This window comes from Notechis scutatus, chromosome 2 (assembly GCF_049901735.1).
Source record: "Notechis scutatus isolate UNSWTSFEM ecotype Mainland chromosome 2, rNotScu1.2, whole genome shotgun sequence".
NCBI lineage: Eukaryota > Metazoa > Chordata > Lepidosauria > Squamata > Elapidae > Notechis > Notechis scutatus.
In genome coordinates this window covers 64,745,473-64,858,880 of record NC_142010.1, presented here as the reverse complement: position 1 = coordinate 64,858,880, position 113,408 = coordinate 64,745,473, and the positions used below count along the sequence as shown (strand labels likewise).

General features: G+C 39.5%; 2 protein-coding genes across 4 annotated transcripts; one reads left to right on the top strand and one right to left on the bottom strand.

The window, feature by feature from the left end:
* Window positions 1–15,663: 15,663 nt before the first annotated feature.
* On the top strand, window positions 15,664–87,218 carry RAD54L2 (RAD54 like 2). Of its 3 annotated transcripts, none has more exons than XM_087954943.1 (23): window positions 15,664–15,864; window positions 29,543–29,752; window positions 52,214–52,412; window positions 53,952–54,091; window positions 56,629–56,763; window positions 57,184–57,413; window positions 57,622–57,804; window positions 58,153–58,286; window positions 58,870–59,066; window positions 59,866–60,208; window positions 60,701–60,878; window positions 61,525–61,776; window positions 63,155–63,273; window positions 64,270–64,388; window positions 64,820–64,919; window positions 65,211–65,416; window positions 65,666–65,841; window positions 67,224–67,420; window positions 68,063–68,259; window positions 68,992–69,081; window positions 79,046–79,138; window positions 80,704–81,144; window positions 84,100–87,218. In XM_087954943.1, exons 2-23 carry the CDS (start codon window positions 29,599–29,601, stop codon window positions 84,165–84,167), a joined length of 3,951 nt encoding a protein of 1,316 aa, XP_087811069.1. In that variant the 5' UTR covers window positions 15,664–15,864; window positions 29,543–29,598; the 3' UTR covers window positions 84,168–87,218. The 3 variants fall into 3 exon arrangements, with proteins under 3 accessions (XP_087811069.1, XP_087811068.1, XP_026529042.2); XM_087954942.1 differs by having other exon boundaries at window positions 80,704–81,162; XM_026673257.2 differs by lacking the exon at window positions 84,100–87,218 and having other exon boundaries at window positions 80,704–82,537.
* A 1,920-nt stretch (window positions 87,219–89,138) lies between these two features.
* Window positions 89,139–112,725, bottom strand: LOC113415735 (semaphorin-3D-like). The gene is made up of 17 exons (XM_026673259.2): window positions 112,485–112,725; window positions 108,363–108,523; window positions 106,225–106,287; window positions 105,178–105,297; window positions 104,015–104,117; window positions 103,029–103,157; window positions 102,280–102,425; window positions 100,825–100,939; window positions 100,631–100,700; window positions 99,796–99,940; window positions 99,081–99,303; window positions 96,603–96,691; window positions 94,619–94,660; window positions 93,997–94,154; window positions 92,720–92,784; window positions 89,958–90,091; window positions 89,139–89,728 (listed from the first exon to the last, which is right to left on the bottom strand). Exons 1-17 carry the CDS (start codon window positions 112,618–112,620, stop codon window positions 89,297–89,299), a joined length of 2,331 nt encoding a protein of 776 aa, XP_026529044.2. The 5' UTR covers window positions 112,621–112,725; the 3' UTR covers window positions 89,139–89,296.
* Between the last annotated feature and the right edge of the window lie 683 nt (window positions 112,726–113,408).

The following is a 113,408-nucleotide window of genomic DNA, read 5'->3' as shown; positions in this document are numbered from 1 at the left end:
CCTCTACGGCGCGAGAAAAGCGCGAAATGGCTGTTTTAGTGAGTCTACGATCCCCGCCGGTTCGTAGTCGTTAGGGACAGCCTGTTGTTGAAGTTTTTCGATGGCATCAGAAATAATTTTTAAAACTGCAAGGACTTGTATAGACTGAAGAGTGTTACTATAAGGGCAGTTCCAAACTTACATCCAGTAAGTCCAAGTTTGATGAAATAGAGCCTCAAACTGCATAAAATGAAGCACAACTTCTCAGTTAGCATACCGACGGTGCATATGACACGAATTTGCTGCAGACATTGAACTAGTTCGTCTATATGCACAAAAGTTAATGCACAAAAGTAAAGATCATAGATCTCGATTGGACTGACTTCTTGGTAAATCATATGCAGGTTTCTATCTTAAATCAAAAAAAGTAAATTCAGCTCTCTATAAATGCTGCTTATTGAATTTAATTTGGCATCGTGGCAGAAGAACAAAGCAGAGGCAGTTCTCTATTTATACTACCACAGTTGAGACCAGAATTTCTGTTGGAAAGCAGCTGTAAATTGAGTCGCCCTAATTTTACAACCTCCTTTGTCATGTCTGTGAATCACTGCAGTTGTTAAGTGAATTGTGGTTGTTAACTAATCTAGCTTCCATTATTGACTTTGCTTGTTGGAAGCCAGTTGGGAAGGTCGCAGATTGTGATCATGTGACCCTGGGATACTGCAACTGTCATAAATCACAACCATCTGATTGCAGGGGATGCTGCAACAGCTGTAAGTGCCAGTCCCTTTTTTTTCAGTGCCATTGTAACTTTGCAAATAGTTCTAAGTGAAGGACCACTAGATAAATTTTGCCTATGCTGCAACATTGTTTTGCAATTCAATATTTCTTCAAGTTCATAACTATTGCAAATAGTTATAGCGGTAACATTGTACTGTTATATCTGAAAGTCCTCACACTCCAAAAGAATGAGGATTCAAATGGCCATGCATTCCTCTTATAAAAAGTTACAGTATCTAGTTGTCCAGCATCAATCATTCTCCTAAGTGGATGTTTTAGCATTACATCACACAATAGGCAGTTTGTTGCTTCCTTTCACATTGTTGCTATATACAGTCTAACCCAGGGGTCGCCAACCTTTTGGACCTCAGGGACCACCAAACTCATAATTTTAAATCCCAGGGACCTCTAACCTGTTCTGTGGGCGTGGCCTAATTTGTGGGTGTAGCTTGGTGGTCATGTGATTGGCTGGGCATGGCTTGTATGTAAATATTATAAATATATATTGAATTTTTTTATAAAAAAAGCAACTTTTACTCAAAAGCAGGCAAGGCAGGCAGGCAGATTGAGTTGCTCACAGAATCACAGATTCATTCAGAGATCGATCTATCTGCCATCGGCTAGTTCAGTCTCACATAAAATTTGCTTGCAAGCAAACTCACAAAATTAACTTACAACACACCATGAATGTAAATATTATTTTTTATTAAAAAAGAGCAACTTTTACCCAAAATCAGGCAAAGCAGGCAGGCAGATTGAGTTGCTCACAGAATCACAGATTCATTCAGAGACCTATCTATCTGCCATCGGCTAGCTCAGTCTGTCACATAAAATTTGATTGCTGTTTGGCTTTGCTTAAAAGCAGAGCCGAAGATCTAAAGATTAGCTAGAAAGCAAGAAATCCAACCATTTCCTGCTTCCTAGCTAATCTAAATCTCCCGGCACAGCAGAACAGCTGATGGTCGGAAAAAGGAAAAATAGCAATTTAGCAGGCAAGTTTGTCAGGTAAGGAGTCGGTGGGGAGGGTAGGCGGCACAGCCTTGTGTTTCTGCGCAGCCTGGATTAATTGCTTTGGGGGGTGCTCTGGGGGGGAGATTTCTCTGTGGCCCACCAAAATTTTATCCCACCGGTTGGTGACAGCTGGTCTAATCCCTATCATTTTTGGCTGAAAAAGATTATATAGGTGTATTATGTGAAACAAGAACCAAGAAATTACTTATTTGATTATATATAATAGTTCCAAGACATCACCAATTGTGTCCCTCCCCCCCGCCACCATTTAAGACTGTAACTTCTATTACCTACACTACCACTATTAATCAGTCTAATCATATGACTATTTTGGGGATAAAAGAATATATTGTATATTTATTTGTTTTACAACATTTATACACCATCCCAGTAAATACAGACATTGATCTATATTATTCACAAAATTAAAACCATAAATTCCTATGTTATAATAAAATTTTAATGAGTAACAATATTATTGTTGTTGTTGCAAAAAAAAAATCATTGGTCACTTGGTCATTATCTTCAGAGATAGCCCCATATATACCTCATTGCAATAGTCTAGAAGAACAGTTATCAAGGCATGAATTACGGTCATCAAAGTTTTCTGGTCCAGGTAGGGTGATAATTGTGATATCAATTGAAAATGAGCGAAGCCTACCCCAGCTTTTAACTATTGCTGGAACAAGGGGGCATTCAAATCACAGATCAGCCTCCTTTGTGGCCAATATTAGATAAGAAAATATTTTTATGGAGGAGCAGCTACTTCATCTGGCCAGACTTAGTCTAAATCTTTCTCTATCCAGTATCTGAAAGTACCAATTCAAGGCTTTCACGACATTTCCAGCCTAGCTGAGGCGGCAATGTACCATCAATATACTTTACTCCCAAACTAATGATTGATCTCCTATTTGATATAGATGCTAAGGTACATTAGAAAAGGATCAAGTCCTGTGATTGAAGCAACCAAGGACTTAATCGCTCTCCCCGCATAACTACCAACTAGAATTTTCTATCCAGGTGACCTTAATTCCCACTTGCAGGAAACCCAGAAGAGACAAAATGGGCATGAATTTAATAGGTGGCAGACCTCGTGCTACAAAGATTCTATCTACTCCTTTAAGTTCCACAAGATGCACAATTTAAAGTGGAATAAATTACCTCTCTCACCTTACCTAATTCTGTTTGATTTATATCTAAACCGGAGCAAATACAAATGTCTTATTTACAAATAAACATGCAAAACCATCCAGAAAGCCTTCAGGCATCTTTTGCCATCCTGAATTAGGTAAGAATCTGTGGATGGAATAAACATGAGGAACGGATTCTTTACTCTTCGCCCTTTGAAATATACCAGATCAAAAAATAGAAACTGCAAGGATTACCATGGTACTAGCCATGTTTCTCAGAAAATAAGACCGGGTCTTATATTAATTTATGCTCCAAAACATGCATTAGGACTTATTTTCAGGTTAGGTCTTATTTTCAAAGAAATACAGTATTAAATGCATCCATCTGGTTGACAATCTTAACTGAGGCTTGTTTTTGGTATAGGGCTTATATTATGAGCATCCTGAAAAAATCATGCTAGGGCTTATTTTCCAGTGCGGTCTTATTTTGGGGGGAAATGTTTTTTGTTTTGTTTTTGCTGTAAAATATAATAGAATATTATGCCTTGTGCCCCCTCTTATGCCAAGTGAAATCAAGACAGGTGTCAATACTTAAAGGTATATTAGTTCAGGAAACAGACTCCATAAAGATTATTAGAATTGTACTTTATTATTGGAAGATATAATAACATTTAAAAACTTCTGCTCCCTTTTACACTAACTCAAATCAAGACCATGTTATCTTAGGTTTCCTTCTCACCCCTCTTACTTCTCTGGGTTAAGTTGATCTTTACTTAATAGTTCTTACATTCCTTCTTCAAGGTTATTTTTGTACTCTTGTACATTGGAATAATTTGAGTTTCTCTCTTACACTTTTCCTTTTCCAAAACTATCATTTTTCCTCCCTTAATTATTCCTGAATTCTTTTGTCTAAGTTTGGTCCACCTACTATTATATTCTCCAAGCAGTTCTAGAAGCATTTTCTCAGTTGGTGCTAAATGTTTAATAAAATTACTTCCAATAGCAAAAGATACAACAAATCTCAGTGTCTCTATCCCCCTTATATCTCAGACATTTCAAATCAGTAAGAATAAAAAGGAGCAACAGAAATGTCCCTTTTTTTATCAAAATGGCACTTATTTCCATTGTAAAACAAAATAGAAGGGGATAATTTTTGAGAGAAAGAACCAAAGGGGGTGTGGAAAAATGGGGCAATCAGTTTTCCATAAATAAAAAGGGGAACACCTTCATTTTTATGCATTTATACATGTACTAATGTTAATCTATAAATCGGTTTCCTATGAATCCTAGACAAAAATTACATATACACACACACAAAACCTCTAAAAGATATTATTTGGAAGGTTTTTTTGTGATGAGGTAGCTTCCACTACTTGCAAACATTTCCTGTCTCCATTGGCTTTACAGTTACATGCAAAGATATTTTCAAATAAACCACGTTAATCCTCTATATGGCAGTAAGAAAACATAGTAGATGTTCTTCCCATCCCCATTTTTCATTTTGTCAGGTGTGAATAACAGTTAACTGTTCCCTCAATTAGTCAATTAAATGACATTTCACTGCATTAGCTTCCATTCTGGTTTTAAAACTTTAGCTGGTTGCCTTGAATGAGCAGGAAGACATGGTATAAATTTAATTAATAAATGCACAGGCAGAAGGGTGAACTGTTTTTAACTTTAGAATTGAAGACTTCATGTAAACTTGAAGGAAAAAAGTACAGCTTACTACAGCAATATTCTAGAATTTCAAAAAGTCTTAGAACTTCAAACATGATTTCATCTTTCTTTGCTCTAATATTTGTGAACAGTATTTGTACTCACTTTAAAGTAGGAAAATGAACTTCTTAACTTAATCTTCAGTACTCTGAATTTACACGGTTCATTTGGAACTATGCTATTATTCCCAAAGTTCAAGTCCGTTGAAAAATTATCACCATGTATCACTAAGGACTTTAGTATCTGTTAAATGAAAACCATTCCAAATGTTTGGATGTTTTTTTTAATTCCACCCCAATTTTTGCAGGAAAAAAAAAGGTCTTCAGATGCATGATAAAGTAGAAAGTCTGATTAAAGATTTGAAGAAAATATGCTTTAAAGAGAGCTCATTCTTCTACATTTTCTTAGTATTACCTAAGGCTTTTCTTGAGAATTTTAGTTAGTCAGTTTATACAAGTAAACTGATCACTTCCATAGCAGAAATCTGAGACTTGCCTTATGCAACAAAAGTGGATTCTGAAAAATCAAGGAATACTTGCTACTAATATGTTTTATTAATAATACAAAAGCACAGAAGGTTATACAATCAAATATGACTGCTTATAATTTCTTATTCACTTCACATTTCTGTAATTTTAGAAAGCAAAATTCATTTTTGTTGTTAGAACAGTTTCTGAAGATAGTAGGTTTCATTTGCTTTTGGAACAGAACAGCTTCTTTGGAGTCGTTGTCTTTTCTTTCAAGCGCATATCTAAAAAACTAATCTATATAGTTCTGTGTGACAAAATGTAGCTTTCAGAATGGGGATGGAATGAACAAATCATTAAGAGGGGCTTTGCAGACATGATTAACTAAATTACTAAATTAACTTCCAAAATTTGTGAAAGTTTTATAGGACTGTTTTCAAAATATTTCACAGGAAAAAATCTGTTTACCTTTACAGAAACATCTGATGGTTCATGTTGATGGTTGTGGCTCAACAATGACTCAGTGGTCCAAAGTTTTTTTTTCTAGTGGTAAGTGAATTTGCTTCATTGGATGAATCATCTGGTACAACTACTTTTTCTTCTTTAACAGTGTGTTTTATCATCAAATTCCATTCTGATGTCATAAACCACTCAGGTATTCCCATTAAAGCGCTTTTTTTCTTTATTTGCCCTAGACACAGTGATATGGTATGGGTAGGCATTATATATATATCACAATAGATGTATTGGTGGAGGAGGATTTCTTAAAATGTTATGCTATGTGGAAATGAGATTTAGAATATTTTTAGTTGAATTTACCAAAGAATTTCTTCTGCATGCTCTCACTAATGCTATAAAAGTTGTGTTATACTCAATTTACAGCAATTTTTAAATTATTGTTGATATTCCATTTTTTCCTAAGTAGTAATAGAACAAGTTCTATACATGATTTTATTAATTAAATCTTAGGGTTTGCCAGAATTTATCACAATTTTTAATTAGTTGATTGCATTTTTAGTGATCAAAGTAGGAGATCAAATGGGTGTTTTTCATGAGAAATTGAAATGAAAAAGGATGAGGAAGAGAATGGAAAAGTCAAGGAGATGGAAATAGAGACTGCTTACTGATCTCTCTTATTGGCTATTCCTAACTGCTGTTGATTGCCCATTGTGTGTGATTGGAGCATTAGTTGCTGCTGACCTAGTTGGAACAGTTTGGGGGAATATGAAAGGAAACTAGAATCTGAGAATAGAGAGGAAAATACGGTAAGAGAGAGGTGGGCGGTTAGCAAGAGGAGAATGCAGGAAAACTAAGCAACATGGACAGTGAAGGAGGTTTTTGTGAAGATCTCTAAATATGTGCAGTATCCCACTACATAAAGAGAACCTAAATTATACCTAATAAAAGTCCAAGTTACATTATTATTGAAGAAGGTACATCGGTTTGAGAAGAATTTTTCTGTACTGCAACATAACAGGGGCAGTGAGAATTTTCTGGGTAAGACAGGGAAGATAGCAAACACATTAAGGACACAAATGGATTCATGTGTCCCAGGGAAGGATCAGGAGGTACCCAGGATCAATGGAACACAGCAACTGATATTAAGCTCTTGGTCTAGAAAACAATCTATGGCTATCTGAGGAATTCTCACCAAACCTGGCCTCACAGAAGGGGTTGGAAGACACTCTATTTATGTCTGCCCAGTTCAACCAGTTGTGACTGTGGGTGTTGTACCATGAATAACAAAGTAAGTAGCAACAAGTCCTGTATAATTAAGAACAGCAACAGATATTACAAGGAGATCAGAACCCCAATTTACTTTATACTCCTCCAGTCAACTTGGCCTTAATGCCCATTTTTTTAATGCTGCTCTGAAGGCCAGAAAATTGGGACCAGCTATATATTGGAAGGGAGATTGTTTTCAGAGGGCAGGTACTGCAACAGACAAGGCACATTTGCTGTGTCCTGCCCAGGGATGGGATTCTCCCAGTTCGGCGAACCCCTTGTTCCAATGATCGGCTGGCTTCAAACTGGTTTGCTGCGACGAGCATGTGGGCCTGCTCCTGCTCTTTCCTGTGCTTTATTTCCTTTGTTTAGAGCACAGCTGATTTATTTATTTATTTATTTATTTGATTTGCCAATTGTTTACAAGATAATAAGTATAAGTGTATACATAGTTGTGAATACATGAAATGGGTACATATAAGAAAAATAAAAGAAGAATAAGAGAAACAATAGGACAGGGACGGTAGGCACGTTGGTGTGCTTATGCACGCCCCCTTAATTTAAAATTTAAATAATTTAAAATTTGCGTGGCAGAGTAGTTTGCTGTGCTTCAGCTGTTTTATTCAAAGAGGCTGTAGTTGAAGATAAGTATTAGAGGCTTTTTTCAACGCGGTGCACGCTCATCGAACTGGTTGTTACACCGGTTGAATCGCACCACTGTTCCTGCCACATAATGTTGCTTCAAGAAAAGGACCTGAAACATGCTGTTTCGGTGTATGGTATGAGCAGATACTGGGGATAGTGGTCCTCTGTCATGTGGTGTTTTAGAGGTGATAACCAGCATCTTGAATTTCACTTCAAAGCCTATTGGGAGCTAGTGCAGCTCATATTTTGTGATCATACTGATGTGGTGTACAAATCTATCTGTATTGTGGACTAGTTGTAGTTTCTGGATTATCTTCAAGCAACTTAACAGTTGTCCATCCAAGAGATGACTTAAGATAATTAAGCAAAGCCTTTTGATGCAGAACAGAGGCAATTAGCAAACAACACAAAGTTGTGTAAAGGCCCTCCTAGTCACAGCTGCTACCTTTTTGTCAAGTAGAAGCTATGACTCAAGAAGAACCACAGATTGTATACTGGCCCTGAGTGGGGAAATACCACACCACGAGAACCAAAAATGGAAAATCTCTCCCCAAGACCTGGCAGGCCCTAAACTCACAACTATTTGGTCTTGTGGGAGTTGAACTGAAATCTGTTATTCCCTATCCAGACACCCATGGTCTCTGCACTCTAGCAACAATTCTTGACAACACCACTTACCAGCCAGGAACAGAGAGATACAGCTGTGTATCAATAGTGCACTTATGATACAGCTCCCATACAGACTGATGACTTCCCCCAGTGACTTCATGTAGAAGTGAAACAGAAGTAGAAAGAGTAGAGGGTGCCTGCACTGCATGGCCATAGACAGTGCACTGTCTCCCTGACCTTGGCTGAAACTGGCCCCGAAGAAAGGAGAAGAACCACTGTAACGCCCAGCCTCCCAATTCCAACCCCTGGAGTAAGTCCAGAAGGAACAGTATTTGATGGTATCAAAAAATCTCAATTAAGAATTCAGAATGGTTGTACTTCTCCCCATTCTGAACCTGCCACTTGGATTCCATTGGGTAAAAGAAACTCAAGAACCAATTTGAGGAAGAAGCAGCACATTGTAGTTATGAGTGATTCCCTGCTTCAAATAATAAAGGCTACAGTATGTTATAATAAATGCTATAGTATAGTATGCAGGCCAGACATACATTGTAGAGGTGTGTTGTCATTCAGGCTGCAAAAACTTTTCAAGGACAGTGATAACTATCTCTGCCAGAAAATACCTCGAATGGACCTTCAGAGAGTATGAGCTGGACTGGAACAAAAATGAAACTGAAAGCACAAGTAGTGTTTTTATTTTTCAAATTAATTGTTCCACGTAAGACAGAATTGGATCTTGGAAGCAAACAACTGACCATATAGACTTAGCTACGAAGAAAAGTTTCTGGACTACTGTAGATTGCATTATTTTTATGAGTAACTTCTGACAAGATAAGATGTAGATCTCAGGAAGGATGTGATTGACAAACACCTCAACAATTCCATTAAGAGTTTATTTAAAGCAAAAGAAGAAAATGAAGCATGAAGCCTGGGGCCAACAATGCAAGACACAAAGGGAAAAACACGAAGGAAAAGGGACAGAAAAGTTTTCTGATTTGGTTTATATATGTGAGGTGTGTGTGTTAACTGTTTCCAAAGCAAAGTATTCCCTCTTCAACAGGAATTGCCCTATGCAACAAGTAACACTCGTTATTATAGCAATAGCAGTAGCATTTAGACTTATATATCGCTTCAAGGTGCTTTACAGCAGGGGTCCCCAACCACCGGGCCGCGGACCGGTACCGGGCCGCGGAACAAGTCCTACCGGGCCGCTGGCTTGCTGGGCGCCGCCATCTTTTTTTTGATGAAAAAGTGCTTCCGGTGAGCTTTTCTGGAGAAAGCTCACCGAAGCGTTCATCAAAAAGATGCGGCCGGTGACTTTCGTAGAGCCATTTCTACCGAAAGCACGCGCCGCCATCTTTTTGATGAAAAAGTGCTTCCGGTGAGGTCACTGGAAGCACTTTTTCATCAAAAAGATGGCAGCGCCCAGCTGATGCCGGTACCGGGCCGCGGCGTAAAAAAGGTTGGGGATCACTGCTTTACAGCCCTCTTTAACTGGTTTACAGAGTCAGCATATTGCCCCCAACAATTTGGGTCCTCATTTTACCCACCTTGGATGGAAGGTGAATCAACCTTGAGCCTGGTGGGATTTGAACTGCCAAATTGCAAGCAGCCGACAATCAGCAGAAGTAGCCTGCCGTCCTGCACTCTAACCACTGCGCCACCGCGCAGTTAAATACTGCCGTTAAAAACTATAAGTCCTTTTCTCAAAAAAATAAATTTCACAAAACTTGGCATTTAAGGGTTATAGACCTTGAAGTTCTCCATATATTGTTAAATATCAGCTGACTGTGTTTTTTTGTAGCTGAGATTTAGATTGTACAATAATGTTTAAAGGTACAGCAAAATGCATAATGAATTGCTTCATATATTTCCTATTTTTCATAATAAAATCTTTCCAGAGTATCTAACAACACATATCATTTTTATAAAATCCTGCCTTGCCTCAGTTAGTTTCTCTGCAGTGTTGTACGTGTGTGCCTAGAATACTTGTGAGCAATTGTCTATTGTTATGCCTCCTTAAGCACAACCCTGTAACATCTGGTGTGATTTGCAGACAGGTGGAGATCTTCTTAAGGACATCTGCTGGTAGAGAAAATAGCTCCAACTTGCCAGTTAGGCATACAAGAACATTTCAGAGTACTGCATCACTTCAAGGATGCTCTTTAAACCCTTTACTCCTTCCTTTCTAGGGTCACACCCTGTGACCCACAGCTTCTCTTTTGACTCTTTCTCTGGGAAGGTGATTATGGTTGCTATCTTTCTTCCTTCTCATAGGGTTAGGCAGATTAGAATACAAAACTCTCAAACTTGAAAAATGTTATAAAAATAATTAACCTCATTATCAAACTAATTAACTAAAAGGAACCCTGGAGAAAGTAAGGTCTCGATTTCTTGCTGAAGTGGAAGGATCTTAACAGACTTGAACATACAGGCCTATGTCCATTTACAGCAATGGAACCACAGGAGCCACAGTAGCAAAACAAGGTTGAAAGGGGTCCACAAGTGGAAAAAAAGGTTGAGAAACACTGGATGTGCTACATATTTTAATTACTCTACATTTCCCTAGTGCAATATAATATTATGCCAGGAGGGGGCGTGCAGAACAGATTTTTCTTCAGTAGGCCACTGAGAATTTCAAATATGGGATTTGAAAAAGATAGTTCATAGTTTGTTCTATAGTTGCTGATTTAGAGAAACATTATGCTAAAAGAATGGGCTAGAAACAATACTTCTGCACAACTATGTGGTTGACGATTGATTACTAAGTGTAGCAAGGGTAGGATGGATCTAAAGCATAATGGGAATAAATAGAATATTTAGCATCTGAATCATTGCTGACCAGAGATTTAAAAAGATGCTGATGTCTCCTTGGTGATTTAATATATTTATGGATAAATGTCCAATGAATGTGGTGATAGCAAATGGATGTTGATTAGAAATGTGAGAAGGACCTTAATGGACAGCCTAACTGAGTGTCAACAGCATACTGGAGATACCTAACTGCACTGTGGAGGATATATTTGCCCAACAATTTGATGTAGATGTTAAATAGAAGTGGCATCCTGTGGAATAGAGGCCTAGAGCTGGATCTCTCTCCTCTCACTAATACTGATTCAGAGGAAGAAGGAGAACCTCTATAGAACTTACCTTCTAACTCCTTCAACTGTTCCAGAAGGATATGATGGTTAATGATATCAAAAACCACCAAGAAAGCCAGGATTGGGTATACTACCTCTATCCCAAAGCCAAACCGGATCACCTACAAGCATGATCAGTGCTGTCTTCATATTTAATAAGGCCTAAAACATGAGTGCAATGGATTCAAATAATCTGCAGGGGCACTGCAATGGCCATAACTTTGGACATGGGTTATAAGTCCCTTGGTTCTGTGCAATCGTAATTTCAAGCAGTTGCTGATTGAATGGTTGAAGTGAAGACTACCTGCATGTGAAAAATATACATGAATGTAATATACGTATTGTACTCAATTAATGTGCATTATGCCTCTTCCATTTCAATCACACTGAAAGTGAATCTGCCATACTAAGACCTCCATCTGATCTGAATCTGCTCCTTTAAATAACTATTTAGTTCATTTATGACAGGATAAGTGGATTCCCTTGGTACATACTTACTAATGTAACTTTACAAGTTTACCTAGTTGATTGATCTACCTATGGCTGTTTTTTCCCCCCTGCTTTCTATGGCCACTCTGTGCCCTTAGTTCTTGGCAAAATCCCTGGTGTTCTTTTTTTTTATTGGCCAAGTGTGATTGAACACACAAGGAATTTGTCTTGGTGCAAATACTCTCAGCATACATAAAAGAAAAGATACATTCGCCAAAGAGTCAAGAGTCATAAGGTACAACACTTAATAATAGTCATACCGTACAATAAGCAATCAAATCATACTAGGAAACAGTCAATATAAATTCGTAAGGATACAAGCAACAAAGTTACAGTCATACAGTCACAAGTGGAAGGAGATGGGTGATAAGGAGTGATGAGAAGATTAATAGTAATAGTAGTGCAGACTTTGTAAATAGTTGGACAGGGTTGAGGGAATTATTTGTTTAGCAGAGTGATGGTGTTTGGGGGAAAAACTGTTTTTGTGTCTAGTTGTTCTGTGTGCAGTGCTCTATAGCGCCGTTTTGAGGGAAGGAGTTGAAACAGTTTATGTCCGGGAAGTGGGGGGTCTGTAAATATTTTCACATCCCTCTTTTTTCTTTCCTGTATCACAGTGCTGGCACTGATATGCTGCATACTGTCCCAAGACTCTTATAGGCAATTTTAGAGCCACACTGAATAACGTTCACAATAGAGCTATGCAAAGTCTTTGAAAAAAAGTGCTTGCAGTCTATGCAAGCAAATTACAAAGCATCTCTTTCCAAATCATTGTAATGTTTCAGCTACCTCCACATACATGTGCATGGGTTAGTATCTATTTCTGTCAGCTCTTCAAAGTCTCATCAGTTTCCTTCTTGAGCTACATAATCTAACTATGAGTTTTCATGGGTGAGTTTAAGTAAGTCTGCTCTGAAACTCTCTGGAGCATACTTGCTTCACTTTTTCTTCACTGTCTGAGTCTCTTCTAACTTTATAAGGATTCTCATAAAAGCTACAGCATTCTTACTGCCTCTTCACAGCTTGCCAAGGAAAGGCCTTTTTGTTAAAGATATTTTACATCCACATCCCATTTGTGTTCTAAAGACTGGCTTCTATTTTTATCTATCCACCTAAAATCTTTCTCTTTATATGGCTACTTTACAACATCAGTGGCATCCAGGCTAGATGTTAAAACTGGAGATAGCTCTTCCATCATCCTTCTACTTGCTTTTGTTATTTTTTAGCTTGAAGTCTGATAATGACTCTAGCTACTTAATTCTGCTTCTGTTATTGCAGTGCAGTATCTCCAACTATCAGGTATTCATATATTAGCAAGGCAATATCTGTTGCATAATTACTTTGCATGGCAGATTTTTCATATTAACAGTAACTTTCTGTTTCCGATTGTAGATCTACATCTAAGCTTCAACAAATGAGACTTCTTTAGTTTGCACAAGATGGTGATGATAGTTTTAGACCAATACCATCTAGATGAGTCCTGCTTTTTGACTATTGATTTCTATGAGTATTCATATTTCAGCTGGGAACTATTCTGGAGAGCTAAGGGTCGGGAGTTTTGATATTTTTTGTCCTCTTCTGTATTTTCTGTCCTTTGTATAATAACCCTTCATGAGCCATTATTTCTGCATTAATTCTTCCCTGCTTGCTTGACACATGCTTAAGCTAAGCTTGTGGCTATCTGTCTATATAGTTTTGTTTATATTTCCTCCCTTCCCTCTTTGAATTAAAGATGTTAATTACTCATGATTGGCAGCTTCTCAAGTTAGCAGACCATTTTCTTTCTTGTTCTTCCTTCAAAATATGATCCCATGATGGATGATCTCATCTCTTTGTGGTCTTTGGACCACTCTGGAATGCCTCAGTGGTCTTTTTTATCCACTCTGGAATATTTTGATTCATTCTAGAGCAAATAAACTTCTGGCAACTGCAAAACTCTTCAGTCTAACATGATTCATCACCGTTTCATTTCATTAACCAGTATTAATCTCCTGTCTCCCATCTATGAGAACTGTTATATGAAAATGTGAAACCGCTTATTACTTTCTTAAGTAGTTTATCAAAGAACCAGAACAGTGTCATCATATGATAGAATGGCAGTATTCAGTTGCTACATAATTTCAATTTTCAAGTGCCATATCTCTTTTAAATAAAGAATTGTCTTTGAATAAAAATAAGTGTTTATTGTAATATATTACTGTTTAATCTGAAGGGCAGAGCATCCTGATTACAAATATATAAGATGCTAATTAGTTCTAGTTTTTGGATCATCATTGTAAAAACATTGTTTCTATATCCAGTTGACTGACTCTTGTATTTGGAATTTTTAAATTAACCAGGAACTGGGAATTGAGACTAAAGAATTTACTTCAGCCTTGACTTATGATACAGCTTTGTTCAAACCATACCTTTGTTTTACATAGAGAGTAAAAATAAACTCCTCAGTGAGTGAGTGATGAACAGCCTCAGTGGACCCTGGTAGAGCGTGGATAATTTCAGGAGTGCTAAACATGATTTCTGTTCTCATTTTTCTACCATTCTTTTATGTCCCCAGAGATTGCTGGAAGAGGATACAATTTATTAAGAGATTTTAGCTGGTGACTTATAGAGAATTTCCTGCCCTTTCCTTCAATCCTTCTCCAGTGCTTTAATTTTTGCTTTCATACTTTCAGGTCTCTTCTTTTTCCTAGTTCCTATTTCCTTTTCACCATCATGAAATTAGGCTGAAGGCATTGGAAGAAATATCCTTCTGGGTTCAATTCCAAGTGGGGAAGAAAGACACTGGAAACTTGGTGACTGCTTGGAAAGATGGTTTATTGATGAACAGGATGGGTTCTTGGGCAGGGAAAAAAAAGGGAAGAGATGCTGAGAGTCCCTTGATTTTATGCCCTCTGTTGGGATTTGAATTTGAACTTGTATTCTGATTGGTTGTCAGACTCCCATGGGGCCATGCAGGAGAAACTCTGTAGGCTGTCCTGAGTCCCAGGCTTGGTTGAGCCTTGCTGGATGATGATGTAATGAAAGGGCTTTGGGCAACTCCTATGGGTTTACCTGGAGTAGATCTTTGTTATGTAAAATAGACTGGCCCAGGCCAGAGTAATGCTCCATTAGCAAAGGTGCCCCCCTCCCCCCAGTTTCTGCCTCTCCGATTTTCTACTTTTCTTTTTAGGAAAAATATTCTGCCTTTTTAGTATATCCTAAAATATTTCATTTTCCAAGGAGAGGGGTGGGTTTTAACTTCCAACAGCTGTATACAGCCCTCAGTTTCAGGTTGCACACTTAATATTTTTCCTCTTGCTCTTCTCTCAACTTTTCAGTTAATAATATTGCAAAACATTCAAAACTTCTTGGTCCACTGCTTTGTTACCTTATATTTCAGCCGATCTTCAGAACAATATTTGTTTTTTGTTTTTTATTCTATTCTAATGCAAGCCCTTACATTTTGCTACTTTTTTAAACAAACGTGGGGGGGAGACCCAGGGGAAAACAATACCTGACACTATAACTATCTGTTTTGTTCGGGCAAGGACCACGTGGGCAACTCTTTTTCTTTTCTTTTCTTTTCTTTTCTTTTCTTGACACAACAGTGGTGTTGAACCTAGCTGACGGCGAGCAAGGAGACCGAAGCTGCTTGATTTGACTCGCGAAGAGCTCTGACAGGACAAGAAGATAGACGCTGGGATTTAAGTCCCCTTGCTTCTTTCTAGGCCTGAACTGTCTCGAGTTCTGTTTTAACCGTTTAGGAATAACCCGCCCTCCCCGGGTCCCCCCATCTTTGTCCCGAATGAGTTCCTTCTGCAGGTCCTCCAACCCTTCGTTTTTCTCTTTTCGCCTCCTTTCTGTCTACTGTGCGAAAACTCCCAAGGGATGTGGGAACCTTTGTCCACTCTCGGAACCTTTGCTGTCGGTGTGCCTGTTGCTGCCCGGGGAAATCCTCCAAGTAGCTCCGACTAAGGGGACGTATTACCGTTGCGTACCCCAAGCGGAGGGATTGAAGAGCGACGAGAAAGAAGAAGGAGGAGGAGGAGGAGGTGGTGAAGGAGGCGGTGACGGTGACAACGACGAGCGTTAAACGAGGGCCGGCGCGCACCAGGAGCGCGCGGAGCGCCTCAGCGCCCCCTCCCCTCCCCCCCCCCGGGCTCCCTCAGTGGCCTTGGCCCGCGGCCCCACTAGGAGGTGAGACTAGCCCCGGACTCTGGCTAGAGTCGCCAAGAGGGATGGATGGATGAAAGGAAGAAGAGATCGCGCACCAATGGAGGCGCCGGGGGAGCGGATGGGCCCAGGGGGGGTGGGAGGCAGAGAATGGGAAGCCCTCCGCCCCCGCCTCCCCGTGGCGCGAGAGAAAGAAGGCCAGGCATCGCACCGCGGTCGCCCTGAGAATGCATGGCCGCTGCCTTGCTTCAGCCAGGCTCTAGCGTGGGCTCCCTGGGACGGAAAGGCCGGCACGGGGAGGCGTGGGCAAGGGGATCGGGGATCGAGATTCTCGGCGGGTGGGCGGGTAAGTAGAAGGAAGCTGGATCAAACTAGTGTACAGGAAGAGTGAATGTAAAGACGCGGGGTTTCTTCTCTTGAACGTTTTGTTGCCTTGAAGGCTTGGGAGACTTTGAAAGGGTCCTGAGAGAAGAGGCGGTAATGTACGGGGGAGCAAAGATGCGAATCAGGTTGTGAAGCTTAGAGGCCGATCGTTTGTCGTCCCAGAGGAGATCGGGCTATTCTAGCTGCAAAGAATTCGAGGTCCCCGCCTTGTGCGTGGCTAGTTCAAAATGCTACCAACTCTTTGGAAGATCTTGGGATCGTTTTTAAAAAGACTAAAATATTCTAAAGTTAATATTGAAGATGCCAAAGTAGCACAATAATTTAGATGCACACTGTGGAAAGACCTGGCATAATGATATAACTTTAGGTTTGGCTGCCTGCTTTCCATTTTAATCAGTTGTGAACAAAAGTCTTGTGACAACACTTTGAAAACTTTGAAAGGGAAAACGCCTGGTATTTGCTGTTTGATGTCAGTTCTATTTAATTCACCAGATGTAACTTGTTACTTGGTTAAATTATAAAGGATTTTATTTTATTTTTGTGTGCAGATAAAAAAAGTTAATATTTTATATTTTATGTTAACATAATATACATCTATGTCATATATTTTTAAAATTAGAATTACTCTTACTACTGAGTATTAAAGTGAAATAGACACTTCAGATGGTTAAAGTTGCGTTTATTTTGCCTCCATGGGTTGCTTTTGACACAGAGAATTAGAGATTGAAAAACTCGAAAGTATGAATTAGGTTAGTCTATTAAATGAAGTTATTGTAGGAAAATGTGATGATACATTGTCTATTTAACTGTGTCTAATGAAAGAACAGAATCTGCCTGGAACAGATTTACCCCCAGTAAATTGATGCATCTGTTCTGGAGGGTTTGATATATTTGAATAATGAATGGGGCTATCGTTTGATATTTTTGAATAATGAATGGGGCTATCGTTAAAGACTAGTTGGAAGCTATAGCTGGTGCAGAGAATGTAGCTTTTGGTTTTTGAGTTGAATTCAAGGTGCTAAATGATCTATAAAGTCCTTCATGGCTTAGGATCTGCATACTTTTGAGACTACCTCTTTCCCTTATGGTTCCTGCCTGCTCTATGATATCTTGACAGTGTGTCTTGTCAATAAAGAAGTGTCATTGATGGGGTCAAGGAGTAATACCTTCTCTGTTGCTATGACTGCCCTTTGGGATAGCATGCCTCTCTCCCCTCCACTCTGTCCATAGACCTCCAATTATGTTGCCCTTTAGAACGGTCTTAAAAACCTGGCTGTTCCTCCAGCACTGGGCTGGGATGATTTGTGAACTCACAGGGTATTATGTATTTGTATCGTTGTCTTCCCTTGTGAAGTAGAGAGACTCAATTATAGTGGTGGTAGGTATACTGTTGAAAGGTCCGAAGGATCAGGTGGCAGAAATATCCTCTTAAAGAAAATCTATCTATGTGGTCAGTAAATGTTAACACCTATGTAATGACATATGATCAATCATACCGTCAAGCCCATTCTCTTGGCATGGCTGTTTTATTATCTTGACTCCTTAAAATTTATTATCTTGCTTTTGTTTTAATCTCCTTTGTTAGAAGCTTTGAATCACTTGGCAATCGGGTGGCACCAGAAACTGAATTTATAAAAATTTAACGCCATGATCTGAGAACTGAAGGATAATAGAATGATAGAAAGCAAAACTTGAAAAAAGGGAAGACAGAAGCTTGATAGCGAAATGTTTGTACAGACACTGATTGATTATGTGCCATCAAGTCATTTTTTACTTTTAGAGACTTCATACATAGATTTTCTTCCAGATGATCTATCCTAACGTGTTCTTTCAGGACTCCCAAGAGTGCACTGATCACCACTATTACTGAGTCCATCCACTTTGCTGCTGGCTGTATTTTTCTTCTCTTTCCTTCTACCTTTCCCAGCATTAATTAAAACCTTTTCCCGAGCATTTTCATATAATGTGTCTGAAGTAGGAAAATTAGAGCCTGATGATTTGTGCCTCATGCGAGAACTGTGGGCTGATTTGTCAAGAGATGTTTTATATTCTAAGGAAGGAAAACATATATAATTGACTTGTGTTTCTTCCATTTTTCAGTTTTATTTGCAAAGTACAGTTTTTGCATCTTCTTCTATACAGGTTTTTAGGATATTAATAGCTTTTGCATCTTTTTTTATAATTTTCCTGGAGAGTGTGAAAATTCTAATTTGAGCAAGACAGAGATGTAGAGAAATGGGAAACATGAGAAATGAATGTCATTATATCTTGTGCAGGAGCATCTCAGAAATTGTTCTGAGAAGTTTGAGTTTAGTAAGGCTTGATCTAGACAAAGAGGACTTATTCAGTGAAATAATAATAATTCACATTTTAAGCCAGAATAATTTAGGGATAGATTGGGGCTTAGGTTTGTTCTTAACCATGAAAATTCAGTGCACCGTATTAGTTTGAAATTGTGTCAGCACAAACTTAATTTACAGGATTATGATTATAGAGTAAAAGTAAAGAAGGTGCTTTTAGAGCAGGGGTGTCAAACTGGTGGCCTATGGGCCAGATGCATCATGCTCAGGCCACAACCACCCCAGCTCCACAAAGGGAAAAAACATGATGGCAACGTAACATGGAGATTTGACACCTGTGTTTTCGAGCATCTTGAGCTTCTGGAAGAAAGGCAGGATATCAGACATATTCAGTAGCATATTCTTCTATTTTTGTTGGTTATGGGCTAATTGTTTCAATTCTGTTAGCGAGTCTGAGTTTTCCTGGGTCTTCATCTACGTGCTTTAGCCAAGTTTTCTCTGAAGCTTATCATTGTACTTTCCAAACCAAAATGTGTGAGTATGAAAGCCATCAATAAGGAAGTGGTATGTGATCCCATCTACTATGATTTGAAAATTTAAGTTTATTTTTTTCTTGCCTTAGGATAGGTTCAGTATTCTAAGTAAGCAAAACAAGTAAGCTACATTGTGGGTTTATATTACATGTAAACCAGGTCAGCAGAGTGACTGTTCCGAATAATTAAGAGTGAAAAGACAGCTGAATTTAAATTATTAATTCATGAAACAGAAATGGAAAAGGAATGTGGGAGTGTCATCCGTGTCTCATATGAAATATTAGAACAGTAGTAATTCTGTATTTTGCATACATATATAAATAACCTTATTTTTCCTAAATGCTTTTTAAAAAAAATTATTTTTATTTACCAATGTGCACAAAATAAAAAGCTTTATAAAATAAAATGCAGCCATCTTAGCAGGTGATAACATCCAGCAGAACCCTCTAACTTGAAAAGTAAACATGTTCACCTCTAATTAATATTTGAATGGGTGACCACTTGAAAATTCTAGGGTTTTTCTCTAGATTGAAAGTTGGAAAAAACCAACCCCAAAGAAGAATCAGTCACCAGTTTGATTCTTCATATCCTGATAAAAATACTTTCATCAAGATTGGCTGTCAGCAACTATTTATTTAGTTCTGCACACTTTTGTTTATGTGTTCTGGTGGCTTCTTTTTTGACCGCCTTCAATTTTTCCTAGTATCAGGGACTTCTTCACTAATTTTTGCCATTGTTTTATGTGCCTTAAACTTTAGTTTTATTATTAGTGTCTCAGATATACATAACAAGGGAGAAGTCTGGTGTTACTTCACCTAGAATTGAGTAATTTTTCTGGTCCAAGGTATTCTTAATAGTTTTCTCCAGCACCATAATTCAAAGTTATTAATTTATTTAGTTTTTCTAATCGTCCAGGAAGACCATCATCTTGAGAGTGTAAACATTTGTTGTTTATTGTTATTTTACAGTTTATTTTCCAAACTTGTCAAAAGTCTTTTTTTCCAAATAGCAATCTCTTTTATTTCATGGCTACATGTCATAATGATTTGATTGTAGCAAAGAAATATAGAAAATGCATAGTTCCTGCTGCTTGTGGCAATCAAGTCATGTCTAAAATTTTGCAACTTGTGATCTGGTCGCTATAGCAGGAATCTAATCTGCACTGTGGAATTAGGGTCAATCACATATTTTTAGAATGCTATTTTTTGACCAAACCCCTAATGTGAATAATAGTGAATTCTACTGTCCTCATTATTGCAAGTAAAAATAAGCATCAGTTGATGGTGTTATTTTTGTAATTTATTTATGCTGGCCAACACAATACTTATTAAGGCTCTTGTTAACCAATTGTATTAGTGAAACTTTGGATTTATATACTATATTTAACTAGACATTAACTTTTGGAAATTCCTTTTTTTTTTTTCTTTTTGGAAAAACTAGACAATGGTGAAGAAGACCATCTGAATTTGCTCAGAGTATTTCCTGTCAATATCATTTCTCTTAATTCTGACAGGAAGCATTGGTAATACATACAAAGTATATGTTAGAACTCTGGTGGATCATAAATTGAAGTAAATCCTTCTATGTTAGCATGTCCTTCATTGAAGCATGCCTTTTTACCAGTTGGCTGTACATTGGTCCATTTTTTTTTCAGAGGCCGAAAGTATCTATTACCAGACAAGTATAATCATTACCTAGAATAGTACAGACAAGAAGGAATTGATTGTACATCATATATTAAATGACTGAGACTCTAGTATCTGTAATAGTTTGTATAAAAGAGTGAATGTTGGTAAATACAGCTTTTCATAATCCTTTTCTATTATATCATTGTAATATGACAGTTTGAAATTGTTGAGCCTGAAACATAATTATCTGCTAGTCTTTTTGAGTTATGCTTCATTTACTTTAAATAAGTGTTTCTGCAACATTGTATCATCTTGATTTTTCCAGTATAAATATTCTTACTTGCAAAGGAGACAACCCTACTGATTATATCAGTCTCATGTAAGATAGTGATCCTAAATAATTTTCTGCCGAAGAGCTAATATTTAGTGTTCCTTGCATATTTATATACAGTAATGAGCTTTGGAATATCGCTGGTTGTGCCGGAGCTTCCTCCATACGTGCTGAACGCATGCAACAGGCTCGATCAAGGGCTCCGCGTGTCTGGTAGGCAGGATCTGACCAGGTAGGCATTGCTTGGAGCAGATCAGGTGAGGAAGCCCCAAGGCAGGGGCTCAGCAGCCACCGAGATATGAGCGAGCTAGGGAGTGGGCTGCAACAGCCACCCACCGTCTTCTTTCCCCCATCACTGCCGCTTGGATGCCCTTCCTGCCTCCCGCTCCAGGAGCAGAGACAGCTGCCCTCCTTCAGGGGCAGGCAGCCTCACCAGCCACCGGCTTGGAACTGCCGAGTGGGAGAAGGACAGGCAGCCAAGTGGCATTGGGGGGAAGAGGGAGAGAAGGTAGTGGGCAGCTGTTGTGGCGTCCGCTCCCTAGCTCCCTCACGTCTTGCTAGCTCCGCTTCTCCACGGGCTGCCAAGCTCTCCTCATGAGTGAAGGGCTGCGCCTTTTGCCACCATAGAAAAGAGCTCAAAGATTTGCCACTGTCGCTCTGTTGGGCGGAGGGGAAGCTGAAGGGTCCCAATGGGAGAGGCTGCGTCTGCTGCATAATTAAGCATCGCTTCCAAGAGTTGCGCTTAGTGCCAGGGTGGTACTCTCCACTGAGGGCCTCCCACTTTCCCTCCCCCCGCCTCAGACCCCACATCCAGCCCGTGACTGCGGTATCTTCTGCTTCTGGGCTAATCCAGCTGGCATGGGATAGTGCTGCGCTAGAGCACGGCATGCTCTCAGGCCTTCCACCCCTCTCTGCTTCTGCTCTGCTTCACCCAGAATGAATGGAAAGTGTGCAGGTACCTGGCACTAAGCACAACTCTTGGAAGTGATGCGTAATTAAGCGGCAGGCGCAACCTCTCCCCTTTGGTTTCCCCCCCCCCAGTGGAGTGACGATGGACTGAAGTCCCTGGCAAATCTTTGAGTTCTTTCCTCGGCTGCCAAAAGGCGCGGCCCGTTTTTGGCCTCTCCCATCCCCAGAAGCACTCTGCTGGCCAAAAACAGGGCACGCGGATGCCTCCCAGGGCCTCTGCCCACCCCTTTTTTCGCCCCTCCCACCCTCCAGAAGCATTCTGCTGGCCAAAAACGTTGGCCTTACCTTCCAGTTCCAGCCCATGGGACTCGCCAAGGAAAATCCTGCACTCGGCCTAAGGGTGGGGGCTGGCAGGTGGGCGGGGTGATGTGGGCGGGGCAGCCTCATGGTCCCATGGGGGCCAGATTTAGCCCCGAAACTAGCCAGCTCGGGGCGCTCCAGCGGCGAGCACGGATCGAAGCCTCGCAGAGACGAGGTTTCGGTCTGTCGCTGAAGAAGCTTAAACCGGAAGTCTGCATGCGGGCCAGATTAATGGCTTCGGTGGGCTGTATCCAGCCCGCAGGCCATAGTTTGAGAATGCCTGGGATGGATAGATAGATATAGATATAGAGTATATAGAGAACAGGAAAAAAAAGCCTAGTGCAAAATGTTTACATATGTACCAATCCAGAATATTGCTGTTCATTCAGGCTTTTTCACCTTCAGGACAAATTCCAATTTGCAGGAAGCATATTGCAACTCTGGACAAGAATTGCAAACTATTCATAATCTAATTTGTGGTATTCAATATGAACTGCATTAGAGAGTCATCGACTTACAACCATAATTGAACCCAAAATTTCTGTTGCTAAGTGAGCCATTTGTTAAGTGAGTTTTGCCCCATTTTACGAACTTTCTTGCCACAGTTGTTAAGTGCAGTGGTTAAGTTAATAACACGGTTGTTAAATCGGGGCTTCTCCATTGACTTTGCTTGTCATAAAAGGGGCTCACATGAACCGGGACACTCCAACCGTCATAAATATGAATCAGTTGCCAAATATCTGAATTTTGATCACGTAACCAAAGGGATGCTTCAATGGTTGTAAGTGTGAGAAATGGTCATAAGTCACTTTTTTCAGTGCTATTGTCACTTTGAATGGTCACTAAATGAACTGTTGTAAGTCGAGGACTACCTGTATGCATTTGGTATAAGATGATTTATTTTCAACCATAGACTTTTCTACTTGGAAGTTACTGTGTTTAATTTGTATGCTTGACTAGGAGGAGAATGTAACCTGCAATTTACACAATGATCTTAATGTATGAGAAAGTATGTTGTAAAAATGTAGCTAGTAAGGCAGGACTTATCCATTTCCAAGCCAAAGAGCAGAATAAACTGCCAAAGTTTTGTTGATTCAGAAAGTCAGCAAAGAAAAACATAGCTTAATTGGTTAGAAGTTAATTAGCTTTTGCTGTAAGCATGTTCTTAAATATGGGGTAAGTTTCTGAAAAGGCAAGATTATGCAATATCAGATTTCATACTGATAGCTATGCTGAAAGAATAAGTTACTTATGTAATACAAGACTTTTATCATTTACCTGGACATTCAAAGTGGGTTAGATTTGGGTTGTTCTTAGATTGCAGCAAAGATAATCTTTTTTACTCAGCCAAGTCACATGCCATGTTGATTTTCTACATCAAGATAGCCCTAAATTAGAATAAGGATTATAGTTTAGATACATAAAAGAAATAAATAAAAGCAAATGTTTGCCACGACTCAGATATGTAGAGCAACCCAGATATACGTGCTAATATTTTAGATTGTAATTTATGATGTTATGTAATCTGAATCTTGCCTACAGCTAAAAATATTTATTGGAGTATTATATGCTTTGAGAGTTACTTTGGTAAATAGCGTAGCTTGGGAATTTTCTGACTCATATTGTAAATGAGGCAACCTGTTCTGTCACCAGCAGTTTTGTTCTATGCTTATCATCAGATACTGCCGTGTACTTATTTTTTTTTTCTAGAATTAGAATGGATACTGAGTTATTCTACTCTATTCCAATATAATGGAGGTGGTAAAAGCATATCTTTTCTCATCCCAAGTTTTTTTTCTCCTTCTCCTTTATTTTATTTATTTATTTTATTTATTTTGTCAAGCGATTATAAGATTAAAGGTATAAGTATAGACATAATTATGAGTACATGAAATGGATACAAATAAGAAAAATAAAAAGAAACAATAGGACAGGGACGGTAGGCACATTGGTGCGCTTATGCATGCCCCCTACAGACCTCTTAGGAAAGGGGTGAGGTCAATAACAGACAGTCTAAGGTTAAAGTTTTTGGGGTTTGGGGAAGAAACCACAGTCAGGTAGAGTATTCCAGACATTGACCACTCTGTTGCTGAAGTCGTATTTCCTGCAATCACGTTTGGTTGTCTGAAGGTAAATAAGACCACTACCATTTTAGAGTAATTTGTAGTTATTTGTCATAGTAGATTGTTAATGCTATAAATATAGATATAAATGAATGAATGAAGAAGACAGCCAAGTACTTTATATATGAGTAATCCTTTGACCTTTTGCTGGCTTTCTGACATATGCCTAGCCTGTTCGTGATTCAAAGTACTCCCAACAATTTAGTTTCATTTTTCTTTTACTCTTAAAGTATCCTGAGATGACCAGCGGTTAGTAGCAAGAAATAGAAGCATATAACTAAACAAGATGGATAGGATGTTAAAATAACAACTATATGAGTTAGATGTCTAGTACTCTGTTTCTCTCATCTTAAAAATATTCCTAAGCCAAGTATAGTCCTTGGACTATAATTAACCAGAGGTAAATCTATGAATAGGATTCCTTGAGTTTGTATCTATTGTGTGCTCTTGTATTGATATGGTTGAAGCTGAAGTATTCATTGACAGGTAGGACATTGCAATATATAATTTTATATACTATACTTAGATCAGACTGAAGGCGGCGTAGTTCTAGGTTTTCTAGGTCTAGAATTTCAAGTCTGGTGGCATAAGTTATTCTGCAACGAGTAGAGTAGAGGAGTAGTTTGTGTGTGTGTGTGTGTGTGTGTGTTGTGTATTTCTGCTTGCAAAATTTTCTGTTATTATATCCTCTTTTATTACTCTACCAAAGAAATAATTTAAAAGATACAGAAAATACAGTTTGGCTTTTATCTTCTTTTGCTAGTGCGTCAGCTTTTAATTGCAATGATTGCTTGTACCCATCTGGATAATTCATTCCTTTGTGGATACTTCTTTCATACAAATCTTCTCTACTCTTGGGAGTTATCTTAAATTTTGTGTCGTGATTGTTAATTATAAATTGTATAGGTCATTTTAATAAGGTGATTTTTGCATGAAAATAACAATAAATCAACTTTTTTTGTCAGTCTTAGTTCGTGGGATTTAGTTCTAAATTGACTTTCTGTTGTATTTAAGAAATGTTATGCTCCCAAATTAGCTTAGTTTGCCCTTTTTATTGATAACAGTAAAATATTTTTTGTAAAAATAATTTTTGATCTATATATTTATCTAATGTTTTAAAAAACTAAATAAATTTAATTCTTAAAATTATTGGATGAATTGAGAAACTTACATGGAATTATATAAAAAATAATTAGACCTGATTTCATGTCTATATTCAAAAGGTTGAAATATCTGTTCTCATCTTGCTTCCCATTGGTAAATACTGGAGTAATAAGGGGCTGTAGCTTTAGTAAAAGACATTCACAAATATGAGGTTGATGTTTAAACAGTAGTTTGATCCAGAGCCATATAATCTTGTGTAATTTTTATGTGTAAAGTAATGTATCAAAATTACAACTTTTAATGTACTTATTATGTTAGGGGAATAGAAGATGAGTTTATTAAGAGATAATTCTGAGCTGTCAACATATTGAAATTAATCATTTGAAAATAATTTGCTCATCAATTTGAAACAAGTGCTACCACCATTGCTTAAATGCTGATCTGTGTGTGAGAGAGAAAGGTTGGAATAACCTATCATAAAACTAGGGAGGTGGGTGTATTATGTAATTTTCCTTGGTAGATAGCTTTGAACTGGGTTAGGCATGTGTAAAAAATGAGGGGAAGCTAATGTCTAGTTGTGGTTACCTGACTGGGATAGAATACTCATATTTTATATTTCAAGTTTGTCATGTGACAGTTAGCCCTCTAAAGTAGCACTTCTTATGTAACTGGAAATAAGATAGATAGATGATAATGAAATGGGCATGCAGGTGTGGGAAGGCTGGTTTTATGATCAGATTTTGCTTGATCCAGTAAGAGGTTCACCAGTATAAGTTGACACTGTTTGGGTATGAGCTTCCTTAAAATAAAATTGGTTTTGATAAGATTTTTATTGTATACAGGATGCATCAAAAGGCAGGCTCCAGAACCCAATCATAATATGTTTTAATATTTTTTTCAGAGAAAATGTTACTATACATAGAGATGTTGAAAGGCATCAAAAGAATAAGGAAGTATTTACAAAAAATGGCAACCAAATTGAACATTTAATATAATTTATATGATACATTGTATACAGGGCCTGACTTTTGCTATCTTCTGTACATATTTTATTTGTTAAATAAGGACTAATAGCTTTAAATACATTATTAGAATAAAAATCTTCCATTAAAAGTATTCTATTCAATTATTTAATAACTTAGAAATACTCTTAAATCTGACTGGATTCATTGATTATTTTATGTTGATTTTTTATTGAATTTTATTAGAGAAGCCACAATTGAAGGTCTGAAGCCATCCTGGTTATTAAGTTGAAAAAATAGAATATATTCCTATTTTCTGGGAAGATAAATTTAGACCTAGTTTAAAAAGGAAATAAACAAGCATTGGGAAGCGCAGACTTCACATTTAACATTATGTTTATTTTAAGGGAGTTGTTATGTAACTGTCTTCTTGCTCTTTGGCTTTATTTTTCTTTCTCTTTCTTCCTATACTTAATCTGATTAGATTAGAAATCTAATTTCCTAGATTAGATTTAGATTAGAAATTTAATCAGATCTGAAGAAATGGAAGCAATCAGTATATATTTAAACAGTGATCAATTTGGATTGGCTTGTACTTTAGGTTCCTTATTTTACTCTTGATAATTTCCAGTATTCACAGTGTAGCTATAATGTGTTGGGTTCACATGTAATACTACCCCATTATTTCTTGATTTAGTATCCCTGACTGAGTTCACATAATTATTGTAAATTGTGACACTGGCTTCTTATATGTGTAGGCAATAAGAGAAGATCGTATTCATTGCTCAATCCTTTAAGTATCCTGTGCATTTACAGTTTTGGGTAGGATCAAATCTGTTCAGGGTTTTGCAAATCAAAAATAGTTCATGGATAAAATCCAAATATATACTTTCTTTAAAGAAATACTTTCTCCAGTTAATCTAGAGCGTTATAATTCTACTAATCCAACCTCCCTTGGCCCTCAGAATTTACTCTGGAAGAACTCCAGAGTGTTATACAAATTGAAGTTTGTACTAGTTGAAAATTGTTCACATATTATTGGGTTACATTTCTTCCACCATACAAGAGTGACTATAAGCTTAATATTCAATCAATATATTATTGAGAAGTACGTTTCCATCAAACTGTAGTAATAAAACATTTTTCTATTGGGATGTCCCAAAGGTCCTTTTTTCAAACAGCAACTGGACTTCCTTTGTTTTTGCTTGAACATGTTTCATTTCTCACCCAAGAAGCTTCTTCAGAACTGAAGAAGACCAAAAATTAATTGTGCATTAAAACATTATAATAATTGTTGTAAATCTATACTAATTCAAGTATTTCAACAATTACCTTTACTTGTTAACTTTTCAATTCCTTAATCTATTCCACTACTTCATTTTGATTTGACATCGTTCATCTGCTTCCCTTATTATTGCTCCTTTGGTTGTATACATACTGTATCTTTTTATTCATTTAACATTTATTCTCTAACTATTAATTGATTATATATCCATGTTTGCATTAAATATATGACTTTTAATTAAAATTTATTATAGAAAATTCTGTAAACCATTATAGCTAATGACAGCATGAGTTATAACATTAAACTATCATTTGATAAATATTTATCTTATTTATTTTAAAAGTGTGTGACAGAAGTCACAAGAGTTTTCAAAAGTTGAGAATATTTTATTATAAAGTGAGCAAAAGTATGTTTTATATAACATTCATTGGAAAATATTAATCAGGAAATATTCAGATATAATAGAGAATAATCATGCATGCATGTTTGTTTTAAGCAATTTAAATTTCCTTCAGTTTGGAATTGTATCATCATAGAGATGCACAGATGTTTAAAGTGCTTGTTATCATGTTATATTTTCAGCTATAAATTTAAATAAATGGTTGGAGACTTTGTAATTATTCCCATGCCTTGCCATGAAAAGGATATCATAATTCTAAAAAGTGATATGTTTATAAGAATTCTAAGTTTATGTACCACTTTATAATGCCTTGGTAAGGCCACAGTTGGAATACTGCATCCAGTTTTGGTCGCCACAATGTGAAAAGATGTTGAGACTCTAGAGTGCAGAGAAGAGCAACAAAGATGATTAGGGGACTAAAATGTATAAAGAACAGTTGCTGGAACTGGGTATGTCTAGTCTGATGAAAAGAAGGACTAGGGGTGACATGATAGCTGTGTTCTAATCTAATATCTCAGGGGCTGCCAAAAAGAAGAGGGAGTCAACCTGTTCTCCAAAACACCTGAGGGCAGGACAAGAAGCAATGAATGGAAACTACTCAAGGAGAGAAGCAACCTAGAACTAAGGAGAAATTTCCTGACACTGGGAACAATTAATCAATGGAACAACTTGCCTCCAGAAGTTGTGAAAACTCCCAACACTGGAAGTTTTTAAGAAGAGATTGGAGAATCATTTGTCTGAAGTGGTGTACGGCAGTGGTGACGAACCTATGGCATGTGTGTCAGAGGGGGCACTCAGAGCCGTTGCCCCAGCACAGAGTTCACCAGAGTTTGTCGATTGGGGCAGCCCCAGTGGGATCAGGCATCTCAGGGGGCAGGCAAGGGGCGGGGTCTTCATCCTGGCAGAAAGTGATGGGGGGGGGGAAGAAGAGTTTGATGGAGCTGGAGTTGCAGAAGTGGAGACAGAGCTGCTTTGGGGACAGAGTTGCCTGAAATTGTAAATATCAAAAGTTGTTTGCATCTTTTAAAGCTCTGTTATTGTGGGTTTTTCTTTTAAGGCAAAAGATGTTAATGCATGAGTTGTTTTTTCTAAACTAAAACCTCAGTATTCAGGTTAAATTGTCGTGTTGTCACTTTGCGATAAATGGGTTTTGAGTTGCAGTTTGGGCACTAGGTCTCTAAAAGGTGCACCATCACTGGTGTAGGGTTTCCTGCCCAAGCAGGGGGTTGGACTAGAAGACCTCCAAGGTCCCTTCCAACTTTATAATTCTAAGTTAGTAATAGAGGAATCTGGATAATTTTCAACAATCTTGGCTTGTGCTACATCATGCCTTAGAGCTTGTAAATTTTATCTAATGTTTATTTCCTCTATTTTAATTTGTAGGGCTGCTGTGATATAGATCATGAGCAGGTAATGCACAAGGAGTGCTACTGGGAATCATGTCGGACGAGTCAGTCTCAGGGAGTGATCCAGATGTGGACCCAGATTTGGAGCAGGAGGATATGGAAGAGGAAGAGGAGGAAGAAGATGATGAGGAAGCAATGGAGGAGGACAATGATGGAGATGATGAAGAGGATTTACTTGATGAGAATGGTGAGTTAATGGGTTCGGGAAACATTGCTGGAAGTGTGTATTCTGATGATTTTAATTTTATACAGAAATATAGTTTTAATTGTTTAAATCTTATACAAAATACAGATTTGTTCATTCTGGAACATATGATACCATTTGGAACACTTTAACTGATAGTTTTTATAAGGAGCAGACACGTCCTGGGTTGGTAACTTGTACTTCTATGACTAAAGCAATATGTCAAATTTGTAATCTGGACAATTATATAAAGCACTTGAACACTCCTCATATCTTTTGGAAATATTATTCATCTTTTATGCTATTTTTGGATAGAGATATAAGACTCAGTAAAAAATGCAAGATGAATTCTTTGAATTGAAAAATAGATTTTCATTATTGGACTATCAGGTGATGCCAAAATACCTTACAGTCAAAAAACGAATGTGGCAGCTGGCCTTCATTGTATCTAGTACATTGGTAGAATTTTATCGGGCTCATTTAAATGTAACTAATTTAGATTGATAGTTGTATCTTTGATCAATTTGTTTTGATGTTTTTAAAATCCAGTATGACATTTTGGGAGTGTTTCAGTGATAGAGCAATGCATCACAGAACAACTAGAGACAAGAACAGTTTTTCCCGAACGCCATCACTCTGCTAAACAAATAATTCCCTCAACACTATCAAACTATTTTCTAAGTCTTCATTACTATTACTTTTACTATTAATCCTTCCATCCTTCCTTTTACCCATCTCCTCCCACTAATGACTGTATGACTGTAGCTTTGTCGCTTGCATCCTAACGATTTTTATTGACTGTTTCCTAGTATGATTTGATTGCTTATTGTACCCTATGACTATTACTCAGTGTTGTACCTTATGATTCTCCCATGAGCCGTTCAGAGCATCCAGTGATGGGAAGGTGCTTCAGTCCCTTCTAGGAAGGCTGGGCTTAAACTTGTGGACACTCCTCCTCCACCACGAGACTCCTCTTTAGCATCCCCAGTTTTAGCTCAGCCTTTCTTCAGACAGGTTGTGTTATTGTTTTCCTGGTCAGAACAGAACACTGGCGATTTAGCTGATTTAGCTGATTTATTTCTCAGGTCAGGTAATACCATAGTTTCTGTCACCAACCACCCCCCTGGGAACCTCCAAAAGTCATTTCGCTCGGTTTTTTGTTTTGTTTTGTTTTGTTTTTACGTTCCAGCCTCCCGAGGCTAAAGCCTCATAAACAGGAGGCTTATCTTTCCAATCTGCCCTGAGGCTAAAAGCCTCTCCTTTCAGAGACATGCTGCCTTAAACTTCTAAACAAGGAGGCTTATCTCTCAGATCTCCCAGCCCTCTGTCCCTTCTAGGTTTGAAGCTTCCATTTAAAAGTGCAGCCTTTTTCCCTTTTTATTACGAGGCTTTCCCCGCAGAACACCTCAGGGCAGGGAATTAGCCCCTGCGCCTTCCCGCTGAGCGGTTTTGCTTTCAGCAGGCCTGGCGGTGATAGCTGCTTTCGTTTTCATTCTGCCATGAGGCAGCCAGCATTTTAAAGGCTGAGTGGTTAAATTTGCTGAGTAATTGTTACTGTCTGTGAGGCAAGTTACCCAACAAGGTTTCCCTTTTTGGGGACCTGGGAAGGGGGAGTCCTACCACCAGTCCACTGGATGATAGAGGACTTGAACTGCTGGATTCCACAGGCAATAAGTGCAGCTAAACTGATCTAATTATCAGTTACAGACCTCTGTGCCCTCATATAGGTGCCAGGTCTGGAGTGGGGTGTTCTGGTCTCCATATTTGATATTACAAGTACTTTATTCAAAAAATGACTTGATTGACTTAAATTCTACAAATCTTTAAGTTATTAAAAGATAGATAGATAGATAGATAGATAGATAGATAGATAGATAGATAGATGATAGATAGATAGATAGATAGATAGATAGATAGATAGATAGATAACAAAGCAAAACAGAACAAAGAGACAACATTTGTTAAAGGCATCGGGGAACTATTTATTCCAGGATCCCCTGCCCCTTAAGGGAGCAGGCCCCTAGGTGTTCCAGCCACCTAATTCCATAGCCTCTTTCCATTGCTATCAAAGGCATTACCATGGCCAGCAGCTACAACTCCAGATCTAGACTAACTGCTAAAAATAGAGATAAGTCCACGGAGCCCAAAAAGATCTCTAAGGCAGCAGGGAAAGATGCACGCAGATGCCATCAGGCATTAGAAAGGCAGGTGGAAAAACGTACACGAGCAGCTGCACAGCGCACCTCTTCAACAGTCATCATACCCTCTACCTCACAGGCCCAGAACCCTCCAACCAACCCTCTGGACTTATCCAGAAGGAGCAGCATATCGATACAACCTCCCCAGGAGGCTCTTTCTAACATTCTCTCCCCAAGGAGGGCCCCAGAGGCAACATTTACGCCAACTGCAGCTGACCTCAGACAAGAGGAGGAACTTCCGGAGGAAATCTCTGCCAACATGAGGGCATGGATGGAGCTAGCTATCCAGAAGGGCATAGCAGCAGGCGTCCAACAGGCTATTCAGGCAGGACGAACGCCCTCAGCTTCGGTTTGCAGATCTCTTTCTGAACGATCTCTGGCATCACGGATCCACATCTTCATCAGGTACCCCCCGCAGAACTATCGTTGCCCACTGTCAGAGACCCTCAGTACACACAGGATATGGGAGATCAAGGGGATCCAATGGATCAAATGGAGGAGGGGTCGATACACACTGTTAACCAGGTATTGTCAGAGGTGGATCCGCTAGAAAGGGGGATGTCTGACGATGAAAGCCTCTCACCTGACCTCCCCGTATTTACAGGATTATTCCGCCACAATTATTTAAATCCCTGCTGTTTAAGGCACGGCTGGATAATACGGGTACCCCTCCCCCACCAAATACTCCAGGGGAAGCAGTGGATCTCATATTCTCTCAACCAGTCACTGAGGCAGAGATTATCCCTGTGCCATATATGTTTTCCAATTTAGTACAAAAACAATGGGCTGCAGCAGCCTTATATCCCACTCCCACAGGACATGATAAAAAATACTATAATTTGGCACGCGAGTTCTCTAAATTTCTAAACACTCCGGAAGTGGACGAGCCTATCATTGTGCTTGCATCTTCCTCAGCCATCCCAAGTGAAGCTGAAGAGGCTCTCAAGCCTGAGGAAAAGAGGGCGGAACTAGCCCTCCACAGGGCACATGTCTCAGATGCATGGGCCATCAGAGCAGCCACACTGCCTCCTTTTTCACCAGATATCTCTCAGATGGCTCTGCCACCTGAGGGATACCATTCCAGCCTCAAACATTAGGACACATCAAGATGTGGCTAAATTAATCGCTGCTGCAGAGTTTTCAGCAGATGCTACCTTCAATGTAGTTAAATTTTCCTCTAGGGCCATTGCTTCCCAAATTGCGGCTAGAAGGTTACTTTGGCTCAGGCATTAGCAGGCAGGTGTCAAGCACAAGTGGCGGCTTGCCTCACCTCCCATCTCAGAGAACAAACTATTTGGCAGTGCGCTTGAACCTCTCCTAATTGAAACCAGAACCAGAAAGAAAATTCTTCCCTCTCTTTTTCGTCGATCAGAGTCCAGATATCCACAGCCCTTTTGTAGGGGTTCCTTTCACCCCTTCTACCAACCCTACTATCCAAGATTTCAAAGACAGCCTGGATTCAGACAACAGACAGGTAGAATTGAACCTGGGGACAGATATAGAAGGGGACTCCATCCTAGGAGACAATTTCAAGGAACAGGATCTATTCTAGGCCCTTCCGCAGGTCCAAGTAACGACCACAATGAGATTCCCATTGGCGGTCGCCTAAAAAGGTTTGCTGACCAATGGGACTCCTCTACCACTGACGCATGGATCAGGAACACAGTACGATTTGGTCTGGCACTGGAGTTCAGCTCCATCCCTCCGGATTTTTTTATGAAGTCCCCAATTTGCAAGGATGCAGAAAAAAGGTTTCTCATGGACACAGCCATAGCACATCTGCTAGAGATGCGGGCCATGCAACTCATCCCTTCTAATCAAAAAGGTCTTGGTTTTTATTCGCACTTCTTCGTGGTCCCTAAAAGTTCAGGGGGATGGAGGGCAATCCTGGACTTAAAACGTCTAAACCAATATTTAGTTTACTGAAGATTTAAAATGACCACTCTCCAATCCATCTTACTCAGCATCAGAAAAAATGATGTCCTTACCTCCATAGACCTCACGGAAGCTTACTTACGTATCCCAATTAGGCCCTCACATTTCAAATTCCTTGGTTTCTGTTACAACAACGTCCATTACGAATATATTGCTCTCCCATTTGGCCTAGCTTCAGCTCCCAGAACTTTTACAAAGGTCTTGGCTGCCTTGGCAGCATCATTCAGAGATAGGTTCCTCCGACTTCAATGCTACTTGGATGACATTCTTATTCTGGCATCTTCCATCAATCAAGCAAATTCAAACACTCAAACTACACTTGTAACCCTACAACAACATGGGTTCTCAATCAATTGGTCAAAAAGTCATTTAACACCCTCTACTAGACTCATTCACCTTGGTGCCATCATTGACACCCTGGAAGGCAAAGTTTTCCTCTCCCCTGACAGACAAGAAAGCATTAGAGATTTGGCTCAACAGATCAGAACTCTTTAGGAAAGTACAACTATGTCTCCTTTCTAAATTGCTCAAAAAAATGATTTCTTGTATTTCTATTGTCCCTTGGACCCGGTTCCATGCAAGATCCCTGCAGTGGTTCCTGTTGCCATACCAACGCGCCGGGAGAGACGACGCCAGGACTTGCATAAAAGTTCCATCAACCGTTCTCAGGTCTCTACGATGGTGGACACGACCCGAAATCAACAAGGGATGCCCTTTCAAGGATCCACACAGGTCGATTGTTACAACAGATGCCAGTCTAATGGGATGGGGGCCCCACTTCCAATCACATACAGCGCAAGGCCTTTGGACAAACTCAGAGAAGGCACACAATATCAACTGGCTAGAACTGAGAGCGGTGTACTTGGCACTTCGACAATTCCTCCCGCATCTCCATTGCAAACGTGCTCGTCTTAACAGACAACGTAACTACAAAGGCCCATATCAACAAACAAGGGGGCACTCATTCCAATCTACTAATGAGGGAAGCAGAAAGATTATTCCTGTGGGCTGAAATCCATCTTTTCTCTCTAAAGGCAGAGCACATATCTGGAGTAGCGAATGTACAAGTGGATTGGCTCAGCAGAGCCATGTTGGACCAATCAGAGTGGCGTCTGGACCCCAAGATCTTTCTGGAGGCTATTCGGAGTTTGGGCCAACTGGTAGTCGACCTGTTTGCCTCCCCACTCAATGCACAGCTTCCCTGATTCATTTCTCGTTACCCATCGCAGGGAGCGGAGGACATGAACACCCTCAGATGTCACTGGCCCACCGGACTGCTATACGCTTTTCCTCCCCGTGATCCCCAAATTGATTCAGAAGTTGCTGGAAGAAAAAGCGGACCTGCTATTAGTGGCTCCTTATTGGCCAAGGTGAGCATGGTTTGCGGACCTGAAGGACCTCTCAACGGTACCACCGTAGAGGATCCCATCATCGGTCATATCGCTATCTCAAGGCCCAGTGCTACACTCGGACCCCCAATGGCTAAACTTAGCCATATGGAAGTTGAACAGCAACATCTGAGAGATGAACACCTTTCTACTCAAGTTATTCACACTATTCAGTCAGCTCGATATCCTTCTACGAACCGAATCTATGAGGCCACCTGGTCTAGCTTCTGCCGTTGGTGTCAGAAGGTTCAGATTGACCCCACTTCCCCATCAGTAGCGCAGTTATTAGAATTTTTACAGGAGGGCCTGAGAATTTTTACAGGTGGTGGCCCTGGCTTCGGTCATATCTTGGGATGATCTTACCTCCATATCTCATCACCTTCGCATTCACAGTTTTCTGCGCGGTGCCAAGAACTTGAGCCCCCCCGTAGTGTACCGATATCCAACTTGGGACTTAAATAAGGTACTATTGGCCCTTACTACAGGTCCCTTCGAGCCACTAAGGACCACGACGCTTCGATTTCTAACCTACAAAGTAGTTTTCCTGATAGCAATTACATCTGCCCGAAGAATCTCCGAACTAGTTGCATTATCGGTGCACAAAGATTTCTGCATTTTCCATTCGGATAAAGTGGTTCTCAGACCAGATCCCTCCTTCATTCCAAAAGTTAATTCGGCATTCCATAGAGCTCAAGAGCTGGTGCTCCCAAATTTTTGCTCACATCCATCACACAGGCTTGAACACCAATGGCACCTCTTGGACGTTAGAAGAGCCTTACTCATCTACATAGAGTGCACGGCGCCCTCCAGAAAGACAGAAGCCCTCTTCGTGTCCTTTCAGCCTAACACCCTGGGGCGCAAGGTTTCACCTCTATCATAGGTAGATGACTAAGGGCCACCATCGCTAAGTCGTATGACTCTCGATTCCAGTGCCCCAAGGTATTTCCGCTCACTCCACCAGGAGTGCAGCCACCACAGCAGCATGGGTGACCCAAGCTACAATAGAGGAGATTTGCCGAGATGCAACCTGAGCTTCTCCATCTACATTTATTAGAAATTATAAAATTGACGTATTTGCTTCTGCTGAGGCTTCATTTGGTAGGCGAGTTTTGCAGCAAGTTATTTCAGACACAGTTAGGTCTGCAACCCAGATGGAGTCCCTCCCTTAGGACAGTGCCAAGCTTTGGTATGTCCCATCACTGGATGCTCTGAACAGCTCATGGGAGAAAGGGCGTTGGTACTTACCTGATACACCCGTTCTCTGTGAGCTGTGAAGAGCATCCAGCCCCTCCCTTTTATTCCATCTGGTAGGGGGTCTGTTCCAGCCAGGGTTATTACATAGGCTTAAGCATATAGGGTATCAATACCTTGGCTTCACAAAACTGGGGATGCTAAGGAGGAGTCTCGTGGAGGAGGAGGAGGAGGAGTGTCCTCAAGTTTAAGCCCAGCCTTCCTAGAAGGGACTGAAGCACCTTCCCATCACTGGATGCTCTTCACAGCTCACAGAGAACGGGCGTATCAGGTAAGTACCAACGCCCTTTCTTGACTCTTGACGAATGTATCTTTTCTTTTATGTACACCAAGAGCATATGCACCAAGACAAATTCCTTGTGTGTCCAATCACACATGGCCAATAAAGAATTCAATTCAATTCTATGAGTGGCAGAGCTTATGGTTAGCTGTGAATGTGCATGATTATGCCAGCTCTCACACCTAGCTTTTTAAAGTGTATTTTCCTGCCTGCCTTATGGGTAGGTGAGGTGTAACCTGCTGGTGTTCAAGATAAATGAAAGCTATGATTGTCCACATTCTTTTGCATCTGTATCCTTGGCATCCTTTCAGAATCATTACATGGTTACAACCAAAATTTAAAAGTTCAGAAAGAGGGAAGGCAAATCTTCTAGTTTTAGTGTAGAGGCATCTGAAAAAAACCTAAGTAATAAACTATCAAAAACATTCTTAAAACATACTCTTCCACATTTAGGTTGCCATGAAGACTCATTTGTCAGACCAATCAAAATAATATCAGCCAGGAAAGAAGATGTGCTCATTTTTACCAACATGTACAGCTGATTTTATTACAGTTTTTTTAAACAGTTTGGTTGGAAGAAGAAACTATGGCAATGCAATGCAAATTATTCTAATTTCACATCAAATGTGTGACGCTACTGTTAAGAATTTATCTCCTCTAGTTCAAATATTGTAATCTAAGATATTATGATTTCCATGCGTTCAAAAGTGTTGTAAGAAAAAGGCCCCCTAAATTCATAGAATTCCTGGTAAACAACCTTTGGCATTCTATCCTATACCCTGTCTTAAGTATATTCAATTAATCTTTAAAAAGCATATAGCTGAGACAGTTATTTACACAACTGATTAATATCCCTGTTTCCTCATCTCCACCCCCAGTATAACAATGGTATTTGTCTTCCTTTTATATTCAAGTAACTTCTTCTTTATTTACAATATTTCTATGGCCATCTATCTCATATAGCAACTCAACACACAATATATAATGTATATTTAAACAAGTTTTAGTACAGGTCTCCTGTTGCCTTTCACACAGCTCTATTATAATGAGAAGTGAACAAAAGCCAGTCTTCAAGCTATCTATATCAAACAGTAAAGAGACTTTAAAAACAAAATGTTCCCTTCAAAAATGAAAAGTACTTTTTTTAAAATGTCATCGCTATGCTGGTAAAGAACAGCCAGTTCCAAAGTGCTATAAGCCCATAATTAAATTTACTGATACTATCCCAATATTTAATCTCTACATAACAGTTATGTTTTTGCCTCTCTTGATTCTTTCAAGCCTATTTCCTATTTCCTTGTACTGTTAAATGCAATAAATTTTTCAGTTTAACTTAGTTCATCATACCAAATACACTAATGATTTTTTTAAAATTAAAAATTATGAGATTTTTTGTTTTTATTCTTTTTGTATTTGTACATAAATATTAACAACAAATAAAACCACAATATTTTTTTAAAAAAAACTCAAACATCTTTAAGTTGGTTTCTCTCACCTAGCCCTTAAAAATCATACACCTCAGCCAATTAATTTTGTCTTATTTTTCTTTATCATAAAAAGCAGGCATAAAGCTATAAGTGTAACAGGGAATTCTCTATGATAAATAAAATGTTTAGTGATACCAATTGGTATTTAATACTCTTGATTGACTTGAGATTCAGACAGCATCATTTTGAGTACGATTCTTTGCAATTCCTTAAATATGATTCTAGCAAAATAACAAATTCTAATATGCTGTATGTTGTTAAATATTTGAAGTTGTCATGTTTTTCAGTGTTTCAATTAAAATTCTCACATACAGTCTAGATTTCTTGACCCAGGAAATATAGACTGTATGAGAATACTCACAACCACACAAGTACAATTCATAGAAAGATAGTTGACCTAAAGGAAGTCCTTGACTTACAACCATTCATTCCATGTTGTTTAAAATAACGGTGACATTGAATGAAGGGACTTTGAACTTGGTCTTCAGAGTTATGACCATCCTTGCAGCCTCCCTGTGATCACATGATCAAGATTCCGGTGCTTGACAGTCTGTCTCTGGTTATGACTGCAGGGGCATTTCAGCTCCTCCTACCTGCTTATCTCCCCACCCACCCACCCAATCTACACCCTTTTGGACCTCTGCACTCTGCAGCCCTGCTGCCTTAACTGGCCTTTGCCATCTTCTTGCTCTCACTTCTGACCAACTGGCCCCTTACAAGGCAGCTGCCTGCCACATGAGGCTTTCCCCTCAAGTTGCAGACAGTGCTTTCTTTCTGAGATCAGGTGAAATGGCTTCACATGGCCAGCAACTTCCTTGCAAAGGACCAGACTGAGCAAGATACGTTGAAGCCTAGAACTATGGCATGCCAAGAAGCCCCCTGAGCTTCAGTGTGGCGATCAAATAATTATTAAGTGGATATTTAACAATACCTGGATAATAAATATTTGTGATTTGTTTCTGTATCTGAAAATTGCTTCCTGAACTGTTTTAGTTCCACCGTCTTATGAAACAGTTAATTGTTACATTATATATTTATTCACTGGAACCATTTCTGTGATTTTACCGTACATAAGAAAGCTGTTTTAAATTGTAGGAAAAAGTTATTATCAGAGCATAAAAAACTTTTAAAAGGGGACTTCCGGTTTGTCGGCCGCGGCGGCAGGGATTTGCGAAGCTGCGCGATCCCTGCCGCGCTAGCCGCTTCTGGGGCTCCGACCCAGACGGGTGCGGAGCTGAGGCTGCCCTGCAGGGGCAGCTGAAGGTAGGGGGATCCGGAGAAGGGTTTGGGGTGTTGCAGACTCCCTCCCTGGCCGGCAGAACTCCCTTTTCCCAGGACGGTGCAGCGGCGGTCTGTAATGGCCGCCACAAAGAAGCTGGCAGCCGGGTAAGAATGCGCAGGAGGAAGTGGAGAAAGTGATTGAGAGGAGAAAGTTTTCTTGGCTCCTAGGACTCTAAGACATATTTAATAAAATTCCTGAAAAGTATGACTTTCTGAATAATACCTGCCAGAAGAGGAAAAAAGCGGCTGTTTGAAGGTGCTGAAAGGATAGCTTTCCCTCTTTTCCTACGGAATAAATAACTGGATATTAAGAAACCTATTTCTTTTAGGTGAAAATTGGTTTTAAGCGGTGAGTGGAAGAGAGAGGATTAAAAAGAAAATATTTGTATGCTAAGACTTTGTTGGAGCAGATGCCTTAAGGATTTGAAGACAAGAATATATTGCAATAAGATTTTAAACAGATTTGGACTTTCTTTCTCTTGGATTGATATTACCCCAGAAGGAGAAAGTGAGAACTCTGCCTTGGTTTGGACTGACTGATAACTTTGGGACTGTTTTATTTTTTTTATTTTCTTTTGAATATTCTGGTTGTTGTAAGAAGAAAGAAGGGGAAAAGAAAAGAAAAGATTTATAATGGCTCTTTCTGTTGAGGAACTAAGAAAAGAATATGAACAAGCAAAAAAAAATGGTAAAGATGGTGTGGAAGAAGCTTTCCTTTTCTTAGAAATGGCGCTTACTAATTATCAACAAACATTACAACAGATGAAGACAGCAGAGGAACAAGAAAGAAAGGAAGGAGCCATTTTTAATGAATCTCAGAATTTGATCCAGAAAGAAGGAAGAGAGAAAGAAAAGAAAAGAAGAGAAAAGAAGAAAACTAAAGGACTTAAGGACTTAAGATCTAAAAAACATTTAAGAAAGGGAAAAATAAGGTGCAAAACCAATATGATGATAGTAAACAAAAGGGAAAAGGAATACGACAGAGAAGGGAAGCTGGTAAGGCAGAGGCTAGAAGAAGGGGGTAGAAAGGTTTGTTGGGAGAAGAAAGAAAGGGAAAAGGTGGAGAAAAGCTACAATGTTTTGAAATTAAATGAAAAAAAGAAATTTTTATGGATAATGGATAAAGTATAATTTTAAAAAAAAAAAGATTTTGCAAGGTACATAAGATGAGATGGTAGTATTGTAATGACTTAAGAGTTGATAAGAGATTAAAATGTTAAAATGTTTAAAAATGATTGGCTTTAAAACTTAATAATAGGGAGGTTTAGAATATTGTTTTAATTAAAGAGTTTAATAAGACTATGGTATTGATGTTATTATAAAATTTTTATTATAGTATCTTTTTTAATATTTGGATTTATTGTCTAATTATGTACTTAATTATGTTGGATGTATTAGTTAGATAGAATGTACCAAGCAAAGTCGGATTGGGTATTAGATATTATTTTAAAGATTAATTTGATTAACTTAGGGGGAGATAGAAAGGCATCATACTCTGATTAATGATTTCAGGAGAAACTTATTTTTTTTTTTTTTTATAAGGAATGAGACAAAGGGATGATAAAAATGGACAAAAGATATAAATATAATGATTCAAGCTAAGATGATTAATTAAGATAGAAGTAAGAAGTGTGAAATATGTGGGGAAGTTAATATAGAAGGCTTAGAATGGTAAATAAAATAAGTAATGATATGTAAGATGAGCATGAATATAATTGAAGTCCATGAAGAGAGAGACACCTGGGTCCAAGTTACTTTCCAAAAGATTTTTTTATGTTTTGTGTGTTGTGTGTATATGTCTTTTGGGGGAGAATTAGTTAAAACTTGTAGAAATATAGAATGAGAATAATGGTAACTAAGTCAGAAAGAAACAGATGAAATAATAATAATGATATTGAATAAGAGTAAAGAGAAGTAAAGAGAAATTGAATAAGAGGTTTTGGTATGTTGTATGGAAATGGTTTAAAATAGAATTATAATTTATCTGACTTGTTAAATTGACAATGAAAAAAGGTTTAAACATGTAATGAATAATGATAATTTGTGTGTTTTAAAAATTAATAAAACTTGTTTTGAAAAAAAAAAAAAAAAAAAACTTTTAAAAGGAAACCTGTTCACTTATGGTGTTTTTCCTTAGTTTTTTGAAAAGTAAACAAGATGAGCTTCGTGACCTTAAAAATCTTGATATTGAAAATGATTTAGTATTTGAACAGCAAACTATATTTATATTTCTGCTCTTATTATATAGATTACCATTTTCTGCCAAGGTATTGACTTTCTCATTTAATTTTATTGATTTTTATTGATTTTATTGATTAACAATTGACTTGGAAAGAAACTGTTTCTTCACAGTGTTTTTAAGTATGAAATGGAAACTTGATTGAGTGTAGTGGCTTTAAAATGGGCTTTGGGAATTTTTGTGTCTTAACCTGATCCTAAAGTCAAATGTCCCCAATATCTTTGTTTTTCAAGCTGTATAAAATGCTTTTTATGACCGAGATAGTTGCATAACAGCATTATTTTCAAGATCTTTACTAATCCTAAAAACCTGTCCCTTTTCATGTTTACGTGGGCTATTTTTTCCTCAAACTTAAATAGCAATAAATGGCTATAAGACTGTCAGGCAATCTATCTGTCAGAAGTGCTTTTATGACATTTATTTGACATTGCTCCTCTCTGGCTCCTTCTGTAGACCATTCTATTTCTTCTCTATATTATAACTAAGTTTTTGTCCAAAATATCACTGACTTCTAATTGAGCTACTACATAGTGACTGATCAAACATACAAAATTCACAGAAATTTGTTGAAATATATAGAGGCTTATATGTGGCAGCTATAATGTGCACACTGGCTGAGAGTAACACAGCAGTGTCGTATACTAAGTGTTTCCTAAAAGCTAATCTCCCAAAAAGATGTCACTGCTTTTATAAGAATACATGACTGCAAAGTTGAACTGTGGTAGTAGTTGTTGAAAAGAAGAACTTGAAAGTATAATACTGTTGTTTCATATTTTGTTTACCACAAAAATATGTAAGGGGAGATGTGATAACTGAGGGCTCCGATTATAATTTGTCTTTCATTCAGTTCTTCTGCTGATTAAGCATCAGATTTCTTGATTATGACAATTGTATACTAAAGTGTGCTACACAGGTTTGTGTTTGTGCATTTATATATTTTAAGTATTTTAATTGGCTTGAAAAGATATACATTAATCACCTTTTATCTTTCTCTGGTCTATTCTAGGAAACAGCCAATAGTATGGTAATATCTGCCTACTTAAAACAAAGCTTTATGTAATAATTGCATAATAGAAACTACCTGCTTCCCCTCTTATTTCAAAGTCTCCTTAAAAATAAATAATAGTATCTACATTGACCCAGCAAAGATGTATGATAGAAAGAAACAAAAACAACTTTAAACAGTTGTGACTTTTAATATAAGGCACTGAAAAATTACTTCAGCCAAATAGCTTCTTCGTGTTTTTCTTTTTGGTATTTTGGTATTTAATTGAAAAAATTCTTTAACTGCTTTGAGAAGCATCTAGCATGTATCTGTAGTGGCAGTGTGTCACTGAAACTTCACTGCAGAGAAGACTGGAAAATAATTTGGGTCACTGTGACCAAAGCTATTCATAGAACATTAAGAGAAGAACAGAATGTAAAAATGTCAGTTTTTATAGCAGTTGCTTCAACATTAAAAAGTCTAAATTTGTAGATTCTGATTCACTTCTAATATTTATGAGTTAATTATCATATTAAGATGAAGAGATTTTTGAGAGAAAGTTTATAAAATCCACATTTTTAATAAAGTAGCAGAATATTGCCATTTCCATTGTTATTTTCCTTCCACATGAATTTTTCATGCCACTTTGTAGAGAAGTAATTAAGCAAACATCCATGTATGTTAACATATTTAAGCCAGTCTGAACATAACATTCCTAGTATTGAACTGCATTTCTTAATGTTTGCTTAACTCTTGTGGGAAATTCTCATCTGTTGCATGGGTTAGTGTTGTGAGTTTTTTAAAATTATAATTTATAAGTTTGGCAAATTGGTCTCTTTTGGATTGTAAGTCTTAACATTTGGACACATTCATAAAAAGTTTATATAAGCAGCCTTCAGCATTTATGTAATTCAAACCTCTCCCGTGTGCAGCACTGAGGTCAGAATAAGAGCTCTTGGCGTGTTTGGGGCATTGTTCTGCTTGCATAATCTTGGAGTTCCAAGAGAGGTTGCTTGTCACTGAAGTTGACCTTTGGATGTTCCAGATTGTCAGTGGGTGCTACATCTGTCACCTTTTCTATTAGACTGTCTCTTTAAAAAAGAAAATCTGTGACTCACTCTTTCTTTCTTTTTTCTTTCTTTCTTTCTTTTCTTTCTTTCTTTCCTTTCTTCCTTTTTTCTATCTATCTTCTATCTTCTATTCCTTCTTTCTATTCCTCCTCTTCCTTCCTTCCTTCCTTCCTTCCTTCCTTCCTTCCTTCCTTCCTTCCTTCCTTCCTTCCTTCCTTCCTTCCTTCCTTCCTTCCTTCTCTGTCTCTTTGAAACCATGTACACCTCTTCGTCAAGACAATATTAAAAGTATCAAAGAAACAAGACAACTAGAAGTACTAGCATTTTAATTTGGGACAAATGTTTTTTCAGTTGAAAGTACAGAGTACTCTAGCACTCTTTAAGGCGTTTTTTGTGTGCAAGCGTTCAGAATAGTACACTAGCAGTTTACAGTCACTGTCCTGTGTAAATGCTTTCACCCAGTAGGAAGGATATATATAATTAACAATGGATTATTAGAATATTGTAAGAGATATAATAACATAAAATTATGGTTATTAATTTTTCATTTTGACAAGTTATATTCTGACTGTTGGATGACTTTTAAGAAGTAGGGTAAGCATCGCTGACATCCAATAAACAAATAATATGTTAAAAAAAACAAAAGCTAAACAACTGGAGGGTGGATCTGTTCCTAACCGCCCTAGTCTCAGGGAGCAAATCAGTGATTTCCACAGAGCAGGGAGCAAGTGAATAGTAGTATCAATTAAAGTAATGAACTACTGTGATATAAGCCCTGTGCCTATTCTATATGTATTGTATCCATGTCCCTGCAAGAGTAAGATTGTGGCAAAATGGTGCAGTGTTGCTTTCATCATTCTCCTTGATGCTGCTGCGAGAGCCCAGGATGGGTTAGACTCCTCCTGATGATGTCATTAAGCTGAGTCTGACTTGTATAAAAGGACAGGCTGTGGGAGTCTCCCCAGCTTTGACTCAGTTCCTTTTCGTCTGTGAGCTAGTGTCCCTCAAAGCAGCGTGTTTTTCGCATTTAAACATCATCGAGAAAAGTAGGAAGCAGATTGAGCTTCAGGCATTGCTCCCGGGGATCCAGGGCAGCTGTGCCTTCAGGAGAGCGGGGCTCCACTCTCCTGCAACGCCGAGGATTCGACGTTGCCAGCCATCGGGAAGGCTGTAAGTAGGGAAGCATCATCCAGCCTCCTCCACAGCTTTTCCCCAATGGATTCAGCCGGCCACAATTGTAAAGATCGGGTCGGAGATAAAGCACCAGCCAGCTGATCGCCTGACTCAGGCAGCTGCTTTTCGGCCAGAATAGCCACTCGGGGCTTGCAGCAGCCTAAAGAGAGGCACCATTAGGCAGAGACCACAGCAGGTGCAAGCAGCCATTTTGGGGCAGCAATTCCTTATCGCATGTGGCGAGCGGCCATTTTAGGTGGCCTCACAACCTAAGCATCAGCTCTAGAGCAGCCATCCTTCAGTGATCCGAAGCAAGGCCCCTCCAATAGGCAGCACATATTGAAGGTTGCTTCTATTTCTATTTTTCACCATGGATCAAGACAGGGCCCAGGCAGAACTTTCTGCCCCAGAAGCCCAAGGCCTCCAACCAGCCAGGAGAAAGAGATGCAGACAGTGCACTCAATCCATCCAAAGGGAGGTGGCAGCCAAAATTAGAGCAAAGGCACTGGCCCCCAGAAAGACGTCCTAGACCGAACTCAAAGCTGAAAAACAAAGTCATGCTGCCTTAAAGAGGCAGTTTAACAAAACTATAGAACAAATGAGAGGGCAACTTAAACAGGCCTCCCAGCCAGGTGATCCCCATGGAGGCCCTTCCAGGGGGGTGTCAGAAATCCCAGGTTCCTGGTCGACTTCCGGTTTGAGCTTCTTCGGTGACAGACTGAAACAGTGTCTCTGCGCGGTTTCGATCCGTGCTCGCCGCTGGAGCGCCCCAAGCCGGCTGGTTTTGGGGCTAAGCCACCCCGTAGAGGTGGTGAAGAAGGGGGAGACTGCCTTCAGGGTTGAGGAGAGCCGCATCTCTCCTCCCCAGCTGGCCATTACTCCCTTTCCCGAAGGCGGTTGTAGCGGTGGTCAGAAATGGCCACCACAAAGAAGAACTCGACCGGAAAAGAATGTGCAGGAGGAAGATAAGAGAAAGTTTTGGTCGACCAGGTCAAACAGCAAAAGCAACAAATAAGGTACCCTGGAATTGAAACTATTAAAAAAAAATAACATTGTTCCCTAAGAAGATTTCTAAGCTGCGAAGGAGAGAGAAAAGGGAAAGGATTTGGTTTTTTTTCTCCTCTTCCTATACTGACAGCTAAGAGACTTAAGCAAGAAATTGGAAAAAAATCAACATTGACATTAATAGGCATTTAATGCTGAAAATAAAAAGTCAAAGGGATAATAAAGATTTCTGAACCTGTTTGTGGCCCCTCCCTGGAGGATCCCAGCCAACAAAATCTCCCTTCATCAGGGAGCCTTGATACATCCGGATCCCCAGTGGTTCAAGCTGACCATGTGGTGCTTGAGCGGCAACAGTTGAGAGAGGCTAATCTCCCAGAGGGGGTTATCCTCACTATCCAGGCGTCTCGTAAACCATCTACGATGCACATCTATGATGCTACCTGGAGGGGGTTTTGTCAATGTTGTCTAAAGGAGGGTTTATATCCCACCTCAGCTCGGGTAGCAGAGGTCCTACGTTTCCTTCAAGATGACCTTGAGAAGGGACTATCACCTAACACCCTACATCACCAGGTAGCGGCCCTTTCCTCGGTTCTATCATGGGAATCCTTTCCTTGTCACACCATCCTTCTGTCCAGAGATTTTTAAAAGGGGCTTCCAACCTTCAACCCCCCTATAGTACACAGGTACCCTTCATGGGACTTTCCAAGGGTGCTCCAGGCTCTGATGGAACCGCCATTCGAACCCCTTAGGACAGTGTCTCTGCAATTCTTGACCCTGAAGGTAGTTTTTCTGGTAGCAATCACATCTGCTAGATAGGATCAATGCATTTTTCATGATAATAGAGTTGTTCTATGCTTAGATCCCACCTTTATCCCGAAGGTCAATACCTGGTTCCACAGGTCCCAGGACATTGTGTTGCCAGATTTTTGTCCCCTTCTGCACCACAACTTAGGGTGCAAGTGGCACACCTTAGACGTTAGGAGAGCGCTTAGAATTTACCTCAAATGCACTTCCACCTTTAGGAAAACTGAGGCTATGTTTGTATCCTTTTCCCCATTGCACTTGGGGAACAAAGCCTCTCCTCCCACCTTAAGCAGGTGGATCAGGGCGTGCATTGCACAGGCCTACAAGGCAGCAGCTCTTCCGGTACCCCAAGGCCTGACAGCGCACTCTACCAGAAGCGCTGTGACTTCGGCTGCCTGGGCTACCAGGCATCCCTGAAAGAGATTTGCAGAGCGGTCACATGGGCATCCCCATCACCCTTAATCAGACATTACCGTCTAGATTCCTTTGCCTCTACAAGTGCGGTCTTCGGTAGACGGGTGCTTCAGTGTGTGGTTCCACAGTCGAAGTGATCAGCCGGACAAGGACTCTCCCGTGGACATGCAGGCTTTGGTATGTCCCATCCTGGGCTCTCGCAGCAGTGTCAAGGAGAATGGGCGTTGGTATAATTACCTGAGAACGCCCTTTCTATCTATGCTGCTAGAGAGCCCAGCCCCTCCCTTGTTTCATTCGGATTCTGGTAAGAAATGTTAACCTTCTAGGTTCTGTTTGGCTTTCAGAGACACTCATTAAAGTCTGTCAAGCATCTTCGCCAAAGCTAGGGAGATTCCCGCAGGCTGTCCTTTATGATAGACGCAGCTTAATGACGTCATCAGGAGGAGTTTAACCCATCCTGGGCTCTCTAGCAGCATAGATAGAAAGAGCGTTCTCAGGTAATTATACCAACGCCCATTCTGAAAGAAATAGCAAGATACCGTGGATACTGTGGAAAACGTCAACTATTTTTCTATCCCTTCTATGTACCTTCAGTTGTTTCACTCAGTCAGTACCCCTCACCTTTCACTGTTTGCAATGGCTCTTTATGGAGCATTGCAAGCACTGTATCAGAAAGGAGAACTTTGGAGCCAATATAGGAACATCTGGGAGGTTTAGTGATGCACCAGCTCCTTTTCCTTAAATGCTGTTAACTGATGGAATCTTAGAGATGCACATTCTTTCTAGCTGTCCCAGTCCTTTGGAATAGCCTCCGATCTGACATTCAAGGGGTCCCTATCCTTTTAGCCTTCTGGAAGATTATAAAGACCAGGCTCTTCCCATAAGCATTGGACTAGGTTAAAATTGAGTCAGGAGATAGTTTGATTGGTCCAGCACCTGGTGGGAAGTTTTGTTCTGTTTTTATTGGGCTGATTTATCCCTTATTCCACACTTATCCCTTGCTAAAGATCTATGTGACTCAGAAATAACTGACTGGCACCTGTGGCTCAAATTCTGATCCATTATATCCAGCCAAGTTTCCATCATTCACTCTATAACAGCACCTTGATATGTATGTATGTATTTAGTCAATTGGTTTTTCAATTTTTTTTAGCTCAGGCTCAAGTTTTTATTTTGTGCTCAATCATGATTCTTGCTCAATCATGATTGTGGCTCAATCATGATTGTGGCTCAATCATGATTGTGAGTGCAGTATGAGAAGCATATAGGAAATATGTATTTAATATATTTATAAAATGTATTAGCCACCCATCTTACCTGGCTGGCTTACAATAATAAAAGAGTTTATATATAAAATCTGGGAGCAGGGAAAGGGGATCTGTTATTAATCAACCACCTCCACTGTAATGCTGCCCATTGGGGCCCCAAACTAACTGGCAGAGCCACGTCTTTAAGCCCTTTACAAAAGATCAAGAGGGTTGGGGCCAGATGTTCCAGAGGGCAGGTGCAATGCAGAGAAGGCCCTTCTCCTGTATCCCAGCAGCCAGAATAATCAGGCCCATGGAATGGGCCAATCCCAGGGAAATGAGACAGTCGCTCAAGTACCCCTGGACCCCTGCCATGAAGGGCTTTAAAGGTGATCGCCAACATCTTGAATTGTACTGGAAGCAGACTGGCAGCCAATGCAGCTCATAGAGCAGTAATGTTACATGGGCCTTTTTCCAGGCCCCATGAACTGCCTGCCACACTCTGCACGAGTTGTAGCCCTTCCAGGGTAGCCTCAAGTAGAGCCTCAAACTATCCTGTGAGTGCATTACCATATCTTCACTTTTGTCTTGCCTGTGGTAACATAATTCGGAAAACCATTACATTTTTGTTGCTGTGTGTTGGACACATGGAAAGAATGCTTCCGGAGAATGTTTATGAATGTTTTCGTAGCGGCGGGATCGGATTTATTTTAGCTATTGCAATAAAAAGGCAACTTAAAATAAAGAACAAATCAAATGACTTGATATTTAGTTATGCTGTGTATACTGGTACAGAATTTGGCATTTCTATTTCAGAGGCGTTACCTTAGCATGCCTGATTATTTCTTCCAAATTAAATGGCGAATAGTTAAAGCTCTTAAGGGACACATTCAGCAATTCTGTGTAGTGAGTGACACAAGCTTAAAAAATATCCTGGAGAATTTAACTACTGTTAAAGTGTTTTTTTAATGAGGTGTGAAAATGAAATGACATTGAGATGGGGAATCCAATCAATCTAGCTTGATCCTCCTTTTTTGTATCAAAATTATTGATGATGGTGCAGTATTTTATATAGAGAGAAGCACTCTGCTGAAGATTTTCTTTGGCTCAGTTATCATCTAAGCATTTGTAAAGAATTGCTCTGTGAGCATATCTGGGTCAGGGAGGTGTGTCCCCTTATGTAATCTTTATATAATTAGTTCTTTGTTAGGTCTCTCCCCAGAGTAGGAGGAACCAAAAGCTACTGAGTTGCCTGAAGAAGTGAGACTATACTTTGATTAGCCAATCTTATAGAAGTGCAGAGGGTTTTTTTAAAGGCTTTGGCATTCTGACATTTGCCAGAAATATCTTATTTGCTATCGTTGACGGGAGATGAATTAATTTATTTTCACCCATAATAAAACATCATTGGTTGTTTTCTTCACCTTTGTTTTACATAAATTTCTAATAGTCCACCCCCCCCCCCTTTTTGTCACACTTTATGAAGTAGGGATTGGACAAATTGGTGAATCATTTCTAGTCTCCTTTACATATATACTTTGGAATAAATTATAGATTTCTTTAATAAATGAAATTGAAGGATATATCATTCTTGCTGTGTCTTGGCTGATTAAAAAAAACACCCTAAACATGATGAGACTGTGTTAGTATTTGAAAAAGACTAACCCCCAAATACCTGGGAATTCAGAAAGCACCCAATTCAGAAAACAATGACAAATAACGTCCTTACTTTTACCAAGGAAACTATAGATAAAGACCTGAAATCATTAGATGTCAAGTTCAACTTAAGATATCATCTTTAATAATCCCTTTCAACTGAAAATGTAGAGCAATTTTTTCTGTAACTAGGATAGATGCTTGTTTGAATCCAGAAACAAAAGAAGCTATTCTTACATATTGTTTATATAGAGTGGTGATATTACTTGAATTCATGTTCACATAAAACAGAAGTTGACTTTTTTACTTTTGGTTTGCTGATATAATGGCATTATAATATAAAAAAGATTGTACCAGTTTTACTTATATTTGAAGTAACACTCTTTCTTCAAAGTAACACATTGATGACAAGAGTATAATTCAGGCATTCCTTACTATACTAGCCTTTTTAAGGCATGGAGTTTTTGTGGTTGATTTTCTCGGATTTGGGAGACCTTTGAGTAGAAACGGGGAGAGGTACAGTAATAATAATAAGCTAATAAACTGGGAATGCCGAAAATATTTGCTGTATCATCATATAGTTGAAGGGCAAGACTACACTGGAGATATCTAATCTAATATTCTGCTAAATCAGTGTTTTTATTTAATTTTGTTGAAAAGATGCATACAAGCAGCACAAAAGTTTTAGCAAATGTATGCGAGTTATGACTTTTTCTCTCTCCTCTCACTAATGTTTGATTTTTCAGCCTTTTGAATTCTGCATCAATTATGCCTTTGTTTTTAATTCTGGGGAAGTCATTGGTGTGATGACTCAGCCTGCAGAATGAAATCACATGGACTGCTATTACCACTTCCTATTGCCCTATTTTAGCATTCTTTTGATCCAGTTACATAATTGTGAATGAAACAGAAAAGCCAGTGGGGTAAGAAATGCTGTATTAGGAAATATTGTATTAGGAAATCTTGGTTGATATGATATGTTGGAACAATGCTACTTAATATAAACAACTCAGAAAATTCAAGGAAACCAGTCTGTTCTCAGTACTAGGAGTTCTCCAGTTAAATGAGCGTGAGCTCATTTGTTGTGACATTTTTACTCCAAGTGAATCCTTAAAATCCCTGTCTGTTCTAGAAAATGTATCAAGTTCACAATGTGATCTGACTTGTGCTTCCAGGAAAAAACCAGGAGGGGTCAGTTTGGGTTCAGTTACACCTCTTACTTAGGGGAATGTAAAATAGCAGCTATTTGCTTTCAGTTCATTTCTTTTAAAGGGCTTTGCCAGAATAGAGAGAGTTCTCTGAAAAAGCAGCATGGAATAATCTCACTGTTTTTAAAAGAGTATTTTGGTACACTTTGACAGATATAGATAAACTTGGTCTTCTGCACACATCTGGATTTGTACTAACACATGATCTTTCAAACAATGTTTGTGCAACAGGAATATCTTCCATGGAGTCTAATCTCATACTGAACTAGTAAATAAGTAGTTGGAAAAACAGAAGAGAAAGGGAAGTTGAGCTGCCACAACATCAGATCTAGAAAGCAATAGCATTCCACCCATGTTGTTTATGTTTCATAGAGTTTCACTGAAACATTTTCCAAAAGCTGCTGTTTGATTATGTATTTAAAAAATAGCCTTTTTTGCTACATTGACTATCCAAGACATTTTGTCCAAACTGGCATTCCCTGTTTCTTTTCCTATAAGAAATTCCTCTGTTACAGTTTGTTTACTTGGCAATACTTGATTAACAATGGGATTATTTGCTGCAGGAGTCACATAGTATTTATTGTGTCAAGGAGCAGGTTGACATTTCCAGCTGTGGTTTGACATGATATCAGAACTTTTGTGGTTGTGTATGAGGTTTACAAAAGAATTTGGAGAGTTTTGATTCGTTAGCATTTCCAATAGATGGAAGTAAACTCGAAGTACATGATCAAATGATTGAGGAATCATTTATTCTTTCAGTAAGTTCCATGTTTGTTACAAGTGTGAAAAGAAAGAAAATTATTAGCATGTTTTGCATAATTTACTCTAACATTGTCTTTACAGATCAATCCCGTGAAGCAGTTTTTGAAAGTGATCTTGTTCAACATGGGGAAGATGGAGAATGGCAGCACTCTACTTCAACTACCTCATCTCAGAGTGAACAGGCAGAGAAACTGTTGCAGAACCAGCACCAGAGCCTGGCCTCTGAGGACACCAAAAAGAAGAGGGCTCAGAAACCTTCTCACATGAGGAGGAACATAAGGTAAAGATGCTTTTTAAAATCATTTGAGAGTTTTAATATTTACACTGACACGATGTTCATGCATAATTTCTTGAATCCAGGTTTACGATGGTCTGTGTTCAAGAGCACTAGACAAAGTGGAACTAAAATCCAATTGGTGAGGAAATATTGCAGGCATCTCTGATAATTGTTCTAAGAAACTTCTTTCATGGCTCCAAGGAAGAAAACTGATCATAACTGGACTGAGATTTCAATTTCTGTAATACCCTGTGAAAGAGTTGAAGTGTGATATCTTTCCCTTTATATCGGAGATATGAAGTTTCTGACCAATATGCCTGATCTGATCCACTTGGACCAAGCCTGTTTGACTTTTGAACATGTCCCTGCTTTGTTTTCCCCTAAGTTCAATGCTTTCCCCAACAGTATAAACCCTACTCTGACCTGGATAGAGAAATATCCCAAATGACTAATGCTGCACAATTAGTTCCTGCAGACAACTACTTTGTTTGCCTTCCACATGTTTCCATAGTAAGTAAATACGTTGGGTGGTAGAACTAGTGAAATCCGATGGTCATCATGGAGTATCTGCACATACAGATGTGTTTCCACTGTTCCACTCTAGTGATACAATGGATAATATAGGTAGTTCCCAACTTACAACTGCTAAGCCTAAGGGCAATATCTGACACATTGGAGTTTTCTCTGAGACTTATTTCTGGAATAGTTGATTGTGGTGTTTTCCACTTCTTTATAACTGGAAGACAAATGATATATAAAGCAATTGTCCGTTATCTTCTAATCTGTCTTGCCTTAAATTGTGGAATCCTTGGTGCTCTCTGAGCTTGGTTGTTTGGTTGCCAACATTTAGTTACCTGATTAGATAACATCTTTTTATACACTATATACCAGTGGTGGCTAACCTTTTTGGGCTCCCATGCTGATAATTACACGTGCCTTCATTCAGAAGGCAATGTACGCCGCGCGCCTCTGCATGCACATGTGACCCCCACTGTGTGTTTCTGCACATACACGCGCACCCCCCATGTGCTCTGGGCCTCTGTGCATGTGCACGCGTCTCCCGCGCAGCCCCCACATGCGCTCCAGGTACCCGTCAATCAGCTGGCGGGCGGGTAGGCAGCGTACGTTCATACGCAGTAGACCTGCTCTAGGTGAGGGCTCGCATGCCAGCAACAATGGCTCTGTGTGCCATTTCCGGCATGCATGCCATAGGTTCGCCACCACAGCTATATACATTCTCTTCTATTGTTGCCTTAAAATCTCACCTGTCCTTAATGAACAATGTAGGTAGATGTTTACTGACAACTTCCTTAGTTTCATTTTACTCTCCTACTCTAGGCTAAAAAATAATATTACCCCCCTCCCACTCCCCAGTTCATGGAATATACAGTGGCACTTGCTTTCCACCTACAAGTAAAAAAGAGCAAGTTTTTCTAGCTCTTGTCATTTTCTTTGTTCGAAGAAGAGTAAGTCTGTTTTTATTTGCCATTGACATAACCAAATTGAAAATGCATTGATATATTTCTGAATTTGTGCATTCAGAAAGCTGCTGCGGGAAGACCAATTGGAAGCTGTGACAAAAGCAGCCCAGCAGGAGGAACTGGAAAGAAGAAAACGGCTGGAGCAGCAAAGGAAGGATTACCAAGCCAGCATCCCCACTGTACCTTTAGAGTTTCTCCCAGGTAAACTTTACACAAACGATTGAACCAAAAGCTGAATTGAAGCCAGATGACGCAAATAATAAAGGTTAATCCTGTCAGCGTACTAACTTTGTTCCATCTTATAGTGTTTATTTTATTCTTACATTCATGCCCTGCCTGATCCCCCACCCCCCAGTGTAACTCATAAGTACCTTTGTGAATCACTTGTGTCTATTTTTTTCTAATACATTTTTTCCTTTCGGTATCTGAATTATGTATCATATTAATAATACAAATTGATTTCTACGTTAATATACCATACAGGGAAGTGATAAAGGTAATACTTGCTTTAAAAGAATTAATGAAAATATTGTAAAAATTAGTCATTTTTAATAGAGCAGAGATAACAACAACACTTGTAGTTAGTTAGAACAAATTGGTTCTAACTACTACGCTGTTTTCCCAAAAATACAACCTATTCCAAAATAAGTCTTAGCCCAATTTTCACATCTGCGCCTAATATAAGCCCTACCCCCAAAATAAGCCCCATCATCTGGTTGTATGAGATGTCTAATCTAGGTGTCTAAAATCAAGCTCGGCTGGGGGTGGGGTGGGGGGTTGGAGCTGCCCCACACGCCCCGCACCTGCTTACCTTAGGACTACCATAGCCAGGCTTCCTATGCCATGGCGCAGTGTGCAGGTGGTGCCATTTGCGGCAGAACACTGCAAGGCTCATCATGCCGGTGCCGCCATTCGTGTGCGCAATGACACAAAGTGCCATGCAGCTTCTGCCGTGAGTGGTGGAATTGGTGTGATGAGCCACATGGAGATGAAGGTGGGGAGCAGAGGCAAACCTTCCAATCCAAACATAAGAGAAAGGGAATCATCCTACAGAGCCTTAGCATCCCCTTAAATGGAAGAAGTAACTACTCCCGACCTTCATCTCCTTGAAGGACAGAAATAGGATGGAAATCCACCTCCTGGATTTATCCTGGCAAATCCCAAAATCCCTCTTCCCTCTCTCCCTCCCTCCTTCTTTCCCTACCAAGGTTCCCAGAGGATTCTCCCCATGCATTCATTCATTCATTCATTCATTCATTCATTCTCCTTGATATTTGGGGGAGGAAAATGGGGAGAATAAAGAGAAAAATAAAAGTAACAGTTATGGGTCTTTGTACGGATTATAGAGGATAAACGATGGGAAATGTGAGGTGCTGGAAGGTGGTGTCACAGCAAAAACAAGATACCAGCATAGGATCAGAATGTTCTGGGCTCAGTATTGTCTTTTTAACAAATAAAATCCCAAGAAACATGAGGGGGGAGGAGATGCTACCGGGGGAGGGAGGAGGAAGCTGCCCGGCCAGTCTGTATTCTTTGGGAACTGACAGAGTGAATGAGAATAAAGAAAACTTAAAGAGGGGGAAAAGGTCCAGGCAGGGGTTTCGGGTGGCTGGAGCAAGAGGAAAGTGCCCGACCGTACAGGTGAATGAGCCAAGAAAGTCCGCTTGAAGAATGTGGTGGGGAGGGACAGACTCTGACGAGACCGTGACCTGAAGCTCTGGGGCAGGAAGCAAAGCGGGGCGTGGGGGAAACGATGGCATCACCCTCCCACCGCCACTTCCACCCACCGAAGCCCAAATGACTCATCGACTTGCAGGACATTGTCGACGCAGCAGCTGTCAAGCAAAACGATGCCCCTGGGGAAGGGCAGGCGGTTCTCGTCAGCAGTGGGGTCTGTCCCACCGCTGCTGCTGCTGTTGGAGACGGTGCTGGCAAGAGAGGCGCCACCGCTGGCAGGAACCGTGGAAGCTACAGAGGCGGCTCCCCCACCCGAGAAGCGGCTGAAATGTTGCTGATGGAGGAAACCTCTGCGGCAGCACCGGTGTTGAAGAAAGAATACATGCAGATCTCTCTCTGGCTGCGGGGGAAGGACCAGTACATGATGTGGCACTGCACCGTCCCCGGGATGCGCTCAAACTGTTCCTCCACCCGCTGGAAGGGCCACTTCACTACCCGCCACGCTGCGATGTCCAGCAGGGACTCCGGGCTCTGTGTCTTGCCCAATGGCAGCACTCCGAACGCGGCATAAGCCACAGTGAGAGCAGAAGGGAAAGCGATGGTGGCAGAGGAAGCGGCAGTGGCGGCCGACGAAGGTCCTGCGGTGCAAGGTTCCCCGCCGCCACCGAGGCCAACATTCACGCTGCTGCCTGCCCGCTGACCCGGCCTGCAGCCAGCACAATGCCCGAGTCTGCAGCAAAGGCGCTTCGCGAGGGTAGGGAGTTGTCCACGCTCCTCCATGATCGGTCGTTAGGAGCGGCTGGTGGCTGGTGGCGAGGCATGGCTCCCTGTGGGACACTCTAGGCGAGGGTGCTCATGGGGGGGAAATTAAGTCATCCTCAAAAAGACAGCCTAACTGTTTTTTCGGGGGTCAAAATAAGGCCCAGCCTTATTTTATGAGAAACACAGTACCACTAAGATACTTCAGTAGTGTCAAACAGATGAGTGAATTGAAGTGAGGGCAATTTTTAGTCAATTTTCTCTCCATCCATTATGTACTGAGTTTATTGCTTTGTTTTTAGAGGAAATTGCTTTAAGAACTGCAGAAGTTGCTCAGCTTGCCCCCCAAGTGTTAAATGAAGAGGTCATCTGCTTAGACAGCACCAGCAGTGGCAGTGAGGATGACTCCAAAGGAAGAATCCACAGCATTAAAGATGGTAAGAACGGATGGAAAATTCATGCCTGCATTATAGCTTCTAACATCTTTGTATCTTTGTATTAGCAGGGTTGTTTTTTCAAAAAAACAAACAAACCACAAGTAAATGTTATCTCTTAAGGATTCTAATAATCAGTAACACCCTCCAACGTTCCCAATTTGAACAATAGTTTTATTTTACAAACTTATACAATTTATGAAATTGACTCTGCATAATTATGCAATATCAAATAATGACAAAGTGTTCAGTGACTGCACTAATCAGAATCAGCCCATATGATTACTTTTTAATTTTCGTACTTCATCTTTATTTTTTTTTCTTTATTAGTCACCTTTTTCCAGAGGGGCATCAGTCACCTTACAATATTTGATTATAAAATATAATGGATGTGCTAATCCTCTACGTCTGCTTGTGTTGCAGAAGTGATAGAATTAAGTTCAGGAGAAGATGAATCCCTCCATATTGTAGACAGCAGTGATTCTAGCAATGAAGGGGATGATGATAACGAAGAGAGCAGTGGTGCCCACGTGAATGATGCTCTGAATCAGTTAGATGCTTCGGGGCAAGTAATTATTAACATCAACCACCCACCAAACGAGGAAGACATATATCTGGCTCCTCAACTTGCAAGAGCAGTAAAGCCTCACCAGGTACTGAAATTCCTGCTGCAGAAATGTACTTAATTGTCACCAAATTCTCTTATAGATATTTTACTGTGACATGTCATTGATTTGTGTAAAGTTTGGTGGGGTGTTTTTTTTTTGCGTACGTGTATTTGCATTTACAAATTAGATGCTTAACCACTAATTGGCAGTAACCATCCATAATCCCTTTGACACCATTTGTTACTCTTTCTAGATTGGTGGTATTCGTTTCCTGTATGATAATTTGGTGGAATCCCTGGATAGATTTAAAACCAGCAGTGGGTTTGGCTGCATCTTAGCTCATAGCATGGGGCTAGGCAAGACTTTGCAAGTCATCTCTTTTTTGGAAGTACTTTTCCGTCATATTGAAGCGAAGACCGTCCTGGCAATTGTACCTGTAAGTAGGCTGTACAAAAACATTTACTTAAGTCTGTTTAGGTCGCAGGTGTCAAACTCGCTGCATCACACTGCCATCCCATGACATTTTCCCATTCATGGAGCTGGGGTGGGCATGGCTTGCGTGTGAAGCATCCGGCCTGTGGCCATCAGTTTGACACCCCTGGTTTAGGTGGGTAAAGGACCTTTCAAACACTTAGCAAGTTTTGATGTTCCTCAACTTTGCCTCTTTAAATAAATCCATGAAATATTTGTATAATTTTTTTTTCAGTGTTTTAAGATATTGGTAGAATGTAATTATACATAGTTAATGGATCCCATTTCTTCTTTCTTGCCATTTTTCTTACAGGTAAATACCCTTCAGAACTGGTTAGCAGAGTTCAACATGTGGCTTCCAGCACCAGAAGCTCTTCCTGCTGACTATGACCCAAAAGAGATTCAGCCTCGCACTTTTAAAGTCCACATTTTGAATGATGAACACAAGTAAGGGGGAATAATTGTATTTCAGATATGTTATTTATAATTGCTGCTGTTGGAGCATTTGTGCCCTGCTTATGGATCTTGGAAAGTTGCCTTGGCAATTTGTACAGATTTCTTTATGACAACGTCTGATTAATTTCAATGTTACAATAAATTTAACTGCCAAAATAATTAGGATACCATCCATTAAATTGCCATCTCAGCTTGCTCACAGTCTGAATCTTCCAATACTGTCCTCTTTTATTTTCTTACAAAATATAAAAAAGAAGATAACTTTCCCAGATGAATTAAGCATATAGGAAGAATATTATGCTCACAAAGGGGGGAAAAATGAGCACTGTATTGCATTTAAAATGTGAGCGGAAGCCAGTGACATTGTTTGAATGCAAATACTTTAGCCTCATTGAGAATCTAAGATTAGTGATAGCCATGATTAATAGCAGGATTTGTTCTATCCATTGTATTTTGAACTAGCTTTCCAAATAAACTTTAAATATACATACATGCATATAGACTTATGTTCTCCTTTTTCACAAAGACGATGTCCCATTTATATTTTGTTGATCTGTTTGTTTGTTTCTTCCAGGACCACTGCAGCACGTGCTAAAGTGGTAACTGACTGGGTGACAGATGGTGGTGTACTGTTGATGGGGTATGAGATGTACCGCCTACTTTCATTGAAAAAATCCTTTGCTACGGGTAGAAAGAAGAAAAGCAAAAAGCAAACTGGCCCTGTCATTATTGATGTGGATGAAGAAGATCGTCAGCAGGAGCTCTTGAAAGGTGAGAATCCACAAACCTCCTTTTATGTATATCTGTCATTTCCATTTAAATGATACAATCCTTAGACAAGTATTTTTACTAGCGTTTGGACATGAATAGACAGGCATTCTGAAATCAGGAATCCACTAAGGCAGGGGGAGCCTCCAAATTTAGCAACTTTAAGACTTGTGGACTTCCTCCTCTGGCATGGCTAATCAGAGAATTCTGGGAGTTGAAATCCACAAGTCTTAAAGTTGCCAAGTTTGGAAACCCCTGAGCTAAGGAATATATTTCCAGTTTCATCAGAAAAGTGATTTTCTAGTTTATGTGAATTCTTTAATGAATTTATAATTCCTTTATTGACATAAAATGTTTAGAAGCAGAGTTTCTCTGATATGTATATAACCGTTCTAGTGCATGTTTCATTGCTGTAATGCAACGTTTTGTGGAAAGATTTTGTGTTAACATTGTCCCAGTTTTGCTGTTTTCCCCTGGTCTGTTGCTTCTTTAAAAACTAAACTTCCATTGCAAACATGTATTCTAGTTTCACTTGCCATTGCATTAAGTGTGGGTTGTCATTGGAAATTGTAAATGATACTTACTTAGCCTAAGACAGGGAGGTGATCAGTGTCTGTCTCTTATCAGTGTTGTCTTGAAAACTGAAGCAGAGATTTCTGAAATCCAGTAATAATTTCTGAGCAGCTCATTTTCTTTTCTTCAAACTCCTTACTGGATTTAGCACAATTCTTAATAATTATAGAACTTCAATTAAGGCTAAGGCAGAATAGATTCCTTTGGAGACATTTTCTTCTCCTTTCAGGAATTGAGAAAGCTTTATCCCGACCTGGACCAGATGTGGTCATTTGTGATGAGGGACACCGGATAAAGAATTGTCATGCAAGCACCTCTCAGGCTTTGAAAAACATCAGATCTCGGCGAAGGGTAGTTCTGACTGGATATCCTCTGCAGAACAACCTAATTGAATATTGGTGTATGGTAGACTTTGTACGCCCCGACTTTCTTGGTACCCGGCAGGAATTCAGTAATATGTTTGAGCGCCCTATCCTGAACGGACAGTGTATTGACAGCACCCCCCAAGATGTTCGTCTAATGAGGTATCGCAGTCATGTCCTGCACAGTCTGTTGGAAGGCTTTGTACAAAGGTGAGGCCATTCGCTGCATTCTCAGTCCTTCAGTCTTTATAAGAAATATTTAAATAATGAGAGGGTGGGAAGCGTTTGGTTCATCAGGTTGATGGATTAGATTTTAGACCATCATTAGCAGTACCATTTTGGTGTATGTGCCATTAAATCTAGTTTTATAATAATAGCTGCTTTGGTAGAATTTTTCATTTGGGGATATGAAAATAACTTATGAGGACTTGATAAATGCTTGATGTATGTAAATTAAATGTAATTTCATCACAGAGTATAATATGTGGAAAGAAATATTCAGTTGTGAGATTTCACAATAATCTGCTGTGGAAAATTAATCTCTATATAATAAAGTGCTGATCACACTTGTTCTTTTACACTTATTAATAATCATACCTAAATTGAGGTGTTTGGTATTTCCTCCTTTCCATTCCTAATAGAAGAATGAGGAGCAGACTTTGAGGAATTTTCCTAATGTTCTTTTCTCTCTTGTTTCTGTAGACGAGGGCACAATGTGCTGAAAGTTCAGCTTCCCTATAAGGAAGAACACGTTATCTTAGTGCGTTTGTCAAAAATCCAGCGGGCTCTCTATACTGAGTTCATGAATAGGTTTCGTGATGCAGGCCACAGCGGCTGGCTGGGACTGAACCCACTTAAAGCTTTCTGTGTTTGTTGTAAGGTGTGTTTTTAATAAAAAGGGAGCAGTATTTTGTGTAGGTTTTATGAAAATATAACATGACATTAGTATTATTTAGAGATCACTTTCTTTTCATTCTCTATCTTGAATGTTGTGTCTAATTTTTTCCAACAATACTGTATGATGATAATGCAGAACACAACCATCTTTTAAGGCTTCCTAGGCATTCTCTGAATAGTGGTTACTTGTGATACAAAGTTTTCGATTGCAATTTGGCTTGGGGTATTTTGATTAAATTGCTTTGACTACCTATAGTAATAAGTAAGCAATATTAATGATGTGAAAATACTATCTGTATTTTTTAATAATAATAATTTGGCAAATTAAACTTCTCCAACTTGTAAGCTTTTCTTAAATAAAGCCTCACTCTGTTTCCCCAGCCCTTATATATTTATTTAAAAGATTGCCACAAACCTCTTTGTTGCTTTTGCTGCAAGAGTCTAATTTGGCTGTCCCTCTGGAATTTGGTAAAATTACTACTGGTCACGCTCACCCCCTTCAATGAGGCAGCCGTAACCGTAGGTAAAGAAAATAGTCACCAGTCTCGTGAATGAAAAACACCTAGAATTAATAATAAATAATAAAGTATTTGATAATAATTGCCAAGTAATTTGCTATCCTCTCTCAGATATGGAATCACCCTGATGTGCTATATGAAGCATTGCAAAAAGAAAATTTGGCAAATGAGCAAGATCTGGATGTAGATGACCTTGGCACAGCTGGTACCAATTCACGCTGCCAGTCACAGGGCATAAAAGTGAAGACAGACAGCAATGCTCTGCCATCTACAATTGGGGAGGCTACCAATAGCAAGTATATTCAGGGCATCGGCTTCAGTCCATTTCAGGAAAGAGCCAATCAGGTTGTAACGTATGAATGGGTGAGTACTAAAAATCAAAACTCTTGGTGGTTTTTTTTTTTACTTCTTCCTCCTTTTCTCTTGAGCATGGTGGATGTTTGAAGCAGTATCTTATGTCTACCTGTGCACAAATGTATTACATTCATGCTATGTATGGACTCATTTCCCACAGGGAATATTTTAAAGGTCATTATTATGTATGAAATAGTTCTGTGTAACATTTTTCTTACCTTTGGCTCTTCTTTTCATTTTTATGAAAAATCTCATGTCTTCCTATCTTACTCATAGCAGCTTCAAATGGGATTGCACCATTTACTGCTATTATTATTATTATTATTATTATTATTATTATTATTATTATTATTATTATTATTATTATTATTATTATTATTGTTATTATTGTTATTATTATTATTATTATTATTATTATTATTATTATTATTATTATTATTATTCTATAGCAATTCTCTGATCATTATTGTATTATCTGGAGATCTTTTTTATCTGTGTTTTTGCAGAATGTAGCTGGTAACTGATTTGCTTGTAGGATTATCTAACTAGAATGAGAATATGAGCTATATCCCAGCAGCTTAGGTATAGTGAAGGAAGCTAAGAACATTGGGGTTCTATAGTCCTGAAAACTTTAAAAACCCTTTTACATTGTCAATACTTTTGCATACATATGACCTAAAAGGTGATCTGTTCTCCCCACAAGCCCTAAAACTGGATAAAAAAGAGCCCCATTAAATAATCATTATACTTGATTAAAGAATAAGTTTCCTATGCTGCAGTGCAAGTCCTTGCTTTTTGGCAAATGTTAATGCTTTTCATTCGAGTCCAAAAGTACTCCTGTATTTAAATTCAAAAAAGATTCACAAACCTTTAAGTATCACTGTAGTTTAGAAGCAGTATAACAATAACAGAGTTGGAAGGGGCCTTCAGGATCTTCTAGTCCATTCCCCTGTCCATTCTCCTGTTCAAGCAGACCTTATATCATTTGGTTGTCTAGTCTCTTCTTAAAAACCTCCAGTGATGGAGCACCCACGATTTTTGAAGGCAAGCCGTTCCACTGATTAATTGTTCTGTCAGGAAATATTTCTAAGTTGGTTCTCTCCTTGATTAGTTTCCATCAGTATATGAGAAGGTTTAGGGTGTTAAAAATCAAATCCTAGTGTAATTATGGTATTTAGGTGGATAATAAAGAAATTGTCATGGGACATGTTTTATGAGAAATAGATTTTTGCTATTTTTTTGGAAGAACTTAGAATTATATTGCTTATGAATGGATTTGTTTCTGATTATGTTTGTAAGGGCACATAAGATATTAGGGAAATCCTGAATTATAAATTGAATTGTAATGTAGCAAGTGTCACTGAGAGATGTTCTGTTTTACCTGCAGGCTAAAGATATTCTTTGTGATTATCAGACAGGAGTCTTACAAAATTCACCTAAGATGGTACTGTTGTTTCATCTAGTAGATGAAAGTGTGGCACTTGGAGATAAACTGCTGGTGTTCAGGTAAAAGCCTATGGCAAAACATTTAAAGTATATTGTAAAGCAGTGTGAATAAATAAATATTATTAATTTCAACTGAACTATTTATGAAAACATTACCTCATAGAAAGAGAATTTTAATAAACCCCTTGCTGATTTCCTACATTTTTAAAGATTACCCTTAAAAGATGCTTAAAAATGACAGTGGGTTCAGCCCACTGGAGAACGCCTAGCAAAGAGCACTGTATTATTATTCCTACTTTTAAAAGATTTGCCGTGGTTGCATTTGATTTTGAGGCATTTTTCAACATGGTTTTCCAAGTTGTAAAGAACTGGATGCAATTTAATGTTGCTTCCATATGTTTCCATGATCTTATAAGGTTCTTGACATCTGAGATACAGTTGGTTTTGACTGTAGAACATCGTCTACTCAATGAATTGAATTCTTACTTCACTTTTTAAAAACAATGATGATATTCTGTAAAGTAGCTAAGCCAGTCAACTAGAATTTGGGATTAAAGGTTCAGATCTGCTTTTAGTTTCTATTGGCTAGCTTTCATCCTGTTGATTTTATTTTTTACAATGCTAGCAAAAATTTGTGGCATACGACAACCTGAGCCTACAGTACTTCTTTGTGGGAGAAATTTAGAACTATAACAGTTTAGAAAAAGAACTAGAAATATGCAAAAAATCTGCTAGAATTTTATCTCTCTCAGTATAGCTCCATTGTTGGGTTTCTTCAGTTGATAATATGGAAACTATTCTGCCTTCCATCATTATTTTTACATATATATTAATAATTAACTTGACCCTCTTTCAGTTTGAAATAGTTGCCCTATTGCTATTCCTCCATTGGGCCATGCATATGATGGTGAGGATAGGTTAACTTACATGGAATCATCATGTGTAAAATTGGCTGACAGTGTGGACAGAGTCTAGATATTACCACTTAAGCTGTACTGTCAAGCATTGTGTGTTGTTTTTGTCAGTTTGACAGAAGAAACTCTTGTCTTTTTATAGCCAAAGCCTTTCCACATTATCTGTCATTGAAGATTTCTTGGCAAAAAGGCCAGTGCCTTCTCCCCCAGGCTTGGATGCACAAGGAATCCATAACTGGATCCGAAATGTGAATTATTACAGTAAGTACAGCATATTCTTCAGTCTCTAGATACTTTGCTGCTGCGCAGATCTTGAAAAATACCAAAAAAATCTGGTAGCAGTTTTTCAAACTAACAAATTTAGTGAAAAGGCATAAGCTTTTGTGAAAGATAGCTCACTTCCCCAGAAGCATGGAATGACATACTCCATGCACCTGACCAAGCGTCTGAAAACCCATCCCTTAAAATAAATAAATATATACATGTCATCTTCTTATTTATATTATTGGTTGCAAGATTTTTGAATAATGTTTTGGTTAGAAGTAGCTTTAAATGGATTCTGCCCTATATCACCTGTATTTGCCCTGTATCACAACAGTTCTCTCAAACAATCATACTTTTTGTACTCTATATAATCTTATTTTGATAGAAGCTATGCAAAAAAAAATTGTAAACTAATTCTTCTCACATAGGACTGGATGGAAGTACCTCTGCCTCAGAGAGAGAACGGTTGATTAACCAATTCAATGATCCTAGCAACACTTCTGTTTGTCTCTTCCTTCTTTCAACAAGGTAAGTCCGAGTCCTTACTAAGGATAGAGACATATGATTGATTATGAAGAATAGTGGATAGCGTTTATCCTGAAAAAGGATGGAATTTACTTTATTTAAGGGACCTTTAGAATTCATGTGGATTTAGTTGGTTCCCCCATATCTGTTATCTTCAAATCCTAACATCATATTAATTCAGATAAAGCTTTGAACAAAAGCAGTAAATCCCAATTAATATTCAATTTACAAGTACAGTATACCAGGCAACATTTTAGGCCCAGGCAAATAAACTGTTCATTTTTCTCCCCACAGAGCTGGGTGTTTAGGTGTGAACCTTATTGGTGCAAACAGAGTGATAGTATTTGATGCTTCTTGGAATCCATGCCATGATGCACAGGCAGTATGTCGGGTATATCGCTATGGACAGAAGAAGCCTTGCCACATCTACCGGCTAGTTTCTGATTACACTTTGGAAAAGAAAATTTATGACCGTCAGATCTCCAAGCAAGGGATGTCAGGTAGATCACGCCTTGCCTTAGGCAGATCTTGCCATGCAGTAGGCAGATTTCTTTTGCTCTCTGAACTTGGCTCTCTTTGCTTTTAGGTTTGGCATAAGATTTCCAGTTCTCCCCATCTTCACCCCACCCACCCCTTTTCAAGGTGCAATCATTTGCTAATATCACAGGTTAAGGGAATGTTATTGGAAATACAGATGAAGCAGGAACTGTAGTTCTTCCTCTTTGGTGATCAGTGTATATTTTCTTTAGATCGTGTTGTCGATGATTTGAATCCAGTGTTGAACTTTACCAGGAGGGAGGTGGAAAACTTGCTGCACCTTGTGGAAGAGGAATCTGAGCCTCCCCAGCTTCCATTTAACCCCAATAAGATCAAGGAATCTGTTTTACAGCTGGCCTGTCTCAAGTACCCTCATCTCATCACCAAGGTTAGGAAGGAGAGTAAAATCTCCATATCGATGCTATTTTAATACATTGACTATAAACATTACATCTAATAAAGTACGTATATTAAGAATGTATGGTGCCTGCAAGAAATTAAATTCAAGAAAATGTGCCTCCTCAAATTACCTGTGTCTGTCCCTTATTGATTGCCAGATGCAATATATTCAAGGAACAGGGTATAATGAGGTGCTTGTTTATGTCAAAGAAAGCCCAGGGTTGATATATTGCTCACATTTTTCATCAGAGGTGGGATTCAGCAGTGTTACTTCATTGGTAAATAGCATTTCCCCATTGCAACAAATTCCTTAGTTTTCTCTCACATTATGACTACCACATTTGTTCAAAAGAGTTGGAGGATTCTCCAGATCAGATCGGAAGTTGCATGGAGAGAAGTGGTGGTAGTATAGATTGGGATGGCGGGGGAGATAGAAAGTAGTAATATGCAGGTAAAATATACTTCTTTAATGATGGCTGTAGTCTAGCATAAGGACTGACCTCTAGATTTTTGCAATCTTACTACTTGATTATTTATCTGGATAATAAAGATGGCAAGTGGCTGTAGATCAGGGTTCCTCAAAATGATCAGTATCAACCACCAAAAGCCAATGGGACAATCCATTCTTGTTGTTGTATAGTACTATTAGTTAAAATAATACTTATTAAATTATTTTTTTATAATGTTTGGGGGTCGAACAATCTGAAACTTTCATGAAAGGGTTGATGAGCTGAAGCGTTTGGGGTTCCCTACTGTAGATGAAGGCCTGGCTTTTTCCCAAAGGCCAGGATATGAATGTAGGTCTGGCATTTGTGGACGTCCCTGCAGGTTTGGACTTGGCAACTTCCTGCTGGCTTCTCCATGGATATTGGTTGTGGGAAGTCAGCAGCAAGTTGCTTTGCCTAACAACCATGGGATTTGGTTAACATCTGCAACTAGCTCTACAGGGATTGCTGTCACTGAGCAATGCAGATGTGTCTTATAATTGCCTTACTTAGCATTAGAAATTTCAATCCCATTTGCTATCATAAATTAAGGACTATCTGTATGTTTAATAAATAAAAAAATACACTGATGCAGGAGAAGGTTCCTTCCCATTCCTACGTCAGATTAAATATTTGTGGCATAACTCTAAATGTGTACTTCTTAAGATAGAGCAACCTAATGTCCTGATATTATCAAGGGGGATTAAATGCTAATTATATAAAATAATATCAAAATGGTCCTAATTGTTTCATTAGACAATTTGGAGGATTATTTTGATTGTTCAGGGAAGGGTGAGGATTGTTGTTTGACTTCTTGCTGTTTTGTGATACTTTCAGTAAACCAGTGTGTTTCAGATGCAACCTCCTTATGCTTTAATCACCACAGGAGCCTTTCCAGCACGAGTCCCTGCTAATCGATCGTAAAGAGCACAAGCTCACAAAGGCAGAGAAAAAAGCTGCAAAAAAGAGCTATGAAGAAGAAAAGCGTGCATCTGTCCCTTACACCCGTCCTTCCTATGCTCAGTATTACCCAGCCACTGACCAGAATCTGACAAATATTCCTGCCTTCAATCAAAGGAACTGGTGGGTACCTTGTTCCTTTCCATGAAGCTAAAACAGGAGTAGCAAAATGTATCTCTTACTTCTTCCCCCCTTGGCAGTGTTTTCGTGGTCCCCAGAATATAGGTTTAAACAAAGTAGGATATTGTCGTCTTGGTAGCTGTGAATAGTTGAAGCTGATATAGAAAATAAGCCAATACTTAGAGTGCATTGAACAGAATCTTATTGCGATGGGGAATCCAACATTGAAAATACCAGTAGCACATATAGGCCATAGCACACAGGCTTAGTAGTACGCGCTTCCCACCTGGGATATTAGGTATATTTTTCAAATTCATTACTATTGATTTCTTGACACCATGTGGGAGAACATGAAAGTGTTTCTGTGTAATATATCACTTATTAAAGACCTTCCTGAGGTGATTGCATATAGAGAAATAAATATGTGGTTGGCAGCTCATGGTCATTCCTTTGTAGTCTACTTATTCCCTTCTTGTGGAAGATCCAGGAAGAGTTATTTCAGCAGAAACAAGGTGATGGAACGGTGAAAAGAAGCTGTGAAAAGGTGATGCTTGAAAGAAGCTTTTCACAGGTGATGCTTGTGAAAAGAAGCTGCTGGGTTCTTTCAAATGCTGTAATCCCCTTGACTTATTTCTTGCTTTGTAGGCGGCCAAGCCTGAAAGGTGAGGACCGGCCAGTGGCAAGTGTGCGTCCTGTTCAGTCCACCCCTATTCCGATGATGCCTCGTCATGTCCCCTTAGGCAGCATGGGAGCAGCTTCGGTTTCCAATCCTGCTATTAACTTCCCCATCAATTACCTGCAACGAGCTGGTGTTCTCGTGCAGAAGATTGTCACCACAACAGGTCAGTTGCTTTGGTGATTACACTGTACTCTACTTTTCTTAGGAAATGAGATTGCACCAAACATGAATAGAGAGAAAAAAAAATTCAAGAACACATTGAGGTTAGTTCTCTGATAACAGACTCTTATGTTGACCCTTCATTGCTGTGTTTTATATAGGACAGCCGCACATTTCTAAGGCTCAGGACCCAGTCTTAACATAGGCCTAAAACAAGACTCAATTGCCATTACTTTAATTCATTCTGCATGTTTATCTTCCTGATATTTGCTCTAGGGGAAATAGAGAATATTCTTCCATTATGAAAGAGAAAACATTGGCAAAACCATTTGGTCATACTGACATAATGTGCCTAATGAAAATTCTGCACTCTATCCAGCTACCAAATGTGCTGAAGGCTTAGTCATTTTTGTACATGCTTTTCTCTTTTATAAAAACAAAGTACTTGAAAAGACAAAGGAGTGTGGTTGAAATGTCACTGCTGTAGCCTCCTTTGTTAACTCATCATTTTCTTGAACTAACAGTTAAATATAGAGCATTCTCCATTAGTATAATTATTTGCTGGCTTTTTCTCTCCTACTGCATTTTTAAAATATATAAACACATACTGGTTCTCTGTTTTATATAATACCCAGCCAAAAGTAACTAAATACTTGGAAAATGTTATTTTATTTAATTGAATCCACTTTGAAGCCTCATGCAGTGATTCATATACCTATGATTTTATCCGTTTTAGATATAGTGATTCCAGGTACGAACACTTCCACAGATGTGCAAGCAAGAATCAGCGCTGGTGAAAGCATACATATTATACGTGGGACTAAAGGTAATTGAGATAGTTTTCCATTACAGATTTTAGCTTGTAGTATAGGATAAGGGTGGACTTTATTTACTTATTTTTCTTCTATATTTCCTACCTATTCTTTTTTTTTTAAAAAAAAACAAGTTTTATTGGTTTTTAAAGACAAACAAAAACAAACAAAACATAAAAACATCCAACTTTCTTTCATAAATATACAAGCAGTGTGTCGGTTGGTTTACAAATTTTTTGTGCATCCATTTCATAGTCTCAATTACAGTTATATTGCATAATAACTCATATTATCAATCAAAAATTGAATACCCTAGTATCACTATTAAACAATCATTTGACTATAATTTTATTCATTCATACTTTACGAGATAACTATAATTTACTTAGTTTATTTTATAACAATTCATATAATCCTCCCAAATCTATCCTAAAAACATTTTATAGATATGATAACAACAACAAAAAAAAGAAATACATCTTTATATATTCATTATTTTCTAAAATTCTAGATATTCTATTATTGTATTTTATTATCTAACCATTGATAGAAAAGGTCCCAAATTTTATAAAATTGTTTATCTTCTTGTTCTCTAATTTCAAATGTCAATCTACTCATTTCAGCACAGTCCAATATTTTCTTAATAATTTCTTCCTGTAATGGTATTTTCTCATTTTTCCAATTTTTAGCAAATACAATCCTAGCCGCTGTTAATACATTTACAATCAAATATTTTAAATCTTTACTGTATGTATCAGGTAAAATTCCCAATAAAAAAATCTCTGGTTTCAAGTCTATATGTTTCTTTATCATTTTTTCCAACCACATGTGGATTTTAGTCCAGTATTTTCTAGCGTCCTCACAAGTCCACCGCATATGGTAATATGAGCCAGGTATCTGATAACATTTCCAACATTTTTCGGATTTATTCTTGAACATTCTTGCTATTCTTGTTGGGGGGAAATGCCACCTGTAAAGCATCTTATACAAATTTTCTTTATATGCTGTCGTTCTAATGTCAACAATCTAGTATTTCTTAATGTTATCCATTCCTTAGCCCACATCAAGTTTGTAGCTTGGTAGTACAACTCCCAATTAGGCAGTCCAAATCCTCCTCTAATTCTAGCATCTTGTAAGAGTTTTAACTTTATTCTCACTTTCTTACCTTACCATATATATTTCAGCACAATTTTATTTAAATCTTCAAAATAGTCTTTTCCGAGCCTAACTGGTATTGTTTGAAACAGGTATAAAATTCTGGGTAAGATACTCATCTTGATCGTTGAGATTCTCCCTATTAATGACAATTGTAGATTTTCCCATTTCGTCAAGTCTAACGCTATCTGTTGTTTAAGTTTAATGTAATTGTTCTCTTCTAATGTACTACATCTTGCTGTCAAATGTATCCCCAAATACTTAATCTTGTTCGTGACTTGAATTTTCAATAGGTCTGCCAGTTCTTCTTTTTGTCTTAGTAGCATATTCTTTGTCAAGATCTTTGTTTTGTCTTTATTTATTTTCAAACCAGCCACCTTACCATATGCCTCTATCTTTTCCAATAATTTTGGTGCTGTTTCTAAAGGGTCTTCCAAAATAAAAGCCAAATCATCCGCAAAGGCTTGCAATTTAAATTCTTCCTTTTTAATTTTCATTCCTTTTATACTTTTATCGTCTCTAATATTTCTATTCAACACTTCCAAAGTTAATACAAATAGCAAAGGTGATAGTGGGCATCCTTGTCTTGTACCTTTTCTTATATTGCTATTTCCTACCTATTCTATCATCTCTTGTTCGGAAAGTGAAATGCCATTGGGGAAAAAAATCTCCATACAGTAAAGAAGTTCAACATGGTTTTCTACCACAAATTAACATATTTTGATAGATTTATTTCCTTACTTCAGATGGACCACATTCATTATTAGTTTTTGATCATACATTTGTTCATTACTGACCTGTTTTAATAAGACATTGTGATAGTAGTGTAATTAGCTATCTCACATTTTTATAAACATATTTTGAAGATAGAATTAAATTTATCAGGAGGATTGAAGGAGATTTTGTCCTTTCCATATAAGGATTTCTGTACATTGTTGTTGTGTGATCTGCAAGTAACAGAGTACATTTCATTTTTTGCCAGAAATCTTTATTTTAGTGGTCTGCTTTCACCTTCTCAGTTCTGTCTTAGCCAGATATTGGATGCTGCTTCTTGTGCAAGCTGCTTTTTAAAATCCCCTTTTCAAATAATCACTTACAGGAGGCAGCAGGAGAGTTGATTGTAAATTGTTCCTAAGGCCTACTTATTTTGCTGCTGTAAAGGACTCTTTCAAGCAGTCCTCACTTAATGACCACAACAGTCTGTCACTCTGTCACTAAGTGATGCAATTGCTAAGTGAAATACCATGTGACCACAACAGACTTATGTCACTTTTCATTCAGCTGTTAACCAAGTCATCATAGGTTAAGCAAGACATCAATATGACTGTGGCTTGTGATTTTACTGCCAAGTTCTCCATTAACTGTTTATTGGAAGCTGGTGGTGAAGTGTGCAAATGGAAGTCACACGTTGCAATCATCCTAAATGCAAGGTCTACTTGTAAAGTTATTTTTTCAACACCACCATAACTTTGGTCACTAAACAGGGCATTTGTTAAATGAGGTCTAATTGTACATATTTTGGACAATACACCAAAGTGAACAATACAATGAATTTGTATTGTCGAATACATTTTGTAACTCCATACAAAATGTATTCAACAACCAATAACCTCATTAGGGGGGAATTAGACAACCCATGACCAGTTGTATTATCATTTGAGAGATATTTCCTTCCCAGATTCCTCTATGTCTTCAACAATGACAGTCCTTCTAATGTGCCGCCTTCACTGGAAAAGATTCGGGGAGATAACGAGAGAAGTATTTGCTTTGAAAATAGCCCATGTTGAACTGTAGAACACAGCCAAACATCAGGAGTCAACCACATGGAATTTATGCCATTTTGTATTATGTCCTAAAATAATTGATCATAATTTGATATATGATGTTAATTGTACTAGCTCTGGTTTATGAAAAACTATCAAGCACTTTTATCTCATTTGCTTTGTTTTTATTTATATTGAAAAAGTTAAATAACTGCCTATATACTAATAAACTTTGAGCAGTTCCCCCCCCCCGTGTGTGTGTGCGCACGCGCGCACACACACACACATACTGTAGCCACTGATCCCATCCTTTCTGCTTGTAATTAACATAGACTCCTCATAACTTATTGTGGTGTAGTGTTAAGCATTCTAAACATGCAAATTACCACCCATGAGAAAAGAATTGCATGAAATATTACTTGTAGTTTTGAACACTTGGTCTTTTAGTTGCATCCTACAAAACTGATAGGATGATATTATGCCTTTGAGAACTATTGATTGTGTAGTGTTGCTTTCATAACTTTTGTTAGGTATAACATTGATACCAAATATGGTTTGGGTGAATAAATATATAAAACTTAGATATCATGGTTTAAGTGCTTATCACTTTAAGCACAATGCAGCAGGCAATTAGCCGATTAAGGGTGCGGTTAGAAGTTACAATATAAGGATGCATTAGAAGATGGAAAGCTGTCTCTGTGTGTTACTGTAACTGTGTGCTGCTGCGACTTACTGTGTGCTGCTGTGACTAACTGTGATTACTGACTGTGAGTGCCTGTGACTGAACTGTTATTGTTTGCTACTGTTTGCTGATTTACTGCGTAATTCTACTGAATATCCAGCGTTTGTTTATCTGGAGAGTGAAACCGGAGGAGGAGAAGATATCTTTATCGGCTGATAAAGATATAGCAAGGACTCTTAACTTGGACTATACTAGTGAGTCTTACTGGATGGAAATACTGTGAATGACTTAATGGACTGAATGACAATGCTTAAACTCTAACTGGATTAAAAACTATTTAAACTACAAACAGTGTTTGTGTTCAGTGTGTGTATACTCATTGGGCCCTTCCTGGCTTGACTACTGCTGCAATACTCTTCTAGGGGTTAATCCCCAAACCCTAACATTGGTTATGGGCCCAGCAGCATAGTCTAACTAACCAGGATATAGCAGAGAGAGTTGGTGTGAGTTGCACATTACTGTAAAAACAAACTGTTTTAATTAGTTTAAAATAGTCAAAATATCTGAAGAGTAATGGCACAAGTAAATTTGTCACAACTGTCCATGATATCCAGGCTGGATGGAACAAACTATGTTTCATGGTCAATGAAATGTAGTTTACTTCTACGCAGAGAAGGTTTGTGGGACATTATAGCAAACCCACCAGATGTGAGTAGCTGGGATCCTGCTAATGATGATGATAACGAAAAGTTACAAGACTTTAAACTGAAGAATGAGCAGGCTTTATGCATCATAGGACTGACTCTCTGTGATCAGCAGCTTGTCCATATTCGTGGAGAAGAAAATGCTGCAAACTGCTGGGAGAACCTCAGGAAGATTTATGTTCGGGACAGTGTAGGAGCACATATAAATCTTACACGGAAGCTTTTTCGAACGCATCTTCAGAGGAATGGAGATATGTTAGTTCATTTAAACTGTATGAAAAGCATTTTTCAAGATTTGCAAGAAAAAGAGCTTATATTTAATGAACTGCAACAAGTCTATATAATATTATCTTCATTAGATCAAAGCTATGATGACTATGTGACTTCGTTAGAGGTATTGTCAAAAGAAAGCCTCTCATTAACCGACATAACAGGCAGGCTACTAGAAGAAGCCAGAAGAAGGCGTGAGCGTGACGAGCTGAGAGAAGATAAGAAAGAAGAGAAATTATCTTCAAAGCCTGTAAGAAACCAGCTAAGCAAAGTACAGCACCTGGAAGAAGAGAATTTATCTTCGACGGCATACACAATTAAAAAGTGTTTTAATTGTGGAGGCAGAGGACATTTGGCAAGATTCTGCAAAAAGAGAAAAAGCCAGAATGTAAAAAGCCAAAGAAAGCATTTGAACTAGCCACGTTTATCAACTCTGATGTGAAGAATAATTTATGGGTGGTTGACAGTGGCGCATCCCACTGCATCACAAGAGATAAGACAAAATTTATAAAAATGTCTACAAGCTCTCAACATATATCTCTTGCCAATGGCTGGAAACTGAAAGCTAAAGGTCAAGGTTTTGCACGTTGTCCGTACATAAACCAGGATATAAAAATGTTGTATGTACCGCAACTAAAGTTTAATTTGCTATCAGTAAGGGTATTAGATAAATTAGGTTATGTAATTACTTTTAAAGATAATAATTGCATAATTGAAAAAGATAACAAAAAGGTAACTGCAGCTTTAAATGGAACATTATATGTCTTAGATAATAGAAAGAAAGGGGAGGCTCAAACTGTATTTAATAATATAAAGCCTCATGATGAATGTATCCATTTATTGCATAGGCGTTTGGGGCATGTAAATTTTAAAATGCTAAAACGTACAGTTGAGTTATCTGAAGGAATAAGGTTAAAACCTTGTGATAAATATTTGCGTTGTAATGTTTGCTGTGAAGATAAGAGCAAAGTATTGCCTGCAAATAGGCTAAATGGTTTCAAAACAAAAGAACCTTTAGAAGTAGTATTTGCAGACATAATAGGTCCAAAGAAACCCAGTATGGGAGGTGCTAGATATATACTGAGCATTATGGACCATTATTCTAGATATGGGTTTTGCTATTTAATGAAAAGCAAAACTGAAACATATCAACATTTTTTCAATTGGCTTAGGTTTGCTGAAAGAAAGTCTAAACGACAACTGATAACCCTGGTGACAGATAATGGTACGGAATTTGTTATTAATAAATTCCGGAACAGACTTAAGATAGCTGGAATAGAGCATAAGAAGTCTGCTCCATACAGGCCAGAACATAACGCTTTTATTGAAAGAAGAGGCCAAACACTACAGGCAATGGTTAGAACAATGTTAAATGATTCTGGGTTACCTGATTCTTTGTGGGGGGAGGCTACAATGTGTGCTAATAACATATTGAACAACGTTGTTAATACAACAACAGGTGAAATACCATTCACCAGATGGCATGGCAGGAAACCTGACTTAAGTTACCTGCACACATTTGGTGCACCAGCATGGGTGCATATTCCTGCACAACTCAGAAGAAAAAAGGGCAACATAGAGCTAAAAGATTTTTCTTCGTTGGTTATCAGGCAAACCATAGGGCATATAGATTTTGGGAGAAAGGCACATCTAAAGTGTTATGTAGTGCTAGTGCCCAATTTCTAGAACATGAAAGATGGGAGAAATTAGAACAGGATGCCAATAAAGATGTAGTTATTGAATCCTATAGAAATCCCATTAGTTATCCCTGTAACTTTAAAAAATAAAGTAAAGAGACAAATACAGGATGAAATAGTGCCCATAAAGGAAGAAACAGATTCAATAGCTGAACAGGATGAGGAAGATGAACAGGTAGTAGTTCAACAAAGTCCTCCTGTAAGCCCTGTAATTCCCAGAAGAACTACACGTGTATCTAGACCGCCTGATAGGTACCAGGCTAACACAGTGTGCCAGATTAATCAAGTTCCTAATTCTGTTGAAGAAATTAAAAAGTATCCTAATAAGGAAAAAGAAAAATGGTATGCAGCAATGAATAAGGAACTGAATTCATTAAATGATATGAAGGTGTATGAAAATGCCAAATTACCTGTAGGAAAGAAATCCATTGGCTGCACATGGATATTTAAGGTAAAAATAGATAAAAATGGTAATTTAATCCATAAGGCAAGGTTAGTAGCCCAAGGTTTTAGGCAGAATGCTAATGACTACGATGAGGTGTTTGCACCTAGTCTTAAGGCAGCAACCTTGAGAGCAGCTTTAGTGTGGGCAGCTAGTAAAAACTATATAGTTAACCATTTAGATGTGGAAACTGCTTACTTGCACGCCCCATTAAAACATATTATTTATATGAAAAAGCCTGTTGGTATTAAAAGTGAAAGTAAGAATAATAATGATTGTTGGTTGTTAAAGAAAAGTCTCTATGGTCTTAAACAATCAGGCTATGAATGGAACCAGTATATTGTAAAGGAACTAGACAATATAGGATTTAAAGCTGGTTTAGCTGATCCATGTCTGTTTAAGAGGGAGACAAATGGGAAAGTATCATTATTATTACTATTCACAGATGATATTGCTTTGATAACTGAAACTAATGATGAAGCAAATAAAATAATAGCATCATTAGGAAAGAGAATAAAGATCAAGCAATTAGGGAGATAAAAAGTATCTCGGTTTGAATATAAAGAAAACAAGGAAAGGTTTTAAGATATCTCAGGAAGATAAGATAAGCAAATTACTAAAAGATTACAAGATGGAGCTTTGTAAGCCAGCTAAGACTCCAATGAGTCAGGAGTTTAGCAACACTGATGTACAAAGCCCTAAGTTTGATAAGGTGATTTATCAATCTTTAATTGGTAGTTTGAGTTATATTAGTAATTGGTCTAGACCAGATATATCGTACTGCGTGAATCAGTTGGCTAGATTCAATTCTGCACCATGTGAAAGACACTGGAATGCAGCTAAGAGGATATTAAGATATCTTAAAAAGACAATGAATTATTCATTGTATTTAGAACCAAAGGGTGATTTAATTCTAAGTGCATATGCAGATGCTAGCTTTGCATCAGAAAGAGACACTAGAAAGTCGACTTCAGGAACAGCCATAATGCTGGGTAATACATTAATAGGCTGGAAGTCAATAAGACAACAGCATATAAGTTTGTCTACTATGGAGGCAGAATTCTCCTGTTTATCATTGTTATGTACAGAATTAATAATGTATAAACAAATGTTAATTGATATAGGTATAACTGTAGATTATCCTATAATTATACATGAAGATAATCAGGCAGCAATTCAAATGGCCACAAATATTGGAGTAAAAACAAGGAGCAAGCATACAGATCTAAGATACCTAAACGTGAGACAATCTGTAAGAAGTAAGATGATTCAGCTAGAGTACTGTATGTGGGAGGACAATTTAGCTGATAATTTTACTAAAGCCCAAGGTGCCAGTAAGCACCAGGAGAGTTGTGAAAAATATGGGATTAGATTGTAAAGGTATTATATATTTATTTCACCCAAAAGGGGAGTATGTTAGGTATAACATTGATACCAAATATGGTTTGGGTGAATAAATATATAAAACTTAGATATCATGGTTTAAGTGCTTATCACTTTAAGCACAATGCAGCAGGCAATTAGCCGATTAAGGGTGCGGTTAGAAGTTACAATATAAGGATGCATTAGAAGATGGAAAGCTGTCTCTGTGTGTTACTGTAACTGTGTGCTGCTGCGACTTACTGTGTGCTGCTGTGACTAACTGTGATTACTGACTGTGAGTGCCTGTGACTGAACTGTTATTGTTTGCTACTGTTTGCTGATTTACTGCGTAATTCTACTGAATATCCAGCGTTTGTTTATCTGGAGAGTGAAACCGGAGGAGGAGAAGATATCTTTATCGGCTGATAAAGATATAGCAAGGACTCTTAACTTGGACTATACTAGTGAGTCTTACTGGATGGAAATACTGTGAATGACTTAATGGACTGAATGACAATGCTTAAACTCTAACTGGATTAAAAACTATTTAAACTACAAACAGTGTTTGTGTTCAGTGTGTGTATACTCATTGGGCCCTTCCTGGCTTGACTACTGCTGCAATACTCTTCTAGGGGTTAATCCCCAAACCCTAACAACTTTGCTATGAACAATACAATCCATACAAAATGTATTCAACAACCAATAACCTCATTAGGGGGAATTAGACAACCCATGACCAGTCTGCAATATTTTGATTCTAGAGAAAAAGCCCTATGCAAAGAGTGAAGACAACTATATTGTTGAACTAATAAACTTTGAGCAGTCCCCCCTGTGTGTGTGTGTGTGTGCACACGCGCACACACACACATACTGTAGCCACTGATCCCATCCTTTCTGCTTGTAATTAACATAGACTCTTCATAATTTATTGTGGTGTAGTGTTAAGCATTCTAAACATGCAAATTACCACCCATGAGAAAAGATTGCATGAAATATTACTTGTAGTTTTGAACACTTGGTCTTTTAGTTGCATCCTACAAAACTAATAGGATGATATTGTGCCTTTGAGAACTATTGATTGTGTAGTGTTGCTTTCATATCTTTGCTACAATGGTCTGCAATATTTTGATTCTAGAGAACTACGCAAAGAGTGAAGACAACTTATTGTTGAACAAAAGGTGCTTTGGTCTGTTAGGTAGACGTTTTTTCCTAATAGTCACTATTGTATTTAGAAATGATTTACGTGAATGAAGGCAAACATACGTGCCCCAGAATAATGTTTCAGGATCCAATTGAGTTGGTCACCGGGGACAGAGATTTGTTCTTCCAAGCTTTCAGACTAGTGAATCTTCTGAATCTCCAGGATGTGGAGAAGCTGGATCTCCAGACACATCCTGGAAATTGACAAATTCTCTGATGGGCTTCAGCACAAATCCAAAGCTTGGAAGAATGAATCTCTGGTCCCACTGACTCAGGTTGGATCCTGCAGAAATGGTTCAACTCCTAGGCTCCCAGTTCTGTGCTTATAGGTTCCTGTGTAACTGATACAAGATTCTGCATCCCAATGAATGAAATTATTCTTACATATTCTTTGAATAAGTAAATGTGACGAGGAGCTAGCATGTTACAATGTAGAGCACAAGTCACAACCATAATTAATACCTCCAGTAATGCTCCTAGTCTCCCTATAGACTCCAGAGACATTCCTAGAAAATAACACGATGAGTGAGTGGAGGCATGTCCATCTAGCCAGTAGACAGACAAAGGACAAGTAAACTGTTAAAGAGTTGGTTGTTGTGAATTATAGTAGCTGCCTTACTATACCTGTAAAATGCTCTATTGACCCACCCATCTCCCAATTGGGGAGGCCTAGCATAATTATTATGATCCATCTCTCCCCCAGGAACATACATCCGGACCAGTGATGGGCGGATCTTTGCTATCCGAACTACTGGCAAGCCAAAGGGCAGTGAAGACCATCGCATGGTTGCTTCAGGTGAGCACCGTTTCTGAGTGTCTCTTCTATTATTTTACTTTGAAAGCGTTCAAAGGGATTATTGATATTCAAACTGTTTTTTCCTAACATCAGTAATAAAATGCAGAGCTTAGAAGATATTAAAAGACATTGATTAAAAGAATATAATTGCATTCAGTTAGAGAAATGAAAATTATATTAGAATCAAGCTGAAACAAATAAAAATTAATAAACATTTAGCATTTTAATTCATGTTAAAGCAGGAAGGAAGAAGACCTGACAATGTGTTTACAAGGAGGATGTTTTGTTATGATTTTTATACTTTGCTAAGTGTTATCAATTTAATAAATTTTGGAACTCTTTTTAGCAGCCAATGAAACTATCTATGCCAGAGTTATTCCATTCATACAAAGGAAATAAGAAAAATGGTTTTCATGGTAGAAGTTAAATAAACCAGACTTAACTTTATTTCTTTCACACATTATTTAAGATTCTCAATCTTTAATTTATAGACTTTTTACATTATTGATTATCACGGACATTGAATATATTTTGAACTCACATAATACATTTCTACCATGCTTTATAACTTTTTAAAATCTTTTAATATAATATTTCTGTGTAGACTTTACCCAGCTCTTAACTTCACTTAAAGAATTAGCTTTTTCTTTGCAAACCCATGACAGCCTGGAACTGATGTTAAAAAGAAAATTGATCTGAATATTCCTCTGTCAAAAATCATGCAACAAATGCAGACAGGAGAATTGGTAAAACCCATGCCAAAATCAGCCCTTTAATTGAGTAGAGAAATGAAAAGGCAAATAGTGAAAAAACCACAACAGCAATATTGTTCCATTTTTATCACTAGAATACAGGTAATTGCAAGTGATGCAAGCGTTTAGAGTTGTGGTTTCTAAGGTCTAGTGTTTGCATGAACAACACTAGAAGCAGAGAGTTTGGAACAAGATTTATCTGTTACAGTAAAGAAGGTACAGGTATACATCACCCATCTTGCCAAAATAATGCAAATTTCCAGCCTGTTAAATTGTGTTGAGAGAAAAAGCTTTAAAACTGAATTTTGAATCCTTCCTTTCTCCCGTCCTTTTCTTGGAAATTGCTGGCTTTCTTCTTTAATGACTTTTCTTTAATGACTTTAGTGACTTTGCAATGAAACCGGCTTATCAAGAGCTATGTTCTGGAATCTCTGCCTGTAAGCTTTTAGTTTTAGTATCACTTGAGAAAACGTCTGACTTCATTCATGTTATACAGCTCAAAAGGATATTGTAATACACAGTATTGAAAGATGGATTGGTTCAGAAGAAACAGCAGGGATATGGGCACTAAATACTATCTTCTGGAGGACAACCAGCATTCAGTGTAAACTGTAAACTTTTCTTAGACCCTACTGCCCATAATAATTTAGATTCCCCATCTGCTACTGAAATGAGTTACTGAAAAACAAAAGTAGCTTACAGTCTCATTAACCAGGCTGGGTTTTTTTTTTTCCTATGACCTCCTCTGATACTTTAGTGCCATTCCTGGTTACTTTCTCCATCTTACCTGTTGTTATACTCTGCTTTACGCAGGATCCCAGGGTCCATCTGTTGAATCCACAAGCAATGGCAGACACAATGCCTCATCACCCCAACTTCCCAACCCAGAGGAGCTCACTCGGCCTATTTCGCCAGATAGTCCTGAAATCATCAGCGAACTGCAGCAGTATGCAGAGGCGGCAGCTGCCCGTGAGTCCAAACACAATTCTCCCACCACCAATACTACACCTGGATACTCTGCTCGGAAAGACAATGCAGCCCACGCGACAGCTCGTGGAACTGAGCAGCGAGTAGGGACCCACGGTTTGGCTTCTTCCTCAGCCTTGCCAGCCACTAGTCAACCTGTTGACAGCCACTCAGTGCTGGACTTACGAGGGAACAAGCGTAAGTCAAGTTCACCGTCCGGTCCAGATGAGCAAGCCCATCGGCAGCAGAAGAAACGCTCACTGCCAACAACCGGTCAACCATACGAAAGTGGGTACCCTGTCTCTGGTGGGTTCACCATGCCCTCTGTCCCTTTAAACCACAACTTAACCCATCCATTTGCTCCCCAAGCAGGCAACTCATTGTACATGGGCACAGGCTCCTCCTATTACCAGCTGCCTAGCTTGCTATCAGATCCTCATCTGATGTTTCCTGTGACTACTGACCCTCTGCTGACAGCGGGCACTGCTAGTTCTTCTGCTGCTACCTCAGCCACCGCCAGTGTCCCCTCTTTCATGTTAAACCCCTCCATGACGGGGGTGCTCTCCAACTATTCGCTGCCCTTCTCACAGTCACTCCTCTCTGAGCCCAGGATGTTTGCTCCTTTTCCATCCCCAGTCTTATCCAGCAGCCTTCCCAGGAGCATGGCATCTGCCTACCCTGGCTTCATGTCACCTCACGCGGGATATCCAGCGGGGGGCCTCCTTCGGTCTCAGGTGCCTCCATTTGACACCCGTGAGGTCTCTGAGGTGGGATGCAGCTCCAACGAGGATGAGGACAAAGATGATGATGTAATGGAAATCACAGGGAAGTAATGGGCCTAGTCACTTCTTATAGATTGCATCTTTGGTCGGGAGGCAAAAAATTCCTTGCTGGACCTTTCTGGGGGTCAGGATTTTCTATCTAGAACACAGCAGAAGTGGAGGAGGAGGAGGAGGAGGAGGCTGGAAAAGAAATGGCATGTTTAGTTGTCAAAGATCTGCTTTGTATGGGAACTGAATTGAATGGACACCCCTCCTCCCGCAAGGAGTGGGGAGAAGCAAGAGTTGGGCAAGGGAAGTATCACTGCAAACCACAGGAGTGCCTCCTTGACTTTTCCCTCCCATGCTGTCTGTGTTGTCCAAAAGGAAGACTTGCCATTAATATTTCAGTGCCCTTTGTTAGACTGGAGACATCGGGCTGATTTTTTTCTTCTTCTTTTTTTTTTTTTTTGGTGTCTATGGAATAATACTCATACACAAAAACGGCCTTATCTGAGAAAGTTCATTGTCCCATGATCAAAAGCCGGAGATTTGGTGCCCTAAGAAACCTGAGAATGAATTGCGTTCTTGACGGAGGGAGGGGCGCGGGGAAAGGAAGAAGCAGGCAACCTGTCGCGTGTAGGTGGGACTGGGAGGGAAGGGGTGGGCAGGGTCTGTGTGAAAACGAATCCTCCATCTTCCTGAACGTTCAAGGCAAATCAGCCCAGGGCCCTTCCTCCAGGCCCTCGTGGAGCGGTGACAGGAGTTGGAGAGATGGGGTGCAGATATGGACTGCCCTACCACCACCTCTTGCGTTTGAAGACGGGGGGGGCATTGGTGGGTCAGTTTCTTCTGGTTTCTTCAGCACCGTTGGTTTAGGACTTGTGTCAATCGTTTCGTGAGGTAGTGCTTGATGGAGACATTTTAAGGCTTTTCTCAGTTTCCCCATCTAGCTTTCTTTTTTTTTTTTTTTTAAAGCGATTCGTCTCCTGCTGCTCCTCCCTCCCCCTTTGAAGCGATGATGAGCCTGCAGGTCTGGCAAAAGAAACAAGCTGTCAGGTTTCTGTTGACCGGAATGAAGTAGACCTCCTTGCTGAAGGGGTTTGCTTGAACTCCTTGTACCCGCTGCCAGAGTTTTTACTGACACTGACTGGATGATCTCCCTCCTCTATAGAACCGTTGTTTTAATTTATTTCATGAAAGCGAAGTATTTATTGGGGAGCTATTTCCCGCTTCTTCTTTGCTAAAAGCAGCTAGGTTGTTTATAGTCTGGCCTGTTTGAGGAAGGAAATAAAGCAACAAGTAGATTGCTTGACAAATGCAGGGGTGTGTTATAGGGCCAAGGCAGAATTACCCCCACCCTTGTGCTACATTGGGGAGACTGGGGGCCAGGGGCATTATTTGGCTAGAGCTTTGTTTATTCTCTAGCTTTTCCCCTTACAGTGGCCAACAGGAAGGTTGGCGTTTGAAGTGACTCTCTCATCAGTCAGAGACACGGATTTTTTTAAACTAGGTTCCCGCCATTCCAGTGGTTTAATAATAATAATAAAAAAAAAAGCTAAAGCTTTTCAGAGGAAAGTCCCCTCTATATTGTTGCTAGTATCTGGCCCAAGTTTTTATAATACGTTGCCACAGAAGTGTGGAAGGAGAAGCCATTTATTTTCATAGAAGGCTTAACAATAGAAGGAAGTTGCAGAGGTTTGGCATAGAAATCAACATTTGCCTTCTTCTCTATGGTGCAGGAAAGGGAGACGGTGGTGGTACCTCTGGGGCGGGGTGGTGGTGATTGATGAAATAATCCCCACCCCCTTTTGTCCTTAAAAGATTACACCGGGTCAATCGGTGTTATATAAGACATTGTCATTCCAAAGACAAGGGATGAGGCACTTGCACACCCCATGACAAGGAGTCTGTGAGAGAGCATCGCTAAGAAAACCTTCCCAGGAGAGGGGTTCAGATCCTGTTCTCACCTTATCTTGGTTATGTGGTTGCTGCAAAGAAGAACAGTGGATCCACTGAAGTGGCTAAAAATTGCCAGACTCCCCACCCACCCACCCACCCCCATCACGAAGAACTTTCTCTCTTTCGTGCATTATACCTCTCCATGAAAAGTAGTTTGAACTCCACGTGATTTGAATGGAGGTAATGTGAAAATCGAGCCTTTGCTCACCTTGTAAAAGACCTACTAGACCTCTTCGTTAAAGAGGTCGTGGCTACTTGTTTTTCCTATTGTGAATCAGAAATGATTCTGAGAGAAAGCGCTGCGTGAGTACGACTGTGTGTATGTGTATACTTTTATGTACCATTAAAAAGCATGTAAAGTTGGGTTTTCTGACTACTTTTCTCTGCTAACTGGGCACTGTCTGTCAGGCCTGACTTCACCATTTGTAGAAGCCTTAGATTTAAAGTTAGCTATGCAAAAATTACTTTAATTATTTTAAAATAAAAACATTAAAATAGTGCTTTCTTCTTTAACATATCCTAGGAGTTGAAAACCGAGGGGTTCTGAGCAAACTTCTGGACAACTTGTCTTTGGATGCACCATGGGATTAAAAAAAAAAAAAAAAACACAAACACAAACCCCCCACAAAAATAACAAAGCAAATTAACTGATGGTGTCCATTCGAGTTTCTCCAAAGACTTGGCCTTGGTACGTCTGTGAGTCATGCCCTTTTGTGATTTGTATGTGTCCACCTCATGCAAAATAAAGTCGGCACTGATTGTACTGTAAACTGCAACCCTCTAGGTTGACTTGGGAGCTGGCTATAGGCAAGGGGGCTTAGGCCTAAGCAGTTTTTGGTTAAGGATTTTTTTTTCCTCCTTCAGGTTCCAGGCAGACCCAATATTCAGCATAGTGAGTTTTGGGCAGCAGAGCTGATAACAACTTGAGTAATCCTACTAGCTCCTGCCTTGACCTTCATGGAGAAATGGGGCAGTCAAGACAAGCTAATACGTTTTATATGCTATTAACGTCAGACTGCTGTCTCTAGATTCTCTTGTCTCTTTTGAACATTATATCCAAGCACAGAAGAGTCACCAGACTTGACAGGCTTTGAGGACATCCTTACTGTAAAATATGGGATGTTTGATTAGGAGAATAGATACAGCTGTGATTAAGTAGACCAGGCTCTGTAGTCATCTTTTAAATAGGAATGGAAGATAAAGTATTAGCTGTAGGAAATGGTGTACACCTGTAACTTACTAGTCTGACCACTGGATGGCAATGTCGCATCTCTTGGATTATTATTAGATTTTAACAATACAATATTTTTAAAAATTGGCTTTTGTACTTGGGTGAGAAAAGTATAAAAATGTAAGTCTGACTGTGCACATCTTTCTTCTCTCTCTCTCTCTTTCCCTCCCTCCCTCTCTTTTTGTTTCTTTCTTTGTTTCTTTCTTTCTTGTCCTTTCTCTTTCCCCTAAAATGTTTGTGTTAGTGGATTGCTTGAACATAATTCTACCACTGACAGGGTCCATTGGGGTCTCCCTCCACCCCCCCGAATATACACACATCTTCAGTGAGACCAGCCACTTTCCGTGAGTTTTGGAAAGAAACACATTTGGGCAGATTCCTCTACTTCAGCAAGTGCCTGACCTGTGTCTCCTTCCTAATAATAGGGGTTTAAATGTAATTGGTCTCCTAGAGATTAAAATGCATTCCCAGCACTTGCAAAGAGAGAAGAGTGTTGCCACTGGCAATGAAGACCGCATTGGTCTGCTTTGCACCTTTCTTGCTTCTAGACAGCTTCAAAAACAGCCTCTTTCTCACATATGAATTCTCCCACGCATTCACCATCCTTAGGAAGGTGTGGCTTCTAGAAACAAAGGGTGGCTGTTGTGCCTTGTTTGTGAAGAACAGAGAATGCTTGACTTGGGAGCTGAGTCAGAACAGCACAGTACAATGTCGGAATGGTCTCTTCCTTGATGCACTGTATTTTCCAAGAATGTAGTGGCTGCTCAGAAGCAGCCTATGTGTTTGTGTTGTGAGATCTCTTGAATTCAACTATTCCTTTTATCTCAAGGATAATTTTTCCTCCCCTTGCTGGCTTTTTGTTAGATCTACTTGCCAGGGTCTGTGCAATTTGCACTGCTAAATTTCAGACCACAAAAGAAACGAGGAGGAAAACATGTATTCTGAATTTACAGGTGGAGCTGAGATACAGTTAGATGTGCTTGGCTAAGGTCTTGGGATACTTAGGAAGGTTCTTGCATTCCTCGGATGTTTCGGATCTGCATGTAATCTTTGGATCTTCCTTGATAAACCACACATTGCAATATTTCTCTGCGCTTTAGAGCAACAGTACCGTACCAGGTTGGTGTGGTACAAAATAACACTTGATCCCCTTAATAAATGCTTAGGGTAAAGAGGTGACCTTAAACTGTGATATTTTACAGACCTTGCTACTACGTTCAGTTTCACTCCAATTCTGGCAGTATACAATTTAAAACTAACAAAAGATCATCTTGTTTAGACATAGATTTCCTATGATGAATTATTTTTTGGTGAGGATAACACTGGAGGGCTTCTCCCCAACCATGTTAAGAATTGCCCACATGTCTGCATGCTAATAACTGCTCTCTCTCTCTCTCCGTGTGACCAAGATACGGAAATTAGGAGAAGCGCTAACCAGAGAGGACAGGTTTGATATTAAAGTGCTCCTATGGTACTGCATTCTGTGGGACACAGTTGTAGGGACGTATAGGGGACAGTTTTAAGGAGAAAAAAAACTGATTACAACCTCTGTCAAGGAATCCCAGGAATATGCAAGCTTCCTCTCATAAAATAATGATCCTATTGATTGGTCTATCCGAATTATGTAACTGATGGCAGCAGTGCAAATGTTTCTTGCAAGATCTCAAGTCGAGTGAAAATTTACTAGAATTACATATATTTGCACTGAAATCCTGATTTTGGCATTGTAAATATAATTATTAAACTGGAGAAATGGTTGATCTTAGCTCCATTAAACCAAGGGAAATATACACCAGTAGATTAAAACAAAATCGTGTCTTATTTAGTACCAAAACCATATTATATCAAGTCTAGGGATTTAGAAGGACATTTTTGGGAATGCTTGCTCCTTGTAACTCAATCAGGAAAGCAGTAGGGAAGATATTTGCAAATTTAGGGAAGATCAACAGAAATAGAAATTGAGAGCTGGCAGAGAGGGAGAAGGAGTCTTTTTTGTGTGTGCTCTTTATTGAAACAAGACCACTAACAGCTGGCCCACAGCTGCATTGCTTCTTGGGTCCTATATTATTAGTTTCCCTGTTTTATGTTCTCTGTCCCTCCATTAAATCTGTTTGTATAGGGGAGCCAAATGAATTGAACGGTTTTCTTGGTTTGTTTTTTGTTCTGCCTTTAGTTTGTGGCCTGTGCTTTGTGGTTGAAATAAAAAGACATTTCTGTAGCAGGGTCGGTTGGTTGGCTGGTTGCACGCATGGGATATGTGCTTCCCTCATCTCTCTGTCCAATGGGATGTGCTCACCCAATCTCCCAGAGCAGAGACATTGATCAATTTTGTTGTTTATATGATGTATTTATTTTTACTTGTGTTTCATGTCATTTTTTAAAAAAAATAAATAAATTGTAAGTTGGTATAATGCCTATCAACTGTCTCTCCTTTTTAAAAAAAAAATAAACTTCAAATGTTGTGAAGGATTTGGTAATTTTGGTCTGCAATTAGTTTGAATTTTCCCTCCTAAAGGTTTCTTTCACGGAAAGGAGAAAATAGTCTGACAACATGAATTTGCATGTTTCACAAACAACTTCTTGCATTGGTTTCAGTGATATTCAGGCACAATTAACTAGCTAATTAGCTAATATATTAGCTTAATTGAATCTAGTTAAAGCCTTAATTTCTAGACAGAATGCAAATGTGTATTGTAATCAGACCTTACAACCAACCCACCTACACTATTAAGAGACTGAAGTTCCATCACTCTTTTTTATATATGAATTTCCATCAATTATAAAGATTTGGTTCAAAGCCTAATTTGAGTTGCACTGATTGGAAATGGACCAAACTGACTAAACCAGATCTGAAGTGCAATTTGGAAACCCAAAGCTTCTGCCACTCATGGACTATCTATCATGTGTCATCTGTAAGTAGTTACATTGATATTTATGTGAAGTAAAGTGTTAGTAAAAGATTTTTAAAGGCTTTATAATGAAAAACTTCTACTATTTTCCCCCCATATTAATAGAATTTTAATATTTGTAGGCACAACTCTCTCCCTTCTGCGAAGATGAACCAGGCAGATATATGATGTCCGTGCTCAGAGATTCCTCCCCTCCCCCTCTTCTGAGGGATAAGAAAGGATCTCTCCCCTCAATTATTTTGGCAACAAATTCTCAGAAACCAGTAGAACTTGGATTTCAATGTTACAAAAGGGTAGTTGGAAGATGTTTTCTGTTAAGGGATTTTTCCAAATTGATTCTTGAATAGGAAAGAATACATTTAAATTACTTCCCTTCGCCTCATGTTGCGGTGGTGCACATCACTATCCTATTGTGTGACACATTGGGTAAAATGGGCCTACAGGCTCATCAGTACCCAACCCAGAACACTGCATTGAGCCGAATATCTGGTCATCCAATACCAATTTCAACTTTGGTTCGATTAATAATCAGCAACGATATCAGAAGCTGACATTTCATGGCCCATATTCTGCCTGAACTGCTGAGATCCTGTTGCTGGGTGGAGGACTTCAACCTACCCAGATATATGGAATCTGGGACAACACATATTCATGGCAACCATGGATTTGACTTAAGTCATTGAGAGTCCAAGACATAGATGGTGTTGCACGCTAGTTTTTATCCTGGGGTGGTTTGTGATGTAATCTGGTAGTAGAGGATATAGCCTTACTCTTTTTGCCACTGTCAGATAATTCTCTGATTCTTTCTGCCCACACCCAAACAGGGAACTAGATTCTATTAGATCGATCTGTCCCAGGAGACTAATGGATCCTGCTGACTTCCAGAAAGAGCTTCGGGTTTCCCCCCGCATCCCACAGTTTCAGCATGGGACACCTGAGGCCTTGGTAATGAGCATGTGATGAGGACCCCTTAACACCAGATTGCTCCTATGCAGTCTCTCATTTGTACTCTGAGAAACAAGTAGGTGAAATGCCAGCAGTGACTCCTAGAACATGTTCCTAGTCATATTCGACTTTCTATTTTTGGAGAAGACTTGTTTTACTGGATTTTTCAAGGTTGCCCAACTTAGATTTAGATAACTCTGATTCAGATGAATTCCACCATACAAGGGGAAGACCTTGTTCTATTAAAAGCAGATGCCACACTCTGTAATGGTTATTTTTTTATTAGAAAAAGACAATGAAGAGGACTGTACCACATAGGTGCTACAAGTGGGTAAAGCCCTCTTGTTCATTTCACACTTGGGAATAACCTTGCCATCAATCAGTCAGTATGATCTGAGACCACCATGTTCCTTGCTATGGTCCAGTTTCCTTTGCTACCCAAGAGGAGGAAAAAAGTAACACCTAGTATTTCAGGTGAGGGAAGAAGAGATTGGCTTTTTTATTTTTGAAGCAGGAGAGCACAGAACACCCCAGTAAATATCTACAAGTGTTGCCTAGATAGGACTGAATAGGTGAGGAGACCCATAGAATCTAGTTAGAGAGCCCATTTAGATCTCATGTCAAAGAGGTAGAATTCAGACTGGCCTTTCCTCTCTCCTGGAAGAGCCAGGCTGTCGACGTACTCTGCCTTTCTTGTTTTCTGAAGGATGCTGCTGCCACCTTGAGGTCCAGACTTTGGGTCTCAGTCTTTTCCTTTGTTGCAGAGCGTTGCAGAATTCAACTAAATTAGTCCCAGATGCCCAGGAGTAGCCTTTGTAAGGAAGCTGAAGGCCTGACACCGGAGTGAGGCCGCTGTGGTGGTTCCCTTTGGTTTCTGCATTCTTGCCAAGCCTAGAGGTTACAGCCTCCATGGCCTGCTGCCCTATGATGCGTAGTTTATAGTAGGTAAGGGTTTGAGAAAAAGAGCTGTCCATTCCTTGGCACTGATAGAGCCCAGCATCCTGTTGGGTCAGCTGATTAATCAACAGCCCTTGCTCTAAGACTGAAAAGCGACCTGTGTTCTCAACCTGCAAGGAAACCAGACAGTATTCAATCTGCTTGCCAACTACAGCCACAGAGAAAGAGAGAAAAACCTGCAGTATTAGTCTGCTATCAAGGGGTTTCTGCTTGCATCTAAAGCATCCATCCAGCTCAGCTCGCTCGTGCAGCCCATCAAGGCACCTGTGGATCCCTTTTGCATCCCCGGCTCCAAAGAGACCACCCAACTTCTCCATTAGTTTTGCTTTTCCCCAGTACCTTCTCCAGAGCTACTGTGTTGCTGCGTTGTACTAGCCAACGAATCTTGGTTTGGGGAGAAAGTGGATGGCACTCAAGGAATGTTGAGTTGTTCTGCACACCAAATATCACCTTTTCTTCTGCCATGGGGGTGCCTGCAAGGGAAACCGCAGGAACAAAAATATTCGACTAGAAGTTTTTAATAAGAAAACAATATTTTAACTCACCCAGGGCACAACATTTGCTTTGCATTTGCTTCTATTGGTAATCCCATAGAGAGCACACACCTCCCAATTGTATAGAATAGAGTAGAGTAGAGTAGAATAGAATAGAATAGAATAGAATAGAAAATAGAATAGAATAGAATAGAATAGAATAGAATAGAATAGAATAGAATAGAATAGAATAGAATAATAGAATAGAACAGAACAGAACAGAACAGAAGGACAGAGTTAGAAGGGACCCTGGAGGTCTTCTAGTCCAACCCCCTGCTTAGGCAGGAAACCCTACACCACTTTAGAGAAATGGTTGTCCAATCTCTTCTTACCAACTTCCAGTGTTGGAGCATTCACAACTTCTGGAGGCAAGTTGTTCCACTGATTAATTGTTCTAACTGTCAGGAAATTTCTCTTTAGTTCTAAGTCGCTTCTCTCCTTGAGTAGTTTCCACCCATTGCTTCTTCTCCTGCCCTCAGGTGCTTTGGAGACTCCCTCTTCTTTGTGGCAGCCCCTGATTTAACCTGGAAACAAGGAGAGCCTTTCTGACAGTGAGAACAATCAACCAATGGAACAGGTTGCCCTCGGAAGTTGTGGGAGCGCCATCACTTGAGACCTTCAAGAAGGATATTGGAAGACTGCTATCATGTCTGCCCTAATCCTTCTTTTCATTAAACTAGACATAACCTAGTTCCTGTAACCGTTCTTCATGTTTTAGCCTCCAGCCCCCTAATCATCTTTGTTGCTCTTCTCTGCACTCTTTCTAGAGTCTCCACATCTTTTTTACATCGTCATGACCAAAACTGGATGCAGTAGTCCAAGTGTGGCCTTACCAAGGCATGATAAAGTGGTATTAACAATTCACGTGAAATTGATTCTATCCCTCTGTTTATGCAGCCTAGAACTATCTTGGCTTTTTGGGCAGCTGCTGCACACTGCTGGCTCATATTTAAATAGTAGTCCACTAGGACTCTGATCTGAAATTGTATTGAACAGGTGATTGGACGAGAAGACCTGTGAGACCCTTCCACCACTATGATTCTATGATATTCATGGATAAGCCCATCCGAATATCAGCTGATCCTTTCAAAATGCATGGTTTTTTCCCTGAATTCTGACATTCTTTTCTGAAGGATTTCATTTGTTTTCATAATTTGTACCAATAAATGTTGTTTTCCAGAACACATTCCATTTAAAATATTCACAATTTGCTTATCCCTGGGTAGCACAATTTATATGGTATTTTTTTGTTCAGCTTATCTGCAATTATATGCAGGTATTTTAAAAAATATGAATGGACCTCCTTGCAGATAAGCTTTTCAGCAGACAAGTCAAACCCATTTTGGGGTGGTAAAATTCTTGCCTTAACTGTGAGTATATATAATATTTATATAGCTTTACTATATTTATTAACTGTATTCTTTGCTAAGTCTATTCTGAATTTAATACATAAGGTATGTCTCTCTTACAAAAACAATGTAAGGAAAGTAAGAGTGGCACATTTATAATAAGTGCTTAGCTGAGTCTTTTTGAACTATGTTTTTTAACCAGCCAGATGCTCTGCTTTGCATATAATGATAACCCAAAATGTGTTAGTTTACGCATTTCACTGTATCCTTAAAGAATATATTGTTTGATGTAATATGATGGGTGAATCCAGTCAGTGTTTAAACCCTTCCAAGTAATATTTAACTTGGAGCATGAATTAATTAATCCTTAAAGAGCAAATTTCTAAACCAAATGCATTTTCCCAATGACTGGACAGATAAGGGCAGACTTTTAAACATTTTTGAAAGGCAAAGAGTAAAGTGGTTGTGATGTACAATTAAACCTTCCTTTTTAGTGTGTGCACCACCTTGATTTTTGTCAACCTGTCCTGCCAAGTGCCCCTGTCCTTACGATACACCTTGCGTCCTGCTGACCAATTCAGCATCCTAGGATTCAGCCCATCATCAGATAAAGTCTGGAGTGTTGTGTAGACGGTACTAGGCTCAATATCTGTAAAGAGGTTAAGGAGGCAATTCCACTACAGTGAGAGAGGTGGGTATTCAAGGCTGTTGTCATCCATTACATTATTTTGTCAACTCTGCAGACTGAACATGTAATAAGCATTACATGTGTTTTCTTGCTGTCGGCTGGTGGACCGCTTCATCCACTTATGTTCAAAAGAAAATTCACTGGCACAAAATAATTGCAGGTGATATAGAGAATATAGGAGGAATGGCATTGTGGTTGCTCTCTGCTCCTTTCAAAAGCAGCTGCAATCATGCAGATAAGCTTCCACATTCACTCAAACTTTCCTCCATTCTCTCAGAACTGCATTCACAGGCGTCCAAGCTGGTGTTCCAGCTGCTGGCTAATTGAGCCACATCCTGGTGTTTTCAAAGATGGGTTGACAACCAGAGGCAGCCTCACCCCCGCCCAGTCTTTGAAGCTTATAAAAACAAATGCTAAGAAAGAGTGGGAAGAGAAGCTGTAACAGGAATTTGCTTCCCAATTTTATCCAACGCTCTCTGTACATTCTGACTGTAACTTCCTGCTGCTTCCAAGGAAGGCTCCTCAACTCACCTTTTGCAGCATCCAGGCACTGATTGATTGGATTGGTCTTCAGCACATTTGGGCACTGTGCTCGCCTGCAAAAGAGACAGTTAATGCATGCACTTAGCCAGTATGCTCAGATGCCTTCGCAAGGGGTGACAGGCAGTGTGGTCTGTACCGTGGTGTCAACAAATAGCACTGGCTGCTTGAAGTCCCCAGTGCTTCTTTACCCAACAAGCTGATCTACTATTGCTTTGTTTCACTTTGCACCAGATGGTGCATCTCCCTCCATCTTCTGTCAGCAAGATAGAACAAGAAACATCCCTCTCTAACCAGTTGGCTATGAAGCCTGATGATGATTACTATGGAAGTTAAATGACAGTTAGATAATCACACCTTTAGAGAAGAAAAGGTACCTAGATGAAAAAAAAGGTTGGAATTGATCTCCTTAGCAGAAACACTCGGTGTGGATTCTTTATGGGTCATGTTAGGGAAAGGTAAAATGAGTTTAACTGCATCATTTGTTGGTTATATGGGCCAGGAAGAATTCTGGATGGCAATAATAAAGACATCTTCAAATATGTTAATTGTTAATTTTTGCTCTACAGTCAATAGACTTTGGGAAGCTTAATCTGTAGAGCACCACACCAAGCACTGCCAGGCCCAAATATTCAAGCTTTTTTTTTTTTTAATTTGGAGAAAAGAGCTTGGGTGATTTAAGCAGCAAAGTGAATGTCTTAACCTGTAGATCCCTGAAAGCCTCTGAATAAATTAGCCTAAAATTGGGCTACATGTGGTGAAGGTGCAAAATGATTAGGAGCTGAATGGCCTAATTTAAAAGTATCAGTTTGCTTCTGAAAACTACCCCCCAAAAAACGTGTTTGGAAATCTGGAATCTTTCCCCTGCCTACCCCAACAAAGTTATATCACATTTATAGTCCTTGGAAATTAAAAATGCAATTCTCGGTTGCAAGAAAGTTTATAGTTTATAGTCATTTATAGTCCTTGGAAATTAAAAATGCAATTCTTGGTTGCAAGAAAGTTTATAGTTTTATAGTCATTTATAGTCCTTGGAAATTAAAAATGCAATTCTTGGTTGCAAGAAAGTTTATAGTTTTATAGTCATTTATAGTCCTTGGAAATTAAAAATGCAATTCTTGGTTGCAAGAAAGTTTATAGTTTTATAGTCATTTATAGTCCTTGGAAATTAAAAATGCAATTCTTGGTTGCAAGAAAGTGGGCCAGTTATAAAGTGGGGAAGGGCCACTTTTGCAAAGCAGGAGGGGCAGAAGGGGGAAGCTTCTCACCTTTTCTTGGTGAGCAGAACAGCCCTGCAGGACTTGCCATCCCAGGTGCAATACGGATCTCTAGCGAGGCAGCAATCGGCACACGTTTCGCCATAGAGCTCACAGCGATACATGGAGAGCTGCACCAGCCCTTGGGCAGTGCTCACAAACAGTTCCTGCTACTCAAAGGACAAAGGAGAAATACTGGCATGCGACTTTTTGTGATACCCTGGAGTCTTCAGCCTCCCTTCCCCACCAATTCTGGACAAAAATGTTGGAGGTGGGGAGGCAGCAGGAAAGGGAGATAGAGAAGATGCTTTTACTATTGGCCTTTCAGTAATGAGTCAGGGGCAAGATTGAACAAACAAGCAAAAACACACCCCAACCACCTGATACTTCATTGAGACAAAATTATATTTAATATATATCTCATGCAGATATGGTTACATTGATTGCTCTTTGGTGATGCATGTAATCATTTCCCTTTCTGACAAATTAAAAAACGGTTACTTAGAACCCTCCAGCAGGACTCTGGAGGCTGCTGTCAAGGTTTAGAGTTATGGGAAGATGCCTTTGGGGACTCAGCTGTGCCCCTTTGCCCGAAGAAAATAGCATACAATTAGTATAACAAATGCTGCCTTACCCGCTTTAGAGAAAATTGCATGTCTAAGACAGCTGAAGGTACCTACAAGAAACAGAAAACAGCAGCAGTTTGCAGTGATACTCTAAATTCTTCCATTTTGAATTGGATGCCTGCGTGCCTGGGTTCCACACAAACTTTAGACTGCTTCATACATGCTTCACAATCATGATGACAACTAGAGCAGTGGTCGCCAACCAGTGGGCCAGGGACCACTGGTGGTCCGTGAGAAAATGTTGGTGGTCCGCAGAGAATTGTCACCCCCAAAGCACCCACCCAAGGCAATTAATCCAGGCTGCGTGGGAACACAAGGCTACGCTGCCCACATGGCCCGCGGGAACACAAGGCTGCGTCGCTTGCATTGCGAACAACACGAGGTAGTGAGGGGAGGAAGGAAAGGGTGGAGGGGGGAACTTCCCCCACTCGCCCCATGTGCCATGCCTGGCCACCGGGCTACTTCTTTCTGCTTCTTTCTTCTGCTTTTGGCTGCAAGCAAGGAAAGCAGCAAAAGTCTTTCTTTCTCTCCCCCAAACTCTGCCAGAAACGAGTCTTTGGGACCCTGCAATGCATCCTGCTCCCAGAGGCTGCGCTGGCAAACGCTAATTTCTGGCAGAGTTTGAGGGAGAGAAAGAAAGACTTCTGCTGCTTTCCTTGCATGAAGCCAAAAAGTCTCTCTCTCTCTCTCTCTCTCTCTCTCTCTCTCTCTCTCTCTCTCTCTCTCTCTCTCTCCCTCCCTCCCTCCCTCCCTCCCTCCCTCCCCCCTCCCTCCCCCTCCCCCTCCCCCAAGAATGGAGACGGTATCCTGCGATCCCAAATAAAGAATGATCGATCGGTAGGAAAACAGGGTGGGGAATTTTCCTGCAGACTTTTTGGAGGATTTTCCCAGGGTCTCTGGTCCGCGGGATTTAAAATTACGAATTTGGTGGTCCCTGAGGTCCAAAAGGTTGGCGAACCCTGAACTAGAGGGTGGCAAAGAGTTAAGGTTTTCTAGATGTCTCTGCTGCCATTTAATGGTTATCTGGATTTTTGAAGAGCTATAAATTAAAACCTTCTGCTAGAGTCTGGGACAACCTGGGTCATTAATCAGGCAACATCCTTTCCTGATCTGATGTTGTTTTCACACTCTTGACCAGCACTGCAACAATGTTCATATATGCAGGACTGCCAGATTTGGGTGGAGCAGCAGATGACAGTAAAGAGATGCAGAAAAGTGGCAGACCAAAAGCAGCCTCTGTGGGGAAACTGATTATTACTAGCAACACTCAGGAAAAAACGCCATCACGGATATCATGGGTCCAGCTAACAAATCAGATATTATCTAGTTTCTTCAAACCTAAAGAGAATGGAAATTAGATACAGTCTAATTTTCACTTGTTATTCTTTCACAGAGGTATGGAGGATTCATGGAGGATTACACAAGAGGCATTTATCGGAAGAAAAACGGATTCTTACTCAGATCTTGCAGAATGGTCAGTCTATCTAATGTTATAGGGACACTGTTCTACAGTTTGTTTTTTTTAAAAAAAAACTAGAATAGGAGGTTTGTCAAAACATTTTTTACAGTATAGTAAATTCTAATTGGTTGTTATTGGCTCTATGCACGTCCATAGTTCTTGTCCTTAAAATGTTGATTCTTGGTTTACATGCTGTTACAGTCTCTCCCTTTGAGCTTTAGCACCACAGCCCATGATATGGGAAAAAAAATTATATATCAAGAAACAAATAAGTGATATTACAGGAAAGATTAGCTGGGTTCATGACATTCATTTTCACTGTCTCTGTATATGTGGACATGATACTTGATTGTTCTCATCAACAACATGCTTGACTTCTTTATATCCTGTCTTAGCAAATAATTACATTGACTTCTGGCTCATGGATTAAATTAGTTGCACAAATCAAAGCACTGTATTGCAGGAAATTGGACCTTTGCAGTGACAACTCTAGCCCACAAAGGTTTTAAAAGTAACAGAAGTCTTCTGATTACCTTTGAAACCTGGATCTCTTCCAAGCTGATCTCCTGAGAGCCTCGGCCTTCTAGGTTGGAGATGCCCACCTTAAGCACTTTGCCTTCATCTGTCGGAAGTCAAACAGAAGAGTATGTGAAGAGAACTGTGGGTGGGAGTACCTCCTTGGACTCCTTGCTGCATGGAATTATGGTAATTATCATTACCAGGCAGGAGATTCCACATGAGAGCAAACCCATCCCTGGAAGAGAACACTCACAGAGTTAGAAAGAGATGGGCCAAAAGAGATCTATTTTCCATATCCTTCTTCATTATTTTAGGATCACCTTGCACATTGAAGAAGCTCAAAAGATTGTAGCTGCAGGACATCTATAGATAATCCTATTCACCAAGGTGCTGGAATTATCCTGATTTCAGAGGATGCCTTTTCTCAGATAGCTCTCTCTAGCTATGCAGCTGAGGTTGTGAAGGGTGAGGCCACGCCTTGTGGATTATAGGTATACTTATCCCAGGGAGAGGTCCATTTCTAACATGCAGCATCTTTACATGAGATTTTAAAAAAATATGCCAATTTCAGAACAATTTAGGGGCACACCGAACATATTTTCATTCATCAAAGTATTTAAATTAGGTGATGGGTTGTTTTCCAGAAGGTTTTAATTAAAAAAAAAATGGCAACATCATTAATTGCATCTAATATGCCTTCTTATGCTATGTCATTCTACAGGGACCATGACATAATGAATGTATTTCAGAATGAGGGTCATTTTGTTACTTGATTTATACATTTTTCGACTCCTATCATAGCTTTTCTGGGGAAAAAAGACTTCTGACTTCAAGATTGATCATATCTGGACAAACTCATTGTTATTTTCTTTGCTGTGTTTTATGTTTTTGTGAAACATTTCCTAATATTTTATTAGGCGTAATGCAATGAATTGATGCTTACATATTTTTTTGGTTGAAAAGAAAACTCTATCATTTTAGCACTGTTTTATGTTTTTAGTATATTTTAAAGTGGCTGCTATTAATTGCTTACAAGGAATTTGATGTTTTAGAGATTCTGTAAATACTTCAATAGTCTGGCTCAAAGGGGTACCATTTAATTCCAATGACTTAATAAGGGAATTGTAACCAGGCGTCTGAAGCAATTAAATAATACTGACGTGCACAAACAATCCCAACTGATACCCTGGGCCAAGATAAATATGTGGTAAGCTTGTCAGTAAAGGAGAAGGAAAAGCAGCAATCACAGGAGAACTGTATTGTTTTTCTGAAGCAATGATGGCAGGGTGGAAGACACTGTGCTCATCACTGGAATCCTTCTATAACCCATTGGAAGAAAAAAGAGTGGGGAGAAAATAATTCCAGAGCAAAAAAATGAAATAACTTTTTAAATTTTATTTTATTTTTAATTATTGGACCTGGCAGGATCTGGAGACAGGAGAAGAGAAGAGAAAGAAGTGGAGAAAATGACAAAACACAAAGACTTGAAAATTAAAGTGGAATGACTGCCCCCCACCCCAAAAAAAGTAAACATAATACCAGCAAAAATAGGTGCGTGCAATCCCAAAACATCTGGAGCACCATTTTCAACAGCATTAGTGTTGACAAAATCATCACCAGTCAATTGCAGAAGGCTGCATTATTTAAAATAGCTTTATTTAAAAAGCAACAATACCTTTAACACCATCAGACAACAACTGCCTATGGCAAAGTTTTGGGAAGGGCTTGATAGGTGCATAAAAATGCCAAATCCAGTCTAAACATCTGGCTGACTGTGCGACCAATCATAATAATGGCAGTGGCAGTGCTCATATTGGTAAGATAATCAAAGATGATGATGATGATAATTTTCCTTCCACTGTACAAATGTAAAGGAGGAGCGGAGTTGCTTCCACCATTAATCTCCCTCAAATAAAAAAAAAAAATTTTTTTTTAAGCCACCCCAAAAAAACAACCCCGCCGGTGGGACCCCCACCCCCCCCCCCCCCCCCGCGCCCCCCCCCACAAACCACCAAAAAAAAACCCCAAACCCAAACCCCCTAAAACCCCCAACCCAACCACCCCCAACCCCCCCACAAAAAAAAAAAAAAACCACAACCCCCCCCCCCCCCCCCCCCCCCCCCCCAAAAAACTACAAAAAACAAAAATTAAAACAAAACATAAATTTAAAACAACAAATAAAAAAAAAAAAAAAATAGCATCAGCCAATTGTTGCCCAATTTAGATAATACCCCTGCATCTCAACACAGAGGCTCAGGTTCTACTCACCTTTACTTTAAAGTCTCAAGCAATATTTGCTGTTGAAAGTGAGCAATCCTAGAACAACCATAGTGTTGCTGATCACGCAAAAGCATTTTGAACAGGGAGAATTGTACCCTTAATGTTACAGTCTAGTTCTTTCTTCACTTTCCTTTGCCCGTTGCATGAGTCAAACCCCATTTCAAACCGTGGCTTACAGTAAGACCAGAACATCTTTGCTTGAACTCCTCTACCTGTTCCAAGGAAGAGGACATCAACGTGTCCTGCCTCAGTCTCCACTCTGTCCACCAACAGATGCCGGATACCGAAAGGCACATTGACTCTAATCAGAACAGGCTTCCTATGGAGTGGATAGATGGGGTCCCACATCAGATGATGAGTACGCATGAAGCTAATCACTTCATCGGGGAAGTCCTTGGTTGACTGCAGGAATGGGTCATACGTTTCACTGGGACACTAACAAGAAGAACGGACATTGAAAAAGGAATGGTGCAAAATTAACAGTCAACTCCACAAAACTTAGCCTTGTGATTTACATAGCTAAATCTATTAATATCACAGTTCAGTCTAATTGCTTTGTGCCATGCAAATTTTCATAAATTGTCATGCGTGACAGCATACGGCACAATCATTTTCCCAGGATATGACAATCTTCTGCATTTTCTGAAACCTCCCTACTTACAGATTGGAGGCCTTTCCTGGGACAAACAGCTTCAGGACCATTTGTGGAACCCATAAGGGGATCCAGGACCCAGATTAGCCATCTCAGAAATGAATCACGCAGGGAAAAGAGGTCTTGAAGAGCCCTTGTTGCCCAGGTGGGAATAGACAACTCCCAGAAATAATCTACAGTAGTTTAACTCTGAGAGCAGCAGCAAATATTTTCCCCGGTCAGTCTTTATATGACAAGTTAGAGAAAAGTGAATAAGGAAAGTTTTATGTACTTACTGTTCCAGGCCGAGGGTAAGGGATCCGTCCTTTATATTCAGCCCACTGATAATCAAAGCCTTCCTTGTGTGCAAAAGGTCCATTGAAGGCAGCTCGAATGGCTGCCAGGGAATAAACACACACTGCAGAACCACTAAAAATGCCACTGGGAAAATAAAAGAACAATGTAGGGAGATGGAGCGTATTGGTCCAAGAGATATTTCTTGGTACAAATCTGCCAAATCATGCCTTTGAAAGATATCTGCCTTAGAAATAAGACTTTCTAACTCATTTAAAGGTCATGAAATTGGAAGATGAATGCCTTAGGTGGCCTTGGAGCAGATGACCTTCAGAAAGCCATTTTGTTTCAAAAGTATTCTCACTGCTCTCTCATCTTTAACAGGGGATCTTTGCTCTCATCAGTTTTCTTCCAGGTCATCCCTTCACTCAGTTAAAGCTGAAGATTATGGGACTTGAGATTCAACACGTGGGGATCACTGCCTTAGTTCTTCCCAGCAGTTGAAAACTGCATGAAATCCTCTGCTCAGCTTCATCCTGCCAGATAGGATATGGTGATGGGAAACCATTTCTGCAGAGACTTGAAAGAGCTACGACAGAATCCTGTTTCAGTGTCTCAGTTCAAAGCCATTCAGATGGATTAATGTGCATGCCTTCTATAACTGAAATAACAGAATAACACAGTTGGAAGGGACCTTCAAAGTCTTCTAGTCCAACCCCCTGTTAAAAGCAGGAAACTCTATGCTATGAGTATAATAAGCACTATTCTCATTCCTGCTGATACAGGCACAAGCAATTGTTTTCTTTTGTCATATGAATTGTAAATGCTTCTGCTTACCTGGAAACTGTGAAGAGGCCATAAACTAGAGGGTTCTGTATGTTACGGGTTTGAAGGAGGAAGACATCTTCTAGAATACAGCAGGATACACCCAACTAGGGAAGAGCTTTGAATAATCCCCGCCCCCCCCCAACCCACTATACTCATAGACTCTATTCTAGATATTGCAGCTCTTGATATGCAAGTAACCTTACCCAGCTGATCAAAATGTGTTTCGGTGCCCTGGAGACCTGGGATAGAGCAGATCAGCCGTGCTTTAAGAAAAGTGGTCCAGCGATTGATAAGGCTATGCTTCCCACCAATATCATTCTGCCAAATAGAAGCAGGAATAGGTCAAGCACAGTTTTCAAGTCCATCCACAACTGCTCTCCAGTACTCTTAAGTGATTGCTTTGAAGGCATCCATTGCACCATGTTTACAGTCCCGTGTGGGCTTTCTTTTAAACCCAGAGTGGTGAATGCTGTCTAACCATTAATAGAGAGGCAGATACTTAGAGTTACTGTCCTTTTACTGTTTTTCCTAGAGAAATGATGCAGAGTTAAATTAAAGGAATTTGAACATCTTTTCAGTACATGTTTTATCCAATGTGTTCTAAATATGCACTATTTACCTCTGCCTCTCTACCGTGTTTCACATATAATAAGGCCGGGTCTTTTTTTTTTTTTTTGAGCCCCGAAAAAATGGCTAGGCTGTCTTTTCGGGGGTGACTTAATTTCCCCCCCCCTTGCATTTTTGGGTGGGCGGGTGGCGATGGCTTGGATGTTGACCTCGGCGTTGGTGGGGCACTTCGTATCGGGGTCAATGCAGGCAGCACCATATCTGGGTGTGCAACAAAAGTACTTCCTAACGGCAAGCCCCCCCACCATTCTCCCCCCCCCATTTCGCATGTTTTAATATAGGCCTTAATTTGGGGGGAGGGGCTTAATTTCATTTCATGCCTATAAAACATGCTGGGACTTCCTATTGGGGGAGGCCGTATTGTTGGAGAAACAGGGTATTAATGGTTGGACAGCATTCACCTTCTTGTGTTTTAAGAAAACCCACTTGGGAATGTAAACATTCACTATGAGTCATATGGATTTGATCCATCCTCTGCTGACATCCCTTAAATTATGTGAGCTTCTGGCAGATATTTGCACGTTGAACACAGATATTTGCAAGATAGAAGTCACAAGGATCAAGAGCTTGCTCATGTAGGCATTTGACTTACACGGAAACCAACAGACATGCAATTGTATGCAAAAAAGCTTTTCCCTGACTGACGGTCACACTCAACCGCCCTCTAAAGGCAGTCATCGTTTGAGTGATGTCATGACTTATGCACTCTAGATTTCAGAATGCATGAACAATCTCAGAAACCGTGTCTACATGTAGCTATTTTGAAAGACCCCTGCGCTGGCAAAATGCCCAGCTGTGTTTCAGAAAACTAGAGCAAAATTCAGACTGGATGCCTCCAATGCAGGAAATAGTCGTATTTTAGCCCTGATCTAACATCGTCTGCTGGTGGCTGATATCCACCTATCTTTTGCTAGGGGATAATGCCATTGTTTGGAAAGAGCTTCCTTCCCAGGAAATATCCAGATAGCACCTCAGTTAAATAGAGCTGAAGAGGTGCCTTCTAAGCTACCCAAGAAGCACTCACTGCTCACCTTGCAGACGCGCGCCGCCCGAGCATGGATACGCCTTTTTTCCCACTGTCCAGCTTCCACTGCAGTTTCCCGGAAAAAGATGTACACTTTATCATCTTCGTGGCTGTAAGTATCAGGAATGGCATGGGCCTCAATAAACACTGGCTCTGCAAGGAGGGAGATTCGGATCTAAACTGCCCGTTTCTTCTATTAAAAGAGTATGTATTGCAATAGATTTCTGGGTGCAATTCCAAGGGCCAGTTTTGATTGATAAAACCCTATATAGCTTGGTGCCCAAAGTGCCAGTGGGATCACTGCTCCGCTCTAAACTGAGTTGTTCCAGCTGAGATGATCTTCTCTGGAGAAGCTGCTGGCGGTTTCCCATTTTTATGACGCCAGAATACATTTTTCATCCCGGGCATTTAAAAAGATTATAGAATAGCCCTCTGTAATCCCAATGCTAGAATGATCTCTTTAATGATAGCCTTCCAGAAAGTAGCGAGAATCAAATTTTTCTGTAGGAGATCTGAGGACTGATTGTTTCACTATTAGTATTCTTGTATAATTGCAATGGTTATTTATATATATTTCTAGGTTTTTTTTTCTTTCTGTATTTCTCTATTTTACTATTGATGTTTTATATTTTTATGACTGCTATGCAAACTGCCAGGAGTCCATAAGAATAGTTGGCGGTGTATATGCTCACTAAATAAGTGTTTTAAAATTAGAGTTTTCTATAAAAAAAAAAAGGTGTAACCTCCCTTACATACCATTTAACCAATCATCTTGGTTCTGCTCCGTCCTGATGTAGTTTTGTTCAGGCCTGTCAAGATGAGTTCGAAAGAAAGCAGCATTGCTTCCCATGAAGTCAGTGGAAGTGCCTGAATAAAGTTCCCCATCTAGGAAACCCAGGAGAGAAATCCATGGATAAAATGCTGGCATCTTCTTTCTCTTGTATACTTTCTTTTATATATGTGCATTTATCAGTGTCATTCATAAATCATTAGATCGATATATATATAGTGTATGTTTATGAATAGACTTTGTTTCATGTACAGTGGTACCTCAGTACTCATCATTAATTGGTTCTGGGAGTCACGATGAGTACCAAAAATGATGAGGACCAAACAAATTTTTCCCATAAGGAATAATGTAGTGACTCACAAGGCAATTAACACTGACTAGTTCTAGATTGTGCGTTGAGTACCAAACAAACGATGAGTACCGGGATTAAATTTTCACAAAAATATGTGTTGAGTACCAAATTTAATGAATTTCAAAGTAGTTGAATACCAAGGTACCACTGGATATGCATATGCATATCTGCCTTGCATGCACCCCACACAAAAGGATGTCTCTCATCATTTTATTCTGTACATTTTGAGTGAGGAATGTAAAGTGAGTTAGCATGTACTGTAGCTGCCTTTCTCCTGGCTTTCAACAGATGAAGTGTTTCTTGAGATAAGATGCAATGTCATGGGAAAAATACAACCGAAATCTCTATTGAATGGATGCCTAAAATATATATACATTGTCAAAGCTTGGGTGGAAAGGACCACATGCCCTGTATATCTCAATCAACAAAGTCAATAGCCATGTTGTTTTAGGAGAGGCAATCCAACATATCTAGACATTAGCAAGTTAGGGAAAGCTATTTCATGGCTATACACACACATGCAGAGATGCTGTGTGGGCTCCTCCTAGGACTACATTGTCTATGTTTCTGTTTCAGCTTTCAGTTCACAGATGCTCTTACCTATTAGCTGTCCTGTAAAATGCTCATGGGGGCTATATGGACATTTGCCTCTCCCAGATTCTGTGGAATGGGTCATCAGGTGCATAGCTAATATTCCTGATTCCTGCAATAAGAAAGCACTTCGGTTTGGTTTAAAGAGTAAGAAAAGCATTAAGGAACTGGAGGCCCTCAAAAGAAAAGGCTTAGTAGTCCAAAAGGGGTACCTTTAGACTTCCTGAGCAGGAGACAGGAAGGTGATACCCCATAATCTTTTTCTCGCGGTGAAATATCCTTGTTATTTGAACATAGAAAGGATTAAGTTTTAGGAGTTTGAATGATAAATAATCCAGGCCTGTAGTATGGGTTTTTTTTGACTTAAATCATTTTTTTCATCCTACTCCACTATTATGCATTAATGAGACTGATAGTATTTGCCTATTCTTACCTATTCTACCCAGAGTAGTTTTTTTTAAAATAAATCAGGAATTAATTACATTCTGTCATGTAGTGAAGCAAATTAGGGAACATGAGTGTTAAGAAATATATGCTACCCATTATTTTTCCTTTCCTTTTATTTATTTATTTGTTAAATTTATTTGCCACCTATCTCAGTATGGGGCTACTCTAGGTGACTTACAACAATAAAAATGAATATCTTTTTTATTTTAAAAACTTTTATTACGCTAATGCTAAAGGTGACCCTTAAAATAGGATGGAGTCTGATGGACATCTATGGAGCCAACCCAGGCAAGAAGATTGCAGGAGTGTATTCAGTGGGGGAAGAGGAGAGAGGGCAGAACCACTGCAGAGGAGATTGATTACCAAGAAAGATTGTCTGTAAATATTAGTTTCTTCACTGGTCTGAAAAAGGGGCATGGACAGATGCTCAGGTAATTTTCTGAGCCAAGTTTGACAAGCAGGTAGGGGCTCTTCTAATTTTCAGGGAAAGGACTGGGCCTGGTGGGTGGGTAACATTTTACCTCTGGTTTACTTACATACATACATGCTTACATAAATGCACAAAGATTAAAATAACAGTTGCAAACAATTACCCATGATGCCCATGGTTGAGAGCAACAGAGAAAATAGATGGGCGGATAGTGCAACGATAGTAGAGCATTTAGAATTCACTGCCAAAAGCTTTTGCTTCATGCCAGTTGTTCAGAGTAATGGCTGAAATTTACCTTTGCTCCAGCTTTGAGTTGGATGAAGGCACACACAGGTTGATAGGAGCCAGTTCCACAGGCAAACACATGAGTGTGATTGAAACGCTGCAGAAAGCGAATGAAATTGGCACATTCCGTCTGGAAAAGACAGAAGGATAGGTAGGGTATGCTTAAACAAATTCTGCTTTACGTGAGCACGTATTCCATGGGAGAAAAAAAAATCCATATCTCTGGTTGTCATCAGTTCTGAACCTAATAGATATCATCTGATTAGATTTATTTGCTAAGAGAAGAGCATCTCCCAGCAAATGGGATGTACCTTTAGTTTGGCATCCCTTTGACTACCCAGATCTGCTCCAGGGGATTGAGACATTGCCTAGGGCAGATTTAGAGTGCAGTCAAAGGTAAAAAAAGGCAAATGCCATTTGAGCAGAAAACTATTTGCTTAATGTTACATAGATCTAATAAGTCTACGGTAGTGTTTCTCAACCTTGGCAGCTTTAAGCTGCATAGAGTTCAACTTCCAGAATTCCCCAGCCAGCATCCATACAGTTTAAAGTTGCCAAGGTTGAGAAACACTGGTTTACAGCATGTCTGTATGAATTGTTTGCACTTCAGCACTTCGGATGCTGCCCAGATAATCCATCAACCCTTCCATGCCCAGAGGGAAGACCTGGCATTCTTCATTTGTACCATGCAGCTGGAAAGCACAAGGACGGGTCTTACTAATGTTACACTGAAGGCCATAACAGCGACCCCAGTGACGTTACATAGAGCTTAAACTCATTACTTTCCTTATCCAGGAGAGTTCCATTGTTTCAGCCACTGACTAAACTGTGTGGCAAAGGCAGATGATGTTGGGTGGATTCAAAAGGAAGATGAACAAATGCCTATTACACCAATCCTAAGGAATAATTAGAAGGGAGAAATGTGCTACTGAAAATTGGCCTTTTCCAACTGAAAGTGCTGCAGTTCTTCACAGTTTGCAAAAGACGGCTTTGCAGGCCCAAAGACTTCAACTTGCTGATTGATAGCTCAAATCACAGGCCTGAAAATCTTATTTACCTCAGGATTCTTCCCAGCCAGTCTGCAATGCTTCACCTGTTCATTAGGAGCTGGCCAGAAAACCTGGAAATAAAAACAAAAGAAAGACAATAAATGTCTGTTTATTAAACAAATGAATAAATAAACCCCTCCCCCAAATGCAAATAATGCTGTCTGAGGTATTTTGTTCCAGTGCAAAGAGCTTCAGAAGAGGATTGTTTTTCTTCAGGATTCTAGCTGATGAAAAAAGGGACGAATTTCTCTACTCCCTGAACATTATGTGCCCTTTCCTCTGTATGTAAAACATGAAGAGCCATTTAGAGCCACATCTAGTGGGGCAGTACAAATGCTTAGAAATGGATGCTCTACAGCAGGGATCTCCAACCTTGTCAACTTTAAGACTTGTGGACTTCAACTCCCAGAGTTCCTCAGCCAGCTGGCTGAGGAACTCTGGGAGTTGAAGTCCACAAGTCTTAAAGTTGACAAGGTTGGAGACCCGTTCTACAGCACATGAAAGCAGGTGTACAGCCACTTTGTTCCCATTTACTGTGAGGCAGCTCTTTGGATTGCTTTGCACAATCTTCAGTCTAGCTCTAAAGTTAATTTGGACTATGCTAGATGGGATCATTAGCCCAATAGTTTATCTGTGATCTAGTTTGGAGAACAACCAATATTTATTCATATGTTCACTAGGTATAATGGAGCTACAGGAGAGATAAGGAAAGAAAAAAGGCAAACCAAAACTTAAGTAGAACACATGGTTTCCATTTTTGTTTAAACAAAAGGTTCCCCGTGTTTTCATTTTTCTTCTCATGCAAATAAAGGATGAATCCTCCCTTAACTAATTGGGGCTGGCAACTCTATTGTTAAGTGATGCTCCACTTAGCAATGGCAGTTCTCGCACTCCCAATTGCTGTCATTATGGAAAACCCGCATGTTGGTTGAATCCAAGCCATTCTTGGAAAGATAAGTGGATTGCCTCCCCTTCCAACCCACCCCCACAATCCACTTATCTCCCCCTTCTCTGCTCTTTTGATTGCCCGTCCATCCAGTGCCACCAGCTGCCCCCCCCCCCCCGCCACTGTCCGGCCCTGCCCACTGCCACATCTTCCACACCATGTGTCACGACAGGCCTTGGCTTTTGTGCTGGTTCAGCTGAGCCCTTTGTTCGGGTCAGCCTTTTTTCATGCACTAGACATGTTCTTTTTCTGCACTGACCTTTTGTGTGCTGACTAGGCCTTTCTTTTGCAAAAATCAACAAAAAGAGGCCACGACTGGCATGCAAAAGAAGGACCTGGTTGCCATGCAAAAGGACCCAGCCAGCATGCAAAAGGAGGCCCTGGCAGCACACAAAGGACATTCTGGCAGGCATGCAAAAAGAAAAAAAAGAAAAGAAAAGGACCTGGCTGGTACAGAAGAGAAGGACTTCTTCAGTAGTGGCATGAGGCATGCTGTGTGGCACCCCCACACACACGCACATAGTTCTCACCCACCAGCCAGTGGACATTTCCACAGCATTTCTCCGAGTGGCCAGGATGGTGAGGCAGGTGAAGGTGATAATGAAGGTTCGGGAGGTGGAGGGGCAATTATAAAAGTAGGTAAGTCCAAATTTTGTTCATGTGGCCACAAGGGCATTGCAACCACTAGAATTTTGAGGATCCAGCACTATTGTAACTTTGAACAGTTGTTTAATGAATGGACATTTAGTGAGGACTAGAGAAATTCACAAAGTCATTTTTAAAAAAAAATCTTCGTTACACCTTCCTGACAGGAAAACCTAAGTTCTGCCTGCCAAGCCTTTGGAATGCTAAACACCTCTACTGGAAATCAAGCCCAAGTCCGAATTCTATTTCTTCCTTAATTATTCTCTCTTTTCCTTCTTCATAATTCTGAGGAACAAGTTAAAATTGGGGGAAAAAATGATGCAGAATAACCTGAAATAATTCCTACTTCTTTTATCCACCATTTCATAAATGACGGAGAACCAAGATGTTTGTGAGAACCTTGATTCTACTTCATCTCCTGCATGGAAGGACTGATCCATCTCACAGCGTTTAACCTCAATTATCACATTAGCTATCCTTTAGCATTTAAGAAGCAAAGCAAAGCCTCACTATGGCCAAACAGCAAACTTCCCTATTTTTTTTTTTTTTTTTTACCTCCTGAGGCTCCCTGTTAGGACTGTCAAGGTGCAGAAGAATTACACGGTCCTTTGCTCCCACCATCAGCCAAGCCCTCTTCTCATCCAAGAGGAGTGACTGGAATGCAAGGTCAGTCTCTGAATTCAACAGCAGGCGGGAGCTGTTTGATCTCAGCAGGTCTAGAAAGTAGAATGTAGACAAAGAAATGATGTTTTTTATCTTTGTAGTCCCCCAAAAGGGAAAGGTATTGATCTAACTTTTCTTTATCTTTGAAAACCGGCCAAAGAGATTAATTTTAAAAATATCAAAATATGGATCAATGACTCTGCTTTGATTTTTTTTTTAAGACAGCAGACTGCTTACGCCGAGAATCTTCAAACTTGGCAAGTTTAAGACTTGTGGACTTCAACTCCCAGCGTTCCTGAGCTAACATGAGTGGAGGAGGAATTCTGGAAGTTGAAGTCCACAAGTTTTAAAGCTGTCAAGTTTGAAGACCCCTGGCTTACCCAAAGGAAACCAAACCTTTTAGTTGCAATTATATAGCGATTTGTCCAATATATTCTCATCGGATTGCAAGTCACATTCAGGTTGCAATCTTGAAAGCAGTAAAATGAACTTCCTTCCAAATAGAAGCCAGTCACCCCAAGTCCAAGGAACTCTTGTGATAATTCTTGGAATTACCAACTTCAAGTTGACTTTTAAAGAAGACACAGAAATCCCAGCTCTGAAGAAAGGTTGTTCTTCTTCATATGCTTTGTCAGTCTTAATATGAGATGTTGTTTTCACAAAGTTTGAAGGAGGTGCTTTTCATTAGAATTTTTCGAGGTTCATCTCTTAAGATATTATCAGTTCAGCTCTTTTTGTTCTTTTAAATTTTGACCAAGCTGATTAAGCACAACTCGGTATTTGAGGACATTTCATCCCATCCTCCTACTAAAGTAGGAGACTTTTTCTTCCTTTCCAACAGAGAGAAAGGTCATTTCTTAATGGCCTGGTGACATTAACTGCCATGGTATAGCCTAAATAAAGCAAGAACTGTAATTAAGTTTCAACTAGGCACTGAAATCCCTACTTCTGAATGGCCTGTTTTCCTTCCCACTCCTCTCCCCTGGCTCCCAATCTTTCTATCAAGAATTCAATACCAATCAAGGTCACTGAAAACGTGTTCCTTGGTCAGTGGGACGTAGTAACTCAGGGATCAAAGAGGAAACCAATCCATGCTTTGCTACCTGTCTTCCTCTCTAGCCCGTTTCTGCAGGACATCCCTTGCCATTGTATTTTCGGAGCGGGGAGCAACTTGGCATCCTTCTCCCCCCCCCCCCAAAAAAACACCCTTAGCTGCATCTGTTTATTTTTATTTCTAAAAAGAGCATGCAGCCTACCAGGAACCTAAAGGCAATATTTAAAAATAGCAATGGAGGCTTGATTGCATGCCATTGTTGGAAGGCAACAATAGAGAGTTCTGTAAATACACTAGCATTGAGTATGACAGATTCCTGAAGTTTTTATCCCTTTAGTAGCTCGGAAAGGCGGAGACTGGCCTTGTTTCACCAGAGCGGCAACTGCAGGAAAGTTGATTTTAAAAGTAACATCTTTGTGAGCTGTAGTGGATAGCATAAGAACAATAAATAGGAACCATAAGCCATCAGAGAGTAATGTTGTAAGCTCCATAGGGAATTGTTAGTGGAAGTGGATGTCTACTGAGAATGAGCTTACTCATTGAAAGCTATTATTATAGACATATGAATCCAGCACGGCAGTTGATATACATCATCCTACGCCTATTTACGGGCTTGTCTGAATCTTTGCAGCCCAGATCTGATGCTCTACTAAAGGAAGCAGCTGAGGAGGGGGGCATAGGGGATAGCAATAGCACTTAGAATTATATACTGCTTCCCAGTACTTTTTCAGCCCTCTGTAAGCGGTCTACAGAGCCAGCATATTGCTCCAACAATCTGGGCCCTCATTTTACCAACCCCAGAAGGATGGAAGGCTGAGTCGGTCCTTGAGTCGGTCAGAATTGAACTGATGGCAATTGGTAGAATTAGCCTGCAATACTGCATTCTAACCACTCTTGCACAAATCCCTTGGAGAGGGCTATTGCTAGGCACCGCTTATGATGATGATGATGATTTTTTTTTTTTTTTTACCAATTTGGATCCAAAGTTAGGGAAGCAAGCTTTTGAACTGTGTCAAATCCATTCCAAGGCCCCAGAGTTGGACTGTGAAACAAGAAACCAAACGGAGAAACATTCCTCAGTCTGGCAACATGTACTTTCCTAGCCTACCTCTGCTGTTTAGGAGAAAGAAAAAGCACCCTCTGTTCGGCCAGGCCTGCTACTTAGATGAGAATCTCTGTATCAGCAGAGATGCTACAGCTTTGGTGGTCTCCCTGATTGCCCCTTGGGAAGGATTTGTTTCACTGCCCTGGTGTGCTATTGTTCTTGGCCTCCTCCTCTCAAGCACATCTTTCCTTTGCAGCCCTTGCCTTGGGTTGTCCCATTTCCTCTTGGCAGGCCCATCTGTTTCTTTCTCTCCCCCCCTTCCTATTCTACTCCAGGGCAGAGGGCGTCACTGGATGCTTTCATAATGTAAACCCTGTCATCCTTTTCACCCTTGAACTTGGCTTGATATCTCTGAGTCACATCTCCTGCCATTCTCTGGGCTGCTCCCATGATCCTCCTAAGGCTGGGAACTTCCTTCAGTAAAGACCAAAAGAAAGCATCTTTAACATGATCTGCTAGACCTTAGGTCACCATGAACTGGGAGTGTGGGGAGGGGTGCTCCAAGGTTACTCCTCAGCTTCATGCTTTCCAAAGAAACCCAGATCTATTGGTTTATTCTGTGGGCAGCCAAAATCATTCTTAGCAATATATCTCAAAGCAAATGCTTTGCAAATGTTTATTGCAACAATAAATGGAGTGTCTAGCTGAATCCCAGGGTTGTTGTTCCAGGTATGTCTATGTTGAGTTCCAGGTTGCCATCTTCCTCCCCAGTCCAAAACATGGTCCAATCCTCAAACTGCTTTCAGCTCTCCAATCATTGTTTGCTTCCAGATGCTGAGTCCCATATCAGTTACTACACAGGCCCTAGAATTATAGAGAGGACTGCCATTCAGGAGTATCTATGTTCCTTCCAATTAACTGATGTTTCCTTTATCAGAAAAATCAACCCACATTATCTTGAATTTCTCTATTTTTAAACCAAGCCTGACCTTTTATCAATCAGTTGTACTATAACAAAGTTGTGTAACTTGGATTTATGTTAAGATAGGAGTTGGCTTGCATGTGCATCTGTATGCCAGAAAACGAGCTGCGTATATAAGTACAGGTGGTCCTCATTTAACAACAACACTTAGGACTGGTAACTCAGTCGTTAAGTGAAGCAGTTGCTAAGTGAAACTACAACTCTGCTTATGATTTTACTTTAGCTTTCATTTCTTATGTAGACCTATGAAGGCCTTGAATTGAGGAATGATCATAAAGTTACTTTTTATCATAACTGCAAACGTTCACTAAGTGAGGCAATCATTAAACGAGGATTATCTGTAATTGTTATAGTAGTATTTCTTTTAGGAAGAACTTAATATTTCCTCTCAAGGAATACAGCAATACTATGGAAGAGTGGGAATTAGCCACAGTCCAGTTATTTGGAAAGTCCCTAGACAACATTGATAATTGTGACATTTGTCTAGAATGGCCCACATGGTTTGTTTGCTAGTCAACTGAAATTAGAATGTAAGAAAAAAGAGAATTCCCTTTTTGTGACTTGAATGAATACAGATCTTCAAATTCCTGAAAGCTTCAGCTCCAGCAGAAGTCACAGAACGAAGGTTGGAATCAGCAAGCCCCAGAAAGAGAGAAGGAACAATATACAAGGGTGAGACTGGTGATGGGATTCAAATAATTTAACAACCAGTTCTCTGCCCTAATGATTTTTTCCAACAACCAGTTCACCAAGCTGCTCAGAAAGTTAACAACCGGTTCTCCCGAACCAGTGCGAACTGGCTGAATCCCACCACTAGGTGAGACCAAGGAGGGTGGGGAAGTAATCCGCATTAAATTCATTGTGCTCTCTGCAATGTACAATCTTCTCCACAATCCTCAGAGCACACTGAAAGAGTAACATGAAAAGTCCTACCTTGGTGTGAGAGGCGAAGGCGGGGGACCCATTCCCTCCAGGAATAGGTGTTCTCAATTATTAGCAGAATATACCAAGCCACCAGGACTAGCTTGGGGATGAAGCAATAGCACATGCCAAAAGTCAATCTGACCATTCCTTCTGCAGCCAAAAACACATAGACCAGTCAGAAAGTCTTATTCACACATGCATTTTCTATTCAAGGGAAGACATCTGCCAAGTTACCTGCAAGGGAAAGAGAAAAGAACCCTTACAAAAGACATATCCAGAAGGAGAACATGCAGCGGCACAGTCGTTTCTGGTCATTCTTACTAGAACATCACTGGGCTTGCTGGCTTCTGAATTAGAATTATGCTGGCAGTTGGCAAATATTTTTTATTTGTATAATTTGATTTGTCAATTGCTTACAAGATAATAGGTATAAGAATAAACATAGTTATGAATACATGAAATGGATACATATAAGAAAAATAAAAGAAACAATAGGACAGGGACGGTAGGCACGTTGGTGCGCTTATGCACGCCCCCTACAGACCTCTTAGGAAAGGAGTGAGGTCAATAGTAGACAGTCTAAGGTTAAAGTTTTGGGGGTTTGGGGAAGAAGCCACAGAGTCAGGTAGAGTATTCCAGACATTGACCACTCTGTTGCTGAAGTCGTATTTCCTGCAATCAAATTTGGTGCGATTAACCTTGAGTTTGTATCTATTGTTTGCTCTTGTATTGTTATGGTTGAAGCTGAAGTATTCATTGACAGGTAGGACATTGCAATGTATGATTTTATATACTATACTTAGATTGGACCGAAGATGGCGTAGTTCTAGTTTTCTAGATCTAGAATTTCAAGTCTGGTGGCATAAGGTATTCTCAACTATTTTGAGCCTGAATTTCATACCTTCTTCATTAAATCAAAACTTGATTTTTTAA

What these genes read in the sequence shown, in the direction of transcription:
- RAD54L2 (XM_026673257.2), top strand. Translation starts at nt 29,599, where the DNA reads ATGTCGGACGAGTCAGTCTCAGGGAGTGATCCAGATGTGGACCCAGAT. An exon ending in CTTTCTGTGTTTGTTGTAAG is followed by an intron (nt 60,879 to 61,524) that starts GTGTGTTTTTAA and finishes ATCCTCTCTCAG; the next exon opens with ATATGGAATCACCCTGATGT. An exon ending in CTCTTCCTTCTTTCAACAAG is followed by an intron (nt 64,920 to 65,210) that starts GTAAGTCCGAGT and finishes TTCTCCCCACAG; the next exon opens with AGCTGGGTGTTTAGGTGTGA.
- LOC113415735 (XM_026673259.2), bottom strand. Translation starts at nt 112,620, where the DNA reads ATGGTCAGATTGACTTTTGGCATGTGCTATTGCTTCATCCCCAAGCTA. An exon ending in AACACATTTTGATCAGCTGG is followed by an intron (nt 100,701 to 100,824) that starts GTAAGGTTACTT and finishes GCTGTATTCTAG; the next exon opens with AAGATGTCTTCCTCCTTCAA. An exon ending in CTTACCCTCGGCCTGGAACA is followed by an intron (nt 99,304 to 99,795) that starts GTAAGTACATAA and finishes TCTTCTTGTTAG; the next exon opens with TGTCCCAGTGAAACGTATGA.